Source organism: Vidua chalybeata, chromosome 18 (assembly GCF_026979565.1).
Source record: "Vidua chalybeata isolate OUT-0048 chromosome 18, bVidCha1 merged haplotype, whole genome shotgun sequence".
Taxonomy (NCBI): domain Eukaryota; kingdom Metazoa; phylum Chordata; class Aves; order Passeriformes; family Viduidae; genus Vidua; species Vidua chalybeata.
The window spans coordinates 4,731,956-4,872,100 of record NC_071547.1 but is presented as its reverse complement, the minus strand read 5'-3'; the positions used below and the strand labels follow the sequence as shown (position 1 = coordinate 4,872,100).

The 140,145-nt window shown below is 51.7% G+C and overlaps 2 protein-coding genes across 3 annotated transcripts; both read right to left on the bottom strand.

Annotated features, from left to right (window-relative positions):
* Positions 1–19,399: 19,399 nt before the first annotated feature.
* Positions 19,400–73,850, bottom strand: MYO18B (myosin XVIIIB). The gene is made up of 43 exons (XM_053959761.1): positions 73,814–73,850; positions 73,033–73,190; positions 71,816–72,940; positions 71,513–71,579; positions 71,248–71,360; positions 70,910–71,086; positions 69,884–70,082; positions 69,061–69,203; positions 68,032–68,132; positions 67,533–67,596; positions 66,123–66,267; positions 62,166–62,330; positions 60,644–60,734; positions 60,213–60,405; positions 59,516–59,596; positions 59,016–59,163; positions 58,723–58,882; positions 57,865–58,048; positions 56,585–56,777; positions 55,917–56,026; positions 54,204–54,269; positions 52,819–52,947; positions 52,434–52,577; positions 51,228–51,317; positions 49,906–50,025; positions 49,685–49,793; positions 49,103–49,227; positions 47,684–47,838; positions 47,249–47,372; positions 46,476–46,670; positions 46,261–46,371; positions 45,515–45,619; positions 43,285–43,431; positions 39,986–40,099; positions 39,478–39,594; positions 38,730–38,813; positions 37,731–37,868; positions 37,318–37,503; positions 29,343–29,473; positions 28,331–28,372; positions 27,384–27,545; positions 20,925–22,198; positions 19,400–20,153 (listed from the first exon to the last, which is right to left on the bottom strand). The coding sequence occupies exons 1-42, from the start codon at positions 73,848–73,850 to the stop codon at positions 20,926–20,928; spliced, it is 7,521 nt and encodes a 2,506-aa protein (XP_053815736.1). The 3' UTR covers positions 19,400–20,153; position 20,925.
* A 2,251-nt stretch (positions 73,851–76,101) lies between these two features.
* GRK3 (G protein-coupled receptor kinase 3) lies at positions 76,102–136,604 on the bottom strand. 2 transcript variants are annotated; one of them, XM_053959781.1, is made up of 22 exons: positions 136,206–136,604; positions 122,485–122,561; positions 108,485–108,558; positions 105,921–106,022; positions 105,037–105,111; positions 104,035–104,096; positions 102,968–103,019; positions 102,256–102,347; positions 99,540–99,639; positions 94,067–94,145; positions 93,503–93,633; positions 92,656–92,750; positions 91,717–91,824; positions 89,668–89,734; positions 89,390–89,490; positions 87,474–87,540; positions 86,930–87,025; positions 84,604–84,766; positions 83,727–83,863; positions 83,441–83,476; positions 82,707–82,820; positions 76,102–82,225 (listed from the first exon to the last, which is right to left on the bottom strand). In XM_053959781.1, the coding sequence occupies exons 1-22, from the start codon at positions 136,316–136,318 to the stop codon at positions 82,064–82,066; spliced, it is 2,103 nt and encodes a 700-aa protein (XP_053815756.1). In that variant the 5' UTR covers positions 136,319–136,604; the 3' UTR covers positions 76,102–82,063. The 2 variants fall into 2 exon arrangements, with proteins under 2 accessions (XP_053815756.1, XP_053815757.1); XM_053959782.1 differs by lacking the exon at positions 83,441–83,476.
* Positions 136,605–140,145: the final 3,541 nt, after the last annotated feature.

Genomic DNA, 140,145 nt, shown 5'->3' with positions numbered 1-140,145 from the left:
TGGCATTGCTCAGGTCCCAGAAACCCCCTGCAGCTGGAGCAGGGAGCAGTGCTTTGCTCCCCCACAGCTCTGCAGAGGCAGTGGCAGCCCCACAAAGCCCCTCCTGATGGTGGCTGTGGCCTGGCCAGCAAAGCCTTGGGCCACCAGGGCCACACCTGCACCTCCCCTGCTTTGGGCACCACCCAGGGACCAGAATTCGTGAACTGGGTGGCACAAAGAGAAGGACAGTGGCACTAACTGTGTCTGTGCCTCACAGGGGAGGTGACAGCCCCCTCCCAGCCCACCCCTGTGTCCCCCCTGGTGCCCCAGGCTTGGCTTTCTCTGCAGAGGCTGCTTGCACTCTTTGTGGGGGGGAAAAGGGATTTGTACTAAAGCTCTTTGCATGAAAAAATAAAATCCATACTGTGCTGCTTTGCTCTGCCCCGGCTCCCAAGCTGTGATGTTTCATTGATTAGCTTGTAAGAGCTTGGAGCAGAGCCCGTGCTTTGCTGGGAGCATTTCCGCAGCTCCCGCAGGTGGAAAGCCATTAGCCGCCTCCAGCCTCGTCCCTCCGCCTCCCGGGAGACTTTGGGTGGAGGCTCTGGGGTTGTTTAAAGAGGAAAAGCCCTAAAACACAGTCCCCACACCGTGGCTGGTGTCCTCACTCTGTACCTTGGGCTGGGGAACTGGAGGGGGGGTCCCCACGCACAGTGTCACCCCCCGGGGCAGAGCCAGTGCCCATCCTGCAGCTCTGTGAGCTCACGCGGCCTTCAGGGATAATAACTCGCAGAGATCCTAACAAAAGAACAGCATTTCACTTGTGCAGAGCTGTTATGGAGCTCGCTGGAACTTCCTGCGTTTGTCAGCGCGATGAGAGGCCGGCAATAAAGCCCCGGCACCCCCTGAGCGCTGCTGGATAAACTCCTCCTCTGGAGCAGCCGTGCCTCGGCTCCCAGCACCCGCTCAGGGATTTGTGGCCATGGGAGGGCTAACGTGGCTCCTGATGCTCCAGACAGCCGGGATTTCCTGCAGGGGCTCATCCCTGGATGTCCCCTGAGCTCCGGGACGTGGGTTGCTCTGAGTATTTTGGAAGGGTGGGCAGAGAGCCCGGCACGGTGCCACAGCAGCCAGCAGCCCCAAGGGATCCGCAGGGAGCCGGGCAGGACTCGGAGAGGCGGGAGGCAGGCTGGGGAGGAGGAGGAGGAGGAGGAGGAGGAGGAGGAGGAAGAGGAGGAGGAGCAGCAAGCAACATGTGTGGGGCACTGGCAGAGCTGCAGCGTGGCAGCGGCGCGGTGGGAAACGCAGCACAAGCTGCCATGGGATTTAGGGAATGCGCCCCAAACACGAGCCAGCCGCCAGGGAACACCGACCTCGCTGCCCAGGGCTGTGGCTGCTGCTGCCCGTCCCCCTGCAGGGGTTTTGGTGAGTGTGCAGCACTCCTTTGGTGGCAGAACCCACGGATTCCTGCAGCTGCAGCACGCTGGGAGCAGTGCCTGTGCCCCCCGGGAAGCTCCTGCCCCTCCATGGCACGGAGCTGCCACTCATCCTCTGCCCACTTGTCCCACCTGGCACGGACTGAGGCACCACCCCAGGATGGTTCTGAGCACGGGTCCCATCCCATCCCATCCCATCCCATCCCATCCCATCCCATCCCATCCCATCCCATCCCATCCCACCCCAATTCCAGCCCTGTGGGAGACATTTCCAGTTGCAGATAATGAGTGTGTGAGGCACCGAGTTACTGTGTGTGTCAGCTGAGTGACACGGGCATGTCCCACGGCTGCTCAGCTCTCTGTGAGCCCCGGGGAGATGCCCCTGTGCCCATCCTCTCACCCGGAGGTGGCACCAGAGCTCAGAGCTGCTCAGGCTGTGGCTCAGGCGGGGCTGGGAGAGTGGGAAGGAGGCTGCAGGTTAAAGGAGGTCACTTTATTGCAGTCAGCACTGCCGAGATCCCTGAGCAGCCACGGGGTTAATGGAATAAACCAGGGAAATTTGTAAATCTCTCCCCAGCACCCAGGAGATCAGCTTTTGCTTTGTGTTTGGCAATGGAAGCAAATCCTGCTCCACTCTCCCTGAGCTGGCCACTGGGATGACAGAGTGAGGACTGGTTTTGATTCCCAGGAGGGTTTCGTGCACCTGGGAAAAGCTCCTTGGGAAATGTGCTGCACCCAGACTCTTGGTGGCCCCGAGGGCTGAGGTGCTGGGGCTGGAGGGACATGGGACACACAGCCCAGCTGAGTGCAGGGAGGACACAACATCGTGGGTGATTTAATAGGGAAGAAGCCTCCTGACAGCCCACATGTAGGTCTAATAATTTACTACAACTGCTTTTATGGTAGAGCGTAAAAATCTAAAATAAGGCTGGGAATTGTCAGAGAATCCCACACGCAGCTGAATTTTTGTGTAATCAGAAATTCTGGAGCCACAGTTTTTAGGTTCCAGTGCCTTCCCCTGGAAACTGAGGTGTTCACCAGGCTCCCACAGTCCTGGTGATGGGTGATCTTCTCTGATGAAATCTCCAGTGGTCCTGTCCAACCTCAGTGATTTTGGGAGCCAGAGATCCCTTCCCTGCTGTGACTCTGGAGAGCAGCCCCCAACCCTGCACCTTCCTGGCCACCCTCGCGCTGTCCCAGCCCCTCTGCAGGGCCCAGCATCCCAGGGAATGCACAGAGGGGTTTTGTTTCCCAGGCCCAAGCTCTCCGGTCCCCTCCACGTGGCACGGGGAGGACAGGTCTGTCCCTGGAGGGTGACGTTAAGCACCGAGGTAATTCTGCCTCGGAGTGCTAACCCTGAGCCGTTATCACAATTACTCCCAGGGCCACTGGATGATACTTGGTAATTACATGGCTCTTTCATCTGGGATCTCAGAGCACTCACTGATCAATTAATTACACTTTCAGCAGGCTTTGGCCCCGGTGCCAGATGCAGATCAATAATCCCTCTCCCGAGATGAGGCTGGCTCTGAATGGCACGGCCCTGCCAGCACAGGGCTCACCCAGCAGGATGGTGTCCGGGCTCTGGGGTGCCCAGGCTGCCCAGGGAAGGTGGAGGATGAGGGCATGGGAAGCTCATGGGTGAGAATCACAGAATTCTGGTTGGATAAAACCTCTAAGATCTTTGAGTCCAAGCCTTAACCAAGCTCAGGAGGGTCCTGAGCACTGCCAGCTCTTCCCCACCCTCCACAGGCTTCGTTCCCCTGCTGTTGGAGACAGATGGGAGAAGGGAAGTGCCAAGCAGCTCCTCCTGATCCTCACAGCCCCGGGACAAGCTGTTGACTTGTTGGACACAACACCACTGGGAGGAGTCCTGGCAGGAGCCACATGAGCACAGGTTATAAACCTCCTCCCAGAGGGGAGCCTGGCTACACCCAAGTCTGGATTATGAGCATAAATAAGATGGAAAGCAGGAATTCCCCTCAGGGCATGCAGAGGTGGAAAATACACGGTCTCCTGCTGAACACTCTTCAGGTTTTTCACTCGTTACTGGAGGAGGAGAAAACTCACAGGGCTGGGCAGGTGCTGGAGGCTTTGGTGGGAGACTGGGAGGGCAGAAAGCTGCCAAAAGCTGTGGGTCCATGGCAGCCCCATCCCTCCTGGCGGCAGGGGAAGGATGGGGTCAGGTGAGGACGGTGGCAGCGTCCAGGATTAAGCCCAGCTGGATCTGAGGGTTTCTGGGGTGTCAGAGCCAGCCTAGCACCAGCCATGCTGACAGCCCACGGAGCTTCTCACCTCTCATTACAACGACCTTTTCCTCACATGCTTGTCCTGTGTTGATCTAAATGACACAAACTGGGGAGAGCTATTGCTCTTATAAAATATTTTCCATTGCATTTCCCCACTATCGACTCTTCAGAGACGCAAGAGTGGAAATCAAGGCTGTGGGGGCTGTTCCTGGGCAGGTTGTCAGAGCCACCTCACAGCTTGGAGCAAAACTGCAGCGTTTGCAGCCCGTCCCTGCCAGAGAGCCGCAGGCTGCACCCTCCCTGTGCCAGCTCAGGGCTGAAAATCGCCAGTCGCAGGCGGAGACGCTCTTCCCCTCCTCCCCCGGAGCCCCAGGGCTCAGCCGAGCTGCTCTCAGTCCTCTCCTGCATCACTGCAGCCTGACATGCCCTCCCTCCTTTCCTGGCTGCCCTCCCCGTGTCACCCGGCTGGCACAACCGGGGCTCCCAGTCCCTCTTCCCGACCCTGGTGGGGGCAGTGGCACATGGGAATGGGGGCTGGGCGGGAAGCAAGAGCAGGTTTTGTCACCCTGGGGCGGTGGTCTGCACTCTTGGCTGTCCTTCCTTCCTTCCAGGCAACCTTTCAGCCCAGATGGAGAGCGCCATACGGAGTTTTGTTTCCTTCCCAAAACACACGGCACATTCCCTGCCTGTCTAACAAGGTGCCCGTGCCAGGCTGTGTGACACGGTGACAGGCACAACCAGGGATCATCCACGTCCCTGAGCAGGGAGGGAGGGGGACACAGGGGAGCTCTGTCCCCTCCACGCCCCACATCCACCACTGGGCCACCCAGTCCTTGTCACAGGGCAGCGCGGAGGAGGTTTGGGAGCTGAGGGCAGCTGTGGGACACAGCCAGGGTGGAGATTCTTGCTTCCACCTGGGGCTTGTTACTGAGAGCTGCTAAAAAAGCAGCGTTTACCCCTTCCAGAGCTGCTGCTGCTGTGCAGGAGGCTGAGGGTGGGGAGGGCTTTTACAAGGGTGTGAAGTGCTGGGCTAAGTGAGAATGCCTTTTAGCTGAAGGAGGGTATGTTTAGATTAAATATTAGGAAGAAATTATTATTTGTGACTGCTCTAAAAGCTGTGGGTGAGGGGGTGGCTGCAGGGATGTCCGGACATTGAGATGAAGCGGTGCCAGCAGAGGGATAGAGGGATGAGCCATCAGCTGGGATTTCTCCAGCACTTAAAAGCCTCCTTCACATTCTGTGCCATGAAACACAGCCGTGATTTTTGCTTTACAAGTGTGATTGCTTATAACAGCATGAAATTACAGCCAGAGCTGGTCAGCCTGGCAGCAGATAAGCGGGGCTGGGAGTGTGGCACTGTGCTGGTACTTGGGGAGGGAGGGTGGGTGGCAGTACCTGGTGAGCCACATCTCTGGGCTATCCCAATGGGGAGCCCAGAGGAGATGGATGGGCAGAAAGGATGAGCCAAGGGGCTCAGATTGGGAAAAAACCCTGTCCAGGGTGCCCTCAGCCTCTCATTTGGGGACTCTAGTTCTGAGCTCATTTGGGGATTCTAGTTCTGGGTGCTGCTTCAACACTGCTCTGTGCCACACCTCCCTAAATCCCTGTCATTCCTGGCATTTTCCTCACTTTCATAAGCTTTTTTGCCACTCTGAGGAAAAAGGTCTCCATTTACTCATGACTGCTCTAATTCCATTTGCGAGCTGTGGGTGTCAGCCAGAGGTGGGCCAGCGAGACCTGGGAAGGATTCCTGGCAGAACGAGCCTGTGTGTGCTGGGTGGGATTGATTTCACGGTGCAGAAGCCACTCAGCAGCAGCCCCTGCCTGCCCTCCTGCCATGCACAGCGCTGTGGAAAATGCACTTATTAGCGTATTAGACCGATTCTCTGAAGTTCAAGCCTTCCAGGTATTTCTGGTCCCTCCCAGTCTTGCCATCTGCTTTCATCCCCTTTCATCCCACTGCCCCTGCGCCTCCCTGGTTCTGCTCTGCTTCCCGTGTTTGTCAGAGGGCAAATAAATCAGCTGAGGGCTGGGGGCTGGGAGCCTTTTCCTGGTGACTGCGCTCTGCCAGCCTGACCTTTCCAGGGAGCAGCCCAGGACTGCTGCACATGGCATTCCCTGTGCCACAGCAGCAGCACGGCCAGGAAAGGAGCCCTTCCCAGTGTCTGGATCAGTGCTCTGTGCCCAGAAAGCCTCGAGCATCGTGGCATGGCAGCAGAGGCCTTTGTGGGATCGGCAGGGCTGCTGGTGGGACAGGGATCAGGGCAGTGCTGCTCTGGGAAGCACCGGGTGCCTCTGCCTCTTCCTCAGACCCTGATGGATCCCTGTGACTGATGGCTGAGTCTTCCACCCTGAACCAGGCTGACAGCTTCCAAAAATCCTGTTGATGGATGATCTCATTAACCAGGGGTGCACTGCAAGGGAGGGAGGGGAGCAAATGACTTATGCTTCCACTGGGGGCTTTGCTGGCAGTCTGAGGACCGTTCATTCCTGTCACCCTGTTCTTTTGAGAGCTTTTTTAAAAGTTCTTATGTCTTCTAGTATTTACATATTTCAACTGAGTTTTCTCATGCATGTTCATGTAAATAATGATTGTTTTGCATTCTTCTTTGTGAGTAGAGGGAATTGATGAACTGTCACTTTGACCAGTGTAGTTGGAGAGGTGACAATTTCACCCTCCAATCCACTGTCATTTTTGCTATTGTATATATAGTAGAGTCAAAATACAAAGTTTGCTTTTTTAGGTTCTTTTTCTTTCCTTTTACATCTAACCTGCTTCTGTGAGTTATTTCGTGTCACAGTGTGACACATTACCTCTTCCCCAAAGCCAGGGAAGCAGCGGGTGTGTTCATCACTGCAACGTGGCCTGGCAGGTCCCTGCGGCACTGGGAGCCAGACAGAGGTTGGGGTGCTCCTTGCTGGTCCCTATCCAGCTGCAGCCCAGAGCAATGATCCATTTCCAGCTCTCAGAAGGAGCCACTGAGATGACCCAAAGCAGCCAAGGAAGTCACAGGGCTAGAAATGTGCCTGCAGCCAGGGAAAGACACCTCAGTGTGCTGGAGAGCCATTTCCATGCTCACCACTCATGGTTAGCTCATCCCTGTGTGCTCACAGCGTGGATATCCAACAGGGGGGTGATCCAGAACAGGAGTGGGAGGGATTGTGATTTTTCTTTCAGGGATCATGTTTATTTTCTTGACATGCTTCAAGGAGTTCTGTGCAGCAGTGCAGAGGAGGAGCAGGCTCTCCCCAGGGGTGCCTGGGTGCAGTTTTGGCAGGGGATCAGGGATGCAGGGACTGAGTGGAGCTGGACGCTGCCCTTCAGCACTGCTGAAGATGCTGAGATGCTCTGGGGCTCATGGCCCAGGGGGACACAATTTGGTTTACCCCAGCTTGTCTGCTCTTGAAGTGAAGAGTTAAAGGGAAAATGAGAGTTGGAGCAGGGGAAGGTTCCTGGCTGTATTAGAGGGAAGGTTTGCAGTGCTGGCTGTGGGATCAAGGGCTGCATTAGCATTGACCTCAGCTGTGGTGAGATTTCCTAAATCAGCACAAGGTTGTGCTGGTCTCTAAACCTCACAGAGCACTGGGCAGAGATAGCCCTTGCCTTGCAGGAGTGTTTGGGGTCTTGATTCATCAGTGTCTCCTCAACACCTCCATTCTCAGAGGGGAAGGATGCCCTGGCAGTGCAACGCACAGTCCTGGCTGCTGGCTGTGCATCAGGCATCATTGTGGCACCTGAAACCAAACCTTGTGCTGAGCAGGAGCCCAGCTCCAGTCTCAGGGAGGGAGGGAGATGATTGAGGAAGGCTGGGGGAATAAAGCTCCCCTCTCCCCTCATCCTGCTGCTGCAGCTCTGCCCTGGCACAGTGGAAAGGCCTCATGCTGGGCTTCAAGCAGAAAGAGCAGGTGATGGTTGTAATGTCTGGTGTTGCTTGCAGGAATGAGTTATCCCAGGAAAAATTCAGGTTTTCTGCCCCTGCGAGCTCCTGAAGCTTTGATATGCTCCTTCTGCAAGCGAGAGAGCCAAAGTGAACATGGAATCAGCACCATCTTCCCCCTGGAGTTCTTCTTCAGGCTTCACTTGGTGTCATAATGATCCAATCAATCCCAGGAGGCTCCAAATAATTATTAATTAAGGCAATGATTGGGTGATTTGGCCGTCATTGCAGCTGTCTTTCACAGGGAGAGAGAAAAGCCTGTTCCTTTCTTATTTTCCCCTAAAGCCTGACTCTGATGGCACGCGGCTGCTCTGCAGAACACAATGTAATAGCAGGGTGAGTCACAGCCAAGGATTTGTATTCAATATCGGTTCGGATTACATTAGCTTTGCCTAATGCCTGAGCAATAAAGTGCCTCTTCATTGTATAGCTGCAATTTATTTCGGCTCCTGGGCTGGTACAGAGCAAACATCCATCATGCAGCAACACGTGTGCCCTGCAACGGGAGCAGGCTGGGGGATGCCGGCTCTGCCCCTCCTCCTGCTCCCACCAGGAGCTCCTGTTCTCATGGAATCCCGGAATGGTTTGGGTCGGACGGGACTTCAACGCCCATCTTGTCCCACTCCCTGCTGTGAACAGGGGCACTCTCCACTAGAGCACGTTGCTCCAAGGCCTGTCCAGCCTGGGATGGTGGAATCACCCATTTGTTCAGCCATAAAACCTGCCCGGGTGTCCCTCCAGAGCCCAGCTGGACACAGTGGCCTGTTCCCCCAGCAGGGTGTTGTCCTGAGTGCTCCACCCCAGGAGCAGATCCCTGAATCCCTGTAACAATCCACAGGTCCTGGAGCAGCATCCCAGCTCCCTGCAAGGTGCAGGCTGCTGCTGCTGCCTCTCAGCGCTGAGCAAGGGCTCTGGCCGGGACATGGATCCCCCCGAGCCTCTGTGGACCCGGCAGGGGCCGAGCTGGTGGCGTTCTGGTCCCATCCCCGTCTCACACGCTGCTCTCCCCTCTCTGCCAGCCTCTCCTCGCTGCCTTTCCCACTCGTGCCATTCCGCTGTGTGCGGATGCTTTGGCAGAGGAGGAGAGATGCAGAAAAGCAGCGAAGGCTGCGAGAGCACAGCCCGGGCTCTGCTCTGCTGCAGCTGCTTGGCAAAGGCTCCCAGTGCCGGGCTCTGGCAGCTCAGCGCCGCCGGCACAGCCCAGAGCAAGGGCGAGGGGACAGCCAGCATTGCTTTTTTTAGTTTGCAGAGGTCTGGGAAAACGGAGCGTTTTCCATGGCTGCCCTAACGGGCCCCAGCGATGATTCACGTGGGCAGCGGTGAGTAAGAGTCTTATCTTTATTTACTCGGTGGTTTCGTGCCGGCGCTGTGGAAGACCTCGGAGGAGGAGGGGCAGGTCCACAAGGAGCCTCCGTGAGCGCTTCCAGCGTGGTGCTGGTGAGAGGAGAGCTGAGCAAGTGACTGATGATTTATGAACTCTCCCGTGCAGGGCAGAGGTCCCTTCTTGCCTGGCACAGAGGCACTGGGCTTGTGGAAGGAGGGAACCGGCCCCAGCTTCGCTCGGAGAAGCTGCCAGAGATTTTTATTGCCGAGGAAACGCCCCCGCATCTCCTCCTGCCGTGGGTGTCGCGTGGTCCCTTCCTGTTTGTCACCCGGCCAGGAAGGAGCGGGGCCGCAAGGAGGAATCCATGAGCGTTCCCAGGGAGCTCTCTGCAGTGTCCCCAGCGGGGTGGACAGACCAAAAAGCCGCCACCAAACGGGGACCCGGCGCTGCGCCGCTCGCCAGGTGGTGACACAAAGTCCTGCGAAATGTGGGAATGAAGGAAGTGCCCCCAGGGCTGTGCTGGGAGAGAGGAATGCCCCTGGGATGGGGTCCTTAGGCGTGAGTGAGGCCATCACCATTAATTAGCTCGACTGCAGCGCTCGCGGTGTCCTCGGAGCCCGGACACTGCCGGTGCCACCGCCCGGGGACAGTGAGAGCTGTCCTGCGGAGCTGCCACGCTGCTGCTGCCGGCTGGGGACATGGTTAGAGGTGACATCTGATTGCTGAGAACATCTCAGCCCGTGACTGCCAGCAGGGCTGGGCCAGTGCCAGCTCTGGGCTCCACAGCCACCGTGGGTGTGTGCCCGGCCCGGGATGGGGCTGCTCCGGTGCCCGTGCTGGGACATGCACCTGCAGGGCACCACCAGCACCCTCTGCTTCCCCATCTGCATTTCCCAGGAGCCAAGAGCTCTCCCGGGGCCTCTCTGGGAGCGTTTGCTGCTGGATCACCCAGGAGCAGCACCGCGTGGTGCAGCACCACCTCGCCTGTGGTCTCGCTAAGCCAGAGCCCTGCAGGGTGCATTGTCACCCTCTTGTCCCTCAGAGGGTGGCTTGGCCACCCCTCACATGGCAGGATGTGCCGGTGGCATGGCTATGGCAGCAGCAGTGGGAGAGCCACAAGGACTGAGCAGGGCAAGGAATTCCCTCAGTGCTTCCCATGGGAATCCCTGAGCCCTGATCTTCCCACAAAGCCAGCACTGCTCCCACTGAGGAGCTTAATCCGTGGGGCTGATGCTAAACCTGTTAGTGCTGGCAGCAGCGCCCAGGAGCCGATGGCTCCATGCCCAGGGTGCTTCTCTGGGATTAAGAAACAGCTCCCATCCCATAAAGTTGGGGTAAAAAATCCCTGTTTTCGGGTCTGCTGGTGAGACGGTGTCCCACGGGAGTGCGGGAATCTGGATTCCTTGGTAAATCTGCTGCCATCCAAGAAAAAACACTTTTTAATCAAATCCAAGGCAACGCTGTGATCTAGACACAGGAAATATAGGCCATGCTCACAAACTGGGAGGTTGTGTCCCAGAAAAGATCAAATGTGAAAATAATTTAGAGGCTGGAGGAGCAAAAGCAGCTCCACAAGCATTCTTAGAGCTCTGAAACCCTCCAAGGCTGGAGCCAGTGGCCCCAGCACAGCCCTGGTGAGGTTTAGGGGGTTGCTGTGGTCCTGGCACGGTCCTGGTGCACCTGTGGGACCAAGGGGAAAATTCCATGCAGCGCTGGGAAATGTGGCTCATTAAAGAGGGGTTTGGCAAACAGGAGAGGGCGAACAAAAGAGGGAGGAAAATTCTTTGAGGATTGAAAAAACACCACTGAAAGGCAAGGAGGCAGTGAGGTCCCTGGGGTACAGCCAAAGGAGGATCCAGAGGTGCCTTGAATCCGCTCTGCAAAAATGTTCCTGGGATACAGCGAGCTCTGAAAGGGCCTTTTAATCCAGCAGGGAAAGCACAAGAGAGCCAACAACTGGAAGCTGGAGCCAGACACATTTAAATTAGAACAAAAGACACATTTCTAATAGTGAGGTAATTAACAACTGGAACGAATTATCAAGGGGAAGTGCTGCTTTCTGAGTCTCTTGAAGTTTCCAAATTAAGTCAGGATGTTTTTTTTTTTTTTCTGAGGAAAAGCTTCACTTGAGCAAAAAAACAACTGGAGGAATTTACGGTCTGTGCTCAAATGTCAGTCCAGACCCTGCAGAACACTCTGGCCTCAAAATCAGCTTTTTTGATAAAACTGGTGGAATTTTTAAGGCAAACCCAGATTCAAGTAATTGCCATGGAATGGGAAGAAGAGACATTTCCCAGCATATTCCTATTCCCAGTGAAGCTGGTCCTGCCACAATTCCTTTGCCCTCTTATAAATGGTGTCAGTACAAAATTTGGAATTTGGAGAAAGGTCTGGATGCATCCCCAGGGACCTGCTCTGGGTCATGGGGCTACAGCTCCCTGATGCAAAACCACCCTGGAAGCAGAGCCCTGTCTGAGCTGGGGCTCTCCTTGCAGGACACTATAAATGTATGCACACATACATATATATATATATATATATATATATATATATATATATATATATTTATATTTGTCTATTTACATTTCTGTGGCACATTGAGCAGCAGCACCATTGCAGTGGCCATGCCTGGGGTGAGGTGGTCCCTCTGTGTTTGGTGTCAGACAGTTTGGCTCTTCCTGTGAGCTGGGGCTGAGCTGGGAAGTCAATCACAGCTGCTCCATAGAGCTCTGGTCCTGTAATTACTCCATGATTAAATAAAAACGTAATTCCTTCAACACCTCCGCACTCCTGCTTTATTGCAGGAGAGCCCACACAAGGAATTAATGTTTAAATAATGGCTTTCCTCCCCAGGAGCAGGCTCTGAGATAGGCAGGAATATATTAATGCTCTGTCCCACGGATGGAAGGAGCAGCACCTTGCTGGGGGCCACAGAGGCGACAGTGCAGCATCCACTGGGATTTTCCCAGTGATCTCTGTCCCCACATCTTCTGGGCACAGCCCAGGGCTCCCTTGGGCAGAGTGCAGAGTCCCTTTGGGGGGTGCAGCACCCCAAATCCCCACCCCAGCTGGCACGAGCAGCCTTCCTTGGCAGGGCTTGGAGATTTCCTGGTAATTCCTGCAGGTGGGATGGAAGTTTGGTGCCTGGAGGAGTGCAGAGAATTCCAGCTGCTGGCTGCACTGGTTTCTGAGCTGTCCATCTCTCCCTATTGTCAGATGCCAGCTGGGACGTCAGTGCCTGGTGAAGAATTGTCTCTCCCTGCAAAGGGCGACGCAGTTTCAACCTCTTTATTAAACCAAGCACAATCCTGTGCGCCAGCAGAGATGAAGAAAAGCTCCTGATAAGTGGGACTGGCCATTCCCCGAGTTTCCAGTCTCCTTGGTTACAGTACACCACACAAATGCTTTTCTCGGAGAGCAGGCTGTGAGCAGAGTTGTAATCCCAGATTGGAGGGGTTCTCCATCTCCCTGCCTCGTACCTGGAGCTGCTGAGAGGATGCTCAGCGCAGGAGGGGGTGGGGAAGGGGCCCCTGCTGGTTCTGCAGAGGTGTCTGAGTGATGCAGTCAGAGCAGATCCAATGGGCTCTGTGCAATCCCAAACCCTGAAGCCCAGACAAGCTCCCAGCCGTTAACAAGACTGAATGGAGGATGTGCTGCCTGTTGTAACTGGTGTGAGGATATGGGGACCAGTGTGGGGCTCAGAGAGCCTCAGCCCTCAGCCAGCACCTCCAAGGAAGCCCAGGAAGGTGCTGGTCCCATATTTAATGCACAGGAAGGCGCTGGTCCCATATCAAGTGACAGGAAGGTGCTGTCTCATATTTAATGCACAGGAGGGTGCTGTCCCATATTTAATGCACAGGAAGGTGCTGGTCCCATATCCAGTGACAGGAAGGTGCTGTCTCATATTTAATGCACAGGAAGGTGCTGGTCCCATATCCAGTGACAGCGGGGTGCTGGCCCCAGCTCTAGAGCACAGGCAGGAGTGGCTTCAACACAGGTTTGCCACGCTGACCCCACACCCGTGCTGTGCCCGCGGTGCCACGTGCTGCAATGCCACCTCTGCGGTGTCACCCAGGGCACGGCAGTCCCAAGGGATCGCTCTCACCACAGCCAGCCTGTGACAGCCATTAGTAACGTGATCCCCTGGCTGGTCAGAGCCTCCTGTAGCTATGGTAATGGACTACCATCATTCACAATTATAATGTCAGATTTAAACCCAGGGCTTGTGCAAAGGGATAAAAATATCTCTTTGCTCGTGGGATCTCAGTATTATTTGCTTTGCTATATTGGAAGCTAAATGCTCTCATGAACATCAAGTGATTGTGCCGAGATTAAACACTTTTCTTCTGTTTATGCACATTTCACCCTTTTATAGTTTTATTAAAATGCTGGCTGCACTCTCAATTAAGTGAAATCCTTCTGCAGTTGTAAGCACATTTCACAGGAATAAATAATTTAATCTGGAGGGTGTTTTGGGCTCAAAACCACAATGCTAAGATACTGAGGGGTGCAGAGCTGGGGCAGGGGAGCAGGCACTGCCATCTCGCTCTGCTCCAGAAGGGATCAGGGACCTGAGCACGGAGCCTTCCAGGTGTGCCCCCCTCACACACCTGGTTTGCACCTCCAGCCCATCCCATAACCCACAGGGGCAAATGGGGCTCATGGCAGAGCCTATGCTCCCCTTCCTGCGCCCCATCCCTCCTGCCTTGTCCTTGGCCACCCATCACAGCAATGCCACTGACACCTTTCACCCGAGGAGCCCAAAGCCCCCTGTATATATTATAAATACTAATGAATTAATCACCCAGACTGCACAGCTTGGGCTCCGCCAAACTCGCAGTCGGCGTTTCTCCGAATTTCGCATGGAAAAATCTGTCTGTTTTCTGCCATTTCTTAACCTCCAAATGTTGCTTTCTTGGCACTTTCCAGAAAGCACATGTTCAGTTTCCAGCACAGAGTCCTGTTTCCCTGGATCCCTGCCCACGCTCCCCGTGCTCGGCTCAGCTTCCACGTCCTGGTGCTGGTCCCGGTGCCTGCCCGGGGCACCCCGGCACCAAACCCTGCTTCCCATCCCTGGCACCTCTCCTGGCTGTGTTTGTACAGCACCAGGCAGACCAAATCCCTGTGAAATCCCACCCACTACTGCTGGGAAACTCTGGCAAAGCAGGATGGCTTTATCCTTCAGGATGGCAGCTGACAAAGGCTGTGCTGTTGGAGAGTAATTAAAATGGACAGGTACCAAACCTTTGTCTGAAAGCCCCCGAGACCTTGAGCTATTTCTGACACATCAGCAGAAAGTGGCAGCAGCGTGACAAGCTCAGGGGCACGGCTGGCTCTGAGGGACCCTTCTCCCAAGGCACAGCCATGGTGCCCTGGCTGCTCCAGCCAGCAGAGGAGAACATGAATATTCCTTAGGAAAAGCATTTTCAGCGGCACCAGTTTGCCCCAGTTTTGGATTTTTGCTGTGGGTGATGCCTGGGTGGGTTGGAGTCAGTGCCAGCCCAGAGCTCTGCAGTTGGAATGCAAATGAGCCTCAGATCTGGGATTTGCTTCTGCTGGGTGGGTTTTATTCCCTTTAAAACCCTCCCTCTGCTCCAGGTACCCCAGTGCCAGCACCAGGCTCTGGGAGGGCTCCTGCTGCAGGAGCTCTCTCCCCAGCTGCTTTGCAACGTGCCACACGAGCACAAAGACCTTGCACTGTAATTAAGCTCTCACTGTTCTTTCAGGACTTCGATTCAGAGAAATTCATCACTCAGAAAGAGCAGCTTGGCTGGGAGTTGAGGGAAAAACAGCACTTTTCCCCCAGAGCCATGGCCAATGTGTGGAGGTTTATGCCCAGCAGTGGAGTTGCTCCCTCTTCATCACCCAGGTGAGCAAATGAGGACCCATCTCCTGCCCTCAGTCCTCTTATAAATTATTTAGCTCAATCCAAATTACTGTGAATGTTCACTGGCTGTCCAGCTAAATCTAATTTGTATTAAGTTCATTTGGCAGCAATTTTCCTTAATGGCCAGAGTGGCCTTCTGTGGGTGTGTGGTAAGAGTGATCTCTTGGATATAGGTAGGAAAGGCCTGCGTGGGCCTGCACTCCAAAATAACAACCAAAAATTAATTATAGCCATTATAACAGCTCAAAAGTACATTTAGTGAAAGTGGAAAATAGAATGAGGATAATTATAGTGGTTTTTCCCTACTGTATCAATCATTTGATGACATAGCAAGCTCCTCTATAAATATAGAATGCATCAATAAAATACATCACACAGAACACAGAATATATAATATATAATATATAATATATAATATATAATATATAATATATAATGTATTATATAATATACAATGTAATTATAAGATGCATCAATGTATAATATGTATCAACCATATATTTATATCTAATAGTTTCTTTATAATATATATGCAAAATGAGACATATGATAAATAATATATTTAATCTATTTATAATGCATATACTGCATTATATGCATTATGAATGCATTATACTCTGCATTATATGCATTATAAATTCTCCATTATTTTGAATTGAGAGAGACCAGGAGCCACCCAGGAACATGCAGAGGTCCAGAGCAGGGATCTGCCCTGATCCCCTGGGCAGATCCCAGCCTGGGGAGGTCACTGGCCAGCCCCACACATCCCCCTTTGCCATGTGGATCTCAGCTTTTCCAGGCCCCAGGAGCAGCAGGATCAGTGTCAGCCTAAACCGAGCCCAGCAGAGCCTCAGCCCAGAGCTCCCAGCTCCTTCCTCTGACTCCTTGTCCTGACTTCAAGGGTTTTTTCCCCCTCGGAGAGTGGGAGGTGCTGGCAGGTGGGTGTGGGGTGGTTGAGGTTCCCCAGATGATCCGGGGTGCTCCGGGCTCTGCCGGGATTGCCGGGAGCCCGGCTGGAGCGCAGCACGCTCCTGTCACTGCCTCGGCAGGAGGGTGTGGGCTGGCTGGCACTGAGGCAGGAATCCCAGCGGGACTTCAATAAGGATAAAGCTCAGCCTGATAAAAACGAGCCCCAGCCTGACAGGTGGCCCTGAGCAAGGGGGAAAGGCCGGAGCTGGGCAGGGAGCGCATCCTGCCTTCCTCCTGACAGGCCCCACGCTGGCATGGGCGGTGGGCGGTGGGGGGACAACCTGGGCAGGGGTAAGATCCTGATTTTGATGGGGACAGGGGATTTAGGGTCACCCTCAGTGGCCCTGCACAGCACAGGGACACAATTCCTGCTCTCCATCCGCAGAGGGATGAGGAGGGTGGCTAAGGCAGCACTGCTTTGGCAGATCCAGTCCATTTTCATTTTCCACCCATCCCTGCAGTGCCACGCCATGCCAAAGACTTGGCTCATCTCTTCACAGACCCATTTCCCCATTCCAAACCCATTTGGAAGTCCCAGTGCTGGGGGTGGACTTGGCCACTGCTGGAGCACGAGCCCAGCCACAGCAGCAAACAGTGGGCAGGGCAGGGGGAGGCTGCCACGCCTGCTGAGCCACCCCAAGGAAGAATAATTTCAATTCTATCTCCCTTTTGGAAGGGACACATTTAATGGCAAAGAGGCTCCGTGCATGGCAGCAATCGGGAATTAACTCACTGCATCCAAGTGCCGTGAAATTGAATCCTGTCAGCGCGGGCAGGAGCTGAACACGGTGCAGGAGAGGTGGGGGTGACACGTCCCCATCCTTCTGCCGGAGCCACCAACCCATCGGGACAACCCTGGCTGCTCTAGCAGGTGAGGATGTGCAGCTCTGGGTGCTTCCCATCCCCCTGAGCAGAGTTAGGAGTCAAAGCCAAGCATTCACAGATACAGGTGCTGGGACAAACAGCTTATTTGTTGGCAAGGAGGCTCACAGACCCAGCTAATCGTTTGGAAGTGCAGTAAATGGAGTCCCCTGATTGCTCTGAGAGCTTTGGAGGAGGCCACAGAGCACTTCAGGCATGTGGTGGGATTCTCGGGGTGGTCTGGTGCAGGACCAGGAGTTGGATCCATGATCCCTGTGGGTCCCTTCCAACTCAGGAATTCTATGATCTCCTTGATGCTCAGCTCCTGCGAAGTGCTATGGTTCAGGGGGACAATGGGGAGACCAGGAACACCTCCAGCCCTGGTACCCGCCTCAGCAGGGACTGGGAATTGCAGCTGAGCCTGCCCAGCTCACCTGCACTGCCGCCGGATTCTCCATGAGGGACAGATGTGATGAGCCAAAGGAAGCTCTGCCAGCAGGAAAGCTCCAGGAGTGCTGCAGGATGGCTCTGCTCACTCAGTCCTGAGTGATGGGCATCATGCAAAGAGGGAGCTCTCACAGAGATCACTCCTCTGAGGAAGGCTTTCCACAGGCACAGCCAGTGGGAGAAAAGAGCACGCTTTAATTATGCTAATTAGAGCCTTGGCAGTCTCGTTGCTTGATGCTTTTGCATTTGATGTGGAGACATTTCCCTTCGCCAGGGTCTGCCCCTCCTGGAGAGGGAGGGATGTGGCTACAGGGGTGATGGGCTCCAGGGGTGTTACCCTCCCATTCCTGCTGACCCCAGCTCTGAGCTGCACTCGGGTGAAGGATCCCAGCTGACTGGCAGCCCTCTCCCTTCTCCAGGGCTGGCATGGAGCCTCCACACTTCCCTCCCCACGGCCTCCATCCCTGCCAGCAGCACAGGGCAAAGCTGTGCTGGAAGCAGGTGAATGTGCTAAAACACAGGGGCAATGGGAATAACTCCCATCCTCCCACTCCAGGCTATAAATGGCCGTGGTCCTGCTCCTGGCTGGCTCAGCCATCAGTTTTGTGTCTCCTGAGCATCCCGGGGGGAGCAGGAACCAGAGCTTTCCCTCCTGTGCTGTGCACACGCCGTATTTTCCACCGGCCAGAGCTGATGGATGGCTCGGTCTCACCATCCATGAGCTTTGCTCTCTGGCTGCTCCAAGGGCAAACAATTCTCTGGACTCAGCCTGAAACGCTCCGGGCCAAGCATCGTTTTGTCCTGGTTTGTCATTAAAGGATGTGCACAGCCATTCCAAGTGACAGAGCAATTTCCTTTGTGTCCTGCAAAGCAAAAGGAAAAGAAAGAAGTCAGCGTATTACACACAAATCTGCTTTTCTCCCGCAAGTTGAAATAGGAACAGCTTAATTTCCAGCCAACCCAACACTGTAGTAATTCCAAATCAAAGGCTTTGTGTCAAAAGAATAATTTTGCTACAGCCACAAATAATGAGCAACTTATGTCACGTTTGGAGATGAGATTAAAAACGAGCTGCAAAGCGACACCTCGGCCGGTGGTGGCTGTAGGTCAGACTTCAGAAGCCAAAGGCGAGGCAGCACTGAATTCCTGCTCCTCAGTGTCCTTTCTTCAGGTGCCACTGGTGTCCCTCCCCTCAGATGCCACCAGCTGGCTTGGGGCAGACCAGGGTCCTGAGGGCTGGAGCCCCTCTGCCAAGGAGCCAGGCTGGGGGAGCCGGGGATGCTCACCTGGAGAAGAGAAGGCTCCAGGGAGAGCTCAGAGCCCCTTCCAGTGCCTAAAGGGGCTCCAGGAGAGCTGGAGAGGGACTGGGGACAAGGCACGGAGTGACAGGACACAGGGAATGGCTTCCCTCTGTCAGAGAGCAGGGATGGATGGGATACTGGGAAGGAAATCCTTCACTGGGAGGGTGGTGGTGCCCTGGCTCAGGTTGCCCAGAGAAGCTGTGGCTGCCCCTGGATCCCTGGAAGTGTCCAAGGCCCGGCTGGACAGGGCTTGGAGCAACCTGGGATAGTGGAGGCTGTCCCTGCCCATGGCAGGGGGAGGAACTGGATGATATTTTAAGGTCCCTTCCCACCCAAACCCTTCTGTGATTCCCTGCTTCTGTGAAATCCCTCTGGGGAGCAATACTCACTGCAAAGAGAAAAGCACTTGCTTTTTTTCTCCCAGAAATAGCAGAATCATTAAAAAAGACCAATTTAAAACTAATTAGAGGCAATTTCTTCATCTGCTGCCTTCTTGCATGAGGCACTCGTCCTGAAAGGGACACGTGGGAGCAGAGGGAATGTCACCCTGAGCAGAGCTGCCTCCTGCCCTGCGGAGCTGCCGGGAATCGCCGGGAATTGCTGACAGGCGGCCGAGCAAAGCGCTGATGTGAGCCCTCATCCCCAGGCTCCCCATCCATCGCTGACAAGGAAAAAGCTGCTTGCTGCAAGGCTTTGCTTTAAATGAGAAGTGAAGGTGAAGAATACAACAGGCAAAACAAAATGCTGAACAGTGCCCAATTGGCCTTTCAAGCTGCCATTGCCCCGTGGCTGTCCCAGGGGGTCCCGGGAGAATGTGCAAATTGGTGGAAATTTCGTAGCCAAGGAAATGACTTGGAAATCCCTGACGGAGAGGAGAGATTTGTGCATGGACCTGTATCCTTTTGCCCGAAATCTCTGATCAAGGAATAAGTTTGGATCTCTTCTAGGAAAGAAGGGTGAGGCTGAGAAAAGAGGTTTTTGTGGAAGGAGGTGCTCAGCTCTGCACTGCACAACTTCCACAGACCTGCTCCCACCGTGGGGAAAGGAATAACAAGAAGGGACCTGTGTGTCAAAGAAGCAAATATTTTATTGTGTAAAAACCAAGCAGACATTAAATAGACCCCTCCATTGCCCATGTGCCTTGCAAGCCACTGGGATGTGCCCAGGTGTCCCCCACAGGCTGGAGCCATGGAAGCACAGATGGATCCATCAAATACCTGTGGAATTATAAAAGCTTCAGAGCTCTGCTGTTGCTGGGTGTCACACTGAGACCCAAGAGCATCCTGGAAGATCAGCTGAATTTTGAGCAGTGCAACGTGGGATGAGACACCTGGGCTGCAGCTCTGGGTTACAAAGGAGGGGTTTGGTGTCCCTCCAGCTCCTCTCAGAGTGGCTTTCCCAGTCCATGGCACATCCTCAGCATCTGTGGCAGCCGCTGGGTTTTAATTTAAGCACCAACTCCCAAGTCAAACAACTGCAGGAGAACAGGAAAGTCCTTGTCCCCGCGGCTGGCCCTGAGCAAAGCTGCGGCGCTGGGAAACGGGGCAGGAGCATGAGGAAACCAAGACCAAAAAAAGTTTGTAGAACCATCCCATGAGTTTTGCGGAGCCATTTGCAGTCTCTGCTCACGTGAGGTGGTTCTGCCAGGAGCAGGGAAGCTGTGTGCCCAACGTGGCTCCTCGTCACTGCGGGTCGGGGCAAGTGCTGTGCTCGATGGAAACGAATCCTGCAGAAAGTGGGACGTTGCATTATGCAAATTTGCTTCCTGGAAAGAAATGTTTTATTAACACGCACTCCCTTCGTGTGTTGGCTTAGTCAATTTGGTCACAGCTTGACATCCAATAAGTTACTCTAAAGGCAATGGTTTTACAAAATGTTTTTCTAATCTATTTTAAACGCTTAATTACAGTTGCGACGCATTCATTAGGGACTCCGCTTTCAAACCTGGATTGCAGCAATAAATCCTAATTTTCCAAGTGTCAGTTGCAATCCAGACATGGCATGCAAGTGGGTGTCAGAGGCTGTTGAGGACTGGGGGAAGGATGTCTGGGCAAGGTGGGAGCCCCATCCTCCAGAGAGGGAACATCCAGCATTGAGCCTCAGCTGATTTCTAATCACCACAAGAAACTTGGGCCCCTGAGGAGGGAGCACTTGGGGAGATGAGTCTGCCGGGTGCTGGGGTGGGAGCTGAGGGATGGAGCTCAGCTCCCATCCCAGCATGGTTTTGGGAAACCCCAGTGAATTCCGAGCTGGTGCTGTGGAGGGCTCTGGGGCTGTCCCTGGCACCAGCAGTGTCCCCATTGTAGCTCTGAAAGTACAAAGGCAAGGAGGAACCAGTGCCACACACCCCGAGGGACACCCTGGCATCCCTGGGATGCTCTGACACGCCAGGAGGAGCATGGGGACTCCTGCTCTCCTGAGATATCCTCTCCCCACACACTCCCCGGCATCAGCACAGGCACCAAGGCTCAGTGCCAGCACCCCAAACGTGCCCCCACAGCTCTGAGCCCGTGCCATCGGTGGCTAGCACAGTTACCTTAGTCTTTGCCCAGGTACTTCTTCATGATGCTGCTGACATCGTCCTCCTTCCCCTCGGCCTCGGCTCGGCGGCTCATCCCGCTGCCCTGGCTGCCGGCTCTGCCGCTGGAGCCCTCCCCGGCCGCTCTCGGGGGCTGCGGCCGGCGCTTGATGCTGTCGGCGCTCCGGGAGGACCGCTGGGAGCCACAGGATGAGGAGGAGTCAGAGAGGTCCCCGGGCTCTTCCCGGCTGCACTTGGCCGTGCTCTTGGTCTCAGAGGACTCCAGACTGCCCGCGATGGCCTCGTCCTCGAAGCGCACAGTGAGGGGCCGCTGGCCGTCCCTCCTGTCCCTGCGGGGTCTGGCCAGGCTGCTGGTGGAGCGGGACTTGCGGATGGCCGGCAGGAAATCATCGAAGTCAACCTTGGTTCTCCTCTCGTAGTTGAGGGTGGGTATTCGCCAGCTGAAGGGGTCGCTCCCCTTCCCCTCACCCAGCCCATCGCCGGACAGGGAGCTCAGCAATCCCTCCGGCTCCTTGCCCAGCTCCACATCCTCCAGCGACGGCTCCAGGCAGCTCCTCCAGGAGCTCAGCCGCGGCACCTCCATCCCGGCAGCCGGGGAGCTCGGCCGGCGGCCGGAGCCGTCGAGGGCCGGCAGGAGGGAGTCGTAGGAGCCGAATTTCGATGCCTTTTTCAGCGCTGGGGAACGCGGGGGCTCGGCCGGCTCCGAGGCCATGCTCCGCAGGCTGGAGGAGCGGGTGAGGCTGGCACCTGCTCCCTCCCCTTCCCCTGCCTGATCCCCGTCCAGCCTGCCCGGGGGCTCCTCGGCCGCTGGGACAGCCCTGGAGCGCCGCAGGGCCGCGGAGCCGGTGGTGCGGTAAATGGGCAGGGGAGAGGTGTCCCCCAGCGCCGGCAGCCCCGGCTCCCGCTCCGCTCCCCGCTGCCGCCGCAGCTCCTCCACGTACTCGGAGAGGGCGGCAGAGCTGGGCACCGGCCCCGAGGCCACCGAGACCGGCCCCGATGCCACCGAGAGCCTCCTCCTGCTGGGCACCGGCGGGGACACCGCGCTAGGGAACCTCCCGTCCGCAGCCGGGGAGCCGCCCCGCCGCAGCACCGATGGGGATGTCTCTCCTATCCTATCCACGGGCTTCTTTGGGCTCTCCACCTCCTCTTCTTCTGCCTGAGGTTTTCCATATTCCCGTCTTCTGGCTCCCAGCAGGGGACTCGCTGTCCTCCCCGGATCCGCAGCGCTCCGGGAGGAGAGAGGCTGGCTCACCTTGGTGTCTCTGCTCACCCTGAACAACAGAAACCGGTGTTAGTTCAGACTCTGGGATTCCCAGTGACCGGGATGTCGTCCAGCAAGGACAAGGCTGAGCAGTGAAAAGCTGGCATTGCCATGGGAGTCTCGGGATAAATTCACTGCTACATCCAGCAGTTGGGCAATGCCCAAGGATTTTATCTTAAATAAGCCCAGGTCAGCCAGCCCGGATAATTCCTGGTGTAGAGAGTGTGGTGTGACCAGCTTCAGCTCTGCCAAGCCAGCACTTACCTCCAAATATCCTTTTTTCTTGACAGATTACAGCAATATGTAGGATTTATTTTATTTCTGTCAAAGCCAAAGATTATTCACTAAAATTTTATGAAACCAGCTCGCAGCGCACTCCCGACACATCTCAATGTTATTGCTGGGCATGTCTCACCCAGGCTGCTGCTCAAACAGGAGCCCTGCAACACCTGAATCTGGTGTTCCTGCACAGCGAGGGGGGATGGCCAGACAGGACCACGTCCCAAACAAGGGCTGGTGCAGGAACCACGTGGGATCCACCTCTGCTCAGCCTGGGGATCCACACCAGTAACCCCAGCCAGGCCATCCCTGTCACAGAGATGGGGGACTGCAGTCACCAGCGGGCTTGGGGTCACTGGTGTCACTAAGCCCCTGATGGGACACTTTATGACCCCCTCCAAGCACCTGCATTTGCTTGCTGGCAGTGTCCCCACTCCCAGGTACCCCATCACTGCTCAGCCAAGGGAACCGAGATCTGGCCTTACTGGGATGTGAATCTGGGAAAGAAAGGAGGAGGGGAAAAGAGGGAACAGGGCAGAGCAAAGCAGCAGGACCCAAACAACAAACGCATCTCTGCGAGGGAGCGGCGCTCGAGTTGTTCGTGGCCGTAATGAAGCTTCCTGCCCTGGGAATGCCGCTGTTGCCATGGGAATGGGGTGGGAGTGGATAATCCTGGGATGCTCGGACCAGGCTCTGCTGACCCGTGAAATCATTTACATGCCGAGATGGGCTGAAGACAAACTCCAGAGCTGGGAAATGCGTGATTGCAGAAGGGAAGGGGCAATGGAGCAGCCCCAGCTTCCTGGCGCCCGCTGGCACAGCCCAGGGCACAGAGGTGCCACCCTGAACTGGTACCCGCCACCTTTCCCTGCTCGTTTAACCAGCCGAAATCATTTGATTATTCAAGACAAAAGGAATTAACCAGAGATTTCATCTCCCCTGAATCACTGCACCCTTCAGGGCCGTCCCGTGCTGACGCTGCCGAAGCACCGCAGCTGATTAATAGTTTGAGACATTTCAATAGTGCTGGGTTTTAGGATCCTAAATTGCATCTTACTTAAATGGCTGGTGTAATCCTTTGGTGAGGTTTTGTACAGAAATTGCTCCATTCATTCTGCACGTTTCCAAATAATATTGTAACCTGTGTGCTGCATGAATGGCTTTCATAAATTAAACACCAACATCAGGGTTTTTATTTGGGTTTTAAGGCCGAGATAAAAGTGAGTGGAGATGTGAGAACCACTAATGGGCTGTGAACAAGGACTGAACACGCTGTTTTTATTGTCCTGTTCAACATGACGGACAGGTACTGCTTTTCTGAAAATCTTCAGAGTCTGAAATGGAGTGAAAGTAGCAAGGGTGGGATTGTTCCAGCTTGCAAGGCTGGCAAGGGCCACACAGCCCCAGAGTCCAAGCAGGAACCTCACACTCTCCATGCCCTGGTTTCCAGCCAAAGGCCAAGACTGCCCCATCCATCCTCATCGCTCCCAACAATTCCTATTTTCTGCACCCATTAAACTGTCAGAGGCAGGGTTGGATGGGATATTGGGAAGAAATTCTTCCCTGGGAAGGTGGTGAGGCCCTGGCACAGGCTGCCCAGAGGAGCTGTGGCTGCCCCACCCCTGGAATTGTCCAAGACCAGGTTGGACAGAGCTCAGAGCAACCTGGGATAGTGGAAGGGGTCCCTGCCCATGGCAGGGGTGGGACTGGATGATTTTGAAGGCTCCTTCCCATTCCAACCGTTCCATGATTTGTTTCTTTAACTGTTCCCTTATGCCTACCAAAATCCCCTCCAAAACCATGGCTCATCATCCTCATCTTCCTCACAAGGCAGGACACAAGAGCGAGACGGTCACGCCCCATCCTGCGGCATCCTCTGCCCACCCATAAATCCCTGGCTAATTCCCAGGGCTCAAAATGAGCCCAGGAAGTCACAGGCAGCCCCAAAGGAAGGTGATGCCACAGGAGGCAGGACCATAAGCCCCTCCAGCCCTGAGCAGAGCCCTGCTCCTGCATCATCCTCAGGGAAGATGATTTTCCCAGCAAAAGATGCCCGGGAGGCACCTGGAAGCCAACAGAGCTCTGCAATCTGCCATTCACACCAAATCAAATGACATACAACAATAATTAGTGAAGATTACATAGCAATTAGCATGATTACAATTATACCAGTTGAAATCATTTATACAATAAAATCCACACATGCTTTGCAACACATGACCAGGGCCTAAAAGTGTGGCTGGGATGCTTTTCCTGGGAGCTCATAAACAAAGCCAAGACAGCTCCATTGCAGGGAGGGAAGAGAAATTTGCCTCATTTCTGTCAGAAGAGGATTTTCTTGTCACACCAGCATCTACACAAGAGCTCCCAATTTCCCACGTAATGATTTGCTTCTGACACAACCGTGGTTAAAAATAAACGTGTCGGATCCCCAGCAGCCTCGGGACCAGGGCTCTTGGTTTTGTGAACCAAGGGGGGAGGGGAATTGCTGTCAGGGTGATCCTGGGGTGATGCCAGGGCTGTGGATGCCCCAGTCCTGCGGGATGCAGGATGGAGAGGCAGATCCTGTGCTGTGGATCCGCTCCCTGGCTGCACCTCTGGATAACCTCCCATCACAGCATAACCCTGACCTCCCTGGAAAGGGGCACAGTAAATACATAAACTTTCAAATTGGCTTCTCCTTAAAAAATAAAAACATATTTATTCCAACCCTGCGCTGTGTCATATTTATGGAGGCTTAGCTCTGCTGGCCAGCGTATTGTACAGGCATTTAAATAGCAGAGAATTAAAGGAAACATTAATCAAAGCTCTCCCTCCTGTAAGCACAGGGGTGATAAGAGCTCCTCGCTCTCCTCTGGCTCTTGGCAGCTGTTTGCTCAGCAAACACCCCAGATGTGGTGCTGAGCAGCCAACACGAGCAGGACTCGTTTTTCATTACTGGGAGCTTGTGTAAAACAAAGGAATCTTAATAAGGAAGAGCTCGTTTCCCTGATCTCATTTTTATTACCTCCAGTCTCGTCTCCTGTTTGTTTGCATTTCATCCCCTCCTCGCTCTATTTCCATCTTAGATGAGCTGCAGCCAAACACAGCTCCCACACCAGCACTTGCAATTTGCCCCTTCCCAAGCCCCAGGACAGAGGGTGGTGGTCACACAGTGGCCAGGGCTCAGGACAATTCGTTTTTCACAAGGGCCACAGGCAGCCCAGCAAACCCCAAAATTCCAGAATCACTGAGGTTGGAAAGGAATCCAGGACCACTGAGTCCAACCTGTGACCAATCCCCACCTTGTCACCCAGCCCAGAGCACCGAGTGCCACCTTCCTTAGGGATGGGCATTCCAAACCTCCCTGGGCAGCCCCTTCCAAGGCCTGACCACCCTTTCCATGAGGAAATTCCTCCCAATGTCGAATCTAAAAACCTGCTTATCTTCTACTATAAACCCAAGCTGTTTCAGCTCAGAAATAAGATATTAGCCACAATGCCTGTTTTTCTGTCATTCAATAATTATCACAGTTGGGTCATTTGGACCAAAGTCTCCTCAACAGCACTTAGGAAGGGCCTTATTTATTGTGCAGGGTCCCAGTGAGCTCAGCCCACCGCTCTCAGGGCTCCCACTCACCTCTGGTCCATGGCAGGGAGTTGGAATGAGATGATTTTTAAGGTCCCTTCTAACCCAAACCATTCCAGGATTCTGTGATCTCCCCACAGGTCTCTGCCCTGCCTGACTGCTCTTAAACTCTGCCTTGTACCTCCCCAAAGTGCTCCAGCTCAGCCAGGGTGTTTCCTGCAGGGGAACTGCTCTTCAGAACATCAGTTCTGACAACAGTGATTCTCCTGTACAAGGCAGGTGGGGGCCGTGGGGACGGAGCTCTCCAGAATCAGAGCAGGGAGATTAATACTAATGTCTGCAGTGAAACTGTGCTCCACAGCCCTGACAAATCCTGTCACCTTGGAGCATCTACCTACACACCTGCAGGGAGCAGGAGGGAGCCGCAGTGAGCTGTGCCCAGCCTCAGCCTGGCACCCGCCCTGGTTATGGGGAGAAAAACTCTAAAAGTAGTGATGCATGTCCTGAGACACCACCCCTGGGGAAGCAGCGGGGTGGGGAGGCCCCAGATCACAGGGACTGCAAGCAGGGGCACTGCCAGCCCTGCCCACCCTGAGTTTGGATGGTTGGCACCTTTTCCACCTTCCCTACAGGGGGAGGATGCTCTCTGGAGCCCACTCTGCTCCCTGCCCCAGGACTCCATCCCTGCTCCATCTCTGCCCTCACAAACCTCCAAGGGGATCTGACACCCTCCTCCATCCTCACCACCTCCCTCCACAATGCAGCCCCAGACCCTGATTTGCAGAGCTTTTCCAAACTCAAGCCATGCGATTGTTTCACACATGAAACACAAATTTCTCTGTGATGCAGAAATGGGGTTTTTCTCTGGACTGGGTGGTCCCTCTGATGGGCATTAATTCAGGACGGGCACCTGGGCACCCACAGAGCAAAGCAGGGACATTTGGGCTGTGCAGGTGCTTGGACCCCTCTCCAACTTTCGCCCATCCCGTCAGCATCACCATCAAAAATTAACATATTTGATATTAGAATAGCAAAAACGCATTCCTCTCCCTCAGCAGCGAGCACATGGCATACAAATCCTCAAATAGGCTGCATTGCCTCTTTAAATTATCTCCAGAGAATACATCAAGGGATATTTTCCTGCTTGAAGCATGTTTTTGATGTAGTGACTTTCATCTGGTGTTTCACTGATCCTGGCGTGGCAGTGACTGCCTCCCTTGATTTGATGCTTTGACCTTAAACACCACAGGTCCCTCTGAGCTCCGTTCTGCACGTCCCAAGAGAGCCCAGAGGAAGCCCCCACATCTCAGCACCCCCCAGCACACCCAGGATGGGTTGGGGTCCCTTACCTGAGGCTCTGGGTGCTGCGGCCGCCGATGGACGGTGCTGAAACGCTCCCGGCCACGCTGGCACCCGCCAGGGACGTCCAGCCTGAGGAGGAGCTCGGCCAGGACTTGACGCTCTCCGCGGGCTCCAGGCTGAGCACGGAGCCAACAGTGGAGCAGGCATCCCTGAGGGGACAGGAGAGACCTGTCAGCTCTGCAGGTGCAGGCAGGAGGGGTTGTGGCTCACTCTGGGCACAGCGTGGGCGGTCTTCACACCTCCACCACAGCAGCTCCAGCTGGTGGGCTCTGCTCGGGCTGGTTTGTGGCACCAGCACAGGGAAAAGAAACCTTTCCAGGCAGCCTGGTCCTTGTACCATTGTTGCTGCCAGTCATTATTTCCTCAAGCTTTTGCAAGTGCCCTGTAGACCTTGGGCAGGAAAACCCTGCACTGCCTGGGGCTGGAGCTGCAGTGACAGAGCCAGTGTGAGCCCAGGCACCCCACAGAGCCCTACACACCCCGGGACTTCCCCAGGGCTGGAACTGCAGTGACAGAGCTGCTGCCACCCTGGGTACCCCACTGGGCCCTGTGCCCCCCTGGGCTCCCCTAGAGCCGGAGCTACCCCAGCCCACCCACCAGGAGCCCCCAGACCAGGTGTAGTGGATGAAATCCTTTAGGATCCCAGTTTTCCTTCAAAGACACAGATCATCTTCATCTTTCAAAGAACAGCCCAGAGGAGTGGAAGCATCCCTTGGGATAAGAGCCAGACCTCCCAGGGAACGGGAGTGGGTCGATGGGCACGGGGCACACAACACCAGCACATCTGGATGCGGGGGTGAGCCCTGCCCGTGCAGCTGCAGCAGACACTGCAGGGTTCATAACCCCTCAGTGCAGCAGCTGGTGCCCCATGAGCTGTGGCAGAAGCAGGCACAGGCTCTGTCCTTTGGCAGCATCACCTCCTGGCATCACTCACGTGTCTCTCCTGGAGCACAGCGACTCCCGCGCCGTCCGCACGCTGCAAGGACCACGGGAGAGGGTCAGCGATGGCTCCTGGGAACCCCAAACCCACCACGAGGTGCAAAACTTCCCAGCCCAACCGCAGCAGAGCCGGTGTGGCCAGTGTGGCTGGGGCAGGGGCTGGGCTGAGCCAGGAACATTCCCAAAACAGCCACAGGGAGTGGGGCTGGAGACTCCTCCCTGCTCCCCGCACGGGTCAGGCCGGGCTGCAAACAGGAGCCCGGGGCAAAAGGAGGGAGCAGAGCGGGGAGCGATGCTCGGGGCTGCTCCTGCCGGCAGCAGCTGCCGTTCTTGCCGGGAAGCACTTCTCACCTCCACTGATGCATCGGCTGCATTGGAAATCACTCTCTTTTTTTTTGGAAGCAGTGTCTAAGCTCACGGTTTCTATCTCACCCTTCCCTGGTTTAATCAGCACACAGAGCAAGAGCAAGTGGTGACAAGCACACCTCAGCTTTTTCTTTTTTTTTTTTTTTTCCCTTTTAAACTCATTTCTCTGTTTTGTCTCCATTTGTCATGGAGCCCCTTTAGCTGTGTGGCAGAGGGGAAAATTGGAGGGCTTTAGAAATAACACCTGAAAAATGCACTGGAATTCTTTCCTCATTTTTTTCCTACTAAAACCCTCTACCCAATCACCCAGCTGCACTGGCTCCTCCAGCTCCTGGGGATGATCAAAGCAGGATTTTCACTCAATGAACCCAGCACTGGGGCAACAACAAACTGCTGCCAGGGACCTGCTGTACAAATGGGGCTGTTCCCACCCTTTTTGCTCACTTTAAGCTGGGCCACCCAGCATGATTTCATGGGTGACACTTTCCATGAAACCTTCCATTAACACAAAGTTTGTTGCTCATCCGCGCAGCGCGAACACGTGAGGATGAGGACATGAAAGGACCCTGGCATTGCCCAGCGCTGCCCCTTCCCCAGCACAGAGAGCTGAGCCCCCCAGCTCCCCCCAGCCTGTTCCTCACCTGTCATCGCTGTCGTCGCTGTCACGCAGCCCCTCCAGGGCCACCTGCAGGTCTGCGATGCGGCGGATGGAGGTGCCCAGGTCAGCCTGCAGCACCTGCCTCACCTCCGCCAGCTCTGCCAGCTGCTGCTCCTGCACAGGGGACACCAGGTGAGGGTCTGCGCCTGAGCTGCGAGTGGGGTGACTGCGAAACCATCCCACCCCCACCCCAGCGCTCCCAGTGCCTGTCGGGGCTGGTTAGCTGCACCGTGCCCTGTGGGGCCTGTGAACATAAACTGCATCTTCCAGCACCTTCCAGTCCTTAAAGAGGCTCCAAGAGAGCTGGAGAGGAATTTTGGATAAGGGCATGGAGTGACAGGACACGGGGAATGACTGCCCACTGCCAGAGGACAGGGATAGGTGGGATATTGGGAAGAAATCCTTCCCTGTGGGGGTGGTGAGGCCCTGGCACAGGGTGCCCAGAGAAACTGGGGCTGCTCCATCCCTGGAAGTGTCCCAGACCAGGCTGGATGGAGCTTGGAGCAACCTGGGATAGTGGAAGGTGTCCCTACTCGTGGCAGGGGTGGGACAGGATGAGTTTTGAGGTCCCTGCAACCCAAATCATTCCAGGATTCAGAATCTGACACGACCCACACGGCTCCATGGACCAACATCGCCCACCTCGCACACCAAGGCACCAGCCTGGCCCTGCACCCCTGCTCATCACATTCCAAGTCCTTCCAGCTGGGAAGGAACCCTTCCTGCTGCTCCTAACCATCACAGGGCACAGAGGAGGGAGCAGCAGACCCACAGTGATTGAAGCTGCCAGCTGTGAAATCGCCACGGCAGCGGTGACAAGGTGAGGGATGCCTTGTGACAGGCCACGGCACCGGAGCTGGCACACTGTCACAGTAAATAATGGAAGGCCTGGAATCACCAGGCACACGGGCCCCGGGGGAAGAGCATCTCAGTCCATCAAAACATGAAAAGAAACAGCCCCGTTTGGGTCACAGCGGCTCCCGGGAACTCACTGGCATTGGGGAAAACCGCCATGCTGGGGAGAAGTTTTCTGACACTTGGTGTTTCCAAGCCCTCCACTTCCCTCCTGGCTCGGGCAGAAGGTGGGAAGGAGCTGTTTCATCAAGGGAAGTGTTTCATCGAGGACCTCAGAGGCTCACAACAGGCAACACGGTGAAACACTAACCCTGAGAGGAGAAAAGAGTCCCAAGCTCCAGGTGCCCAGTGCCTGAGTTCAGTATTTGGGACTGCAGGAGCAGGGAGTGGAACTGCTGCCTGATAAAGAGCTGAGCCCTTCCATAGGCTGATAAGAGCCTCTATTGACCCAGCTCCTCCTCTGCAGGCTATGGCACAAATTAAATATAGTTCAGTGGCTGCATTTAATCCCACTCCTCTGTTCTGCCCTTGTTAACAGGGATGGGCAGGGAGGCACGGAACAGTATCCCCCTACCAGCACCCCAAACCCACTTCCTCTGGCCATGGACAGAGAAATCCCCTGGGATGGCTGTGGAAGCAGCAAACAGAATGTCCTGGGGGCTGGAGGGGTCCCCCTGGCTGGTGGGGTTCCCCCTGACCTCGCTACCTTCTGCACAACCCTGGCAATGTTGAGAGGAAAGGGACCACCCCAGGTGCTGCTGCTGAGCTGGGGCTCCACCCGCCACCCCCAGGACATCCCTGGCACCCACATTTTGTGGCACCCATGCTGGTGGCCCCGGGAGGGGGACCTGCAGGGCACTGGGGTGACACTGGGGACTGTGGGTGACCCTCAGGTCACCCGAGGGATGATTTGAATGTGAGCCAGAAAATAGAGCTGACACTGCTCAACCCCACGTCCCAGCTGTCCCAGATCTCATCCACGGAGACACCTCATGTTTTTCTCCATACCCTACAATTGTCTCAAGGAAAGGAATAATTTTGCCAAAATGATTCCATTTCAGAGGGAAAAATACTGTCTGCATAACACAAACTGACAAGGCCCATCCCAGCACCAGGCCCCTGGCACCCCGGGAGATGCTGGACACCTTTGACACACATTGTTTCTATCTAAATGTAAATCCAAGAACTTTTCTCTTTTCACACAGTTCCTGGGCTGAGAACTGACACCCTCACACTGGGCGGAGCTGGCTTTTTGTTTCCTCTGAGCAGAAAAAGGGGAGAAATAAAGGGGAAACTCATATTATTGGGCAATCTGCACCATGGACCTAAGGGGCTAAAAGGAGCATCCTCTGCTCTTAAACCCCTTTTGGCACCAGCATCTCTGGCTGCTTCCACCAAACCAGTCAGACATGCACAGCAGGACCAGCCTGACCAGCTCAGAGCCCCTGGCTTATGTATATTTTATCACCAATAAATAAAATATACTTTCTGCCCGGTTCTGAATACATTTCCAAACCAGATTCTCCCATTCACACTGGGGGAGATATTGCCCCAGAGCAAAGGACTGGCTCTGCTGGTGGATCAGAAACCATGATTTTAGAAGGCTGAGGTTGATTCCTGCTGACAGGGAGCCTGGATTAAAGGTTTCCCCAAGACAAGGGGACAGGAGCTCACTCAGTGATGCCTGGCACTCGTCAAACCCACAGGGAGCTGCTCTCAGCTGGACTCCTGAAAAGACTCTGCACATCCCTCATGGAAGGGGATTTCTAAACCGTCTTTTCCTTTAGAGGCTTTTTTTTCCCCAACTAATTTTGCCTCAGAATTATTTGAAGGGAAGTTAAAAGGAGATAAACAAAATGAGCCGTGGGACTCCAAAGGATTCCCAGGCCAGCACCACGTCCTTGTCACCACCTCGTATTTTTGTTTGTGGTTCTGCTGTGACAACACCACCTTTGCTCACTCCCATCCACCTCAAGTCAAGTGTAATCTAATTAGTCCAACTTGGATCGCTTTTCTTCTAATAACTTAGCGTGCACCTGCGGAATTCATCCATCATTATTATTTTTAATTAAGCCGTTAACTCGCGGGGTTCTTGGAAAGTTTGAAGTGACAAAATTTGCGCAGTTGAAGGCTGGAGTGAGATGGGGTGAGCCCCGTGTAATTGGTGTTTGAGCAGCTGATGGATTCCTGAGGAATTTACTCTTTTAATGGCAAAGCAGAATCACAGCAGCCTTAATTAGCGCATTCGCAGCCGAGCTTTCACTCCTGGCTCCTCCATCACCCGCCCTCACCTCTAAGGATCTGCTGCCTTTGATGATAATTGTCCTTACACTTCCTCAAAGACATTCGCTCTCCAAGGGAAGAGCGGCTGGAAAGACCCGGGAGCAGGCGGGGATGGGGACAAGAGCTGCGGAGACATCAGAGGGTTTGCTGGGACCCTGCTGGGAGCGGAGCGTTTGCCTGGGTGGGAGCGTGGCATCCCCGGCTGAAGGCAGGAACAGCTCCCACTTCGCTTCTCAAGTTCACTGGAAGCGTCAAAAAAAAAAAAAAAACAACCAAAAAAAACAAAAACAAAAAAAAAAAAAAAAAAAAAAAAAAAAAAAAAAACAAACAAAAAAAAACCAAACAAAAAACAAAAAAAAAAAACACAAAAAAACCAAACAAAAAAAAAAACCACAAAAAAAAAAACAATAAAGCCCAAAAAACCCCATAAAAATCCCAAAAAAAACCAAAAAATCCCCAAAAACCACACCAAAAAAAAAAAAAAAAAAAAAAAAAACAAAAAAAAAAAAAAAACCAAAAAAACCCCCACACACAAAAAAAACCAACCAAAAAAAAAAAAACCACAGCAAAATAAAAAACCCTTTAAAGTCTGCAAACAAGCAAAAACCCCTAATCCTGGAGTTCCAGCTCTGTTGTGTTACACAACGAGGCCATAGTTGGGCCAGCTCGCAAAGATCCGCCAGCAAAAGAACCAGAAAAATAAAAGGTTATTTACACTATTTACACTGAGGCTTTCACAAAAATAAAAATGAAAAAAAAAAAAAAACCAACTTGTGAAAAGTATCTTCACACCTGTACTTCAGTTTTCTGTAAAATCAGTTAATTATTGTGCTGATGAGTTTCACAGCTTCGTTAAAGAAAGCTGATTTTAGGATAGCACCCACCAGCCCCCCTGGTGTGCTCAGTGCGGGGGTCAGTGGAGCTGTGCTGGGTACAGAGGGGCAGGAGGAGACCCAGAAAGTCCCTGGATTGTGCCTCGACCAGCCAGGTGAGACAGAGTGAAAATTTAACAGGGTAGAAATCCATTTGGATTTAGGAAAGATGTGCCACTTTGAGCTTGCTAGCGTTAAGTAAAATATGCTGGTAAGTCTGGTAACTGCAGCACTAGCAAAACTGCCCCAGCTGAGGAGAAATAATGCAAATTTCCAAGCTGAAGAGATAAGAGATAAGAAAGACTCCTCGAACCTTGAAACAGACAGGGCAGGGTAACCCAGGAGTTCTCTCTGTACTTCCTGACAAAAAACTGGCTACAAGTGTAACTAGCTGTAAGTGTAACGCAAAATCAGCAGAATGAATATGCATGAACCTATTGTGAAATTCTATGCATATGTAAATTAGTAAGGGGTAATAAAACAGGATCAGGAGTCCTCAGGGGTGCCCATGTCCTCTGAAGGGGAATGATCCCCACATGCGCCCAGCGCTGTAATAAACATACCGTCCCTTCAAATCTTTATTGGAATTGTGGGGTTTTGATTTCTCATCCGCGTTCCACAGGGCTTCATCCCAACTGGGTCGGCCTCTGTTTTTCCCCAGGCATTGCATCAAGAAGGCACCTGGCTCTCCAGGAGAAGAGACTCCCATGGCTGGAGACCATTCCGAGCTTTCATCCCAGGGCCCTCACCCAGATGCTTGAATTCTGCCACGAAATCCAAGCTGTGCAGTCAGCAGCAGCACAGCCAGCACCATCCTTCCCTAAGAGCAGCCTCAGCAGGGAAATCCCAGACTCTGCCTTGTCCCAGACAGCCACTCGTTGTCCCACATCCCTGCTCCACACCTGTGGATATTCTCAGTTCAGTCAGAGAGAAAAAGAGAAAGATTTCTGCCAGGCTAAGCCTGGGAAAACGTCTGGGAGAAATGTAAACAATCTATTATCTTGCTTTCCGTTCATATTGTTTATAGATATGTTCTACCACACTGACCTAAGTCCAGTGTACCAATCAGGTAAAATGTTTTTACTTTAAGACCAATGGAATTAATGTTCACAAGGTTCTCTATAAAAGAGAGAAGTGTTTTTAAACAAACACTCATTTTGCCTTCTGAAATTGTGCAAGTCATTTTGCCTGTCCCTGGCTCAACAGCATTAAACACCTGCCCCCAGCCCTTCTCCACCCTTCCCAGGCCCTTCTCCACCCTTGCCAGCCCCTGTTCCCTCCTTCCCTGCACTGCAGCCTCACCAGGGGACACATGCAGGGGACAAGCACGAGTGTTTGTGTACACACGATGAACACAGAGAGCCGGGCTTGGGTTTAAGCTCCCCAAGCTGGAAATCCATCCCTCCCTCCTCACCATGACTCTGCTACGGTCTGAGGACACCAGGGGGCTGGGGCTGGCCTGTCAAGCTCTGGGTGTCAACACAGCAGGTGAGAAACGAGGAGCTGCTGCAGGCTGGGATCCAGATTTTATTGGAAGAGGAGCTCCAGCTCCAGGGAGGAAACCCAGGATGTGCAGCCAGAGCAAAGAGTCCAGCAGGGCCAAGTCCTACCCCCATCATTACCAAACATGCTTGGAAAGTGTTCAAAACCCATCCTTCTTACAAAATTCATAAGGCAGAGCCGTCTGCCTGGCAGCCAGCTCTCATCCCTGCTCCTCACTGGATGTTCCCTGCTGAATGGCACCAGGCTGCCTCCCAACTGGGTGGGAAAAGAAGGAAGGATGGAATAGATGCCCTAAGCCTGGCTGGGGATGGTGGCACGGATAAATACGAGGTGTGAGAACAAAATACCTTCTATTTTGTATATTGTATATATATGCAATCTATCTATCTATCTATATATATATATATATATATACAGGCAGGCAGCTCTAAAACAAGACAGGATTTTTAACCCAGTCTCTGCCAGAAATTTGTCCCTTCAACACCCCCCTTTAGACCTCGACCATGTGTGGTAAGTCCACAACCTCCCCACCGTGTATTTAAATAAGTTTTTTAAAAAATTGTTAGGAGCAGAGCATGACTTAAGTAATGTCAAGTGAATAATTCAGGCTGGATTTATAATTGATGGGGGATTTAGCAGGAGCAGAGCCATAAGTGGCTTTCTATTAACTATTGATGCTCCCCACCAGGCTCCCGACAAGCTGGGCTGGGCTCCTCGATCACAGCTCTGCCCCATGTTTAATTCAAGTGCTCTTAAGAGGACACACAGTCTGGGGGATGCCTCTGCTCCCAGGAATGTCACAGCAGTCCCTGGAGCCAGTTCCCATGGAGCAATCACCATGGGAAAGCTGGGATGGGGAGGTGTGTCTGGGGGAGCCCACCTGCTCCTTTCTCCTGCAGATGCCAGATGACCCCAAATATCTGAGTGCCTGGATAAACCCAGAGCCCTCAGTCTTGCTTTACAAGCTCCACTGTTTACAGGGGTCTTATTTGAGGGAGGTGCCTCAAAAATCCCTTCCAGACCTCTTTGCACGCTTTATCTGGGAGAACACAAGAGCGCAAAGAGGTTCCTGTACCTTCCTTCACCCATCGCTCACATCCCCATACGAAACATTCAGAAAGGTTCTAAAAATACAGGCACAACCCCAAAAATACAGCAAAAAGAACCCACCCCTATCCCAACAGCATCCACGTTCCAAACACTGCCCTTCCAGCAGAGCTGCAACAAACACCCAATGTCACAGCACACACAGCCTCAGTTCCCCAGTCCCACAGGGATCAGGGAGCCCAGAATGCCCATGGCACCTCGGCAGAGCCTCTCACTCCACCTCTCATGGCTCTGCAGAGCATCTGAGAGATTCCATGCCCAGCGGAGGCTGCTCTGGCAGCCAGAGCAGGCAGGGCTCAGCCTGGCCGAGCAAGGGCAAAGCCTGACCCTGCTGCAGGCAGAGGATTGGGAATCATTCTCACCATTCCCCTCGGGAAGGCTGGCAGCCTCGGGGCAGAATAAATCTTGAGATCTCCTTGATTGCTAACTAAAAGATTATTGATAAAATAACTGCTCCTAATTCAGCCCTGCTGCCAGCAGAAGTGCAATGTCTTTCAATTACCACCCGGGAGCGAGGCTTTCCCTTGGATTACTGGAAGAAACATGAAAAGAGACTCTGGGAAAGGGCTGGAAAGTGAAGGTGAATCTATTTTTGCTGCTCTCCAAAGCCAGCTGGGGCTCTGCTCGCTCAGAGTGGGTTTAGCTGCTGGTTGGCACTGGAGCTGCAGCCATGGGGGTGGTTTGGCAAAGCCAGGAGCTCCAGGAGGATCTGGTGCTTGGGCTGAGCCTGGCACACCCAGCCTGTGGCCAGCACTCAGCACTCAGGGGCTGCTGCAGGGCCAGGGCATTTCCCACCCACCGTGGTTCTGCCTGGCATGAGGAGAACCAGCATGAGGAGCTGCAGGAATGACCTAACCTGGAATCACAGATTCATCTAGGATGGAAATACCTCCAAGATCATCCAGTCCAACTGTTACCCCAGCACTGCCAAGTCCAGCACTAAACCATGTCCCCAAGTGCCACATCCACACGTGAACTGCATTGCTATGAGCAGGGCAGGCAAAGCCACCTCCTTCCCACAAAAAAAAAACAGGGAGCAGAGTGACTGTCCAGGCTCCCAGGCCAGCCATGGGGAAAGGGAACATGAGGGTCCCCAAGGACAGCTTTGGTTCAATGGTTTGGGGCTGCAGAGAGATGCAAAGCAATTCCCTGCCCCTCCCAGAGGAGCAGCCCAGGACCCAAAGCACACAAAAATTACTTTTGACACAAAAGGACCACACAAAAATGACTTTTCTGGGGCCCTCAGACCAGCCCAGGGGTTATGAGGGGTCACCTCCAGCTGCAGCAAACCCCTGTGGCCATGGGACCACCCAAACCCCGGAAGAAGCACCCCCTCACCAGCTCCATGCGCCGGCGGCTGGACTCCAGCTCCCTCTGCACCAGCTCGTCCATGTCAGCCTTCATCTCCTCCATCCTCCTCTGGTAGTACTTGGTGTTCTCCCTCTCCCGTGCCTCCGACTCGGCCGCCTTCTCCAGCTCCTCTCCCATCTGGATGATGCTGTCCCGCAGGCGCAGCACCAGCACCTGGGGTGTGAGGGGAAGGTGAGGTGTTGGGAAGCTCCCTGTGAGCACCAAGCCTCTGCTGGCTGCCAGAAACCCCCACACAGAGAGAACAGCAGTGCCACGAGCCACCTGGGCTGCCCCAGCCCCCACCTGTCCCTCCCAGCCCTTCCCAGGTGCTCCTGTCCCCACAGGTGAGGCGGTGGCACTGCCAGGCCTGCCTGGCACCAGCACAGGTGAGGAGGGGGTACCTCGAAGCGCTTCATCTGCACGGCCTGGAAGTCCAGCTGGCTCTCCAGGTCCCGGATCCGAGCTTCCTGCCGGCTGACGATGGAGCGCTCGGCCGGGCACTGCTCCAGCTGTGCCACCCTGGCCTGAGCTGCCTGCAGCTGGGAGAGCAGGGGCTGGGTCAGCATCCCCCAGCCCTTCTGCTGGACCCCTCTGCTGACCCCCTCTGCTGGACCCCTCTGCTGGACCCCTCCTGGTGACCCCCTCTGCTGATCCCCTCCCCAGCCCCTCACATGCACCAGGGGTCTCTCCTGGCCCCTGAGGTGATGAGGCCAAGCGTTGCCCTCCCTTGCCAAAGAATTCCCTGCTGTTAAAGGCACTCAGAACATGTGTGGCTTTGAATGGAGAACCTGCTGGCCAGGGACACGTGTCTGGGGCTCCTTTGCTTTTCTCTTCTCACAGACTCTTTCAGGACAGCAGGCGTAAAAATTCACAGTCTTTGTGGAAAGCTGCCTGGACCAAGCTGTTTCCTCAGCTCTTACACTGAGATCTCCAAAGGAAACTGCCCTTTTAGTGATCCCGGTACAGCTTGGGTTCAGATTTTGAATTTGACCTAAAACTGTGGGAATTTGTCTCCTTTTATCCAGCCTATCTCCAAAGCACCACCCGCTCCGCCTCGGAGGGAGCGAGTCCTGCTTCTGATTCCTGGGCAGCTTAGCCACGCTCCAGTAAAGCACTTAACTTAATGGGATTACTCATGTGTTTAAAATTAAATCCCTCACTCCAGGAGGGTTGGCACAGCCACAGAGGCGAGGGGGTGCAGCCCCTGCTGGTGCCCACCCCAGGGCAGCCCCGGGGTCAGCCCATGCCAGCCAGGGCCGTTCAGCAGGGGAGGAGAGAGAAGCCAGGCTGTGAATCCCAAGAACTCTGCCAGGAAAAGATTTCTCCTGCCTAAAGAGGTCCCACTCCTCAGCAGGGATGCCACAGGCTGGGCAGGAATTACCTTCTCCTGCAGGAATTACCTTCTCCTGCAGGCTCTGCTTTTCTTTCTTCACATCCTCCACCTGCGTCTGCAGCTCCCGGATCTGAGCGATGTCTGTGGCCGACTGCAGAAAGAGAAAATTTGGAGTGGGAGCAGCAGGGATCAAAGCAGAGGGCTGGTTCCTGCCTGAACCTCCTGCCACTGGGACAGTGAGCTGCTCCTGGAGTGCCCTGATGGAGCTTCATTCTCCCAACTCACTGCAGCTTCCCTAATTTTGAAACAAGTATTTGTGGATTGAGACAGAAACCAGGTTGTCCTGGTTCCAGACACCTGGATCCCTATCACCTCTGCAAGGGGCACCACACTGTGAATTGTCAGCCTGGCCAGCCTGCCCCTCTCCCATGGGAGTTTTGGGGTCTCTCAGCTCCCAGGACAATCCTTTGGGAGAGCCTGACATAGTTTGGATATGGCTCTGAAAGCCCCAGGGCTGTCTGGCAGCACTTTTTAACCTCTGCAGGAGAAAATGGTAAAAGAATAAAAGCAATGCAGAGGGACAGCTGTAGGATTCCCCAGTTGTTGAAACTAAAGGCAAAACACCTATTGAAAAGAAGATAAAAATTGCAGGTGAGAGGAGCTGGTGCTGTGAGCCTTCCCTTCCTCCTCGCAGCATCTCTGTCCTGGGGTCCTCACCCCTCTGTGCACCCCCAGGGGCCACCACCTGCTCTGTGCCAGCCTGCAGGGCTTTCTGAGAGCCCTCGCAGGGCTGGAGACGCTGCCCCAGCTCCTACCTGGGCGATCAGAGCCTTGTGCTTTTCCATGAGCTCGTTCAGGTCTTCCTGGTCCTCATCGACGCGTTTCAGCAGGTCGGCTCTCTCGTGCTGCAGCTGGAACAGCTGCTCGTCCACCTGCAGGAGGATCCACAGCACCACAGGTTCATGGACCCCACCAAATCCCCTCTGGGATGTGCTGCCAGCAGCCTCCAGCCCATCAGAGAGGCAGAGCAGGACCATGGGATGCTGCTCCCTTGCAGGGATTTTGTCCACCCATTAAACCACCCGGCGGCTGTTGTTTCCAAACAGTCCCGGTGATTTAGTGAGGAATATCCTTGGAGACTTAGTAAATACGCTGGGACATTTTGTAAATATCCTCCACGGAGTAATTAACACTGCGAGGTGATTTATTAAACACTCTGGAAGTGGCTGATTTATCAGAGCCGCTGCTGATTGCTGCCAACCCCCCCGAGGTGGGACTGTGCCCTCCCACCTGCCCTGCCCTGGAACAGCTCCAGGAACGCACCAGGGTCTTGCTTCTGCTGAGGGTCTCCAGCTCCGTGTGCAGGTTCTCCAGCTCCAGGGCTGCTGTCTGCTGGCATCTCTGGGCCTCTGCACACTTGGCTTCGCTCTCTTCCAACTGGGAAAAGTTGCACAGGATCATCATTAAAGGAGCAGAAACCACATGCTGGTGGTGCTTGTCCCCGTGCCACACAGCCACGTTTATTTCCACTTCCACGGAGCGTTTTTCCCTGCTGAAGCACACAGAATCTCCACCTTTTAAACCCGTGCTGCTCCTCACTTGTCTGGTCCTGGTTTACAGGGCAAGCAAAGCTTCCTTGGCACCTCCCAGGACAGATCCCAACACCACTGAGTGTCCTGGTGAGTCCAGCAGCCAGCGCCTCGATGGCACATCCTCCCTCTTCCTCGGCGGGGTGGAGCTGGGATCATTAATTTGCAAAATTATGTGAATTGCATGTAATTCCTGATTAGAGCAATTCATGATTCGGGGGTTTGCAAATGGGCTTTTCACGTGGCGTAAATTGCATTTGCAAATACACGTGGAAGATCCCATTTATAAACGCTAATTTGCTCTCGGGTTTTACAGCTCAGCCATTAAGATCACAACGATCTTCAATGGGCTGCAAACATCTGGAAGCTGCAGCGTCATCCCGAAAACTCCCCCCTTGCCTGGGCGGAGGAGCTGTCGTAGGCTGTACCTGAACATCCAGTTCCTTCCCCTGCTCGTTGGGGTTTCTTTCTTTTCTCTACGAATAAGAAAAATAAACCCCTCTGCTCACTGCTCATTTCCTGTGCCTGCTCCTGGTTTCCCTGTGGAATTCCAGGGAGCAACGGGAAAAGCTGCACTCCATGGCGAGAGTTTGAGAATTTTTTTTTTTTTTACTTTCTTTTTTATCTCTCTCCCTCAAAAAAAAAAAAAAAAAAAAAAAAAAAAAAAAAAAAAAAGGTGGGGGGAATAATGGAATACTATAACTGGAGCAATCCTCAGCTCACTTCCTTCCACTGTCTGGGGAGATTGAGACCTCTCATTAGAGAAGGAAGAACTTTCTTCCATCAGCTGTAAAAATGTCTCTGTGCTTTGCTGGGATGAGTTGAAGATGCCACTCAGATCAGCTCCTGGTTTTATGGCCTTTCCCACTTGTCCAGCTGCTCCAGGAACAGCTGCATCCACAATCATGGACTGGCCTCTTCCCTGCCACAATTCCCACCAAACCCCTGACAGTTCCATCAGACAGAAAAGCATCTCCAGGACCCCTCATTAAACATCAGCTTCCAATTCACTTCGTGTAATGGAATTTTCCCACTTGGGAAGAATAAATTGAAATTCCCCCCAAAAATGCATAATGTATGAAGTGTGGAACAACATTAGTTTGCTGTGAACACCATCTGTTAAATACCTGCATAAAATGGATGCCTCAGCCTTATTAAGAAACAATGCTGCACTTCCAGCCATATGGATTTTGATTAACGGAAATGTAGCATTTTAGCAAAGTTTTTCTTCTCGTGCAGGTCCGTGGGCTGGTGGTAGGATGCATTGGCTTTTGAGAAAGTCGTCATGAATGCCATTAGAAATTGTTTCAGTTTAAAGGGCAGAATAATCATGTGGCATTTTAAACACACGCAGAGTCTCAGTGTTGGTGGCACAGCAAAAATTCCACATTCCCAAAATCCAGGCTGTTTGCTTTTCTTCAAACACAAGGGAGGCGAGCACAGGCCATGGAGTGAGGGAGCCAGGGATGGACTGAATGGAACCACAGGGACAGAGAGCGACCTCCTGCCTTGCTGTGAGGACTGCGGTGTGCAGGGAGCAAGAATCCCAGAATCCCAGAGCCATAAAGGTTGGGAAAGACTTCCAAGGTCATCACATCCAGCCTGTGCCTGATCCCCACCTTGTCACCAGCCCAGAGCACTGAGTGCCACGTCCAGGAATTCCTTGGACACCTCCAGGGATGGGGAATCCAAACCTCCCTGGGCAGCCCCTTCCAGTCCCTGACCATCCTTTCCATGAGGAAATTCCTCTTGATTTCCAACCTGACCCTCCCCTGGCACACTTTGATGCAGTTTCCTCTCCTCCTGTCCCTGTTCCCTGGTAGCAGAGCCCGACCCTCCAGGCTGTCCCCTCCTGTCAGGGATTTGTACAGAGCCACAAGGTCCCCCCTGAGCCTCCTTTTCTCCAGGCTGAGCCCCCCCAGATCCCTCAGCTGCTCTCTCCATGATTTTACTCTCTGGAGTAAAGATTTACTTCCCCAGCTCTGTTCCCCAAGTGAACTGGGCATTATTCCCCAGAAATGGGGCTGGGCATGAAGGGATGGGCACGGGATGGGCAGAGGAAGCATCTCAGCATCGATGTAGGTCCCTCAGATCAACACATGGAAGGGACCTGAGGGCAGGGCCCTGCCACATTTCCCCTCCCACCAGGGACTGGGAAAAAAACAGGGGCAGTGCAACCTCTCCAGCCCCAAAGTGGGATTTGGGAAACATTGAGGGATTAATGAAGCGCAGCACTACAGCACTGGGTTAATAATATTGAACAACACAGGAGTGCAAAAAATGGCCATTCCCACTGTGGCCTGTCCCAGCCATGGCCATCTCCTGCCCTGGACATCCTGGTAAGGGCACGGACACACCTCTAGCTCCATCAGGCCCAGCTCACCTTCCCCTTCTCCCTCAGCACAGGTGGGAGCAGCTGCTGCTCACAGCTGTTATTTATGCACAACGACCCTCCCAATTATATCTGGATGTTGCTGGAATTGCTCGCGCCTCCAGATTCGTTCGTTTCCAGGGGAAATGTGCAGAACAGATCCATTCCTGAGTGGTTTCAGAGGGCCAGCAGCTTTAGCTGACCCCCTGCTTGGCACTTGGCAATACACGGCCCACAAGGGGATGGACAGCCCCGTGATGCCCCTGTCCCACGGCAGGGCATCCCACAGGACTAGGAGCTCACCCTTGGGGTCGGGGCTGTCCCGAGTGTGGTGGCACAGAGCTGGCACAGAGCTGGAGCCGCTGCCCAGGTCACTCAACACCGCTGAGCGCAAACCACGGCAAATCCCCCCCACCCCTCTCCCGCTTCCAGCATCCCTATGGCAACGCCGCCCCAGCCCGGCCGTAGGAGACGCACAGAAACGCGCCAAACAGAAGGTAATTAACAGGGAAAAAAGGGAAAAACACTTCACCAGCGTTGGCTTAATTACAGGGAAGCGCTCCTTTTCCAAGGAGACTCTCGCGGCGCGTCAGCGCTCAGTCAAACCGGGGGAGCTGGGCACGTTCCCCGCAGCTCCCCCGCTCCCCGCAGTCCCTCCCTACCTGTTTGCGCAGCTGCTCCAGCTCCTGGGCGCTGCCTCCGGGCTCTGCTGGGGCCGCCAGCAGCAGCTGAACATCGGCCAGGAGGGCGCGGGTCCTCCGCAGGTCCCGCCGCAGCCGCTTCTCCACGTCGAAGTCGCGGTGGCCGATCTGGGGAGGGGACAGGCGGTGTTTGAGCCCTGCTGCCCCCCGGAACCTCCATCAGGCTTTTCTGCCCCACCCCAAGGCGTTCCCCACTCAGTTTAGGGATATTTTGGTCAACTACACCAAAGCACTGAGTGCCACGGTGTTCCTCGAACACCTCCAGGGTGTTCCGTATTTTTCCCCACCAAAGAGCTGTTCCTCTGAAAACATTTGCCCACTCCTGGTGTCCACGAGTCACATCCTCCCCAGTGGCCACCTCCTGTGGCCAGAGGGACAGCCTGGCCACACAGCCACAAGGAGCACCTTAAAAAACCCACCCTCTGTGTTCCCCCCACAGAGAGAGGGAGAGAGCAACCATGGTTACAGGGATAAAGGAATTAGAAAGCCACCAAATAAACAGGGACATGGTTTCAGTGCTTGATTTCAGCATAACTGAGGTGTAAGAACATTTTCCATTTAGGTTGTTTTCCACGGCTCTCGTTTCAAACCCATTCCTTCTCCTATTTTCCGTTCACTGGCTGAAATCAACTGTGTGGATTTGACCTTGTAGCCTGGTTTAGAGCTGGCTGGAATTTGCTGGAACAAGAAATCATTGGCATCTCCATTTCCTTAATTAGTTTCCTGGGTTGGCTGTTTTCTTCCCATTTTTTAATGAACTGTCCTCTGCAAGCCAGAGGGTGTTTGCAGCACCACCGCTGCTGTTCCCCTGCCATCCCTCCAGCTGGATCCTGGACACTGCTCCCATCATTTTCCTGTTGCTCAGGCTCTGGCCACCACCACAGGGGATAAATTTGGTGCCATGGCTGGAGCCAGCTGCCCCCTCCCACCACCGCAGGCCAGGATTTTTAAGTGACAAAGCCAGGATTTGATTTAATAGCTGCTGCCAAGCTGTGGTTGTGTCTCACAGCAATCCCAGCTGCATGGCCCCATCTCCCCTTCCCTTACAGCAGGACTGCCCTTGTGGGGCTGGGGGCTGCCAGGACAACACCTGGGGACTGTCCTGGAGGGAGAAGGGGCCTTTCCTCCTGAGCCCCCCCAGCTCCTGCTGCCTCCTCACCCATCTCAGCTCCCCTTCACCAAACAAGCAGGACATGTTGGACTGTTGTGATAATCCCCTGCTTTGATACAGCATTATTTATTGTGACAGTTCCCCAAACATTTTCTAAGCCAGGAGCAGGAGGGCTGTGTTGGATAAGCCTCATCAGACCATTTTGTGTCTGCTTGAAATATTCCCCCCTTTCCGGTGCTGCAAAGATCCCAGATTCATCCCGTTTGATGAACTCACAGCACTGCCAGGGCTGGTGAAACGGTGAAATCCAGTTTGTGCCAACAGCCAGAGGACACAGGGCTTGGTTTCTGTGCCAGGGTGAGTGGCACTGGGACAAGGCAGCGTGAGGGTGGGCAGGAGGCAGGGGGACATGTGACAGATCCTCCGGGCTGAGCTCTGGGGAGTCCTGGGGTGCAGCACCACCGAGACGGTGACACTGAGCCGGTGCCATCCTCAGCCCCGGGCAAAGGGCCAGGAGGGACCTCTCTCAGTCACCAGAGCTCTGGGATGGCCTCCAGGTGACGCCAAGGGATGCCCAAGGAGGCTGAGTCCAGCCTCTCACCTGCTGACTGAACGGGAGCAGAACTCGGTGTGCTTTTTTTCAGTTGCTGCCACAGACTCATCAGAGAGGGAAAAAGGATTTGTTCACCAAATGTGCTCAGGATATAATTCCTCTGCAACGAGCAGGATTGGATAAACTGCTTTTCGAGGCAGTTGGATGCACTCCAGTGCTAGTTTGAATCTCATGAAACACCAGGGGAAAGCAGACACCTTCCCCTGCTTGGATTAATTCTCCCGTACAAAAGGGAACAATTCCCCTCTGCGGGTCCTTAGTGGGACCATGCAGCTCCTGTGTGGATCCCTGCAGTCCCAACACCTCCAGATCCCAGTGCCTGCTGTGGCTGGGTGGCATCTGGGAGAGAGGAGGGACAGAGCACCGCGTGCACCAGCTGCTCTGGCTGCTCTTGTTTATCCCCACTCCTGTTTTTAGGGCAGGGCACGGCCCACGAAGCAGCCCCTGGGAGGGCACTGCCCCCTTACCTGCTCACACAAGGTGCCAATGAGCCCTTCCAGGTCCTGCTTCTCGTGCAGCACCATCTGCTTCTGCTCGTGCTCCTGCTCCAGCTGCATCTCCAGCTGCCGGAGCTGTGTGGGAGAAACCCCGCCACGCTCAGTGCCCGGCCACCCCGCAAGGTGCCAGCAGGGCAGAGCCACTGCCACGGTGGGGATTTGGCAATCCCCAGGAGAGGGAGTGCACCAAGGTCTCTGCAGCCAGCACGGGGGACCAGGAATGGGCCATGTCCCCTGGAGCACCTCCTACCCCGGCAGTGCCAATGCAGAAGAGAGGAAGCACTCCAGGGACTTGCAGGACACTGGGGACAGGATGGGCTGTCTGAAGCACACCCAGACACGCCCCTGCAGCTCTGGAATTCGTGTTTGCACCCACTGACCTCATGGCCTTGAGGAAAGGCTATTTTCTGCAAATCATCCCCAAACATGAAAGCCTAGGGTTGAGTCTGGTGCTACTGGGAGCAGCGGGTCCATGTGCTGCATCACGTGTGGCTCTCACACACTGTCCCCAACAGCCCCTGCAGCGTGGCAGGGGCTCACCCCTGACCCACAGCCTGATCTGCACCCCCAGGCTGTGACTGGGGCTCATGCCAGGGTGATGGTGGGAAAGCAGCACCCCGGCATTTCCCTGAGAACGTGGACCCCTGGAAAGGCTCCTGGGGACATGGGGAGCTTTGGGGAGCACCCAGCACCAAACCCACCCAGTGAGGACCTACCCTCTTCTGGCAGGACTTCTGCATGTCCTCCAGCTCCTCGTCCTTGTCCTCCAGCTCCTTCTGGTGGATCTGCTTCATCCTCTCGATCTCCAGCTCCAGCCTCTCGTGGACCTGAAACACCCGGAGATGATGCACAGCCCCGAGGGGACGAGGATGGTGCTGGCCTCGATGTGCCAGAGGGGACAGACCCCGGCCCCCCCCCAGCCTCACTTTACCTGCTCCAGGTGATCCACGGCGGCTGTTTGACGCTCCAGCTCCTTCTTCTGCCCAGCAGCGCTGCCCTCCAGGTCCCAGAGCTTCTTCTTGAGCGCGGGCACCGTGTCCGTGGCCCCGGGGGTGCTGAGCTCCTGCACTCGGCCGGCCAGCACGGCCACCTGCTGCTCCAGCCTGGCCACCTCGGCCTCCTTGTGCTGGGCAGAGCAGGGGTCAGAGCCCAGACGCTCACACCACACTCTCAGAGCCCACAGCATTGCCAAAAGCATAATCCCAACCCCCTGGAGCAGCAGCAGGGGTTGGGCAGCCCCATCCCCACCTTTCCCTCTTGATCCTGACCTCACCTTCCCACTCCCCTGGGTGTCCCCCGTGGGCTCCCTGCAGCCCCAGCTGCCTGGGGGTGCTGGCAGCAGCCCTGGGGGTTCCCCCCACCCCAACAGCCGTGCCCCTGCCACCACGGTGGCATTTGGTGCAGCACCATCCCACGGGGCACAGACCAGCACCTTCCCCAAGGTGGGACTGGGGGTAGGCATGTGAGGAAGAGCACAAGTGACCCCAGTGAAAATGGGGGTGGCCCTGATTAGCTGAATCATGGGATGGGGATCACTTATACGTAGCAACACCCCTTCTGGAAGGGGACAGTTATTTAAACCCACTGAACTGTGCTAAGAGAAATTGGGATCAAGTTTCCTGATTGCCTCTGCTCTAATTGCAAAGGTAATGAGTGCTGCTCCCAAAACTGGGTCCAACACAGCAAAGTGGGGTCTCCTCTTACCTCCAGGCTCTGCTGCAGTTTGCCCATCTCCCAGCGGATGCTGGTGTTCTCCTGGGACAGCTTTTCACGGAGGCTCTTCTCGAAGGCAGATTGCCCCAGGGCCTGGGCTAACTGCAGGTCAAACCTGGAGGGGAGCACAGCAAGGTCAGGCTGGACGGGGCTCAGGGCAATCTGGGCTGGTGGAAGGAGGATATTCCCCCTCCGTGGCAAGGGATGGAACTGGATGAGCTTTAAGGCCCCTTCCAACCCAAACCAGTCTGGGATCAGACCACGTGCCAGTCACACAGCGATGGGATGGAAAAATAACTCCCAGCAGCTGAAACAGACGAAAACAGCTCCACCCTTGCAGCGGCTCCTCACCCACCCCAATCCTCCCCTTTCCCTGGCTCCTGCTCCAGCACCCCCAGCCCTCCCCATGCTCCACGCCAGCCTTACTTCTTCTGCCTCTTCTCCAGCTCGTGGCTGCGGCTCTGCTGGTTCTCAGCCAGCACCCGGGCGTCCTCCAGCTCGCAGGCCAGGCGCTGGCACCGCCGCCGCAGCCGCTGCGCCCCGTCCCGCGCCGCCTGGCACGCGGCCCGCGCCTCGCCCAGCTGCGGAGGGGGCACAGAGCCTGTGGCACCCAGGGAGGGACACACGGAGCCCAGGGACCCCGCAGAAGATGGGCACGCGCACCACAGGCACTCGGCAGCGCGCGCGCCCCACGGAGGAGGGATCTCACAGACCCCACAGACCCCACGGCACAGGCGCCCCACACCCCATAGGCTCCACGGGACACTCAATTCACACAGGAGGGACCCCCACAGCACACACAGCCCGCAGAGGAAGGATCCTTGGATCCCACACACCCCACAGAGGAGGGACACGTGGACCCCACACAGGAGGGAACCCATAGGCTCCATGGCACGCTCAATTCAGAGGAAGGAGCCTTGGACCCCACACACCCCACAGAGGAGGGACCCCACTGACCCCACAGCACGCACCCCCTGGATAAGATCCCCACCAGGACTCAGCCTCACTTCATTCCCCAGGTTCACCCAGAGGTTTTTCACTAAACAAGGACAACCTGTGGCCCCTCCAGCTCCAGGCACCCTCCGAGTGCCTGCAGCATCCCAGCCCCTCCTGCTGAGTCAGCAGAGCTGCCCCGGGGGCGATGCCTGATCCCATTTCTCTGCAAAAAGCAGCGTCTGGACTGGAATCCCCAAGGATTCCCGTGGTGTTTGGGACAGACACGCAGAGCTCTCCCACGCCAGGGAAGGGAGTCATTAAGGAATGACTTTAAATAAGCAAAATCTTGCATTAATGAAGCCTGTAATTCCAAACTAACTGAGAGCAAATGGGCTGCTTTACTTTACCCAAGCTCCTAAGACTCAGCTTCTTTCTTATTGCTATTTAATGTACCATGAGAAATCTTTATTTCTTTGTTTTATCCTTATGGGAAGTGACCTGGCTCCCAGGCACTGCTCAGGGAAGCACAATGGCTTTTTCCCTCCTCAGGGCAGAGCTCGGGAGCTGCCAGCTCTTTGTGTGACAGATGGGGAGAACACAGCCCTGCACAGCTCCTAGAGCCAGAACAGCACCTAGACCCAGCACTGAAAACCCCCTGCCCACAGCTCCTCACCCTCTGCCTACGCTCACACTTGACCAAGGTGGAATTTTGCTATGCAAAAGCGATTTCTGAGGCTCAAACCAGTAGAAAATATCCGGTTTTCCCTGGTCAGTGGGAGCAGCAACAAGAAGCAGATGCAATGCTGAGCCTCAGCCCTGCAAAGTTCCTGGGAGCAGGTGGAGGAAGAGCCCTAGAACAGCCCTGCTGCCTTGGGTGTCCCTGTCCCCTGCTGGGCTGGCAGCACTTGCCTTTTGCTCGAGCCCTGTCCTGGTGCCCAGCTCTGCCTCCAGCCGCTCCTCCAGCTGTGCCAGCCGCTTCCGCAGGAAAACGATCTCGGTCTGGGCACAGTCAAACCTCACCTGCCACTCGTCCTCTGCCAACGAGAGACACCCGGGGGTGCAGGGTGGGTGCTGGGGCCTGACCAGCCCCCGTGGCCCTGCGGGGGGCAGGGGAGGGGATGCACAAGGCACCGACACCAGCACAGAGCTTATGGGGCACGGCTCTGCTTTGCGTGCCCAGGGCTGCCCCACTGGCACAGAACATGTGCCCTGCCTCGGGCACAGCATCTGTGCCCATCCCATCCCAGCAGTGCCAGCAGCGCCCTGGGCCACAGCACCACCAGCCCCATGCCAGAGCCAGAGCTGTGTGACCGAGCTGTCACTGCCAGCTCCCGCTGGATGAGCAATGCAGGGTGACAGAACGCTCTGGAGTGGCCAGGGGCTGGAGAGTGCCACTGACTGGGGGGGACAAACCTCTGCCCTCTTCTCTGTGGCCCCACAGGTCAGGCTGGATGCCCAGAGCAGGCACTGCCTCTGGAGAGACATCCCTACCTCCTCCAGAGCCGCTGATCTTCATCTCACGCAGCTGCACCAGCTGCTGGGCCTCTTCCAGCTGCTTCTCCACCGACTCCAGTTTCTTCTGCACTTGGTCGTGTTTGCTCTGGGGAAGGGAGGAAGGGAGCAGCTCTACCCGGCTCTGGGGCACTCAGGAGGGCTGTGTCAGGGGGATGGCACGGCCACTGTCACCGCACAGGGGCTCAGGGCTCTGGTACCTGCAGCTCCTGCAGCTCGCGGGTGCCCCGCAGCCGCTCCGCCCGCTCCCCATCCAGGGCCTGGCAGGTGACATCGCCCTTGTAGCGCTCATCCGACAGCTCCGTGGTCAGGTCGATGATCTGGGGGAACAGGGGGTCAGTCTGGGCATGGCTGGGGGTGGTTCTGCCATGCCACAGCCATCCAGAGTCCTGACAGCTCTGCCTGGTCTCAGGAGTGCACACCAGCACTGACCAGTGTCACCAGTGGGAGCCCAGGCTCCTGCCTGTGCCACGCTGCCTGCACTGCAGGGCTCATCACAGCTCCCCATTGTCCTACTTTATTGCATTAAATTTCCTTTGAAACCAGGAGCAGAAGGGGAGAATTATTAATCCAGAAAATCAATTCCGTTTTCCGCAGAGCAGACGGGCACATGGTCCTTCCTGCTCAGCCAGTGCAGCGAGGGGCTGCAGAGCCACAGGAAAACACAGCATTCCAACACTCCTTTCCCGTGTCTGACAGCATTTTAAGGCACCTCACATTGTGCAGGCACCAGCTCCTTAGGGAGTCCCACAAGCTTAACCCAGCAAGCAAATCCCACAGGATTTCTCTCCCTGGTGTTTTCCTAGGTCTGCCCTGAGGCAGTTGCCTTGCTCAGCATTCCCAAAGGGCTTAAACTAAACCATCTTTACCCCCTTCCCAGTGAGGAGGAGGGTCCTGGCCTTGGGGGCTGTTGGCTGCATTAGGCAGAGCTGCAGCCTGGACCCAGCTCAGCCCTGCTGCAGCCAAGGGAGCTGGGAAAACCCAGGGTATTTATAGAAACCTTGGGAGCTCCTTCTCCTCATGATGCTTGGCAAAATCCCAGGCACAAGCACAAGGAGCTGCGCATCCGAGAGCAGAATCCACAGAGGACCAGCAGCCAGCTGGGAACGTGGAATCCCAGAATGGTTTGGCTTGGAAAGGACCTTAAAGCTCATCCAGTTCCACCCCATGAGCAGGGACACTTTCCACTAGCCCAGGTTGCTCCCAGCCCCATCCAACCTGGCCTTGGATACTTTCAAGGATGGGGCAGCCACAGCTTCTTTGGGCAGCCTGGAGTGATGCCAGCCTGGAATTCTGCAGCTGGACACTGCAGCCTGTCCAGAATCCTGTCCAGGGGACTGCCCCTGGCAGCTGCCCCTGCCCATGGCTCCTCCTGCTCTGCTGGAACTGCTGCTCGTGTTCATCCCCATCAGCTCCTTTCCCAACCTTCCCAAACAGGGCTGTGGCAGAGGTTTTGGGGTTTGTATCAGATGTTTTGGGGTCTGTACCAGAGGTTCTCTGGTAGCCAGCACGGGGGATGTACCTTGCTCTCCAGACTTTCTGTAGTCTGTCTGAGCTCGCTGCATGCCTGCTCGGATTTTTCCAGCTTCCTTCTCAGCGCCGCCAGCTCCTCCTAGGGAAGATTGGAAAAAAATACACACAGAGTTCCAGCATCCTCGATTTATTTATGAAAACCTTGTTTTCTGTTCAAAATAAGTGGAAGAGACATAGCTGCCTTATTAATAAAATTTACCAGGCAACTTTGAAGGCTGCTCACTGCAAATTGCCAGGACTACAGCTCCTGACATGAATTCCATCGGAGGGAATGTCAGCTTTGGTGTGTGTAGAGCATGTTTTATGAGAGAGCAGCAAACCTCAAAAGCCTGGGATTAACAGCCAGGGGCCTGGATCATGCCCAGGGAGTGTCCCAGGGCCCTGGCAGGTATCAGAGCATGGTGCAAAGGCACGGTGTTGGCTGTGATTCCTTCCCAGGCAGGAGAAAAAGCTCCATGCAGCCTTGTCCTGCTTTGATGTCCAACACTGAGCAGGAGCAGAACGTGCAGAGCCGTGATAAAAACAGAGGTTAACAGATGATGGGGCCTGATGGATCCCAGGTGGGTTTGGAGACAAAAACAGAGGCTTGGGCAGCTGTTATTTCATCTGAGCCAGCCTGAAAACATCTTGTTAAAACCTCACTAAGGCAAGAGGAGGAGCGGGACTCCAGGGAAGACAGGAATTTAGCACAGGTCTCACAGGGTGCAGAGGGGTGAAAGGAACCTTTCAAAATGTCCATTAACCTTTCAAAAGGGCAACACAGGTGGATGCCAGCACAGCACTGGGGACAGTGCAGAGGGGAGTCCCCTCTGTCACAGGGGTGTTTGAATGCTCATCTCTCAGCACCCCACAGGCTGAGGAGCCCATCCCCAGGGGTTTGGCTCAGGGGACACAGCCCCTGGAGCTTGCAGAAGGCACGAGGAGGGCAGTGGGGGAACCCTGGGGTGGGGTTTGACTGCGGGGACATGGTGTGTTTGCTACTGTCCCTCTAAGCACAAGTCACTTCTCCCTCCACAGCTGTGCAGAACGTGTGACCCTGGGCTAAGAACTGATGGCAACTTCTGGATGGTAGGAAAAACATCTTTGCCTGGGCAGAAGAGACTTCCAACTTGACCAATCCACCAGGCAGAGCCCCTAAAGCAGCCTGTCCTGTCCTGTCCTGTCCCACCCATCCCACCCAGCCCCTGGCACTCACTTCCTTAGCTCGGAGCTGCTCCTCGGCGAGGTTAACGCTGAGCAGGGGCCGCACGTGGCTCAGCAGCCGCCACCAGGGCCAGTGCCTGATGGCCTGGAACACCAGCAGGTTCTTCTGGATGCAGCGGATGGCCAGGCGCTGGATCTGTGGGGACACAGCAGCGATGACCCTCACCCAGCCAGGACTGCCAGGAAGGACCAGGCTGGGACACCAGGCTGGAGAGGGAAAGGCGGCAGAGGAGCTCAGGGATGGCAGCACAGCATCTCATGGCTGCAGGGAAAAGCTTCAAAGGAGCTCAAAGAGCCGTTGTTTGGGTGCTGTGGGCCATATCCCAGCAGCAGTGACCTGGGTGGGCTCAGGTGTCCCCAAGCCACAGGATGGGTACCTTCAATCTCTTGAACTTTTGGCGGCTGAGGAAGCCCTTGCAGGCAGCCTGGAGCAGAGTCATCTTCTGGGCTATCAGCTTGTCCCGCTGCTTCTCCAGCCTGGAGATGACCCCCGGCTTCAGGAACACCTGGCAGCAAGGAACAGGTTACACACCCCAGGTCAGGGCTGAAACCTCTCCCTCCTCCCTGACAGAGGTATCGGCCGTCACAAGGTGCAATTCCTCAAAACATTTCCTGTGGGGATGGATGGATGGATGGATGGATGGATGGATGGATGGATGGATGGATGGATGGATGGACGGACGGATGGATACCTCCACTGACAGTGGATTCTGACCAGTGACACACAGATGCACACAGGTAACAGCAGTGATGTGTTACAATAGCAAAACCAAAATAAACCAATGGTTTTCTTTCTCTGAACTGGTCAGAAACGCCTCAGAAATGCCTCAGATTTGCTGATGCCACCAGACCCAGGCCGGTATCGATCTCTGAGTGTCTGAAGTGTCTCTGGGTCACTGCTGGGGGAAGCTCTTGGAATCCAGGATCAGGAGCTCCCAACCATTTGCATGGCCCAGCTTTAATAACCCCTGAGTGGCACGGGCGAGGCCGGGGCTGTGCTGAGAGCGCTGCATTTTAACCACACCAAATTGAATCAAAGCACAGTCCCAAGGAAAGTGGCTCTCCCAAGCTGATACCATGATTGCTCCACCACCCGTTCAATTGCCTCATTAATGTCTGAATTAACTCCCCAACCTGGAAAGTTTCACAGCTGGTACAAAATCAATGCTCAAAGCGACGGCAAAGCGAACTCGTCCCTAACGAAATGTGACCGGGGCTGCCACCGTGCTATTGATTAAGAACGAGGGTTCCAGAGGGGAGATAATTACAAACTGCACAGTGCAGGATAAAAGAAAGTCATTTTGCTCCACAGAACTGTTCCATGAATTCTTTCTTCACAAACTCCAGAGCTGAAGGCAAGCACGCATGTGAAATTAATTTTTCTCTCAGACCATCACATTGAAGTTCAAATGTGGTTGCTGTGACAGTTCCTGCTCTGCAGCAAACCCACGAGCTGCCCAAGCCCCCTTCACTCCCAGGAAACATCACAATGGTAATTAGGAACTTAAATACCACCAGGGCTGGCAGGATTTTGGTAATTAGGTACAGGATTTACCCTGGGTACTGCTTTCAGATGAGAATTAGGAGGCTTTTGGTCTGATATTTAGCGAGTCTCAGTTTCCCAGCCCACCTGGTGCCACATGCAGCAGTGGAGAAGAGCCTTTGTCCCCGGTTTGGGGAACTTTGGGCTGCTGGGGAGCCTGGCACGGGGCTGTGCCCACACACACCAGAGCAACGGGGAAGCAGGGCACAGTCATGGTACCTGGGTGCGTCCTATGGCAACGCTCTTCTTCTCCAGATCCAGCGCCTGGAACAGCTCCTCGATAGCCTGCAGAGAAGGGGCACATCATGGGACTGCTCAGGAAACACCCACATCCTGCTGTGAGCTGCTGAAATGGGGTGCAGGAACCCCCAGTCCCCATGGGCACCCAGTGAGGGTTCAGCCAGCTCTGCCCTCCTCTCCTCCTCCCCTTGCCAAAGCCCAGTCCCAAGTCCCAGTGCAAGGACTTTCCTCCCTTGAGGTTTTCAGCAGGATGGGGAGTAGAGATCTGCAGCTGCAGGCAAGATTTGTCCCCTTTTGCTGCCATCCCTGGTCTGGCAGAGCCTTGGTGCACGGCAGGAGGTGACACAGGGGACAGTGCCTGTCCCAGCACCATCCAACTGCACTCGGCGCTCCCCTCCTGCCCACCTCTCCAGCAGCTCATCCCATGGAGCCAAAAATGGGAGAAAGGGCTGAGTTCTCCCCTGAGCCCACGGCACAGCACAGAACTGGAGGATTCGAGCGGGAGATTATCCCAAGGAGAAGCCTGAACTCAATTACTCCAAGCTTTGGACCAGAACATGAACACAACAGCAGCAACACCAGCCATTCCCCTGGGGCAGCCACGCTCTCTGGACGGATGGGTGGTTTGAAAGCCCCAGGGCTACAGAAATTGTAACAAAAATCCTCTGCTAATACCTCTCTCCACACAACACCATCTCATCTCCTCCCCAAAGGACAAACCCACAGAAGGAATATTCCACCATGGACCCAGGAGCAGCAGGATTGCACCCCTGGCCTCCCCACTGGCCGTGCAAGGAGGGGATGGAGCACACCAGGGAATGAAGATAATGGATCACAGAGCCTGAAACACCCTGCCAGGGTGAGGAAGCACCAGTGCTGTGGCTGTGCCTGTTCTGGTGGCACTGCTGGGACTGGGACTGGTGTAAGGCTGTGCAGGACAGTCCCATCCCAGCACAAGCACAGGGCCAGCTCTCACTGCCCCGTTCCCTCACAGCTGACGAGGCTCTCTCCTGCTCCAGCAGCCAGGTTAATGCCATGTCCCAAGAAGCATTTCCCAGCTGACAAACCCTCGTGGCAGCGAGCTCTGGGCAGGATGGGATTTTCCAAATCCCCTGCTTACACGCTGCTGACAAGGCACCCTCTGCCTCTGACAGCGTTTCACAGCAATATTGACCTTTCCCAATTGTCAGACTTGTCTCATTAAATCCCGAGGTCTTAACTGCCTTTGCACATGCTGGCTGCAGTTTGCACAACACAGCACGTGCCCAGCTTTAATTCAGCTCCTCTCAGCTCTTTGTGGCTCATCCATAGCCTTATTCCAGGCATGGCTTTGCTCTGGTTTTGCTACAAATTTACTCGGAAACAAATAAAACTGGCACACGTCCAGATTCCTTCCTGAGCTCTTTTGGCTTTCAGCATCACGGGGTGAGGTGAGGTGAGGTGAGGAGTCACCCCTGGCTGCAGGTGATGCCCAGTGCCCAGAAGATTCCACAGTCCCTGCTCTCTTGGGTGCCTGGGAATGTTGCCTGGCTTGTCCTCAGTCCCAGGTTTTTTGGGGAGCCAGGGAGAGGGACTGGGCCACAGCAGTGCCCACATCCTGCCCTCAGGTTGTGCCCTGTCCTGCTGGAACAGCTCTGGCATCATCACAGCCCCACTGGGGGGTCTCAGCTATGCCCCCAGCCCAGCACACACCTTGCTCTCATCTGGCACCTCGTAGGCAGAGTTGTGCTTCTTCATCACCTCCGGAGCCAGCACCTGGAAGCGCCTGCGGAACTGGGTGAGGAGCAGCCGATCCGAATACCCTGGGGGCACACAGGGCTGTTGGGGGCTGCCAGGCCCAGGGCACTGCCACTGGCACTGGCACGCTGGGGAGGGACCTGCTGGGACACCCTGTGCACAGCAAAGGGCAGCGGGGCTGGAGGGGACACGGGGAGCTGCCGTGAGAGAGAAACCCCTGCAGCGAGGGCAGGGAGAGGGCACCAAGATGAGCTTGAGGTGGCCAGATGCCACCTCAGCCCCTCGTGTCACCCAGGACATGCCCCTGGACCTCCTGCACAGCTCCCTCTCCCCATGGCATGGGCCGTGCTTGTGGTCAGTGCAGGTCCAGCCTGATGCATGGATGCTCCAAGGGGAGCTCCACTGGAGCTGCAGCCACAAAGCTCAGGCATGAGAGGGGCTCAGAACCCCTGCAAAGAGCAGGAATAAAAACAGAGGAGAATTTCTGAATGGGCAATTTCTGAAGGAAGGGAATTCCTTGCCTGCTGGTGAGAAGCAGGTGATGAGCAAAGGCTGGAAGGGCTGAGCCAGGGGCAGGGAGCAGCAGCTGGGACGGGCACGGGCCAGGCAAGGTCTGGACATACCCACACGGTGCAGGCGCAGGGCATCCAGGAGCTGGGTCCCCTCCAGCTGTGTCCTCAGGGCCACCACATCCAGCTGTGGGGCTGCGTCCGGCGGCGCCGGGGGCCGAGGGACCGGCCCTTCCCGGCCCATCCCTGCGAGGAGGCAGTGGACAAAGTGCAGCTGGGACCGTCGGAGAAGGTTGGTGAGGGCATCCTGGAGGGCAGCAGAGGTCAGTGGGGATGGAGGGGACAAAGGGTCAGCGCGTGCTGGCGGTGGGGAAGTGCTCCCTGTGCACCTGCAGGGTGTCTGGGCAGGTGGAGGAGTCAGCTCCAGCGTCAGTCAGAGGGTGAACACGAGTGGTGAGCAGCACCCTTCCTCCTGATGTCCCACGTGTTCAGGTGATGGCCAGAAAATTTACCAGCATTTGTAGAATCATGGAATGGTTTGGATTGGAACATTAAAGGTCATGGTGGTTGAGGGATGCTGGGGAGGGAGTTTGCCAGGGACAGGCAAGACCCCAAAACGGGCTGGTCAGGGAATCAGCAGAGCCTGAGCTTCATCTCCTGAGAGGGTTTGGACACTTAATTAGGTGTGAGAGCAGCAGGAGCCTGGCACGTGTCCAGCGCCGAGGGCTGGTCACTGTCTGAGCACTTAAGAGGATTAAAGCAGCGAAATGTAATCTGTGTGTAAACTGTGTGTGATCTGTGTGAGATCTGTGTGTAAATTGTGTGAGATCTGTGTGAGATCTGTGTGAGATCTGTGTGAGATCTGTGTGAGATCTGTGTGAGATCTGTGTGTGATCTGTGTGAGATCTGTGTGAGATCTGTGTGAGATCTCTGTGTGATGTGTGTAAACTGTGTGTGATTGTGTGTGATCTGTGCCTGATCTGTGTGAGATCTGTGTGAGATCTCTGTGTGAGATCTGTGTGAGATCTGTGTGAGATCTGAGATCTCTGTGTGATCTGTGTGTGATGTGTGTGTAAACTGTGTGTGATGTGTGTGATCTGTGTGTGATCTGAGATCTGTGTGTGATTGTGTGAGATCTGTGTGAGATCTCTGCAGACCTGTGCCTGATCTCTTTGCCTGGGGGGGCTCTCCCTGAGCGACAGCAGCGCTGGACGGGCCAGCGCAGCACCCGCGGTGGCCACAGCCACAATGGGGACGGGCAGGAGCTCCCTGACGGGGGTGTGGGCTCCCCGGTAAGGAACCGTGTCCAAGGCAAGGTCCCCCAGTGGGGTCACCATGCTCTGTGCCACAACCCCCGCGACCCGCAGCCGCAGCGTCCCGGCGCTGGCACTCACCGCCTGCAGCTTGATCTGGGCGCACACCGACCTCTTCCTGACGGCGGCGAAGCTGCTGGCGAAGGTTTTCCTCAGGCAGGCGTTGCGGTGCAGGGCGGCCTGGGAGCGCCCCTCCAGCCCCGCCAGGGCGCGGCAGCAGAGCGGAGCGCTCGCCCGCGGCTGCACCAGCTCCCGGACCGCGGCCCTGCCGGGACACACACGGCCCGCTCGGCATCCCAGCTCCTTCCGCGGGGATGCAGCACCCACGGCCCCAAATTCCAAATCGGTGCTGCTCTGAGGAGCGGACCAGGGTGCTGGAACACCCCTACCCACTCCATCCTCCCTGATCCGAGCATGGAGCTGTTCAGTGCTGTTAAAGCTTCCCTGGGTTGAAGCCCAAACCAGCTGAGCCAGGAGTATGCAAGCAGAAGGTTAAAATCCCCCTGTGTGCACAGACACCTGCAGCACTTCAGTTCCCTTTCAATTCCAATTTCGTTTGCAAGGCTGCTCAAAGCAGAGGGAAAACCTGGTGAAGCCTCACAGCTCTGACTGGTGCTGGACCCCCACAGGCAGGGACAGCTTCCACTAGCCCAGGTTGCTCCAAGCCCTGTCCAACCTGGCTTCAGACACTTCCAGAGGTGGTTCAGCCACAGATTCTCTGTGCCAGGGCTTTACCACCCTCACAGCCGGGAAATTCTCCCCATATCCCACCTAACACTGCCCTCTGCAGTGGGAAACCGTTCACCCCCGTTCACACAAGGGATGCCCCACACCACCCTCTGTCTCCAGAGCTGGGGCAGGTTTGCAGCTCAGGGCTGGGGCATCCCCAACTCCCTCCCACAGGCACAGGGTTCCACTGTGGCACCTCCTGGCACTTACACCGTGGAATTCTGCAGCACCTGGATGGCATTCTGGGCCGAGAGGTTGAACTTGGCCTTGCTGACCCAGCCCGTGAGGTCGTAGCGCACGGGGGCCGTGCCCAGCTGGTGGCAGATCTCGAAGTGCAGTGTCTGCTCACACCTGCGCAGGTGCCCCTCACCTGTGGCAGTGACAGCACCCCAGGACCAGCCCAGAGGAAAACGCAGTGAGGGGTTTAATGGTCCGCATCTCCCAAAATCCCAAAGCCAAATGGCGATGCCAGAGGCTGCGCAGCCAAGCCCAGCCCAACTCACCGTCCTGGTCGGGTGCCCTGGTGGCGAAGTAGGAGCAGAGGCGCTCGAAGGCAGTGCCATCCCCGGAGCCTGGGGTCAGCACCTCCTCGTCCAGGATCCACAGCAGCCCCCGAGGAGCGGCCCCGGGGCTGCCCGGGAGCACCTGCGGCTGCCGAGGGACACGAGGGCTCTGGGCTCCAGCCTCAGCCTGCTCTGCTCCCTCCTGCCTGCTCCCACTGCCCAGCTGTGTCCCCCAGCCCAGAGCAGACCCTCCCGACCTGGTGCAGCTCTGGACATCGCCCTCAGCAGTGACAGTGTCCCCCAGGCTGGAAGGGCTGATGGAGAGCAGAGCTTGCTCAGGGAGGGTGCTTATAGTTTAAAAAAGCCAAAAAGGCCCTGGTGGACGCTGTGCCCCCTCTCCCTGCAACACCTCAGGTTGCTTTGGGATGCTCCACAGGGTCCCACTCTGCCTCTGGAGCCCTCACTGCTTGGAGCAGCAGGGTGCAGAGGGGACAGGGTACCTGGGAGCAGCTCAGGTCGATGATGGACAGCGTGGCCAGTGGAGAGCACTCTGGAAGATCAAAAGACACCTCAACATTTTCCTGGAAAACATCATTTAAAAGCTTGTTTCAGTCGTGGGACGGCATCTGGAAGTCTTCACCACTAGGGAAGGGCACAGCTATCCTTACTCAATGATGTGTGTGTTAAACCATAGGAATTCAGCTATTTTCCCAGGGCTAGTGGCATTATGGTAACTCCTTCAAGCCTATAATAAGTTCATCTCTGCCTGTAGGTTTCTCAGCAGCTTATTTCTGCAATAATTTATCATTTTCCTTTCTATTCTCTATTATTCATCATCTGAGGAAAAAGTCAGCTGTGCCAAGAGAAGGCACAAAGTCTCCCGAGCTGGAGTAAGTATATAATAGAATTCCAAAATGGTTTGGGTTGGGAAAAATCATCTCATTACAACCCCTCTTCCACAAACATGCCAAGAGAGCATCTCTGGCACATCAGAAATAGCCAAGAGGATTCAGAACTGAGGCAGGGGGTGGAGAGAGAGGCTTCTGCTCCATGCAGAACTCCCCCAGTTCTGCTGCAGCCCTCCCAGTAAAGCCCCTGAGTTGTTCACTCACACGGCAGCGGGACACGGGGACCTCTGGGCACAAAGGCAGCCCCACTCCCAAGTGCTGGGAGCCGCTCCCAAGCCCTGCTCCTCACCTCTCTGTACCTCTCCATCTCCCACAGGAAGGTTTTCTCGTAGAAGAGCCCCTGCAGCCTCTCCTGGACGTAGTTGTGGCACAGCTCCTCGAAGGTGGCCGCTCGCTCGCTGCGCTGCTGCCGCGGGCTCTGGAAGCCAGGGGTGTCCACCACGGCGATGGAGGCCATGGAGAGGTGCTGGGAGGAGAAGGACCTGGGAAGAGCCACACACACCACCAGGATTTACCCACAGTGGTGCCAGCCAGGCCCCCCCACCCCACCCCCCCCCCACCACAGGAGCACAGGACACAGCAGTCCCGAGAGCCAGCGCCACTCTCACACAAGGATTTTCACACAGCTGCCTGCTTTCCCAGCAGGAATCAGCCACCTGCTCCTGCCCCTGGAGAAGGGGCTGCCACCCCCAGCCCCAGTGCCCAGCAGCTCTTTGGTACCTGTTGATGAGTGAAACCACGGCGGCAAAGAGCTCCTCGTAGAGCCCCGAGGCCATTCCCTCCACACACTCCACTCCCGTCATCTTCGGCTCTGGCACAGCGAAGGGAAGAGCAGACAATTTATGTATTTCCAGCCACGTTCAGAGCTGAGGTGGGAGCTGGGATTCCCTGGATTGTGGTGCAGGAGAACCCACACAGCTCCACAGCCCATCCCCTGGCCTGCCTTCAGCTCCTCTCCTGCCTCACGTGGATTTAAGGAATACTATTGCCATGTCAAAGGCCTCTTCCTCAGGTTCTTGCTTTTATCAGGATATCTTGCAAGGTCCAGCTGGAATTCTGCTGCTATCATGGAATCATCAAGGTTGGAAAAGACCTCTAAGATCATCAAGTCCAACCTTTAAGGAGTGTGGGAAGGCTGACCTGAAATCCAGGCAATATCTCACCCTCCCACCTCACACATGCTGGATCTGCCTCCATGAATTAGAGCCATACAACAATTTAAGGTTTCTGGTGGCTCCGCAGCACAATCCCTGATCCAGATCTCCTTGCAGGACACAGTTGCTTGGAGCACAACACCAGCTAATCTGTGGAGTTTGGGGATTTCCCCCATTTTTCTAGGCAGAGCTCTCGCTACATTTAAGCCACATCACTTATCTGAACTCACCTGATTTCACCTGTCCCCAAGGAGGGTCAGGCAGGGGCAGCTGGAGAGCTGAGGGCAGCGATGTGACACAGCACAGTTAATGATTTTATTAATTTTAAGACCTACCTGGGCCTCTCAGCCTGAGAAGAACAGGACAATTTGCCTCACCATTCCCTCTCCCCCAGAAATAAAGGGAAAAGGTGATATGGGAAACATCTATGTACATGAAAATTCAGAATTTTGCAAGCATATAATGTGCTTAGGTGGGTGGAGGAAAACAGAAATATATATATCTATTATATATAGAGAGAGAGAAAGAAATATATAATAATATATAGCTTATTTAACAAATTTGCAAAATTACAGAACACAGTTTGTAACAGGAGTGTAACTTGCTGGGTAGAGACAACTTGTAGCAGAACACATAAGAATTTAGTTGCTAGGTAAAGGCCATAAAGATAACTCAGTAAAGCAAGACTCAGGTACTGTTGAAACCCATAAAGCAGAACCTTTCGCTTAAGGAGCCAGCAAGAACCAGGCTCCTGGTTTTGGCCAGGACAAACTGCCCTGAGAGAAAGCCAAACCTGCTCCTGCCTAGAGGAAAGGGTCGAGCAGCGAACATCGAGGGAGGTGATGTTACTTCATCAAAGACGCCCACCCAGGACCACCAGGAGGTGTGGCACCACCAATGGGCGGGCAGGGAGGCGTGGGCTCGGGGGCTCAGTGTGTGTTTAAACCTGGAATCTGTCTCACCAGGCACGCATGTCTTAGGTGGAAATATCCCCCGTGCGTCCCAGCTGGAATAAAACATACCCGCTTGACAATTTTTAATTGCAAAGTCCTTATTCCGCAAATCCAGGGGATGGGGCATCCCGGTACCTGGCGGGCTCTCCTCTGCTTGGGGCCGGCCCCGCGCTGTCACCTGCGCCAGGATGTGCCTCAGGTGGTGCTTGAAGACGGCGGTGCCGAGCTCCTCCACGTCGCAGCCCAGCACCTCGGCGGCGCGGCTGGCGCTCTCGAACCTCAGGAATTGCTTCCTGCCAACTGGGGAGGGGGCACGGGGGGCTCAGCCAGGGCCAGCTCCGCCCCAGCATCACCAAAACGCTCCCACGCCCTCCCTGGTGCGCCCCCAAAATCAAAATGGTCCAAAGGCAAGTCGGGGACCAGGCGGACCAGATGATACGAGTGTTTCAAGAGTTTCAGCCGAGCAAAGCAGCAGATGTGCTGGTGGGAGCTGATGGGATTAGGAACCAATCCCTCGAAATCCGGGATCACCTTTCAGGGTCCCAGCAGTGTTTGCTGTCCCTACAGCCGGGAGCAGCATTTCCTCCCCTCGAGCAGACATCGCTCACAGCCGGTGATAACGATTCCAGCTTAGTGATTAAAATCAATAGGGAAGTAATCTGCAGGATTAATCCTTTTACAAATCCAGAGCAGAAAGGTGCAGTGGAGGAAGCTGGGCAGCACAGCTCAGAAACACTGGGGGATGAGCAAAAATGGGAGCAGCCAAAGTCACCCAGAGACCTCGGGGTGGCACTTTTGGGTGCTGGATGAGGAGCTCGGAGGGCTCGCAGCTAAAATGGGCCCTTAAAACACAGCTGGTGGCTGGTGGCAGGAGAGAGGGTGTGGGATAGACAGCGAGAGGTGGCCACATCCTGGGAAGCTCCATGGGGGAGCCACTCCTGGCTGAGGAGATGCACAAAGCAGGGCTCGAGGGCTGGGGGTGCTTCACAGCACGCCCATGAGTCAACCCCCTTCTCCCTTCCCCTTTGATCCTTTCCCAGTATTTCTGTGCTGACTGAAGGACTCCAACATCAAGGGCTGTGCTGGAGCAGGCAGGGGAATTGCCTCAACACTCCAGGCTTTGATTTATTCTGTTTTCACTTGTTCTTGTCTGAGCTGGCTGGACAGACGCTGATTCCTGTCAGACACAAAAGCTCTGCCTGCCGGGGAGTTGGAGGGGCTTGGGGGGCCAGGGCTGCACAGACCTGGCTGCCATCCCACATTGCCCCAGCATCCCACAGTGCCACTCCAGCAACACCCCTGCCCATTCCAGCACCCCACACTGCCCCAGCATCCCACACTGCCCACTCCAGCACCCCACACTGCCCATTCCAGCACCCCACACTGCCCCAGCATCCCACACTGCCCACTCCAGCACCCCACAGCGCCCATTCCAGCACCCCACACTGCTCCAGCACCCCACACTGCCATTCCAGCACCCCACACTGCCGTTCCAGCACCCCACACTGCCCACTCCAGCATCCCAGGGACAAACAAGAGGGTCTGCTCAGCCCTGGCATCCCCAGGCACCGTTTTAGCCTCCATGAACTATAACCAGCAGCTCCTCATGGCTCTCCTGAGTGTGATGTGACCATGGAAAACTCGCTGACTTTAACACCTGAAGGGAATTACTTCGGCCCAGGTAATATTTAAGAGAAGCAGGAGGAAAACAGAGGGTCAGCATTCATGGGGACAGCTCAGCCCCTCTTGCTACAGCCCCAGCCCATTTCCAAACTGCTCAAAGCCCAATTTCCTGGGTTCCCAAGGCATGATGCCACAGGGGTGGGTCTGTGCAGGACCCCCTGCGCCACAGCAGCTCAAGCACTCACCCGGGGCTATTGCTGGTGGTTTCACTGGCCCTAAAATTCCCCCCTGGCTGTCTGGGTGCTCCTGTCCCTCCTGCTGCCCTGGTGCCCCTGACCTCTGCAGGGTTTGGGGCAGCTCAGTGTCCCCCACCTGAGCAGCAGGTTCCAGCCCTCCTTCCCTGTGGTTTTCCTCCCTCCAAAGGAGCTCTGGAGGCTGGATTTGCAGCAGCCTCGCTGTGCCAGGGGGTTTGGAGTGACTCCTGGCAGCACCAGGAGGGCTGGAATGGCAGCCACCTCCATTACAGGTGCGTGCTGGGAGGCCCACAACAGGGAGCTGGGAGCCACAAAGCTTTATTCTGATATTCTGATAGCAGGCAGCAAAAGGACAGCGTGAGAGCGAGCTGAACGCCGCCCCCGCTGCGCCCCAAACCTCCCTTCTGCTTACAGGGACAGCAAACAAATTAAACCAGGGGATTTTCTGCAGCCCACAAAGGGACTGGAGCACTCAGGTGAATGGTGCCCGGGGTGCCCTGCTGGCCTCCAGCTGCCAGGCTGCTTTCCTCATAAAAGAGCTGCTCTAATATGTTTCAAAGGCAGCGGGAAGGGCTGGCGCTGGGATAGAGCAGAAGGAGCTTTTGAAATTCAACCTTTTCTTCTCCTCAGCGTTTTTATAGCTGCAAATGCATTTTCCACCCCCAGCCAGGGAGAGGTGGTGCTGTTCCCTCCTGGTTTATTCCTGCACAGACTGAACGGGTGAGGAGAGAAGGGAAAAAGGTGCCTTTAGCCCACACTGGGGCTCGTTTAACACGTGCTGGGGCCGTGGCTGTGGATGGGGATGGAGGAGGTGCCTGGCTGAGCTCCTGAAAGCCCTGGAAAAGCAGTGCCGAGGCTCCCTTCGGCGAGATTTCAAGGAGAGGATTTGGAATACACAACATCAAAGGGCATGAAAGGGGAAGGGAAGAGATGGCTATCGGGAGACAGGTTTAACCACATTAAAAGAGTCGTCGCCCCCTCTGAGACTTTTGCTCCACCCGGCTTTGATCCATTTTTTATCCATATTTCCTTTCATTTCTCCCCTTTTGTTGACACACGGCGGGGAATCGATACCAGAGTGAGCGACACTGAGACATGATCTGCTTGTTAATCCCACACCAGAGTGTGCTCAGAGCTACAGCCCTGCCTGGATCCACTACTCCCATCCCTGTTCCTGCTCAAAGGACGGAGAGGGATTTGTTGGGTACAGCTTTCCATTCCCTCCCAGACTGATTTACAGAGGGCTGAGGACAGAATGTACAGGAAGCCTTGGCAAAGCAAAGCTCCCTGTGACCACCCCTTCACCTGCCATTGAGTTGGGCACTCCCAAAATGAGACTCGTCTCCAAAATCTGCTCTCCTGAAAACTCACAGGGCTGAAAGACTTTCAAATTTTTTGGCCAAGAGCCTTCTGACACTCATCAGCCTGAGAGCACAGGGTCATCTATAAAAGCTGGAAGGGCATTAAAGTAGACGGAGATGAGGAAAGAGAACACCAGAAAGAAGGAGAAAAGAGGACTCACTGTAAGTCATGACAGCATCTATCCTTTTAAAATAATTAATAAATGATTAATGGCATAAATTACCATAAGATGTGTTATGACATGTTGCAGAGACATTTATAAATGTCTGTGCCTTAGTTTATGGCAGCCTTTATGCAGCCCTCATAAATTGAAGTGTGTAAATCAATGTGTCTGCCTCTAAAATGGGTTAGGGCACGTCCAGAAATAATTTGTAAGGGATAAGGCAATTTCTGCTCGTCCGTATTAACAAAGTCTCTATAAATACAATCTCAATCCAGACTCGGCCTATTATAATTCAGTTACTGTGATAGACACTCAAGAGATGATGAAATTAGTGCTATCTGAAGCTGGCCCTTCATGGTGTCATTGGGGACAACGTGCCAACAAAGGAGTCACCCACCCCAGCCCTTCCTAAGGAGCTGGCATGAGGTGACACCCAGCAGCCCCTGCCCTTTCCACATGTGGCAAGGACAGACCTGCTCCAGAAGCGCCCACGGGGCAGGACACCAGCATCCCACCTCCCACCATGGAGGAAGAGCAAGGAAGAACTTGGAGCCACCAGAAACGGAGCAGCCTTGGGATGAGCATCATCCCTGCACACCCCCGAGCGCTGATCCCTGCCAGGACACGCTCCCTCCCCGCTCCAAGCACGCACACAAGGCGTGAGGGAAGCAGAGGCAGGATTGCCCTCACCTTTGCAGGCTCCAGCAGCTCCCAGGTGGTAGATTCCAGCCAGGATGCGCCACACGGCCGCCTGCTCCTCCGCCGTGATGCCCAACGTGCCCATGGCAGCCCGGAGCTGGGAGAAGGCCACCGAGGCTCTCTGCTTGTCCTCGGGCTGCAGGGGGACAGAGCCAGGGGATGTCACTGCCTCTGCTGGGCACCGTGCCTCACAGCAGGGAGAGTGAAACCATCAGGACAGCAAGGAAACACAGCAAGGGACCCTCAGGGGATTTGGAGCAAGTGGAGAAGCCACCAGCAGGTTCCTCGGGTGCCTGGTGTTAGGAGCAAGGTGGGTATGTCACCTTGTCATACAAGGACATGAAATTCCCACTTTGTCAGTGTCTACAGAGCAGCAGCTGGAGGTGGATGTGATATCATGGATATTATTTGATATCATGGAATCTTCATGTGGTTTGGGTTGAAAGGGACCTTAAAGCTCACCTCCTCCCAAGCTATGGCAGGGACACCTTCCAGAGCCCAGGCTGCCCACCCAGCCCTGTCTCCTCACTCCTCACCAAACACACCTGCCCAGAGCTGAGCAGCTCCTGGCCACCAGCAGGACCTCACCTGTCACCTCCCACCACGGACACCCCTCCTGCAGTCCCTGAGCTGGGGCTGCTCTGTGGGGCCAGGAGCCACTGGCTCCAGTGGGCAGCATCCCACCTTGGCAGGGAGCAGGGCAAACTCTCCATGCTGGGATGGCAAATCCCAGAAATCAGAGCTGTGAAAGGAGGGTAAAACCCCATCTCTGAACCCAAGTCTGCTGCATCAGCAGGGTGAGGACCTTGCTGTGCCCTCCCCGGAGCTGCTGCTCCAGCAGCCGGTTCCTTTGGCTGCCGAAGTGGAGCAGGAGCTCCCTAATGAAGATGGAATATTGGATTCATCAGTAGATGATGTAACTGCAAATTGCTGTGATTCATCCCGGCCCTTTGGCTCGTGGACAATCTGCTGGGGCTCTGCAGACAGCTCAGACTAATGAGGGGCTGGAGGTGGGAGTCAGCTGTGGAGCTTTAACCCCTAAAATTCACATTCTGGGCTGCCCAAAGGATGTTCCTGCTCCTGGGAGTTGCTGCCGCTGGGGAACATCAGGGGTAGGTGACCCTGGAGCAGCAGGACCTGGTTCCAGGGTGGCTGTGGCATCCCAAGCAGACATCCCAGGGAGGGCAGCCCCAGGCCAGCAGAGGGGTGCTGGGGGGGGCTGTTTGGGCAGACCCTTCCTCACATCCCAACATCCCCTCCCTGCCCTCCAGGCTCCTAGTACAGTGGCATCATCACGAGTCAGCCAGGGACTCCAAGTCATCCTCTGGTGGTGACAAAGGGGGTGCCCTGCACCATCCCACCTCAGGTGGGCACAGGACTCCTGCATTTCCCTCTCCCTACCTTTGTGAGCGGTTTGATCCCAAAGGAATTGCTCTCAGCCACCTGGTGCAGGTGCAGCATCGTCCTGGGAGTAGTCACAAAAAAAATGAGAGTCAAGCTCCCTCCTTGCCTGCCCTCAGCACCCCCAGCCACCTTCACAGCACCATCTGAGGGACCTGGATGGGACAGGCCACCACAGCACTGCCCCACACAGGGACATCAGCTGGTGCACCAGGAGCCTTCTCCTGGGGACACAGCCCGGGTGGAACCAGAAGTGAGAGGGAAAGGGGTCTCTGTATCATTTATCACCCCAATTTCAGCTTTAGTGGAGGGGCAAAAAAGCCCCAGGAAATGCCCTCATTTCATAGAAAATCTCTCTACATGCAGAAAGATCCCATTAATGCAATTGCTCTCACAATCTCTTATCAGGGGCTCTCAAAACCCCATTGGTGGAGGGAATTTGGGCATACAGGATGGGGAATCCCTGGACAGCCCGGGGCTGTTGGAGCCTCACACCCACCTCTCTGCCACATCCAGCCCTGCCAGCAGCAGTGGGAAGATGTTGAAGTTGCTCTCTCCTTCGGGCTGCCGGGCAACGCGGGCCCTCTCCAGCAGCAAGGTCTGGGGAGGGAAAAGGGGACAGGGAGATGGGGAGATGCTCCTGGCAGCTGCCAAGGGGGGGCTGGATTTCTCCTTGCAGGGACTCAGCTGGGTTTGGGGGCTGCTCCTCCCACCCAGGGCTGTGCAAGCAAGAGTTGAATCATGATGCAGGTATCAAGGAGCAACTTCAGTGCATGAAAGCAACACACACGGTCCCTCTGAGCTTCCCGAGGTCTGGGCAGTGCCGTGGCCCCAGCAAAGATGCTGCAGGATTGGGATAAGTCATTCCCTGGGCTCCAGACAAGCCCAGCTCAGCTCCAGCCTTGCCAAAGGTGTTCAGTGCAGCAGAGCTGGGGGTCCCCAGCCCAGACTGTCCCACCGACAGGCCAGGGTGGTTCTGGTGGTACTAATGGGGACATTCCTGCACAAGGACAGCTCCACCGGGCCACCAGCTCCCCGTGGGTGCCCAGGGCAGAGCAGGGCCAGCAGTGGGAAGTCCTGGTGCTCCCCAGGAGCAGACAAGGCTCCAGCCCTCTCCTCCCTCAGACAAGGCCCAGGGGCACAGGCACTCTGATTAAAGAGCCTTTGATAAGAGCCCTGATGGTGATAAAAGCCCTCTGAGGCTCAGCTCCAGGCGGCCGTGAGGTGCTGCTAATGAAACACTGAATTATACATTTCCTCATCAACATTTCATCCCAGCACTGCTCCGAGCTCCCTGCCAGGGACAGGGACAGGCTGGGGGGACTCTGCCACGCTGTTGACAAAGAGCTTCTTCTCAAGGGTTATTTGGGCACCTCTGGTTTAGGAGGAGCAGGGAGCAGAGCAGGGAGCAGAGCATCGCTCCTCATGCCCAGCCTGGCTGGGAAGTGCAGCACAGGGGTGGCTCATCCCCACCCCAAGGACCCCCATTTTCAGGCACAGCCCTCCCGTCTCAGCAGGTGACAGGTACCTGGAGGTGAGCAGCAGTGACCTGGCCAGTGGCACTGAAATCCAGCGACAGGACCATGGAGAAGCGCGTGGAGCTGCTGCTGTGGCTGGTGGTCACTGACCCAAAGGCTCCCAGGACTGTGAACATTGCCTGGATCTTCTCCACTGCAAAACCACCAGCAGAGCCCCCTGAGCCGCCCTGCAGCTCTGCAGGAGATGTCTCCTCCTGCCTCACCTCTGCCTGCTCCTCCCGGGGTCTGTCCCAGCCCTGGGGAACCGCCCGGCCATGGGGTCAGCATCCCCCACCGGGCGTACACTGACAGGAAGGGGACGTGCCAGCCTGTCCAGCCTGCCCAGCCTGTTCCAGGCTATCCCTCAGCCCTTTGCAAGAGCACCGTGTACCCGAGAGAGCTCCGAAATCCAACCCTGCCCTCTGAAGCCACTGCCTGCCGAGCAGCGTCACCAGTAACCCGAGCAGGTGGGAAAGCGCTGCCGCAAGCACCGGAGTCATTCGAGTAATTCCCTCTCGCTGCTCACGCTGGTGTTGATCAAAAGCAGCGAATCCGTCGAGTCTGGGACGGGGACAGTGGCACTCGCGGCCACACCGGCTGCTTAGGAGGCACCCCAGGCGGCACAGATCGGGTCAGGATTTGTGTGGCTGTGTGCCCCCAGCTTGTGCACGCTCTGTGTGCTGCCTCTGCCCAGCACGGAGCACCCAGTGCCATCCCTGCCCGTCCCTGAGACCCTGCCCGTCCCTGAGACCCTGCCCGTACCTGAGACCCTGCCCGTCCCTGAGACCCTGCCCGTACCTGAGACCCTGCCCGTACCTGAGACCCTGCCCGTACCTGAGACCCTGCCGTCCAGGCTGCCCGCCGTGCCCACCAGGTACTCCAGGGCGCTCTGGCAGCACCGGGTCCTGCCGGCCCCGCTGTGCCCCAGGGGCACGATGGCCTGGTCCTGCCGCTGCATCAGCAGGTTCCTGTAGGCTCTGTGTGCCAGCGAGCAGATGTGCGGGGGAAGGTTGTCCCGCCTCCCCCTGGGAGCCTGCGGGCAGGGAGAGGGTGACAGAGCACATCCCAAACAGGCTTCTCATGGAGAAAATCCTGAAGGTGTTCACACTCAGGGTGATGATTTCTCCAGCGTGCAGAACCTGCCGAGTCTGAGTCCTCAGAGCAGCCCCAGCCCCAAGAACATTCCTGGCCATCCGTATCTTCAGTATCATCCCCCTCCCAAAACATCCCCGGTCCCGAGTGTTCCCAGAGCATCCCAAGTCCCAAATGTCCCCAGAGTATTCCCAGTCCCGAATTTCCCCAGAGCAACCTTCGTCTGGAATGTCCCCAGAGCAACCATAATCCTGAATGTCCCCAGAGCAACCCCTGTCCCAAACGTCCCGAGAGCATCCCCGGTCCCAAATGTCCCCAGAGCATCCCCGGTCCCGACTGTCCCCAGAGCATCCCTGGTCCCAAATGTCCCCAGAGCATCCCCGGTCCCAAATGTCCTCAGAGCATCCCCGGTCCCGACTGTCCCCAGAGCATCCCCGGTCCCGACTGTCCCCAGAGCATCCCTGGTCCCAAATGTCCTCAGAGCATCCCCAGTCCCGACTGTCCCCAGAGCATCCCCGGTCCCAAATGTCCCCAGAGCATCCCCGGTCCCAAATGTCCCCAGAGCATCCCCGGTCCCGACTGTCCCCAGAGCATCCCTGGTCCCAAATGTCCTCAGAGCATCCCCAGTCCCGACTGTCCCCGCACTGTGACGGTCCCACGGTGCCACCTGCCGGCCCCGCCGCGCCCGGCGCCCTCCGCCACTGCCCCCAGGAGGGTTGGTGGCCGCTTCCCACGGCGGACCCCGCTGCCCCAGGTCCCTTCTCTCACCTTCCCGGCGCCGTCGGCGGGCGCGGGGCCGGTGGCGATGGCCACCAGGCTGGGCCCCGCGTAGGTGCAGGGCAGGCGGGCACGGAAGCGCTGCCGCAGCGTGTTCATGACGCTGCACTCGTTGAGGCTGATGAGGGCGGCCAGATCCTCGGCCTGGTCCAGGCTGGGGGGGTTGGTCTGCGGGAAGAGAGCCAGACACCCCTCGAGCTCTGCTGTCATGGCAGGGCTGTGCCAGACCCGCTGGCACCCCGACACCTTGGGCACAGCCAGCCCGGGGCGATGGCTGGAGATGCCATCATTGTGCCCGGGCACTGTCCCAGCCCGGGGAAGGGGCTCACCCTCTGCACGCTGTCCTCGTCCACCTCAGTGACGGTGCCATCCTCGTCCCGGCGCACCCTCACCCTCCCCGCGGGCAGCTCCGGTGTCCCCACGTCTGGCTTCAGCTGTGTGGCTGAAGGAGAGGCTGGTGAGTGTCCCTGGCGTGGGGCAGCCCGGGGCAGAGCCGGCTGTGTTGTGTGCCAGGGGGCCAAGCCCAGCCCCGGCCCCAGCGGGGCCCGCCCTGCTCCCGACACGTCTCAGCCAGGGCAGAGCAGGGAGAGTTACCCAGCGTGAACCCGTCCTGCTGGATCAGCCAGACCTTCTCTGCTTCGTACCAAACGTCCCTCGGAGCCTGGGGGGAGGAGAGAGGGGAATTGGCCAGGGGCAGGAGGAAAACTGAGCTGAACAAACTGCCTTTGCCCCACAGACAGGGACATTTCCACACCCCTGCCCCTCTGCTGCCTGCTCATCCAGGCCTGGGGTCGCCTTCCCACCAGCCCCAGCCCAGCCCATGGGAACGGGAGGAGCTGCATGAAACCACAAAACTGCACCAGTGCCCCAAAACCCGGATAACACCCGACACATTACCTGGTCCTTGTCCGTGCTCTCGCCCAATGCCTCTTTATCCTGGTCCTTTTCCATGCTCTTGCTCATCTCTTTGCTCCTTCCCGACGTTTCTTTAGCCTGGTCCTTGTCTGTGCTCTTGCCAATCCCTTTGCTCTCTTTCAGCATCTCTTTACCCTTTCCCAGGTCTTCCTTCACCTTCCCCACCTCTTTTCCCACATCTGTGGACTTCTCTTGGGTTCCTCCCGGCTCTGCCTTGAGACCCTCTGACTTGTTTGTGGTTTTTTCAGGCTTTTTGATCTCCCTTGGCTCCTTCTTGCCACCTCCAACATCTTTCTTCATCTTCTCTGGCTCTTTCCTGGCTGACAGCAGCTCCCTCTGGGCTTTCACCTTGGCTGGGGGCTCCTCGTGCCTCGGGGGTGTCACCTTCTCCTTCTCAGTCCTCTCAAGGACTGTCCCCTTCTCCTTGGTGCTCTCAGGGACTGTCCCCTTCTCCTTCTCGGTCCTCTCAAGGACCGTCCCCTTCTTCTTGGTGCTCTCAGGGACTGTCCCCTTGGCCGTGTCCCCTTCCTTCCCTGGGACTTTGCTGCCCCGCTGGGGGCCCTGGCTGGGTGCAGGAGCTGGAGCTGCGGGGCTGCCAGCCAGGAAGGAATCCTTGGGGCTCTTCCTGGGCCACAATGGCTTTCCCACCTTGGGAGCCCCTGGGTGAGGGGTCTCTGCTGGTTTGGGGGTGGTCTCTGCTGGTTTGGGGGTGGTCTCTGCTGGTTTGGAAGAAGCCTCTGCTGTTTTGGGGGATGTTTCTGCTGTTTTTGAGGATGTCTCTGCTGGTTTGCGGGGGATCTCTGCTCTTTTCAGGGGTGTCTCCGCCGGTTTGGGGGCAGGTGCTGCTGTTTTGGGGGATGTTTCTGCTTTTTTGAGGGGTGTCTCTGCTGCTTTGGGGGCAGGTGCTGCTGGGCCAGGTGCAGGGGCCGGGGTTTTGCTGGGGACGGTCCCCAGCACAGGGGGCAGCTCCTTTTGCGGGGTGGCTGTGACCCCCTTGCCCCCCTGCCCCTCTGCCTTCAGCCCGTTCCTCAGTGGCCCCTCGCTGGCCCCCCCTCCTCGGGCAGCGGGGCCGTCCCCGGCTTGGGCCTCGCCGTCCTTCCCCGCGGGCTGCCAAGCAAAGAGAGGAGCCTGCTGTGACACCTGGGGACACGTGGGGACACCCAGCTCCCCGGGGCCGTGTGAGGTCCCTCAGTGCTCACCTCCTCCTTGGTGCCCACCCTGCTCTCCTTCCTCCGCCGCGCCGCCTTGGCCTCCTGCTCGGTCTCCCGCACCAGCTGCTTGATGAACCCCCCGGGGATGACCGACAGGAGCAGGGGGGGTGCAGACGGCGGTGGCCCCCGGTCCTCGTCACGAATCTGGGGTTGGGAGCAGAGGTGGGTCACAGGGCAGGCACAGGGACAGGAGCCAGCACAGCCTGTTAGTGGCAGCAGGGCACCCTGCTCAGGCTGAGGCACTGCCCAGGCTCCTGCTGGGCACCAGGCTGGGTCAGGGATGCTGCGGGAGCAGAAGCACCGAGAAGAAAAGCCCAGAGAGAAGCGCCCAGGCTGGTGCAGCCCCCGAGGGCTGGCGCAGCAGGAGCCCGCGTGCGCTGCCAGCTCTGCTCTGTGCCAGCAGCCCTGGCGTGGCCACAGGAGGAGCCGTCCTGGCTGCAACCAGGCAAGAAGCAGCTCCAGCATCACCGCAGCCACATGCAGCCCTGCAGGTTCCAGGGCAAAACCAGCCCCGCTTCCCACAGCTTTTCCAGCAGCAGCACCAGCATCAAACTCTGCCTGCCAGGCTCACGCAGGCAGGCGAAAGTCACTCAAACCAGAACACTCGGGCTGTGACAGAGCCCAGAGCCAGGGGGCCGGACACAGCACAAGGAAGTGCAAAGGGAGCCGTGGGGATGCTGCAGTGACACCCCCCAGCACTGAGCTCCCCGGCAGGAAGAGCACCCAGCCCAAAAACACCACCAGTGCCAGCCGGGACCGAGACTTTCCTTCTGCTCCCAGAGCGCGAGGCGCGAGGAGATGGCCATGGTGGCGGCGAGGCAGGACGGTGCTGTGCAGAGACACGTGGGGACACGCCGGGCAGAGAGAGAGGAGAGAGTTAGCCAGGGGCTGCTGCCGGCCCCAGAGCTGTGCCAGGCCGGGAGCGCCCTGACCTTGCCAGGCATTGCCCACCTGAGCTCGCAGCACCAACTGGAGCGCGGCAGGGAACGGGTGGCCACCAGCAGCGACCAGGGCAGCGTGGGGAGGTGTGGCACAGAGGGTTGGTGGCACGGGGGTGATGGTGCGACCCCACGGCCCCAGGCTGGGTGGCCGCAGGAGCCCATCCGTGCCCCACTTGGGGCTGACCGCGGCTTCACCTGTCGGGATCATTCATGCACCGAGCGCGTCGGGGCTCGTCCGGCCCTGCTGTGCCTCCCCGGCAGCCGCATCTCCTTGTACAGTAAAGGGCAGGAGCGGCCAGGAGCGGGCTGGGAATGTCACTTGCCTTCCCGGGCGGCTGCCCCGAGCGCCACGTGCCTCAGGGACCGGCCGGCTGTCCCCCGAGCCGGGCTCTGCGGTCCCGGGAGAACTGGCCCCGATGGCACCGCAAAGCCCGGAGCGGGCGAGCGACAGGGCATTGTCACCCCCGGCCGGAGAGGGACCGTCCTCGGGGAAACCGAGGCGCGGAGAGGACGTGCCTTGACCAAACACCCAGGGTGGCACCAGCGGGACCCGGGACCAGCACCACCAGCACCGCGCTCCCCCCGCTCAGGACGCAGCCCCAGGTGGACCGAGGGTCTTGGATCTGTCCTTTACTTCGGACCCTCTCCTGCTGCCACCCTGGTGCGTGCCACGAGCCCAGGCCATCGAGGGGTCCCCAGCCACCACCCTGCACAGGGCAGGGAGCAGCGTCCCCGTCCCCACGCCCGCTCCCATCGCTGCCCTGTCCTGTTCCTTTCCCCGGCACAGCTCCGCGCCTGGAAGCCGCCCCCGGAGCCGGGGCTGCCGCTATCGCCATCCATTCCCAACTAAAAATAGCCCTCCCGGCCGCGGGGCCCCCGGCCCGGAGCACCCACAGACCCCGATCCCCACCCCGCGGCTCCCCAAGCGCCGGTACCTGGCGGGGGCGGTGGGTGCTGATGTCCCACACCAGCACCGGGATCCCGGCGAGCCGAGAGCGGCGGCGGCAGCGCGGGGAGCGCCGAGAGGGTCAGCACCCGCCTCCCCCCGCCCCCGCCGCGGTGGCAGCTGAGGTGACACATGTCACTGCTAAAAATACCCGCGGCGGTGGCACCGGGGCCTCGGCTGGGGAGAGGCGGTGGCACCGCGGGGCCCTCCTGTTCCTTGGCTTCTACACCGGCTGGCACACGTGTGTCACCCGTGCCCTCCTTGGTGCTCACCTCTTGAACCCCAAGGAAATGGAGGAACTGCTCTGGTCGGGTGTGAGCCCCCCCAGTGCACTCTGGCGGTGCCCGAGGGGGACAGCCCAGCACGGGGCTCCCCAGAGCACCCCAGTTCCCCCCAGCAGCCCCAGCCCTGAGATGGGGCTGAGCTGGAGGAGGACCTGGGAGCAGAGCTCAAAATAGCCCCTGGCACCAACAGCAGCATGGTCAGCACCCGGCCAGGGCAGGTGGGAGGGGAGCAGCGCAGTGGACACGTGGTGACCACATGGGGACAAGGGTGACCCCCCGGGGCCCAGCAGGACCTGTGTCCCACATGCCCCCGCACCCAACAGCCAGGCAGCGTGCATGTCACCTGCTCAGGACAAGTCCAGCTGCACAGGGGCAATGTCCCCCCCTCGGCCACTCCGCATCTGACCCAAAAGCTCCACGGACACACCCAAGGCTCTGGCAGTAAGAAAGGAAACAGGATTGTCAGTCTGGAGTCCCCTGGCAGGAGACCAAGCGTTGGCTGAGCATCTCACCAACCCCAATCCCACCTGGGAACAGCACCTGGACACGAGGTTTCCATCATCCTTCCCAGGTGGCACTGCAGCCGCGGGGGAGCCTGGCCACTGCTGGTGGAAAGCCACCCCTGGTCACCTATCGCACACCTCCCAGTCCCTCCTGGCACAGCCAGCACGTCTCACCTGCAGGACACAGCTGGCGTGTCCCTCAGAAAAACCACGACAAACACCATGCACAGGTGTTTGCACAGCCCATGCACAGGGCTGGGGGGAGGGATGGGACTTACCTGAGCATGGGGCAGTGGGGTCCATCCAGTGCATCCCAGTACAGCCCAGTACAGCCTCACGGTCAGGGCAGGGACAGGTGACACGGAAAGAACGAGACACCGGCACACACGCAAAGGACGGTTTTTATTGGGGTCTGGTCGTAGGAGAGCAGTTGTACTGACCAACACACAGAAGCAGCTTAGCTGTGCCAAAATAATCCGTTAAAAAAATACTGGCGGCAAGAACCGAGTGTGGCACACCCGCCACGACGGGGCTGTAAACTCCGGGACAGTCCGTGAGGAGCGAGGCCACAGCTCACAGGCACCGGGACCCTCCTCCCCACAATAAATATGGAAAGAGCCAAGTACATAAAACAAGGAATGATCTCATCGATACAATATCTAAAGTTATTTACAGATCCTGGCTTTGCTTACCATTAATTACACATTTTGGACAGGTTCTCTTTTGATTGTTTCCTTCATCGCGAGTAGCTGTTCGTGTGAATCTGCTCCTTTTTGTTTTAAAGGACCTAGTGAGGCACTAGAAGCGCTCACAAATCCCCTCTCTGGGGATGCTCCTGCTTTATTCTGTTTTTCATGCACATTTTTTTGTGCCATCTCACCCACTGTCTGCTCTCTCCCTTTCCCTGAGGAGAAGATGCCTGCTACCACCAGGAAAGCCTCTTCCCAGCCCATACCTCAGCCCATCTCCTTTTCCAGCCTGGAAACACAGCGTGTCACACAAACCCAGACCAACCTGGCCCTGGACAAAGCCACCTTCCTGCAGCTGTCCCCAGGTTCTCTGCCAAATCCCTGCCTGGACACCCCAGGCCAGCTGCACTGGTCTCAGCACTGTCCCCACCACGGCACCTTTGCAGGGGTGACACTAAAGAGTCACAATGCCACCAGCACAGTGTCACCCACTGCCAGCTGCCCCCTCCCTCCAGGCACAGCTTGGGCTACAGCTCACCCCAAAATCCAGTGGGATCAGAGAGGGAAAGGGGAAAGAAGGCAGAGATTACTCCAGGGAGCACAGCAGCGATCCCTCCCTGCCCCAGGCAGCTCCTCAGCAAGGAGAGAACTTCAGCAGCAGTGTGGCAATGGAAAATGCCACATTTCACCCACAAGTGCCACGGGGATCAGCCCTGACCAGCACAGACCTCCAGCCCCAGCACCGTGGAAACTGAGAGCACACAATCTTACACCTGGAGTATTCCTCAAACTGCACAGGCCATGCTCACAACTGGAATTATTTTTAGGAACTGAGTGACCTGATAAATGTAGGGCTATTTCTGCACCTCACTGGGGACAGAGGTGCTGGGGTTGGCTCTGCAGATGTGCCCAGATGTGCCCAGCAGAGGCAGCTCCTGGAGCGATGGCACCACAGGCGGCCCTGCCTGGGTGTCACCCTCCCCACACCCCGAGGGACAGTCCCTGCAGGGTCCCTGGTGGCCACTCCTCCCCCGAGATGTGACACCAAGCAGGGTCCTGCCCTGGCTCTAGGACAGGCACTGCTCCTGCCTCAGGATCCTGATTTTAAGGATCCCCCTGAAACACCAAACCCATCTCCAGTGAGGACATTTTGGGTCCTGCAGCCCAGCCCCGTGTCCAGGCTCTCCCTCCACTCACTCCTTCCCCTGGGAATGACAGAGCTCTGCAATTCCCTGATGGCTGAGCTGGATCAAACCCCACGCTGACTCCTTGCCCCAGTTTAGGTCATTCATTCTCTTTAACTCAGCACAGACTCCTGTGAAGAAACACTTGCTCTGGGAATTCTGATAAAGGAGAAATTTGTAAATATCCCATCGAGGGGTTGGTTTGCAGGAGTTTTCCAGGTGTTTCTGCATTCAGGAGCCACCTGAGATGGTCCTGACAGAGCCTGGAGACCCTGTGCAGGGAGAGAAGGGCTGCACAGGCTCAGGGAATCTATCCCTACTTTGTCATGAAAAACAGAATAAAGCTGGCTGATCCTGCTTGAAAGGAGCTGCCACTTCCATACATATACGGAGCAGAAATTCTGTGGAATGTCAGAAGTTGGAGAAACATGTATTTAATAAATAATATAAAATGCTTTTTCTGTTAAAATAGAATTCTCGGGTTTATACCTACAGAGCATAGCAACCTTTACATAAACAAAATAAAGCTGAGTCTGTGATGATTAGTTTAACACAAAATAAAAATACAATTTAACAATAGTATTAAAACAGCCGATGTTCCATCCACACAATATGTACACCATGGAATAGAAACCAACAGAAAACAAAAGTAGATTATCTTGAAACTCCTCAGACATTTGGATATACATATTTTCTCTGTATATTTTAGATATTTTCCTTTTTTTTTTTTTTACAATATTAAAATTAATACTATGCTTTGTCAAAATACGCTTTTCAGATTTTCATTTTCTTTAATTTGTAGAACTGACTCATTCCTTATATTAATCAACACAACTAGAATTATTTATTGTCTACTGTACACTTCAAACAGTCCTTCCTCTGGGGATATTTCGGGTGCAAACACCTCCGAGGCAGAGGAGCTGCATCAGTGCCACGTGCCAAGGGCCGCGGGACACGGATATGGACACGGGATCAAGGAACCTGCTCCTAAAGCTGACCAGCTGCCAGGGAAAGAGCAGCTCAGAGCTCCAGGGATTTCACTCCCCATGAGCTGATTCCCTGCAGACCCGAGGAATGACGATGGTCCTGCTCAGGGAACATCAACACCCAGAGCTCCTCCGGGCACCAGCAGCAGCCACTTTGGGCAGGATCACAACCAAAACAAGCCTTTTTTTAAACACAAACCAGTGTTTCCACCACCTCCACACTGGGCTGCAAGCACCTGATTTATCTCAAAGCCAAACCCAACCTCACAATTTAATTTTTGGGTTTTGCCCTCCTTGAGAGAAGTGGGAGAGGAAAATCTTCCACTGGGTTTCTAAAGGGGAGGTGCTGAATCACAGAATCATGGAATATCCTGAGCTGGAAGGGACCCAAAAGGATCATCAGAGTCCCACTCCTGTCTCTGCTCAGGGCAGCCCCAAGAAATTGAGGAAAACTCAAATGTGACTAAGCCAAGGTCTATCCCTGAAGCTGCTCTCTCCTACCTGCCAGGCTTCCCTTCCAGACACACTTCCAGCTATTATTAGCCTGCTCCAAGATTTTTTGAAGCCTGCTGGGGGGTGGGGGAACATTCCAGGAATGTCAATCCCAGCTGGATGCACTCCAGCATTACTCCAGCTTCTCTCACAGCAGCACTTTGGGAAGAACCCCTGAGCCCGCAGCCGAGGCTCTGCTGGACCAGGGACAGGAACACAAAAAGCTCAAACACAACGAAGAGGAAGAAGATTTACACTTGGAGAAGTGGATGGCCAACACTTGGATGAAGGATTGGAAAAAAAAAAAAAACACAAAAAACACCCCACAGTAAATGCTCCTTTAACGGTTTCATGAGTTTGCAAAATAATTAGCAAATAAACAAGGGATCCTAAACACACAGCCAAAAACCCTCCTGCAAATTAACACTACCAGGAATCTTTGTCCAAAACAAAAGCTTCAGAGACTCTGGTTCCTACTCCAGGAAGGAGCAGACTGGGGCAGTATCCAGGACTTTTTGGTTTGGAGGGTGCAATTCCAGCTCTCCCTCCACACATCCAGTCACTTCCACACAGAGCCCCATTTCTTACTGGGATCCCACCTTCATTCAGGAGTTTGTCACTGTGATAACCTCTCCTCTCCTAGCTGCACAGTTAGACACAAGTCACAAAAATAAAGCTATTTTCAACTGTCAATAAATCACAGCTGGCTGAAGAAATCCAAATCTTTTCCTGCCCCTCCCACTGGAGGTTGGATGGGACACGATAATGAGGATATTCCAGGGCCACCCCAACTCCATCACATTTCAAAATAAATTTATTTCCCTAAGACAATATACAGCCTTCATTTCATATAAAATCTCTGGGTTTGAGGCACAATTTCCCAGCTGATGACCTGTTCCTCCCTCACTGACATCAGCACCGCATTCTGCTGACAGGGAGTGAGAGCGAAATCCAGCCATGGAAAATAACTGAAGGAAAAGAATGGCACTGAGCAGGGACTAAGAAAGTAAAAACAAGTTACACAAGAACTGTGAGAAGGTTTTAACACAATCTGAGGGCTTTTTTCTAAATCAAGGAGAAAAATACGAGCATTGCATGGTATTGTAGGGAAAGCTGAACCACCGCCAGCGGGATGAAATATTTTTTATCCCAAACACTTTTAAAATACCACACAAAGAATCATGGAATTATTTTTGGTCAGGAAAGACCTCCAAGATCATCAAGTCCAACCTCTGACACTGGTCCTTACAGAGGAGCTGAGATGCTCAGTGGGAATGACAAGAGAGGCTGGTGCTGTTTGCACAGAATAATTTGGAAAATAAATAGGGGGCGGGGGGAAATCATTTAAAGAAACCACTTTCTCAGGGGGGATTTTCCAGAATGCATTTTCCCTTTGGTGCAGCCCCAGGTGGTCAGCCAGGGTTTGCACAAGCTGTGCAGCAAACCCAGCTCCCATGCAGAAGCAAACAGAGCCACTTTTACTACTTTTCTTCCAAGGAACTCTGTGGTGATCTGACAGCCACACACGCTCGACAAACCACGCACAACTTCTACTCCCACTTACACAGGCACAGCTCCACTGTCTTCAGGGACTCTGAGAGTTGTACCTCTGTAGCTGGGAAGAAAAATCTTCTCTAAGCTGTTCACTGAATTGGAAAAAACAGCTGAAGTTCAGCCCTGACCTCTCTCTTACAAACCACCACAACACCCAGGACAAGGCCCAGCTTGAAGCTGTGGGACAGCTCAGGATGAGATCTTTCCTTCAGCAAGGCTTTCCACCCAGCACACTTGATGCCTCAGGTAGAATTAGCATAAACCTGGCCCTTGCTCAGCTCGTTCTGTCAGCTCCACGCTCAGTTTTCTCACACTGCTTTCACTGTGGGCAGTTTGAACTCTTCAGAACAGAAAATGAGAGATCCTCTCCCAAGCCAAGCTGTGATATGTGCACGAACCTCCCGGGCCGGGCTCCAGGGGGAACTGGGGATTTCTGGGGATTTCTATGCTATGGGAACACACCTGTGTACAGCAGAGGAGGATCCCGAGTCCCAGGACTGAGGAGTGATCTGGGATACGTACCGAGGTACCCACACACACCAGAACCCAGCACATGCTCTACAATGCACTGGATTTGAATAATTTCTTTTTAGTTTTTTAAAAAGTGCAGTTGACCTGAAATGGAAAAGAACTGTCTTTTATGTTCACTGTAAACTTGTCAAAAGGAATCTGCTCTTTAAAAACTGTGCTAAAATAGTCAATTTATACAACAGAGCACTAGATGAAGCTACCATAAATTCCTCTTCACCAATTATTACTCTATTGTGTCAGTTATAGTACTGCATATACGTAGAAGAAGCAAAACGGTGGTAGCTACTATTAGTGAGTACAACAAACCCAGGGAATAATTCGAGTTCAACGCTCCCATGAAGTAGCAATAACACTTAAACCACAGGACAGTTAGAATTCAGTACTTTGAAGTGCATCAGAGTCACACTGTTGATCATCAGCAGTATGGAGCAAGGTTATCAGAGAGTCAGCAGTAATGGTCGGGAAGGACACGGCAACACGACAGAGCGAGGGGCACCCACCACGGCCAGGCGGCAGCTCCGGCTCCGTCGGTGTCACCGCGGGAGCGTCACCCAGCCAGCAGCACCCGCGCCACCCCCGGCCCGGCGCACGGCAGGGACAAAGCCTCTTCCTTCCATCAGTAGTTCCAGAGGGACGGAGCTCAGCCGGGCCCCGCCGGGGGTGGGGACGCGTGGGAGCAAGGAGCAGCCTCTCCGCTTGGTGACTTCCAGCGCTGCCGGGGCGGGGTCGTCCCCCCCCCGCCTCCGGAGACAGAGTCCTGACGCGATCCCACGCTGTAAACATCGAATTCCTCCTCTTCCGAGCGCGTCCCGCCTCCAGGACTGCACAAAGTCATTCGTTCACAAGGGTTCTGGGACACTCTGCAGGTTCACCAAGCAGCTCTCCCTGTGGGAACGTGGTCGGTGTCTCCTACAGCCCGTTGCTGTTCCTGTGGCTGAGCGGGGGCTTCGAGAGCTCTACGACTGTGGAGCGGGATTTATTGAGGAACTTTGGAGCCCGGCGCAGCAACCTCTGCGCCTCGGTGAAAGCCTCTGTCAGCTCTTTTTTCCACTGAACAAACTCGGGGTCGCTCTGCAAGAGACACAGAAGCAGTTTGGCACTTCATCCTACGTGGCCCACAGCGTCTTCTCTCTCAGACAGCACTTTAGGGAAGCTATTTTAATTTTCTGAAGGAATCAGCAACTTTGGCTATTGCCCATGTGCAGCCCTTAGCTTCTCCATCATCCCAACAGAAGCTGGTACAAGGTTTTGAGCACTTCCCCCTTCCACACACGAGCTCCAACAGCTCCCCACAGTGAGATATGAGCCAACAAGGCCCTTGGAGCTTGACAAGTTTGGGAGTTTTTAGCTATTTAATAAACCCAACCCATTTTGTCCCAAATATCACTGAAATCCATAACAGTCCCTGCTTTCAAAACTCGAGTGTGATAAACACTTCAGCTCTGCTTCACCAAGTGCCTTAGTTAACATGCAACAGGATGAGCAGAAAAACGTGGCAATTGCTTATCATATGCAAAACAATCTGATCAAGTTATCAAAAATCAAGTCTTACCTCACACTGTAGGACAAATTGTTTTCCTCCTTTAATTCTCAGTAAGATGCATTTCTTATCTTTAATTTGTGTTTCTTCAACAGATACTATTTGTTCCATTGTCAGCAGGTTTTGCTGCAGCATTTGCAAAAGAGCAGAGAATTAATTGAAAAGAATGTTGTTGCCCATCAAATAAAGCCACTATCTCATCTTCCTGGACTATCCACATGAATTAAGTGATGAATATTAAGAGTCATCACACAAACATTTATTTCTGAAGGCTGGGTCATGAACTAAAGATAGACAGTAAGGTAAGAGAGAGATTTACAAGGGGCATGGTTGCTTCAATAGTGACAACAAAATATCAGCTCTAAAAGCCAGTAATGACAGCATGAAATAAGAATCTACAAATAGGTGTGTCTGCAAACAGAATATTCACTATTTTCCCTCAAGAGTTGCATATAATTTGATACATTTTTCAAGCATTACTGTTATTACAAAAAAAAGGCAATTTCACTACTTCAAAGAGCTGAAAGGGAATATTTCAGCACTCAATACTTACAAAGAGAACATACACAGCAGTGTGCAGGAAAACTCTCCCTATGGACTGCAGAGTACACAGTGTCTTAAATTCCAAACGCTTCCTTAACGTAAATATACAAATTATCTGCCCTGCACGTGAGCACAGCTGGGCTACACTACAGCCACTATAGCATTTTCTTGGAAATAAAATGCTATAGCATTTGTCACCTTACCAGTTTGTGTTTTTTTGTATAAATAGTCCAGAGGTCCTAAATGAAAAACAACACCATCAACTACCAAAATCCTTTAAAAACACAACAAAACAAACAGGTTTCTCAAGTCAACTTTATGTCTCCTCTGTGCAGTGTAAGCTATGCATTAACTACAGCGAGACAGGAGAGAAGATACTCAAATGGGCTTTTACTCAGAGAAAACTCCTTCCCCAGGAGAACTCCTGGGCACTCCAGGTGTGTCCCACCTCCACCTGCCTTCCAGCACAGCTCAGGGCCCCTCACTCACCCGGGACTCTCCTTCTCCTCGCCACTCCAGCCGGTTGGGGAAGAGGTAAAAGTAACGCCGCTGCCACTGAGTCAGGAAGGGGTTCCCCAGCTTGAGCATGTAGCCATGCATGATACAGTCCTTCCCCAGGGCATAATCTAAACCAAGAGGAGATGTTAGCAAGGAGCCAGGAGGTGCAGCTGAAAGCATTCTGAGCCAGCTCCGTGCCCAGGGGACGGAGCCCTGGACCTGCCGTGCCCTCAGCAGGTTCAGATCTCACACACACAGCCCCAGCTCTGCCCTCACTACACAGCTGCTGTGGCTGCAGAGCAGGGAACAAGGACAGCACTGGGCTCTTAAAGAAGTATCTCACTGCAGGAAGTTTTAAAAGCACTGAATGCTGCTCTCCGAAGTTTGGGGGTTTGATGCAACACCCCCGTGCAAGCTGCAGTTTGCTGTGCAAAACCTCCTGGGGCTCTTCCCAGCTCCTGGGCAGAAATCAAACCCCACAGACTGGGGAGGTGGGGAGGCCCTGCCACAGGGTGCCCAGAGAAGCTGGGGCTGCCCCATCCCTGGAAGTGTCCAAGGCCAGGCTGGATGAGATTTGGAGCAACCTGGGATAGTAGAAGGTGTCCCTTCCCATGGCAGTGAGGTGGAACTGGATGGGCTTTAAGATCCTTTCCAACCAAACCATTCCAGGACTCTATGATTCCATGCATCTCTTTCCAAAGCCTGATGTCATCATTCAGCATTTCAAAACATTTAGAAACATCTTAAGCAACACGACAGCGATTAAACAAATCCTAATGATTCCTGGGAACGACAGCAATGGGAGAACTCCAAACCCAGGAATTACTACCTAGCAGCAAAAGATGAGAGAAGTGTAAGGACAGATTACCTTCCTCGTGGCCAAGCTGCTTATTTTTAGCCCTTTTTCTGGCCTCAATTTTATCTGTGTCTGCATTTACTGCATCATAAACAGTTTCTGCTACTTCTTGCTGCCAACGCTCCGATATTACCAGAGGGAAGTTCTTATATAACTCCTGGTCACTATCAAGCAACTTGCAAGAGAAAAACAACAAAAAACCCAACATTTTAATAACTTTCACTACTCTTAACCCCAACAGTTAATAGTTACCCATGCAACAGTATTATTTTACACGATGGATTGAACTCAAACCTTCACAAAACAAACAGATGCAAGCAAGAGAAGCACAGACACTAATTTAAGCAAAGATATTAATTTATGTGCAGAGAACAGGCCACCTGCTCAAAACTTGTTTTGGTTTGATAGCTCCAAAATCCTCACTCAACACTACCCCATAATGCTCTCTAGACATTTAAATAACTACTCCAATGTAAGCAGCAGTATTCTCACCTTTGTTGCACAAAAACTTCTGAGCCCAAGAACTCCATTAATAAGTGAAAAGATACCTTTTCCACAGTAATGCCTTCCATGCTTCCACAGCTTGGCTATATAGTCTTAATAATGAACCCTCAGAATTCATCAGCATGCGCTGCAGGTCTCAATTTTACTGGCACAAGGATCCTTTTCTCCACTAATCCTTTGAGTACTTAAATTGAATTGCACTGAAGAAAATTAGGAAAAAATTCCTTCACCAAAAGGGTTTTCCAGCACTGAGCAGGGCAGGGGTGGAGTGCCCATCCCTGGAGGAGTTTAAAGCTGTGTGGATGCAGCACCAACAGCTGCAGGAGCAGCTTAATTCTCCTACTGCAGTCAGGCCAGACACTCCTGGAATATTCTCCTTCTTTTCAGAGATCCATGCTATATCCCAGCAGGAAAATACACACCCAGAAAATCTCTCTGCGATTGCAGGAACTCCCTGAGGCACCTGAAGAAGGGGGAACAGCCACAGGCATCCCCTGAGGGCTCCCCACACATAACCCCAAAGCTCTTCTGGGGGCAACAGGACTCTCTGCAGGATAAATACAACCCCAGGGAGCAGGGGGGAGAGCAAGGGGTTCAAACTGTGTGGCCAGGGCAGAGAGGGCTCCTGGCACCTCGCTGGCAGCTGATTCAGGCAGGAATCCTCCTGTCCCCTCTGGAAGCCTGTGGCACCCAGGGGGGCTGTGCTATCCCTCCCTGACTCACCCCCAAGGGTAAATTTATCCCATGGGCAGCCTGAGCTATGAGATTCTGAGATCAAACTGGAGATGACACAGCACTGACCTGCTGCTGATTCACATTCCGTGACAGGAATCATGTTATTGAGGATCTCTGAGCCCCTCAAGCAATAAAAAACCACCTGGTTCTTCCTTGCAAAATGTTCCTCTGAATCCTGGCATTGCAGAATTACAGGAGACTGGAATCCTGCCAGGCTAACATTGATGCTGAAGATGTGGAATTTTCTGGGATAAAGAACATCCTGGGCGCTCTGCACTTTTCTGTGCCAACTTCTGTCACCACAGCAGGTGACACTGACAGATGAGCTCCCTTTTAGGCTCAGTGAGTACTTAATGGGGCTTTTTCCTTATAAAGTTTAGAACAATTAGTTTCCCTCCTGACTCACTTCTGTAAGAACAAGAACAAGGTCTGTTCTCCTGCAGAAGTGGGTGATGAAAACATTGAAGGGCACTGACCCAAGCCCTGCTGCCCCAAAGTCCCAGGGAAATTTCAGAGAGAGGAGGAATTCACAGGGGGGTCACCCTCTTCATGTGAGTCCCAAAGGGGCCAGCAGCTCTAACTTCTCTCCTTTTTTATATAGTTTATATTATTTTCATTACATTTTGGATAATATCAGAACCTGAAATTTTCTTTTACCACTTTTCTAACTTATGACATTGCTACTATTAACACAGTTTGTCATTTTTAAGAGTTTTCCCTGGCACTCTCTGACCACTCAACTATTGAAACAAGGTTTAGCTCCATTTCTCCAAGCTACCAGAAATAAATCCCAACGTTTAAACACACAAACCATAAGGTATTCTTGAAAATCTGAGACTTTCCCAATTCTTTCCTGACCATTTGAAACAATTCCTTTATTTTTGGTAAGAAAGTAGATTCCAGTCAATTTAAAAACTTAAGCACTTGGCAAGCAACAACAAGCAGGGGAACCAGCCCAAGGCAACAGCATGGAATGATTTTCCCAGCCTGAAGGAATTCCTTGCACATCCAGAGCCTTGAAGCAAAGAAATGCCACACACACAAGGAAAGCCAAGCACAGCAGTCCCAGTGCCACCCTCCACCACTGAGAGTTGGGTACCTTAATGCCTTTAGTGTCCTCTTCATCAAACGAGCCAATATCAAAAGCATCTGCTGCATTGACTTCTCCCCGGGGAGGAATCAGGGGGGGAGTGTACTAGAAATTGAAATCAGCATCATTAAAGACAATTTAATGGGCATTATTTAACTCCATTCTGTAGTCATGCACAACCTTTGTATTTTTTGCACAGATTACACCTGACTGTGCCAGAGCCTCCCCCTTGGAATTAAACTTCAGTGCAAAATTATTGGCACTTCTTTTAATTAGAGCTCCTTCAAAAACCTGGGGATAAAACTCCCAAGTTTAGAGACAGCAAAGGAAAGGAAACATGCAGTCATTTGAGCCTGGAAATTTAATTATTTACTCATAACAATCAGGAAGATCTGCAGTAATGAATATTCATCAACAACCCTCCCTGTATTTGTGTGAGTGAGCACTTGTGCTGGGCACTGTGACCCTCACGTTTTCTGTTCAGTACCTGTTTGGGTTTATTTTCCTTTGACTGCTTTACCAAGTCAGTTAAATTACTGTCTTTATCCTTTACCTTCTGTAAATAGACTTGCTGCCAATCAATGCCTTTGAAGAAAGGATGTTCCTTTACTTCTTGTGCGCTGCAAAACAGAAGTGACTGAAGTCAACAAATGAAAGAGCTTTTCAAGTGTATTCAAGGAATACAAAGCCCTCAAAGGTCACATTTCTATCACTTGAGAACATCAGGGGAAATGCTCTTTTTTTGCAAAATAAAATATAAGAATTCCTCAGTAAACAACAGGAGAGAAGATTTTCATGTGGAAACATTTGGAACAGTGCTCTAGGGCTGGCAGCCAAGAACTCCTGATGGCACTCCACCATTTCCAACAGGAGACCACGTTCCTCTGTTGTCAGATCCCAAACACTGCTCTGGGTCACATCCCAGCACTGCTCTGGGTCAGATCCCAAACACAGATCCAGGTCAGATCCCAAACACTGCTCTGGGTCACATCCCAGCACTGCTCTGGGTCAGATCCCAAACACAGATCCAGGTCAGATCCCAAACATTGCTCTGGGTCAGATCCCAGCACTGCTCTGGGTCAGATCCCAAACACAGATCCAGGTCAGATCCCAAACACAGATCTGGGTCAGATCCCAAACATGGATCTGGGGCAGATCCCAAACATGGATCTGGGGCAGATCCCAAACACTGCTCTGGGTCAGATCCCAAACACAGATCCGGGTCAGATCCCAAACACGGATCCAGGTCAGATCCCAAACACGGATCCGGGTCAGATCCCAAACACGGATCCAGGTCAGATCCCAAACACGGATCCAGGTCAGATCCCAAACACGGATCTGGGGCAGATCCCAAACATGGATCTGGGGCAGATCCCAAACACTGCTCTGGGTCAGATCCCAAACACAGATCCAGGTCAGATCCCAAACATGGATCTGGGGCAGATCCCAAACATGGATCTGGGGCAGATCCCAAACACTGCTCTGGGTCAGATCCCAAACACAGATCCAGGTCAGATCCCAAACACGGATCCAGGTCAGATCCCAAACACAGATCCAGATCAGATCCCAAACATGGATCTGGGTCAGATCCCCATCACTGCTTGTAAATAACCAGATTGCTCCACACCATTTCACATTATACAAATTCTATGGGGAAATAATCAACTGTTCTTGTTATCTCCCAGGAAAAAGCAATCTCAGGTCATTATCAAAGAGGGCTCCAAGAAAAAACCCCTTTGAATCTCCCACTGGAACTGGAGCCAGCCCGAGGCTCAGGTGTGACCATCTACCTGTTATCACACATCCCAGTGATTTCTCAACTGTTGTTTACTCCTCTCCTTTTCTCCCTCAGTCTCACCCTGGCTTTTTAAGCAGGAGATAACATTTTCATGAACAGCTACAAGTACGGTGAACCTGGCAGGAGCAAGGACTGTTTTGTGGTCAAGAAACAGAACAAAAGCTCTTTTCCTCAGAATAATCAAGTGACACCAGCAATACTCGCAGCTTTTGCTTGGTGCTTTTGGGATCATTTTTTGGTTTTGGTTGTGGGTTTGTGTTTTTTTGGTTTTTTTTTTTTTTTTTTGTAATATGCTCCTATCATTACAGATACAATATAAACAATAAATTTTCCCTATCAGTATGTCTGAGTCAAGTCATATGATTTCATGCCAAAACAGATCAAGCAAAACCAGAAAAACAACCAAGGGATGAGAAGTAGGAACACCACCCAATGCAAGCATGACTGCAGGGAACTCAGGGAAAGGCTTCAAGGACAGAAATTGTCCAAAAAACATATCCAAAATGAAGGAATCTGAAATGTAATTCCATGCAGCAGCACTTTGTCATGTTCTCTTTCCAAAATTAAAATCCTCACAACAGGAAGCAGATTTTTACTTGAAATGAATTCACTCATTGACAGAGAAGTGGAAATTTTTCAAGGCAGAGGTCCAAGGAGAAGACAACACCTACCTTCTTCCTTGGCATCCAAGCCTCTTGCTCACATCCCGCTGCAGGAGCCCTTCCAGAAGGGACTTCAGCTCGGGAGAAAAGGAATCCGGGAGCTCCACGTTCTGTGGAGAAAGGAAAGAGATATTCCATGATGGAAGTGGCGTGTTCTGCTTTCTTGCCTCTGATGGAGCTCTGCCACGTGCAGATAGAGCTGTCTGGGAGAGCAGGGGGTGCAGTTCCAGTTTTAGGGGAAATGGGAGCTCAGGGAACATGGGGATGTCACTGAGGCCAGGCCTTACCACGGTGAGCGTCATCCGGTCGATCTCGTGCTTATCTTTGGTTTTGTGCTGCCTGAAAGGGCTGTGCCTGTGCAAAGAAGAAAAAGAATGCTAATAAAGAAATGTAAAGCCTCAGCATATCAGGGTATTCCAGCTGTGGCAATGCCAGAAAAGAGTGGAGCATCCTGTCAGTCCCATCCTTCCTCCTCCTCACTCCTGTCCTGCAGAGCAATCTGATCCACAGGAAGGTGAGTAGAAACTTGGGTAATTCTTAAACAGTGATCTGGACTTAAAGATGTGCTTCAAATGCCTCAGCAATTACATCTATCTCCCAAAAACCTGAACAGTTTTCAGCTAACAAGGAAACCCCCAAGCAGCCATCACCCACAGGGATTTAAATCCAAGGATTTCTATAGGGAAGGTGAGCATGACCCACTGAACTCACCATTCCCCATCATGGAGAGTAAGGAGATAAGAGATCACAGATCCCACAGCATCAGCCACTGGGAAGAGATTTGATGGTATCTTATAAATGATCAGCTTCATCCCTTTCCTGCTTTATAATTCTGGCTTGAATTTGAATTTTCCTCTGAGCTATGGAAGACTGTGACCCATTAGAGATTTATCACACAGTCCTTTGTGAAAGAAAGAAGCAGTATTGTAGTAAGAGATATTTTGATTAGATTTAGGATATATTCCCAGCTTCTTTTCTTTAAAACCTTGAGGGGATTATGTTTTTCATAATCAAAATGTTACTCACTTATCAATTCCATTAATTAGCTATTCTAAAGCACTCTGGCTTACCACATGGCAGAGTGTACCAGCATGTTTCAACTGGAGACCTGCTACTCCCAAGTTATTTTCCTTTTATTCTCAGAAATGTTCTGATTGATGAATGCAGTGGATGGACCAGGACTTCAATTTTTCTCTTTTTAGCATGACAGGTAAATGGTTCCCACACAGCCTCATGTACTCTGACAAGAAGGCTCTGAGTAGATCAGGGAAGAAAATGATTCACTGGCGACTTATGGGCAGATTCTGTGCCAGACTAAATCTACCAAATACCAAGAAACGGCACCATGTGCCCAGCCCTTGTTTTGGGATGTGTTTGATTGCCTTCACAACAGATGAGGAATGAGAGTTCACCGTGAATAATGCTCTGGCTTCTGGCTGATACCACCCTGAACATCTCTGCCAGGTATAATCACAGCCCAAAGGCTGGCAATTTAAACACCACTTCTTTCTTTATTGGCACCTTTACATAGTCTGCTTTGTGCACAATTAATGTTAAATTGATACAGCTCTAGAGTTCAATTCACAAGTCACACACTGACCTTCCTTTGTACAGTGTCTGCATGGAGATAAAAGATTATAATTAATTATGTGTGAGGGCACAGGATGACCTAATGATCCATCTTTACAGAGAAGCATTGTGGAAAGCCTCAGAGTTCTTCTGGTTTGCCATTAACTGTGAGGATGCCATTTTCAACAAGCACTTGCTCATCAGTGCAAGTACACAGATAAATCCCATGGCATTAATCTATCCCAGACATGTAAGTTCAATGAGGAGATAATTGCTGACAAAGCTGTAATTACTGTGTACCTTTGGACACTGATAAGGTAACAGACCAGATTCAGCAAATGGAAGGATACACACCTTGTACCTGGCCCAAACCCTGCAGGAGGGAAGGCTGAGTAGCAGCCAAAAAGGGACCAGGGCAGCCAAGAGCTCCTTCACAACACCGGGTCTCAACACAAAGGCCACAATTTAACAGCACTCCAAGGAGCAACATCTCAGCATTTAAAACACTGCCAGAGAGGAGTAAACTGCTGTCTGCAGCACTTCCAAGAGCAGACAGAGGATCTGCCTTCCTCATGTCCCACACCTGTAGCTACTACAGCACGCAGGGTTTGGTTTGGTTTGGAAGAAAAAGCCTGGTTTTGTCACACATGGGGACGTGGAACTGAGGGATCACTTCAGAGAATCTGTGACACACAACGTCCTGCTATTCCAAGGGACACCCCCAGAGGCCCCCAAGCTCCCAAAGGCAAGGCAGGAGCCCCACTCACCCCCTCAGCAGCTTGAAGAGCATGCAGCCCAGGGAGAACCAGTCGGCGCTGCTGTCGTAGGCTGTGCCCTTCTGCAGCACCTCGGGGGCCATGTACCCGTGGGTTCCTCTGCAGAGCACAACAGCACAAAACATTCATTACATCCAACATTGGGGGGAAAAAATCATTAAAAACCAGTATTCTCTCAATAAGACAGCCCAGTTTGGACAGAATTCATTTTAACCATTTTATTTTGCTTCCAATGGGTTTTGTGTGTCACCTGTGTGAGCACAGGACACTCTTGAACTCACCCCTGGGCACCACTAGAAGCAGCCACCAAGTATTACTTTTACCCTTGATATACCCAAAACATGTGGACTTTTTTCAAGAAGCTACTGAATTGCAAATCTCTTAAGGTGTGACAGGCTGGAGTTTCACTTTTTGCATAAATTCCGAGACTAAATCAGGGCAATTGAGGACCTAAGAATGAAACGTGACAGGTAAGATGTGAATCCACACCCAACTCCAGGAATTCAGATCCTAGTTAAATCCTGATGGTGAGAGGCAGAAAGGAACATAATTTGCCTCCAGTTCCATGAAGATCCAGAAAGATAAAGACACAATAAATCCAGGATTTTAGTCAGTTTGGGAATATTTAATTACCAGGTTGGGACAATTAAAGCAATCTGGTACTTTAACTCAGTCAGGTTCTTCTCTGAGTAGTGAATCATCCTGAAATAATGTGTCATCTCCCAGCCATGCCTACACATCAGCTGCTACAACTGTGCAGGAAAACAGGGAGAGGAGCCCAAAAAACCTCATTAGAGCCTCCAGCTCAGCGAGCCTGGGCCACACAAGTGTCATTCCTCCCCTTCAGGCAAAGTTAAGTTATAAAGACAAATTTAGGATGGATTTAGCACTACATGTATGTGCAGCAGAGCTCCCAGACATAATACTTACACACTGGCATGTGGCTTCTTTTTGGAAAAGTCACAAGCCAGCCCAAGGTCTGATATCCTCACGTGCCCATGTTCATCCAGCAGGATATTTGCAGGCTGGAAACCAACAGAGGGAGGTGAGTGCTTGGTATTCCCCAGCTGACAACTGCAAACTCTCACAGCACAGCAACTCAAACATCAATACTCCCTGGTAATTGGTAATTGCCTTCTCTTATTTAACATTTAGGTATCAGGCACCTCCTAGATAAAAATCCACGTTCTCACAGAGCACTACCATCAACTCCACAGGTTCTGAAATGCTGAATAACAGAAGGGAATAACCAGGCAAGGTTTGAACACAAAGCAGGTAATAAATGAACAATCCATTCTGGCCTCAAGTTGCTTTTGGTTTCTTCACAGCAGGGACTGTGTGTGGCTCTTACACCTTTTATTCTCAGTCTCTGGGCAGACTTTCATCCCCTTGTGCTGTCACTTGGTCCAGGGACTCTTCTCTGGGACCTGTCCTTGATTTCCCAAGTGCCAGTGAAACCCCCCAGCACCTCTCCTGCTGTTGTCCCCCATCACACACACACAGAGGCCTCTTTCAGGGCTCCCAGAAATACAGTATATGCTCTAAATTGCTCCCATCAGGGAGATAAGTAACACTTCACAGGATTTACTGTGACCCCCAGCAAGCCTCTCCCAGGCTGGTTAAACTGGATAATGGCACGGATTAGAACGACTTTGAAAACTCATTACAAAAACCAGGCAGATAAAGCAGTAATCCTGCCAAGGAAAGGTTTCAGGAAAGGAAATCCATGGCACTTATCTGAGGGCCTGTGTGGATGCAGGCACCCACCAACCATTACCTTCAGGTCTCTGTACACCACGAAGCGATTGTGCATGTGCTCTAGCCCCAGGATGATTTCAGTAGCATAAAACCTCATCTCTTTTTCAGAAAACACTCCGTGCTGGGAGAGGTGGTAGTGCAAATCTCCTCCTGAAATGAGATTTGATATGTAATAATTAAGTGAACAGTAAAATCTTACCCTGCAGGCAGATGGGGTGACACTGTGGGGGAACAGCACAGCTTTTGTAGGTTCTCATTACCTGAAGAGCACACAGCCCCACCCTCTGCAAATCTGTGTGGTGACAAACTAGCTGAGAAAGTTCATACAGAGATTGGACCAGTCTGAAACTCCATTTTAAAATGCATTTATTTCATAAACATTTGCATTCAGTGACTAATCCAGCAGAGGATTTCCACATAAGCAAAGGCTGTACCACACATTGGCTTGTGGAGAGCAGAATAAATCAGCTCATAGAGCAGCCCAGGCTTGAGGGACCAACCATCTCAGCAATCCTCCTGCCAACATTTCTGTATCATCATCATCATCATCATCATCACCATCATCTGAACAAGCCTTGCTTACCATTCATGAGGTCCAGAATGAAGCAGAGCTTGTCAGGGGTGTGGAAGGCATAGGTCATACAGACTATAAAAGGACAGTCCTGCAAGGGAAGAGAAAAGAGGTTCACCCCAAGCAAAAAGCAAAGTGTGATTTAGGGAAGCTAAAAATACATCTGATATTTTTCCTGTGCTATTTGCCAGTATTCCCAAGTTCTCTCCTCACTCCTGAAATGCAGCTACACTCGGTAACCCTGTGAGGGCCCTGCCCAGGTGACAGTGAAGGTGTTTGGCCCTCCAGCAGCAGTTCCAGCAGAGGATTGAAGGAACGTGAACACACCAGGCAGGAGTTGGGATTCTGGAGGATTACAATGTTCAGGAAGCAGCTACAGCAACATCCAGATCCTGCAAACTCACAACACAAGGGTGGTGGGAGCAGGTTTCGGAGGTCAGAGCAGAGCAGCCAGGGCAGGGATGGGTTTCACCTCACCTCCTGATGCACCTGAACCTCAATTCACCCCATGTTTAAGACAAGCAGCCATAAAAAATTCCATTGGAAAACCACATCTTTGTTCCCAAGGTCTGCTCCTGTGCTGGTACCTCCAGGACACACATTCAAAACCCCATGGCAGCAGCTGGCAGACCTTCCTCTGCACCAGGCCTGTGCAGGATACAAGGACTAATTCATAATTATGGAATTGCTGAGGTTGGAAAACCTCTCTGAGATTGAGGGATTCAGCCAAGGCCACCACTAACCCATGTCCCCAAGTGCCACATCCACACCTCTGTTAAATCCTGGGATGTGACTCCACCACTGCCCTGGGCAGCTGTGCCAGAGCTGGAGAATCCTTTCCATGAAGAATGGACCTGCTTTGGTCCTGCTGGCCACACTATTGCTGACACAAGCCAGGAGGCCCTTGGCTAACGACCAGGGGGTGGCTGTCACCTCATCACCTTCTTCTCCAAAGCCATATGGGATGGAACCATGGAATGCTTTGGGATGGGAGGGACCTTAAAGGTCATCTCATCCCAACCCCCTGCCATGGGCAGGGACACCTCGATGGGAGGCTGTGGAACAAAACCAGGGCTCTCTGGGGGGTCTGCAGTGATCCCTTTGGGAATGGCTGTGCTCCAGGCCACGCCAGGCTGGGCTGCCCCATCCCACACCTGATCCCAAAGGCAGAGGAGCCCAGGACACCCCGCAGGAAGCAGAGCCTCCCGTGACTCCAACAACGAGCCTGGAGCTGCAGGATGGACCAGGGAAAGCTCTGGGAATCTCTGACAGGAACTTGCTCCCTTCCCAATTTAGAAACAGCAAAACACGGTGGCCTTGGGCAGCGCGGGGCCGGCTCCGGAGAGAGGAAAGGGAGGGACAGGGACACTTCAGAGCCCCTTCATCCTTCCACGAGGTTCAAACATAAAGGTTTCTTTATATTTCTAAATCTTTACAAATTTATCAATCTTTATAATTTAAGAAATATCTTTATATATATTTTTTATATGTCTTTATATCTGTAAATTATATTTCAGGGATCCCCACAGTGCATGGGTACATCCTGCCCCTCTCCAACCCAACTGCACTTTATGTTTGGCTCCCCCCAAATGGAAGGGATGGGTGTGAAACACCTGCACAACATCCAGGGAAAAAAACCAAATTCCTAAATGGCCCTAAAAATATGGAGCCTGATGTGGTGTCTAACACAAGATATCACCTCTGGTTATGAACTCTGTGTTGGGGATTATTGTAGCTGCCACTTCACAACTTCTGCAGCTTTAGCAGAATTATTAACTTAATTTCCTGCATCGACTGGATAATTCAGAAGTGTCCCCAAGCAGGGCTCCTAAAATTTCAGAGCAATCTAATTACCCAGAAGGATTTAGTGGTAGAATTTAAACACCACACATGGACAAATAAAAATGTTTTTCTACACCAGAACATAGCTTGCTTATATTTTTATGGATTTTAAAAATAGAAGGTATCTGGAAGTGTAAATGTGATGCATAACTCATTTCTGTGCAAGCATTCCTAATTTCATCACTACCCTCTCCCTGCTTAACAGAGAGAAAAACTGTACTGCAGTATTTTCCTGACACAAAAATCACAGCAAAAGAGTATTCTACAGCATGAAAATAATAAAAAAAAACCACCCTACAGTTATTTTTTAAACAACATGTAAAGCAACAAAACCAATTTCCCAGGAGAGCAATTCTTCATTGCAGTCAACTTTCTGCTCTGATGAAAATAAGCAACATTATGACATTAATGTGTGAATTAAGATCAGTTTGGAAATAGTTCCTTACATCCAAACAATCCTGGACTGAGTCCAAAGAACTGCTGAAGTCAAATTTGTGGCAATAAATCATGTGGAAGGAAAAAAAAATTAGAGCAACCATTTAAAAAAAGTAGAAATGTGATATTTTAAAGACATTAGCACATGAAGAAGTGCTCTAGGAGGAAACCTTTGGTTTTGACTCTTCCCTGAAAGCCAAGCACTTGGCTTTGGGGTACAGAGTGACAGCAAATAGGGGACAAAGGTGTTCAGAGCACACAGCAGCTGTGTCCCAGTTTAGCTGGAGGGCAGCTCTGTCCTGACATGTCACCCAAAGATCTGTCAGTGCTTGAAACACGTGAAAAACAGCCAAGTACCTGTTCTGCTCCAAAAAACCAGATTATTGATCTCCTGGGGTGTCCTGGGCAGGGCCCTCCAACTGAGGATATTCTGGGATTATATTTATCATCCCTTGGAGGAAATCTTGAATCCAGCCATCAGTAAAATCATCTCAAGAAGAACTGGGTAACGCAGCTGAACTGCTGAGTTTTTTTTTAGAAAGAAAAAACTGGGAGCCACAACAGAGAGGAGCCACAGGCCTGCACAGACAGATGGAATGATCCCCTCCTACCCTCAGGAAAAGATTCATGGAATAACCACTTCTTTCCACAAGCACTTTGGGACTGGCTGGTTTCACAGGGTCCATCACTGCCTTGGTGATTTCCATGTTCCAGCTTTTGAACAGAAATGAGGCAAATATTGGCTACTACAGAAATGAAATATATCTTTCTTTTAACAGAAAGTAAAATCTTTTCCCTACTCTGTGACCTTCCAAGGATTTCACAATGTCTTTCCTGACAGAGGCTCTGTGGGAGGGGAAGATGGGGCCTGTGTCTTGCAGAAGAGGAAACCCAAAGCCCAGTGACAGTTTGTCCCTGTTACACCACAGTGACACAGCAAAGACACCAACGGAGACTGAGCCCTGCAGAGCCCAGTTTGGTGCCACCAGGCCCACCCAAGAGGCTCCAGATGCTCTGCAGAGCTGCCTGTTGTACTCCTGAACCCCCTGGAAACGTGGCCATGCAAAGCTGCTCTCACCACGACCGACTCCAGCACAGGAGCTCCCTGCTCCAGGAGTGCTGGGGAATGCCAGAGCTTGAGGTGGATTAACAGAACTGATTAGACAACCAGCTGTGTCATCTGCACAGCTGTTATTATGCATTTTGCAGAGACATCTGGATTCCCAGTTAAATGACTAATTGTACTGTGATGGATTTCCCAGCTCCATTCTGCTCCAGGCAGTGCAGAACTGTCCCTGGGCACACCATGAGCCACTGCAGCCTCCCAGCTTCTGCTCAGGGATTGAAGGAATTCTCTTATTCCACCACCTTCAAACCCATCTCATCCTGCATATTCCAAGTGCTCCAGCCTCTCCTGCCCAGGTGTACCTGACCTGAATGAGCAGCACTTTGTACAAAACCTCTCTTTGAAGTCCTTCAGATTTCTGGGAATCTGAAAGAAATGTTACTCTAATCAGCTGATAATCCTTAACAAAAGAAGCAAAAGGTTCCTCCTGCTGCTGCCCCTGCTTAAAGCCTCACTGTGTGATGGCCTGTGAGAAAACTGCCTCCACCAGCAGCTCCTGAACGATTTTCTCTTGGAATCTCTAGACATGTAAATTCACATTCAGTGCTGGAGCCACAGAATCACAAATTAAAGTTAATGGGATAATTATTACTCATTTGCCTCAGTATCTTGTCTAGTCCCTACTACAGACCTACTCCCCACTGGTTTTCAGGAATCCTGACACACATGGACAAACAACAACTTATCTCTGGTGAAAACAGGTAACTTGATTAAAAAGCCTGAAGGGATAAATCACAGATCCCAGAATGGTTTGGGTTGGAGGGGCCCTTCAAGTTCATCCAGTTGTACCCCTGCAAGGCAGGGACACCTTCCACTGTCCCAGGTGGCTCCAAGCCCTGTCCAACCTGGCCTTGGGCATTTTTTATAGGGATCCAGGAGCAGGTACAGCTGCTCCGGAGCCCCTGTGCCAGGGCACCACCACCCTCACAGGGAATAATTCCTTCCTAAATCCCATCTAACCCTGCCCTCTGGCAGTGGGAAGCCAATCCCCCTTGTCCCAAGCTCCTCTCCAGCTCTCCTGGAGCCCCTTTAGGCACTGGAAGGGGCTCTGAGCTCTCCTTGGCTCAGTGGTGGCCATGGCAGTGAGGGGATAATGCCTGGATTTGAGGATCTTCAAGGTCTGTCCCACAGAGAAGCTCCCCTGATCTCTGGGGACACAGCCCTGGTGTCTCAGAACAAAGGCCACTGTTTGCCATGCAGGGAATCCTGCTCTTTGCACAGCTCTTGTACAAAACCACACACAATTCCTCCTCATCCTCATCCTCATCCCTCCCGTGCCTGCTGGCAACGGGGGCTGTGCTCCCACACTGAGTGGTTAATTCACCACAAGGTGAGGGAAGTGAACCTTCCTGCCAGCATCACCCGTAGCCATGGCAACCAGGGTGTCACTGCAACGAGGGCAGAGCCACCTCCAATCCTGCCTGGAATTTCCCTGAGCCCAACACACCCCAGCCAGCACCCAGTGACCCTCAGGGCTGGGGAGCCAACACCAGGCAGGTGCTGGCTTTTTGCACACAACAGTGATGGTTTCAACTTTAGATCTTAATTAATCGAATTTTAATCCAATTTATAAATAGAACAGATGGCTTGGTACACCTTGACCCCGCTAGAGCACATGGAAAACAAGAAGGGAAAAATTGGATATCAGAGTAACAGGAAAGGGAAGTTTCTGGAGTTTTGTCTGCAGGAGCACTTTAGATCCCACCAAAGTACTATCTAACTATACAAAAAAAAAAAAAAAGAGGAACCTTTTTATAAGACAGAATAATGTTTTGGAAAAGTTTCAAACAGAAATACTTTAAAAAAGGATATTTAAAACGTCAGGAGGGTGGGAGGATGAATTACCTCAGAAATGGGCACCCCCTCAAGCCTCTGCAGCAAAGATGCTCATTCTGTAGGACCCAAACTGATCAAGCAAGTTTGGTTTTCCCTTCTCATTTCAGACACATTGCAAGAATCAGGGGGAGGCTCCAGTGGGGGGTAATTTTTGCATGTCACACAACGGAATTGATGGAATATGCATTATATGTAACAGCTTTTATATTATATGGCAGAAAGAAAGAATAACCTAGTGATACTTACTCCTGTACTGACAAGAGACAGCATAATTCTTTCATTTAAGGCTAATGTTTCTCCTTGCTTCATCTTGATTCTCTTCTTATCTAAACATTTCATTGCATACCTGAAAAAAAAAAATAACCATTCAGAAAAAGCATCAAAATTCTCCTCTGTCAGGACTATTCACTGGCAGTCAGGCCATGCACATTTATAGGATCCTGTAAGCAAGCTCCTGAAAGACTTAAACCCAGGATTAAAAACATCATTTCAGGCTAAACACAAAACCTCCAAAATCTCCCAGAATTAACACATTTCCAGCAGAAGCCTCCTGATAGAGAAATGTGCTTTAACAAATAATTCCATGTCCAAACCATCAGAGTGAGATAGGAATTACACAACATATATTCATTTTCTCATACCTACAAGCAAGGATCTGCCTTAGGAATTAAATAACAGAAACTCTGTTATGGTACCATTTAATTCCAACAGTTTCAACTCTACCAGGAAAGCAATATCTTGAACACACGCTGAGTTTTATATATATATATTTTTCCCTAATTTTCTTTCTACTCAGAAAAAGTCAGATACACACAAGAAAGCTTTTTTAGTCTTCTACCATCTGTGCTACACAAATTAATAAAATTTTGCTCACAAAGGATGTTACCCTAACAACCACCAACCACAGGAGGATATGATCCAGGCTGGGTATTTTTCCAAGATGTTGGGTGAGTTCATTAATAGACATCAGTGAGAAGGACACGTGTGTTCCTCCACAGAAGACCCCTAGACATGGGCACTTCTGGATTTTTAAGAACTCCCCAAATTACAGCAGAGCTTCAATGCCCACAGCTTCACCTTGGCTCCAGCTCCCAAAAACAGCCACGTCATTCCTGACATCAGTGTGTTGGGAGCGGGGGAGTGAGGGTGAATTTTAAGTTTCCAGACTGGGAATATATTCATGTGTTCCTGCTGAGGAGTCTGTGAAGGGTGAGTAAAAATAACCCCTGACCCTGCCCTGATCAGAGAGAGGCACTGGGGATGTTCAAGGCTGATGGAAATCACAGAATGGTTTGGGTGGGAAGAGACCTTAAATTCATGGGCAGGGACACTTCCACTATGCCAGGCTGCTCCAAGCCCCATCCAAGCTGGCCTTGGACACTTCCAGGGATGGGACAGCTGCTCTGGGAAGCTGTCCCAAATCAGGCCTGTCACTGTCCTGCTGTCCCTCTCCCTGGAGTGCTGCATCCTGGTTGTGGCCCCTCTCTAGAGCTCCGTGCAGAAGCCTCAGGGGTGGGGGTGCCCAGTGGTCACTGCTGGTGCTCCCTGGGAGGGAGGGGAGCCTTCCCAAGCTCCCTGCAGGCTCTGAGTGCAGCATCTAGAGGGTTAGAGCTGGGATAGGGATGGGCACACAGGTTTGGATCAAGAAAGAACTAAACCAAACCTCTACCCAGAAGCTGAACCTCATCTTAAGTTTTGCTTCAAATTTGAAAAAGAAGGTTGGTTTTCCCACATTTCACTTCCCTATTTATATCTAATAAAACCTGTCCTTTGCTTCAGTTTTCCTGTCCTTCTCACTTCCCAAGGGTTTATCCACCTCCTGCCAGGGCCCTACTCAGACATGGAGATGGCTGGGACTCTGAGAACTGCTTGCTGAGCATGCCTCAAGCTAAATAAAATGTTTATTTTTGTACATGGACAAATGAATGAACTGTACATGGACAGAAAGTACCAAAGCAAGAATAAAGCCAACGTTGTTAGTAAGAGTATTAATATAAATACTTGAAGTCACTGCAGAAATACTGAATATAATAATAGCAACATTAGGATGTCTTCCACTTGTTAAGAGTCAGAAGTTTATTATTATCAAGGATGTCAGGCACATATAAATGCTAGAGGAGCCAGACACAGGGCACTTCACACATGCCCTGCTCACTTGGAAGGGAAATGTTTAAGGATGGGCTGTGGACTAAAATTGTTAGGAGAAAAGCAAGATGAAAGGCTGGGGTGTAAATAAAGAAATGGATTGATATTGAGAACAACTGGTTAAATCCATGCCCAGATGTTCACATCAGAACACAATGGGACAATGATGCCTAGAAATGGAAATCTGAGGATCAGGGGAAGTGTGTGAATGGTAAGATCACAAAAAGAATAACAACCACCCAGGGCTGACCCTGGAGCTCCCACAGAGAGCTCTGGCAAGCACAAGTCCAGCAGTGATGGATATGCCCTTCCAAAAGGCAGCAGGGATCACTGCTTTCACCACACATGGGGCAGGCACTGATGCAACTCCCCAAACTGGGAGCAGCACACTGGGAGTGGGCTCTGGCACAGCCCTGACTGCCCAGATCTGGGAACAGCTTCCTGCAGCTCCACCTGGAGCAGGTGACACCTGAGCAGCCACCATGGGTTCCACAGGAACATCCCTCTGATCCAGGGAACTGTTGGAGCACACACCTGATTTTAACACTTGTGCATTTTCCACTGGTTTTGACAGGACATTTCCATGTGCCCAGGAGCTGTGTGAGACTGAGCCCCTGCACAGCATGGAAGAGGATCCAAGAGCAAACTGAGCCTGCAGTGAGCCAGGAATCAGAATCCTGGGGATAAAACTCCATCACAAAGAACTTTACAGCAATTTGATGCTGCTTTCCAGTGATTTCCTAAGAAATGACTGGAAGGATTTCCTCCCTAGCCCAGAGTTTACAATCACCTCTGCCACAGAGTGTGTGATACTCACATTTTTCCAGTGTCTGCTTTTCTGCAGCCGTAGACTTCACCAAATCCCCCTCTTCCTATTATTCTATGTACACTAAAATCATTCATGGTCAGCTGCAAATGGAAACAGAAACAACAAAACAAAACCCTCATTTTCCCAGCATTAAAAAACTTACTGTGAAAACATCTTAATGATCCATGAATGTGTTGAGATCCTCAGCTGTAATTCAACAGCATTTACTGTGTTGGAAAAGGAGCCCCTTATTGTTGGTATTTCCATGTACTATTTCCAGCACTACAGTGTGAAGTAGCACCAAGGGGAATGAGGCTGTTGTTCCCAAAATCTGCCAGTCTCACTCAGGGCTATTTCTGCAGCCCAAGTTGTCACACAGAAGTGCAGAGGGACAAAAGCTGAGGCCAAAGAAGGGGCTCAGAGGGTGCTGGGATTATGGACTGGAGTGGGAAAGGGAGGTGGACAGGGATTGGGGCTGATAAAGAGCAGCAATTCTGGCACTTCAGCTCTTTCAGCCATTAAAAAAAAAATCAAAATTCTATTAGCTGAGGAAAGCAGAGGGAACGTCCAGACAGGAATCATCAGGGCTGTGCCTAAGAATAGCAGAGCAGTGACATCCACCACCCTCCTTAATGAGGCCTTTGCAGAGCAGGATTCAAAACTGAACATTCTCTTTCCTGTATCAGCCTCTGACAAGATAAATATACTTGTAAGTACTTACATGAATATTTAGCTCTACATTTTTCCATTGACAAAATCTAGTAAACTTGTCACTGCAAAAGAAAAAAAAAAAAAAGTTTAAAAGTTGTCTGAGACTATTGTGTAGAGTATTACAGGAAATGTCAAGACTCTGATATTTAAAATCTAGTCTGAGCTAGGGCGTGGGGTGGTATTTAATAAATGACAGCCTTCCTTTCACCAACTGTAATCTTACCCCCACCAAGAAAAACAATTCCTAGGCAGAGCACACTCCATGTTCTACATCCTTGGGAGAGAAAGAGAGCAGATAACCTTATCCCTGGAAGTGCTCAGTGTGTCCCCACAGCTCTCTTGCATGGTTTTCAATCATTCAAAGATGGTTTTCAATTTTTAAACAACTCTGTTTGGAACTAACAAACATTTAAATTACATCAAGAGAAAGATAATTATAAAAAAACACAGGCAGCTCAATTTATGTTCATGAACCTCTCTATACCCCAAGGAACATTTTAAACTCATTTTATCTTAAAATAGGGAAGGCATCAGCAATACCACATGCTTTGGGGAGAAAAATAATAAAATAGTTGCTTATTCCTACATGAATAATTAAGTATTTATTTTCAAAGTAAGAAATAACAGCTTTACAGAGGCATTTTTATAATTATCACATAATAGCACCAAACCAGTTTAGAAAATGGATTTGGGTGTTGCTGGGTGGCAGTTGAGCTTTGCAGAGCCAGACACAGGAGCAGGAAAGGGCTGCCCTGCTGAGCCAGACTTGGGCCTTCAATTCTTTATTACATCTTTATTATATCTGGAATATCCCCAAAACTGCCTTTTCTCAGCCCAAACTCCAACCTCTCTGTGCCCTGACTGAGAAAGCCCTGAGCTCTCCAGCTGCTCCACTCAGACATCCTGACACTGATCAGAATATCCCACAAAGCTGGCTATTTACAAAGCTTGCTGATAAACCCCACTTGATTAATTGTGCATTAATACACATTTTTAGCCTTATTTACAGCAGTACTGAAAGGACCTGGCTTCCCACTACATTAGGCAGATAATTCAGGTAATATTCCATGTCCATACCTTTCCATAAATTTTTGAAATATTTTTCCTCGGAGGCTATCACAAATTTCTTCTATATATGGCTAAAAAGGGTGAGGAAACACAATTAGTATTTAAGCAGACAATAAATGGCTTTTTTCAATCCCATTCAATCCACAGAACTCTCATTGGCCCCACACAGCTCCTGGATTGTCCTAAAGAAGCCTCAACGAAGCATTTCAGCTTTATTTGGCTTTTGGAATCTGAGCAGGTGCCCTGAAGTCAAACACAAAATATTTTCACGAGCTAGAAAACCTTAAGGGGTGTGGGGGCAAAAAGTTCTTCTTTCAAATGTATTTAACCAATAAATTGTCACCCCTGTGGAATCCAAACTTCCCAGAGCTGCTCCCTCATCTCTGTGGTGCTTCTCTCCTCTCTGTCCTTGCTGAGAGATCAGCACCTTGAAATCACAGGTGACTTTTTCCAGGGAAATCCCTCCCCTGGGTGTGTCATGGCCCAACCTCCCCCCAGTCAGTGCTGAGACATCCCCCAGCACTGCAATCACCAATTTCCAGCTCATGGCAACAGCCAGAACAGCTCAGGAGCACAACAGACATCAGGCAAGGGCAACCTCCACATTTTTTCAGCATATAAAAATACATCAGATTTAGCTAAAAGACACTTAAGCTTACAAACACCCCCGTGATAGATAAGACTATTTCTCCACTGCTGCAGCTCAGTTCATCCTGACAGGATGAGCATCTTCTTGATGGAAAGTGATTTACTCTAAGTCATTTAATGGCTTAAAATTACACAACCATAAAAACTCTTCTGTTCACACACCAAGGTATAGTTTGCTTTTCTAAATGTGCTTCAAAATATTACAGATAAGAAGAATAAATTGTAATTTTGACTTGGAAAAGCATTTCAATCCCACTTACAGCACAGAAAATGTACCAGTCCCATTTATTCTGTCTCTTTAAACAGTATCTAAAAAGTCACTTTCTGTCAGAGAAGCTGAATGTTCAGACTGTGAAAGCTCACCTGGAAAAGGCTGGCTGGCACTTGTTTCTTGGCTAAATGTGTTTGTACATGATCTACAGCTTGTTTTGAGAAAGGCTTTTGGAAGAGAAAAAGGAAGATTTCAAACAGTTGGAACTGTCAGGAGTTTCATTTCAGGTCAGAGCACTGCTGTTCTTTTCCCCACACGGAAACCCCGACCCCAAGGGGAATCAATAGGGCCTCCCACAGGTATATTACAGTGAATATTGTGTGAAACGTGCAGAATGATCCAGTAACAGGATTATTCTGAAGCAAAAAGGCAGGAGAGGGGAAGATGAGGAGGAGGAAGGTAAAAATCAAAGGGGGTGATGATCCTCCTTTAACAAATCCATGAAAAATCCCATTTACAGGCACAGCTCCAGAGCCAGAAGCAGACACGAACTTTTTACTAATAAAATAATGCATTTTGGGGGAAGAAAGAAAAAAAGAAAAGCTTAAACCCTCCACCCAAAGCAGGATATAACACCCTGCAAATCCTTCTTTCAGGTGAGAGCACATGAAACTGTTAAGAACAGATCAATGGGCCCAAACTTCAGCTAGAGGAAATGTGTCTTTTCAGTGACTTTAGCCACATCTCTATACACAAACCCTGCATTTATTCCATCCTTTTGGAAACAGATATTTAGTCTAAAGAAACATAAACCAGAAAAATCTCCTGATATTTCTTTAGTGTGCCACTAAGTTTAATGAAAATTGCAGCACGCCACCAACATTTTACACCTCAAAAAAAAAAAAAAAAAAAAAAGCAACATTCTGAATTTGGCCAAACCCTGATCCTGGATTTCAAAGGGAAATCTAGAGCATCCTGGGGATGGAACAGCAGATGTTCCTGCTGCCAGGGAGGGGGAAAAGGGCAGGATACCCACGTGGGAACAGGAGAGCAGCTCCTTCATGATGTAGGTGTCGTAGATCTGCCGGCTCCGCGACAGCCGCTCCTCCTCCGAGTCCAGCTTCTCGTACTCCTTGATCTGCAGCACAAGCACACACCACACATTTCCGAGTGATTTCACACTCATTGGGTCAAAAACGGGATTTTGGCTGAAGTTTTATTTTATTGTTTTCTTTATTGATGAAAATTCACCTGCGACAGCACAGTGACAGCTGGGATTTCTCTTTAATATTGGAATTTTTCAGCCCTGGCACAGCTGCCCAGGGCACTGGTGGAGTCTCCATCCCTGCAGGGATTTAACAGGATGTGGCACTTGGGGACATGCACAGTGGTGGCCTTGGCAGTGCTGAGTGAACAGTGGGAGTCAATGGGCTGAGAGGGCTCTTCCAACCCAAAAATTCCCTGATCACAGCACGTCTGGTACAGATGTCCAAGAAAGCATATAAAGCACATTTCAAAATGTTCACATAGTTCAGCTACACTGTGGATTTGAACCCTAAAGTTGGCTAAAAGACAGTTTTACAAAATACATCAAGTTTCCTCAGGTGTGCTGTAGGAGATCAGTGTGTTCCAGGTGAAACAGCAGCAATCCCAGACAGTTCATTTACAGAACAAAACCTCACAACCAGATCCAGAACAAAAACTTCACTGAGTCCAAGGGTCCTCTGGAGCATATTTAGGGAAAGAGTTCTTTCAAAAGTGACAAAATGTAAAAAAAAAAAAAAAACATGCAAGGGGAAAGACTCAGCTCTGAGTTCCTGGACCCTGCCAGGATCAGCCAGTGAAGCCCTGGGATCCAGATCAGCAGTGAGCTGATCTGCTCTGTGCCACAGAATCCCAGCATTGCTTAGGTTGGGAAAAAACCTCCAAGATCATCAAGTCCAATTATCAAGAGACAAACTGGAACCAGCCTACCTCTGGAGGTGGAACATTAATTAAACTCAGTATCTTTCTAGCTGTACTCCTCTTGTTTGCTGACATGATAAGGCACCAGTCCCACCCCGATTTGCCATCTGTGCTGCTTCCCCCTTGATACCAATTTATAATTAAAATGACTCAAAACGTCTTTGCCCAAGAAACACTTTCAATTAATGCAATGACACAAAATAATTAGCAGTACAGGAGGAAGCCTGATGGATATCTGATTGTCCTATTTGAGCACAACCTCCTATCCCTCAATGTTTGGTTGTTGAAGGACCCAACTCCCCAGACAGAGTTGAGGGGTTTCAACAGAGCCCCCCAGAGATCACAAGGATCTCCTCAAAAACTGGGATCATTTGTTTTCAAGTATTTAGAAGCTCTTTTTTCTTTTTTTTTTTCCCATTTTCCCCCCTTTTTCTTTTTAATTTCTTTTCTTTTCCTTCTGAAACCGATCGGGATGAATCACTCATCCTGTTAAATGCCTGATCGTGACTCCAGCTGCAGTGATATGAAATCCCTGGAGTACAGAGCTCTTCTACATCAAGCAATTTTTAATGTAGCAATGTACTCAGATTATTCTATGTGTAATAAATGCAGCAAGTAAATCAAATATATAAAAAAAAGGAAAAGCTCCTGGATCCGGTATGTCACAGAGGAAAACACAATGAACCTCTCTTTAAATATCTTTAATGGGATTTTTCCAGAAGTACATGACAAAGCACTGAAATTCTTTTGAGGCAACATTTTTCTAATAACCTAAAAATACAATTTTGAATTGTTTCAGAGATAAAGAGGCAGCCAAAAATATCTTGCTAAATAATCTAGTACAACAGGCCTTTTTGGATTACTTGTGACAGTGATACCTGAAGTGTATAAAGAGATGGAAATGATAGAAAAAGATTCTTTATTGACAGCAGGTATCTGATATCTGATCTGAGTGGGGGAATGGAGTCTTGCTGAGGACTGATCTCCAAATTGATATCAGCTGCTCGTGCTGATAGCAAGAAAAAAAAGTTAAATTTTCAGCTCATGAGTGAAGCAGCCGAGGCTGTCCCAGCTCTAATTAATCCTGAGCAGCAGGCATGGGCATGTCTGCCCTGAAATCAGCACCTGGGACAGGATTCACTGGGGGTTTATTCAGTGTCACAAATGTAACAGGGAATGAATGAATGAATGGAGCCATGGAGCTCAGACCCTGCAGCAGCAGAAGCTGGGGAAGGCCAGGGCATTCCTTGGAATTAGTGATCCTTTGGGATGTGCCCTGCACAGTGCCTGCCAGCTCCTTCACTGGGGATCTCCTGACAAGGGACACAACTCATCCATCTGAAGCCACCTCTCGTGTCCCCTCTGCCACTCGGCTCCTGAACCGTCTGAGCAGCTCCCACCCCACATCCCTCCACAATCCCCCACTGTTGCCTTTCCTACAGGTGAACTGCTGGGAAGGACCTGAAGGGTTTCAGTGTCACCCCAACACCAAGTTCCAGATCCTTTTCTACCAGTCCACACTGCTTCACACCTCCCTGTCCTTCCCTCTCAGCATTCCCTGATGGAGCAGGAGCAGGACAGCCTCCCTCAGCCTCACTCCCTGCACAGCCCCAAGCCTCCATCACCAGCACTTACCTCCTCATAGAACTTCAGCTGAGGGACAGCTTCATCGATCTCATTCATGCAATAGTCTTTAAAGAGCAAAAATCCTGGAAAGAAAAACAGAAACATCAGAAAAACTTGTTTCATTACGCTGATGACTTGTAAAAAGGCTCATGAAACCACCCGAGTTCCACCACGAGCTGCATAAACCTGTGTGAGCATCCCCAATTGCCAAGGTTTAGGATTCTGATTCCAGCTCTTCATTACCAGCACAAAAGGATCCCAAGCCTGCCTCACCTCCCACAGGTGTATTAAGCCCATTACTGCTTCCACCTGCTGAGGATTTTATGAGGCATTTCCATAATGCACCAAAATATCCTGTTCCTCTTCGCAGACCACATTTGCTTCTTTTTTTTCCCCACAGTAAAAACTAGACACTATTCACGTTTTGGGTTGGTTTTTTTTTTTGTTTTTTTTTTTTAACAAGAGATTTACCTACATTTCACTGATGAAGCACAACCTCTTCTGCACTGCCATTTCAGAATTACCGGTTCATGTTACCTCTAATGGGTTTTATTGCTCAATAAATTACATCAGGGTCTTTACAGTTCCTTTGCAAGTAATTTAGAGCATGACCCCGGCAGGCTGCAGATGAGAATCTTCCATTAGGAGCATTTTAATGCACTGTCACAAGCCTCATCCCATGGAAGCTCTGTCTTTCCCTGCCTCTGAGCTGGCACCTGCTACCCTGGAATTTCACACAGCAATCTGTGTCACAAATGTCCCCATCAGCTCCAAACTCACCCAAAGTCCCCCATCTCCTCAGCCAGACCGTGCACTTCCACCTCTCCTTGTCAGCCTGGCTTTTTGAGGACAAAAAGTGAAATTTTGGGAGCTGATTCAGACTCCTTATTTCCCACATGACGGAACCAGCAGCAGCACGGAGCAGAAGCCTGCTGAATGGACTGAACTTTTCTAGGACAATGAACCAAAGATTGGGTAATTAAGAGACTGAAGAGTGGCACAAACAGCTCTGAATGCAGTGAAAGAAAAATCCCTGGCCTGGTCCCAGTTCCTGGCTGGTGCCCAAAAAAAACCCACAAACAACAAAAAAACACAACAATAAACCACAAAGACAACTGTGGGAGGAGTGTGAAAATATACCAACACACATTTCCAGCAAGGCCACGCCAAACATTCCAGCCCTGCTTAGTATTTTCCAAACTTTTTAAATTTAATTATGGCAGAGAAAGAAGAGGTTCCCAAGCCCGTGGCACAGGGAACAATCAGAGGCTTATGCAGCCACAGGACACGGGCTGCTCCTCCCCGAGGCCCCTTGGCACTGCACTGCAAAAACCCAGATATACCCAAAATATACAGACTCAGAGCTGAGGCTGCTCAGCCTGGGGAAGAAAAGGTTGGGTAGGGACCTCACAGCACCTTGCAGGATTTGGAGGGGCTACAAGGAAGCTGAAGAGGGATTTTTCATCAGAAACTGGAGTGAAAGGACAAGGGGGAATGGCTTCAGACTGAAAGGGAAATTTAGGTGAGATACATGGAAGAAATCATTCCCTGTGAGGGTCCTGAGGCCCTGGCACAGGTTGCCCAGAGAAGCTGTGGTTGTCCCATCCCTGGATGTGTCCAAGGCCAGGTTGGAGCAACCTGGGACATTAGAAAGTGCTCCTGCCCATGGGACTGGATGATCTTTAAGGTCCCCTCCAACCCAAATCACTCTGTGATTCTACGATTCAGACAAATCCAATTAAAGCCTAACGTTCCCCAGACTGGAATTGTTTCTGTTTCGACCTCCCATTCTATCAAGAGACCCTGCACTTCCCCTGCAGCACAAAGGAAATCTCCTCCTTTACTGCTGCTCTTGGATTGAGTGAAAAATGATCAGCCAGAAACTGCAGCTCTCACATAATGGCACAACGAAGTGACAGATGCAGCACTGAGTAAGTGACAGGAGTTTTAAGAAGTTCAGGGGGAGCTGACGAGGAGCACAATAAGCACAGTTAACAGCACACAGAAAAATAAGCCCAGGAACAGAAAGCAGGAATTAATAAAATGATAGCGTTAAGTAACAGCTAAAAAGAACCAGCAATTATTTATGAAATAAAGATGCTGACAGCTTTGGCTTTAAAGATTCCTTCTGCTATAACTATATAATTTCTGCAACAACCAGATCACTGGTTGTTAAGGGAAAGGAAAAATATTTTTTAAGAGCTTCTTCTGGCAACACCAAAGTGATGGATGATATCAATAATACACACACAGAGTGTGAGGCAGCACCCAGCTCCTCTGGGCTCCCAACCATTTTCCCCTTTAGCTTTGTATGGCCAACCCCAAGACAAATTTGCCAAGTGCCATGATTGCACTGACTCTAATTATCAAGGTAAAATGTCTTTCAAGGAGGGATGAAGGCCACCTTTGAGCTTTGCAGTGTTCAGCAGAGGCTCGTGAGCAGGAAGGGATGGGCTGGTGGGGAGAGCAGATTCAGGTCAGGCAGCTCCCCCATAACCAGGGACCCACAGAGCTCATCCCCAGCTGGACAAAGTCCCTGTCACAAGCTTGGAGGGTACAAAGAGAGGAACTAAGTTAACCCATCTCTTGAAAACAGAACATGAATGTTTACTTCAGTATTTATTTCAAATAATTATGTTTTTCCAGCATGAGCACAGGAATTTTGCGTGAAATCCTGACTCTAATCAATGGCATCCCTCCACCCCTGGTTTTTGTCTCCAGAATTCAGCCCTTCCCACAGTCAGAGAACACAAATGCTGCTGGTGACCAGCCACACACTGCAAACCCCTCACCATGTTTGTGGCTTCCACTGGACCCTCTCCAGGGGCTCCTTGTCTTTCTTGAACAGTGGAGACCAGAACAGAACACCAGAGCCCAGATGTGGCCTCACTAGGGCCACTCAGCAGGATTAAAGCCACCTTCTCATTTTCCACTTCCGTGGCATTTTCCTGCCTGTGGCAGCAGCCACAGGGGCCAGCACTGGCCTCTGCCTCCTCCAGCAGTCTAAAGGTCACCTGCAGCCACAACACCACCTCTTCATCCCTGTCAATTAGCTGAGAGCACGGAATAATAAATAAAATAAAACAGAACAACGAGGAACTCCATCATAAAATACTTGGAGAAAATGACTTATCTGATTCCTAACTGGAATTTTATGAGCAACTGACTCAAACAACCTTTTAACAGGAGTAAATAAAAAATCTTACTAAAGCAAACAGGAGTGACTAGGTGAGAGAGCAGAGCTAAAAATAGCCGTGTTTAGCCCCGATACAAGCGTTCACAATGTCACTGATTGAAAGGAAGCTGCATCTATTTACAGCAGGCCTGAACGTGGTCCAAAACGCTGATGTAGCCTCTTTCTAGTAGGCAAAATAGCAAATTAGAGAACAAAAATATCAAGCTGTTTCCAAATCCTCCCGAAACGTGCTGTGTATAAATACAGAATCCTGACAAACAAAGCAGCAGTGACATCTGCACCAGACACGGGCTCCTTTCCCGGCGCTCCGGCCAGCAGCTCCCGGGCAGGAAAAGCTTTGGGAATGTGGCATGGTGCTCAAGTCTGCAGCACAGGCTCTGTCCCTGTTCAGGGCACTTAAAGATCTCCAATCTCAGTCACTCCAAGATGTCCCTCATGATCTTTCTTGCTTGGTGAACTTGGGTAACAGCAAGAAGCCGTGGCCGGGGGGACAGCTCACATCCTGCTCTCTGCACCTCCCTGGCAGGACACTGTACCAAGGTGGGCCAAAGGAGGGTCAGGCTGGACATCAGGAGGAATTTCTTCCCAGAAAGGGTGGTCAGGCATTGGAAGGAGCTGCCCAGGGGGGTTTGGAGGTGTCCAAGGAAGGCCTGGATGTGGCACTCTGGGCTGGTGACACGGTGGCGATTGGGCACAGGTTGGACTCGACGGTTCTGGGAGGAATTTCCTGACCCAAATGATTTTGGGATTCTGGGGCATCTCCTCCCCAGAAATGTCTCTTATGTAGAAATGCCACAGGACAGCAAAGCTCAGCCAGCACACCACAGTGACATTACAGCACAGCTGTGTTTAAATCCAGCTGTGGGTGTGTTCAACCTCCTGAAACAGCCCTCAGTGACCTTCAGATCCAGCAGTACCAGGAACAGATCTGGGTCGTAGACACAAACACTGGGACAAAGTCTCAAAAAACCACATAAAAACTGTGATTCCCACCAGCCTGCAATTGTCACAGAACACCAGGCCAGGCTCAGACTCCTGTTCTGTGCAGTGCCCACACAGAGCTGCCACAGCACAGAGTAATTCAGGCCACCTAAGAGCTCCAGAACTGAGAGAACCACCAATTTCCCTCTCCAAGAACAAAGATCACCAGGGAAAACTGTGTAGGAATTGTGCTCTGGCAAGGTCCAAAGCCACAAAAATCCTTCCAGCCCAGAAAGCATCACACTACTTTTCTTTCCCTAATCTATTCTTTCCTAATTGAGCCTAATGTTCATTCCCTTTGCATTAAAAATAATACATTATAACAGACTGAAACATTCCTGCATAGAAAGCAGGGGAAAAGAACAAACTGTATTTCATGAGGACGTGCATCCAATGGCGAGGAGCACAGAACAATTTCCCTAGAACAGAACCAAACTGAGCTCAAAATTAGGCTGCAAGTTGCCAGGTAGCTTGTTTAATGACGTCTAGAAATCATTATATGAAAATAAGCTTTGGCTAAAAGGTTTTAAGTGTTGTCAAAGAAAAACTTTTTATTTCCAGGCATATTTTCCAATAGCTTTTCACCCAGGAAAATCATTGTTCGAGCTTGGTCAGCCCTCTTTCTAAACACCAGACTTGTGCATGCCTGGAATTCCTGCAGGGAGAGGAGCAGGAGAGCTGAGCTGCTCCTCCAGCACTGACACTGGGGACATAATGGAGGAGTATTCACAAATTCTGTGTCAAACCTCCAAAGCTTGAGCCTGACACAGGTAGAGCATCTCAAGCAGTTAAAATACAGACTCACTGAAAGCACTCACTTATCCTTACTTAGGTTGCCCAGAGAGCTGTGGCTGCCCCATCCCTGGAATTGTCCAAGGCCAGGGTGGATGAAGCTCTGAGCAACCTGGGATAGTGGAAGGTAGAACTGGATGAGCTTTAACGTCCTTTCCAACCCAAAGCACTCAGGGATTCTCCAAATATCCTCATGAAATAGTAGCTCTGAATACTGAATATGTGAAAAAATCATTTTTAAAGACATGTAGAGAAAATAATGGGGAAAACTTAGCTCTGAACCATATCTACTACCTATCTTTCATATCATCCCTTAACATGCAGATTCCAGCTGACTGAAGTCGAGAATCAAAGGCATTCAACTTATCAAAGGTGAAAGAAAAAAGTAGGTTTTATACAAGAAAAAGCTCCTCTGTAAGATGGAGAAGTAAAAACACTAAACAGAAATACACAAAAATATTCTGATTTTAAAAGGATCACTAAACACAGAATAGAAGCATTTCATTTCAATCAGTTATTACAAAGAATGTGATTAAATTCCTTCACTAAATCCCATCAAGGAATACACAGCACTTGAGGTTTTCTTTTTTCTTCACTTGTAAACAGAAGAAACTCACAGCCCTTTGCAACTGGCCATAGAAGGTACCAGCAAGCTAACAACCAGGAGCAGCTTAACCTCATGGTGGTGGATTGGGTTTTGTTGTCTCTTTTCTTTCCCCACATCACAATTCAGACCCTACCAAGGATGTGAAAGTTGTTATTTTCCTGACCAGTATTTTTCCGTTATAAACATTTTTAAATTAATTACATAATACAAGCCCATATCCCTTTATTATTGAGAAACACACTTTTCCTTCTGCCCTGCTCCAAGCTAGGAACTTCACTGTGCCCAATTACTGAACACACAAACTCCACTGGGAGCTGCAGCTCTGCTCCTCAGGTAGGGCCTACATCCAGGTGTGGTTTTTAGTGGCAGCAAGGTGAAAGGATCATTTGATGAAGACATGGAGTAACTCCACAACAGGAGGGTGTTCTCAAGCCCCTGGTGCCAGTATTTGCCTCAGCAGCTCTGCTCAATATCTGAACCACTGTGAAGAGCCAAATTGTTCAGCCAGAGCACCGAGGAACTGTTGTGCTGTGGTCAAAATCAAAACAAAAAGCCAGCAGTATTCAGTTAGTAAATACACAGAGCACTTAGATAAAGAGCAGCAAAACCACTAAAATAACAGTGACAGAGCCCAGCTGATTCTCCTACAGGAATTTCTGAGTCTTCCTCTGGTTCATTCTGGCACTCTGAGAAAGCTGCTGTGAGCTGGAGGCTCAGATACAGATGGTTCTGCTGTTCTTCCTCTTTTAATCACAGAAATCACGGGCAGAAGTATCTAGAAACATTAAGAAACTGGTTTGCATGTTTTTGACCCCACCTATCCAACCTCCATGGACACAGGTGACAGCAGGATGTCACAGAGGCCCTGGCTGGACAGGGCACTGTCAGGGAAGGGGTTTGTCAGGTGTATTGCCCACGTTCTTTTGTAGAAGAAATGCTGTATGGAGCAGTAAAAGCATCTGGAAATGGGGTAATTGATAGCCAGAGCTCTCCAGCTCCTCTGCTCTGCACCTCTGACCTCTCTATCCCTTTAAATGCACTGCTGAAAGTGAGAACACTTGATAGCTCCAGTAATTTAGATTTTACTGACTGGTGCTGGTTCTGAGCTGTTACTGCTGAATGATCTCACGGATGGGAATGAGCAGCACTGGCAGGCCCAGAGAATCTGCTTTATTAACAACATTAATAATGGTTTTACAGCTATGCAGGCAAAGTTCATTAAAGCTGTTCCTATGCCACCTTACAGACACGGCAAACTAACACTGTCCTACTTCACAGTGGCGTTCAGAGGCTTAACTGTTTCAAGACACATTGATAAAAACTCCACGGGAGTGCAACAGTTTCAGACTGCCTGAGGAATTGCTGGGTGGGAAGAAGAAATCAGGACCTTGTGTGAACAGTGGTGGAGCACAAGGAGAAGATTCCACCAGGAACAGGCGAAGAAAGCTCAAGAGAGGCCAAGCAGAGAGGAAACACCACCTTTGGGATAGAAGCCACTTTGCACAGTGTTAATCAGAGAATATCCAGAACTGGCAGGCACCCAGAGGATCACCATCCACTCCTGGCCCTGCACAGACACCCCAACAATCCCAGGCTGTCCCTGAGAGCATTGTCCAACTGCTCCCACAGCTCTGGCAGCCTCAGGGCTGTGCCCAATCCCTGGGGAACCTGCTCAGCACCCAGCACCCTCTGGGGGAAGAACCTTTTCCCAAAATCCAGCCTAAACCTCCCACACATAGTTTAAGCTACAGCAAAGAGAGCTCAAGAAGAAGCTGGAGAGGGCTGAACCAACCACCCAGGGCCCCTCTGATCCAAAAGTAATGAATTTTCCTCCAGGCTTCCAGGGCAAACCAAACACACCTCTGGTAGCAGGGCAGGTGCTTGTGTTTGTGTGTGTTCTCTGGAAGCTTCCCTGGAAACATCCAAGGGAAATGTCATGCAAATAATTTCTAATTTGTTCTCTCTATTATAGAGCGATATTCCTTAACACTCTCTTCTTCTCTCCTTTGATACTACTTCAGTTCAAAATTGCCACTTTGCCTGGAATTCTTGATAATTTAACCCAAAAACCGTATAATTGCAGTGCTCTGCTGAGATAAAGACTTTCTCCCCAAGCCTTACATCTTCCAACAACTGCACTGCACATAAATGCTAATCTACCAGGATGTACATTATCCATCATGGGACGTTCCAGATGATAGGGTATATATTTTTCCTATTTTAAAGCTTTGATTTAATCTGCAGCTCCCCTGGGAAATCACACAACTCAGCATCTTCAACCCCCCACAAAGGCAGGCAGAGGGATCAGCCTGCAGCCCAACAAAGAAATGCTCAATTATTTATCATCAAAAGAAAATCCAAAATGAATACATGCATTTTGATAGTGCCTTTGGATACTCTTTATCCCTGACACCAAGACAGACAACTCCAATGCACATAAAATCTACAGCAGGGGCTTCAGCAACACAGCAACACCCCTCGAAACGATCTTCGATGTAATTCTGCCAACTATCACTTCATTTCACCACAAAAATAAGAGGGTGTTGAAAGAAATGTAGCTTCCAGTAACACTGAAATTACAACATAATAAAGAGATCTTAAATCTAACACTCATTTGGTGAAAAGCACTGCAAACAGAAAACCAGACCAACTTCTAGAAGGCTCAGAGCACGGATTTTTTCTTTCAGTGTCCCACCCACCCCCACCTTGTTTGGTACAAGCAGAGAATGGTGTGAGGAGCAGATCCCCTGTGAAATATCTCACATCAACGGTTTCTGTTTCAGTTTACAGCCACACAGTTTCCGATGTCTCCTTGTGGTTTTGGTTCTGTGTTGTTTTTATCTGATCACAGAACTGTGCAAGGACAGAAGGGCTTCCACAGCCTCTGAGAACCTCCTGCAGCCTGTCCACAACCCCTCGTCCCAGGCTGATCTTGTACTGAAAATTAGAAACACCATGAGAAAGAAGAAGATCAGTCTTCGAACAGCATCTTAAATATCATTTTTGTTCGGAAGGCAACTTCCTGATTTTGGTGGGGACTACTTCTGTGTGGTGGCTGCCAGGTCAGAACCAGAACCTCAGAATAAAACCACTTTGCAGAAACGACCTGCTTTTACAGAAAACCCACCAAGTAACGATGTCCCCGCTACTTGGCTGCACATTATTTAACATCAAGGTACCAGAACAGAGCAAATTTATCACAGTGCTCATGAAAAGTCATCCTGTTCACTTCACAGCCAAAAACTCAGGTGCTTTTCTTCACTCCCGACCAAGTTTTATAGCCTTCGTTGTTATTTCCTCAGAGGACTATTTAATTAGTCCAGAATGCCAACAGCACATAGATCTTCTGCTTAAATTAAACAATAGCTTAAATAATGCTCTAGGGAGTCACTTTTCCCAGCCTGTTATTTTTAGGCAGTTCAGGGAGCACGGTGCCAGCAGAAAGAGGAAGAGCAAGAATGTTTTTCTCAACAGATTCTAACTCCTATCTAATGATTAGCACCAAAGCCCTGAAATAATGAAATATGAGTCCATAACTAGAGAAAGAAGCAACAGAAAGCATAATTCACTGCCCCCCAAAAAAACCCACTGTAGCTGTTCTCACCCCAGCTTTGGTTGGGGTTTTTTTTTTAACAGAAAATTGTCCCTGACCAAGCTGGAGGAAACAGCAGCCAGCAGGGTCAGTTTGAGCACATTTCCCTCGAACTGAGGAGGGCAGGCACAAAAGTCCCTGTGCAGAAGGAGCTACAAAACAGACCAAATGCTCTGGAAGCTCAGCTGAGGAGCTACAGAACAAACATGATCCATGCTGAGCTGGATCAGGACAAGGGGAGCAGGGAAGGGGCTGACAGCCCCCACAAGCCCCCGTGGGTTGGAACCAGCCCTGATGCAGATGGTAAAATGCTTCCCTCCTGCTGGGAAAACCTCCAGCTTGGAGCTGGTTGAGGAGGATATGGAAGACAGTGGAATGAATCACCTCAGAAAGATCATCCCTCACTTTGCAAAAGTGGATGGTAAATAAGGAAAAAAAAAAAAAAAAAAGAGGTTTGTAACTTCTTACGTCAACTACAAGTTGTTTTAATTAGCTCTATTTCAAAAAAAAAAAAAAATCTGAGCCACCTTTGGGGGAAAAAAAAGCAAGTTACTTCCTAGGAAAGGTGAAAAACTTACACTGCAGCGAGACCAGCTGCTGAAACAGCTAAAACACGTCCTGTTCTCATCCTTCCCCCAGCCCCAGACCCAACAGCTCTGCAAGAGATGAGAAACTGAGGAGGGTGTGAAGGAACTGCCACATCCCCCCAGCTTCAGAGATGAGAGCAGCCTGTCTGCCTTCACGAGGGTCTCAAGCAGTCACCAGAGAACCCAAGGCTGAGCCAAGCCAGGCATGGAGCTGTAGGATGCTTTAAGATCACATCCCAGGATTTCTAACCCAGCTCCGTTCCCTGCCTCGCAGCGCCGTTTGTCTGAAAGCCCAGGGTCAGACACGAGAGTCACTGAATTGTAACTGGCAGCAGGTTTGCTCCAAAGCATTTAATAACCAGGATAATCCTGTTCTAAAGCAATATTATGATCTCACAGATTCCCTTGAAGGTCTTGGCTGCAGCAGCCCCTGATCTGCTCATTTCTCACCTGCCCTCTGAGGGCAGGGTCTCTCCAAGAGTCCCCACCCCACAGGGCAGGGGAACATGACAAGGACTCCACGTGCAATTTTAACACAGCTGTGAAGCAGAGTGGATTCCACACACAAATTATGGATCTTGGGATACCAGAGTCATAGAATGGTTTGGTTTGACCTTACAGACCATCTCATTCCACCCCCTGCCATGGGCAGGGACACCTTCCACTAGCCCAGGCTGCTCCTAGCCCTGCCCAACCTGGCCCTGAACACTTCCAAAACCTCTCAAAACGTCTCTTTTTCTAAAGAAACTCCTAATCTGATGTTGTAGCAAACAGGATGTGGTAAAAGAAAACCAGCTAAGGTGGTTACGCACTCGGCTTCGAGACAGGCTGTACTTCCCCAAGAGGCTTCTGCTGTGGAGGAAGCAGCTTCTGAAGGAACAGCCGGCTGGGCTGGGCTGCCAGAGCACTCTTCTGGGTGCTTCTGTGAGCTCCATGTCCTCTGACTCACCAGGACATTCTTAGAGAGCTCCAGATCGTTCTGGAGCATCACTCAGGGGGCAAACAGCAGTGCCAGCACCAAGGGATGAGAGCAGCCTGTTTGCCTTCCTGAGGGAAGAGATGCAAATAGGGGACAGACGTGTTTATGCAAATCTGATGGAGCCTCCGGGCCATTTTCATCCCTGATGAGCTTCCTGCTCTTCTCCTGATCCTAAAGGTTTTGGTTTCCAAGCCAGAGCGCTGTCCCTGTGACTCCCTGCAGTTGCACACCTGGCAGGAAGGGAATTTGGGCCAACCTTTGGCAGTGGGACCAGGAAAGCACTGACCCTAAAATGATTTTAGGGCTCACTAAGAATAAACACTTGCAGGTGATGAGACCAGCACCATAATTAGACATATTCACAGGGAAACATCCACAGGAACAACGCCACACTGACATCAGAGCCTTGTATCAGACAGCTGATCAAAGCCTGGGTTTACATTTGAAAGGATTCTGAAAAATAGGAAAAAAAAGAATAAAAAAAAAAAAAAAGAACAGTGACCTGGAGCTGAGAGGAAAAATCTAGGTCTGGGAAAAAAAAAAAAAAAAAAAAAAAGAAAGAAAAAAAAAAGAAAGAAACAAAACAGTTTGCTAAGGAAAGACTGGGGAGCTCGGTGCAGTTTTATAGTCAGTGTGTAAGGATAAAGCAGGGAGTGCAGGATGGCTCCTCAGCAAAACTATCACAGGAAAAACCAGGGATGATCCAGCAGAATTACTGGAGATCCAGGCTGATGGAGACTCCCCCCACTCTGGCACAGCCAGGACCTGCCCTACCTGTGGTCTCACCACATCCCCCCAGCCAAAGAGACAAGGAGGAGAACAAAAAGGTGATTAGAGTTTTAATTACCTCCCCACACTTCTCACAGCCCTTTGCATAACGCTTGCCTAAAACTGCAGGTACTTTACCACAAGCAATTATGCTAATGTCTGGAAACAGAGCTAATTGAGTGGCAAAGAACACGCTAGAAAATGCAATCAAATTTAAATGAACAACCACAGTAAAGGAAATACTGTATTTTCCAGCGTGATGCAAAGTCTGCTGTTAAAAACAGTTGTGTTTAGCTTTAATATTTTTTAATTGCATTCTAAATCCTATTTTAGCTTCAGAATTAACTGAAACTCCTGCACAGCATTCACAGAACTGCTCCTCATTTCCAGGTAATCCAGGGCAAGTCCTGCTCTGACTGTACCCAGAGAGAGGAGGAGGAAACCTCTCCTCTGTGCACAGAAACTAAAATGTTAATGAAACTGGGCTCTAAAATTCCAGGTTTAATGGCTACTACCAACATGGGGAAAAAAAGAGAAAGATCTAATCCTTCCAAGGTTCCAGTTACCTAACTGTAATTGCTGTAACTAATCAAAATAACTGCAACAGTCCTCACTGTAACAGGTAATGAAAAGTATTCAATTACATAAATAGAAATATCCATTACATAGAAGATGGTCTGTCTGACTTCTCTTTTTATAGAGGAAAAAAAAATAAAAAAAGGACTTCTTCATTTCACTGCCCCCAAAGAGACTCAGTTGAAGTCAGGCTGTGTTTGGTTGCTTAAAATTCTGCTTATTTTGCAACTGCCAGGCTACAGCAAGATATTAATGATTCAGCACAGGCACTGGAGCTGAAGCACACACTGAGGTGTCAGTACAAGCAAACAAGGTATCTGTGCATTTACATGGCAAAAGTTCTGGCCACAATAAAAAGTCATAGTTCTAAGCACAAGTACAGACCACACTCCAATTGCTGAAACACAGTGAAAGGTTCCCCAAGACTTCCAATGGCTCTGAGACTCATTAATGACACTCTGAGACTCAGGAACACCAATTATTTTAATCTGGCAATACCTAAAACACCCACTCGAGTGAGCTCCACACTGCCAGGCAAGCAGGAAGGTTTTGGGGTATTTCTGCTCCAGCCAGAAGGGAGGCCAGCGAAAACTCAACCAGCCCAAAGATGCCCCCATTGCACCACTTTTCCTGGGAAAACAGGTACTTTGTTCTCTACAGCCTCATTTCAGACAGGAATAAAACCACTGACCTCCTCAAGACTTCCCAGCCCATTCCCCATTTCCAAGACAGGAGCAGCTGTGCTATCCCAGCCAACTCACTCCTCAAATCTGCCAGACAAAGATCCCAAGAGCCCCTCACAAAATCCACTCCCTGCTTTATTACCCACACTACCACGAACATTTTATTCATATCCAATTTTTTTTTTTTCATTGAAACATTAAAGCTCTAGAAAATGGACTAACCTCATCATTTCTGCAACAGCTTTTCTGGTTTTGAATCATGTTCAACCTCACTTCTCCCTTCCACTGCCCACATCACACCCTATTTCAATACTTCCCTGTAGGTCAGATTTAACAGACTGCTCATTCCCACTGCTCTTTCCTGGACTTTTCCCAGCAGGTCCATGTATATTTTTTTAATCCACTGCCAGGATGGACACAGCATTCTGCCAGAAGAGGATTATTTCACATGCCTCACTGGCTACAACACTGATTTTATATTTAGTCGTGTGATCCAGCTGAGCCAACACAGCTCAGGGCTGGCTGTCACAGCCAAGTCCCTGCCCCAGGGTCCCCAGGCTGTGCCTGTGATTGCTGTGGCACAGGTGGAGAGGAAGGACACTGCTGGATTTCCCTGCATTCCCCCCATCCCCTCCTTTATGGAGTTTTTGTCCTTGTCACAGCAGAACACAGAGGCTCTTCACTGCACCATTCAGTTAACTGAAAACTGATCTCTGATGTTCCCATTCCCCAGATCCACCTTTCCATGGAATACTGATTAACTGCTCCATTTTCCCAGCACTTTCACCCCTTGCACACAGCACTTTCACCCAGGCTATGTCCCCCCGTGCTGTGAGCAAGAGCACCATGTCAGAGGGTCAAGACAACACATGTGGGATCTTTTCTCCTGCTCCCTTATCAACAGGCTCATTACCTCTGCAAAGAAAAAAAAAGTTTAACTGATGTGACACATTACATTGTTGACAAGCCCATACCAAGTAATATCATTTTCTCCTCGATGTTTCCAAATAATTTAATTATTTTCCCTGTAGTTTTCCAGAACCTGAAGTTGAGAGATTGCCTTGCTTCGTCTTCCTCCCTTCCACAACATTTTATCTTCTTGAAGACCTTTGTTTCACTAAGTCCTGTCCAGTGTTCTTCAGACAATCTACAGCACTGACATCTCAGCAGGCACCACAGAGAAACGTAAAAACCAAACAGATCTTGAAAATATCTACACAAATAACATTTTATTGAGACATGACTTACCAATTTTCTGATGAAAGATCTTGTCGAAGGTTAATTCACCCCTTTCCTCGAGGTATTTCTGCATAACACTGCGGATACTGAAAGAAAAAAAGGGGGGGAAAATAAAGAGGGGTTACTTTAAATTGCTTTTTTTAAACCTTTGAAGAAAAGTCAGGTGGAGCCCTGCCTGGCCTTGGGTGAGCTGATCCCTGGAAGTTCCCAGGGGACACCTTGGTCACCACTTTATTCCTGTCTCAGGTTTAGCTTGCACAGTAAAATCACTGCACAAATCACCCCGAGCTAGCCACACAAGGAGCCAACAGCAGCTCCATTAGGCCTTGCTTGGCTGCAATGCACTTAACATCTACTTTGCCTAATTTATAATGTCACAATCACTCACTTAAACCACATTAACAAAGATTTCCTTTATTTGTCAAGTAACCTCAATATTCATTGTAATATAATGACCATAAAAATTTCATATGGGCAACAATACAAGAACATAAATCTTAAAATTAATGCAGGCCAGCAGTGCTGGGCCTTGGTAAAGCAACTCTATTGTCACAGTATCGAGCCAAAATTCCACCAGACTTTCTCTGTTTCCGATTTTAAAATCAATAATTTCCATACATGCTATTTATTACTATAATTACACTACTTATTATTTTAATTATACTATCTATTATTATAAAAATAACCTTGAACAAAGCACTCATGCTCTAAAACAAGGCCATTAAATATCACTAATATTTCTGCAGCAGCAAGACTGAGCAGCTAAGCCTTGCTGACCTCAGGGACGTCGCCTCTCGTGTGCTCACAGGGACCCCATGATTAAAATTCTGAGAAGCCTCCCAAATACTGACAAACATCTCCCCCACAGAGGCAGGAAAGTATCCACACTCCTCTTCAGAGGAGCTGAAGCACGAAGCCTGAATGACTTGACCAGAAAAAAATCTATAATAAAGACAAGGACTTTGCTGGAAGGCCCTAAACTCCCATGTAGGAAAATATCCTATTAATAGTTTTCTGTGTATCTCCAAGTCCCACATGGAACACGGATCTCTGAACAGTGTGATCCAAAGCAAGAGCTCTGGAGGCCAACCACCACATCAAGTCAGACAAGAACTGGGAGGGCTGAACACTGTTAATCAGGTTTGAGATGATACATTATTCAGTGACGAACTTGCTGTTTATTTGTTCGTTAAGAACTGGGTCTGCCCTCTGTGTATTTTAACAATCTAAACAAAATGCTGATTTTAAATGAAGAGAGAGCAGTAAATAAGAGATCGTGGAATCACAGAATGGTTTGGATTGGAAGGGATCTTAAAGAATATCTTGTTCCACCCCCTGCCATGGGCAGGGACACCTTCCACCATCCCAGGTTGCTCCAAACCCCATCCAACCTGGTCTTGGACACTTCCAGGGATGGGACAGCCACAGCTGCTCTGTGCCAGGGCCTCGCCACCCTCTCAATTTCTTCCTAAAACCCAAGTCTTTTGCCAACCAGACCTTCCTCTCTTCCCTCTGTGCTTACAGAGGAGCCACTGGAGATGAACAAGCCTGGCAGGAGTTCCCAGGGCCCACAGCTCCCCCTCCTCCCCAGGCCCCTCGGCACCGTCCTGTTCCCACTGACCACCAGACCAGCAGTAACAGAATAAGCCTTTTTCATAATAATGCCATCAAGAAAGCTTTCCTCTGCTCCAACGAGCGCACTGCAAGAAATTACATCAACAGATCTTCAGTCTAGACAATGGGAGAAGATAATGAAAATTTAACGTGTGACTGAGGCGCCCAGGAAAACAGTGATTGTGTAAGGAGCAAACCTCTCCAGCGCCTCCTCCTCTGCTGACATCCCGTACTTCTGGTCTGATGGATAACGTCAAAGGAACAAAATGTCTTTTGCAGCCACAGAAACTGAACAAATCTGTAAAATGATCGCAGGCTACAGGAGTCCGCGCTACATTCCAGCTCCTCAACACTCGCACTCCTTTAAAATCATTGCTACTTATCCATACAAATAAATAGGAATAAATGACATGGAGTGAATTATGACTATCCAGAATAATCACCTCCTAATTCTCACATGGAAGTTCCAGGTAGAAATCCTCTGGAGTTCAATGAATTGAGGCAGAGTCCATGTATCCTTCAGAAGGATGGAAAATTTTAAAATGGAGCTTAGCACATTCCACTAACAGGAAGAAAGGTTCCCTCTCTGCTTTAGTCTATTGACTCATTAGTTGCCCTACACGTAAACAATCTGGGATTAAAAGCTGCATTTCACAGAAACACAGCCATTTCTGAAAAGCTTTCCCTGGCCAGAGATGCCATCAGCACAAACCACGCGCTAATGCAAGAAGTGGCCGTTTCTGCACGAGTTCATCTCAGTTCACAGCATGATCCACCTTAATAGCAGCACTCACAAGGAGCAGAAACAAAAGTTGGCTAAAAACAAAATCCAGGAAGACTTCAGAAACAAAAGCACATCCAACTGGACTGCAGCAAAACCTTTTGTTCATGTATTCTTTTAATTTCAAAGAGGAAGAAAACAGCAAAAAACAAAAAATTCAGGAACAATCCATTTACTATCCACATATCACAAGTCAACTGAAGTACATTTAGGGGAAGTCAAAGTCAGGCCTAAAATGTGGTGAGAAATGCAGCTTGGATGCTGGGTACCTCTTTCTGGACATCTTTATCTTCACTGAAAGGGTGGTCAAGCACTGGAAGGGACTGCTCAGATGGAGTCTGCATCCCTGGAAGTGTCCAAGGAACATCTGGACGTGGCACTCAGTGCTCTGGGCTGGGTGACAAGGTGGGGACCAGGCACTGGTTGGACTCGATGGTCCTGGGGGACTTTTCCAGCCTCAGTGAATGTGGGATTCTGTAACTGCTGGTTTAACTGGGGGCACAGGGAAGCCCTTTGCCACTGGCCCCAGGGAGATGCCCAGCAGTGCCTGGGCATGGGCAGCTGGGTGCTCTTGCACTTTTGAGAGCCCCTGGGTGAAGCTGTCCCCAAAAAAGGACCTGAACAAACACCCCAGGCCTGCAGAGCAGGTTGGAGCACACTGCCAGCCCCAAGCAGGCGGAAGATGACTTATCTGCATCCTTATCAAACCATAAACTCTGTGAGCAGCACAGGTCGCTCTAACCTGGTCAGCTCCTCCACCTGCCCAGACAAGGGATTTATTTCAAGCACGAGCTGAACAGTCTGTTGAAAGGAGCTTCAAGCTGCATCTTGGAGCTCTAGTTACTCCAGCCTTGATCAAAGAAACCTGCTGAAAAGCAGCCTTCAAGGTTAAACTCCATTCTGGAATTAAACAGCTCTCCCTGTCTATGAGCAGCCTGGCACAGACAGCAGCAGCCGCAGTGCCAAGGTCGGCACAGGCGGAAAACGTCTACTTGAAAACGTGTCTGAAAAGCTCCGAAGAAAACACATTATGTCCTTTCTAACACAGAAAAGGCCACGTAAGGCAAGAGCATCTACGATCCTCCCTCTCAGACGAGTTCCAGCAGGAGCAGCAAAGCAGAAGGAGCCTTGGAGAGGAGCTCAGCCAAAGCCAGGACTTGTCCTTGGCTGCAGCGCTGGACAACAACAGCCACTCCTGCTGTTCCCCCGGAACAGAGCAGTGACAGCCTGGGACTCCAAGGAGAAGCATGCCAAGCAGGAGAAATCAAACTTCTGCTGGTGTCTGAGTGTGTGTGTGCCCAAGGATGGCCACTGGAACTGAGGAACTGACCACAGAGCAGCCAGAGCACAACCCCAATGGATGTGGGAATATGCCCAAACCAGGATTTACAGAGGAGAGGAAAACAATCAGCACTCGTTCTGATACTTCTGAGAAAGATGGAGAAGGACTTTTTCCAAGAGCATGTAGCAACAGGACAAGGGGGAATGATTTCAAACTGGCAATGAGGAGGTTTAAATTAGATATTAGGAAATATTTCTTCTCTGTAAGAGTGCTGAGGCCCTGGCAGAGGGCTGGGGCTGCCCCATCCCTGGAAGTGCCCAAGGCCAGGCTGGACGGGGTTTGGAGCAACCTGGGATAGTGGAAGGTGTCCCTGCCCATGGCAAGGGGTGGAACTGGATGGGCTTTAAAGTCCTTTCCACCCAAACTATTCCATGTTTCTATAAAAGTTCTGCTATTCATTTCACAGAGATTTTGTCCCTGAAGTTCTTCTGAAAGTAACTCACACCTCAGAAAGGGAAAGGGCACAGAATGAGGCAATGGGGTGCATCCATATGTACAATACTCCTACTACTGGAACTAGGTCAAGAAGCTCCTTACTACTGGCCTTCCTACCACTGGATCTTAAAGGAGCTTTCAATTATTTATCACCAAAGCAGATGATTTTTTCTTGTAAATCAGTAAGAGTTCGGATTTGTGGGATGTTATCTGGTGTACTGGTGCACACATGCACACCACAGCTTGGAAAAACAACGGCCAGCATTGAAGAACCACACCTGCATTAAAAATGAGCCGTTCCAGTCATTAATATATTCTCCAATAGGCTGTAGCAGAAACGGAAGAACAGAAAATCAAAATAAGAATGAAACAGCAGCTTCACAGACACTGAGAAGAGCTTACTTCAGGATTTAACTCTACCAACATTTCCTGTATTGTCAAGAGCAGGTCACAAACTTTATCTGCTCAGATCTCCAGTCTGTAAAATAAAGCTGGATTTATTTTTCCCTCCTCTTTGTCATTAGAACAGGTACCATCCCTCTGCCACATGTGGTTCCTGTATCCAACAGCACATCATGTCCTGTTGTCTCCTGGCATGTCCAAATTAATAATTATTTCAAGAAAATGCCAGATATTCATCAACTCCATGGCCTGTGCTTTGTCTGCCAAGGTTTAGCAGTGCCTATCCACTCTCTGCACTCCCAACATTCCATCTCCACATCACAGCCACCTTCATTTATTCCTGTGGCAGGGGTAATAAACACTGCACACTCACAAACCACCGAACCCATTTCATTCTGCTTCCTCTCAGACTGCACTCAGCTCAAAGTTCAGCAGAAGTCAATACTTCTCCAAATGACTGGGCTCTCAATGCTGTAAAAGCTGCCACACACGTGGTCACTGTGGTTCCAGCAGTTCGTGGGGCAAATTCCCAGCAGAGAAAGACAGAAAAGATCATTACACCATCTAAACTGATATATTTATGTATTACTTGTAAACTCACAGAATCACACTCAGTCTTGAAGGTCTTTCCCAAGGCAAATCCTTCTGTGAGTCAGTTATTAATTAGTGCACATGCTTGGACTCATCACCTGACAAAGCAATGAGTGACCCCAAACTTTGATTTCTCTCCATAACCACATCACACCACACGCACACCCCACCTCCACGGGACTCTGCCATTTTCTGGCCCAACTTCACCCACTTCTGCCCCATTTTGTGCCCTCACACCCAGCCACTGCCAAGTCATTTCACTGCAGCAAACTAATGCTCTTAGAGCTGTCGTGGGTGATTAGCAACATATTTCACCCCAGAGCCCTGTGGGATGGAAGGGATTAGAGCTCAGCAACACCTGCCCACACCCCCTCCCATCCCTGCATCAGCAGCTTCACTTATGCAAATTATTTTAATGAAGAAAGTTTACGAGGAGGGAGCCAGAAGCAGGAGTTTTGTAGCTCCAACTTCACAAAACACCAGCCCCAAGATCCTTGAGGCATTATCAGCGCTGAAATCTGAAACTAATATAAAAGCTTCTAAGTACATGAATTTTGCAGGAATAATTACACCAAATTGCAGTGTCAAGGACTTGCCCTTCCACCAGATTGCTGCTGCTGAGAAATTACAAGAAAGGGAAATCAGAGCAAAATCACATCTCCTCGCTCTGACTGCAATTAAGGCATTCGCCAATCATAAATTACTTTTTTTTTTAAACAAACACAAAATTACTGAAGACGTGCCAGTTTTTTCTAATCTTTCTCAATCTCAAATGTTTAGAACTTTCTTTGCAAGTAGCAAGTATAAACCTTGACTGAGAGACCAAGAACTACGGCCAACACTGACAGACGCCTCTGATTTATTTATTCATTTATAGGCTCAGGATGCAATTTTACAGAGATTTTAAATGTTTACTTCCACTATCCAAATCCATCATAAAGTTGCTAAAATTGGACCAAAGATCCTGCCCCAAAGGCCTCTGAACTGAAAGCATGACAGGGTCAACAAGTGCAATTCAAAGCACTGACAGAATGGCTCAGAGCCACCACAGCCTAAAGTGGGTTGTTTCTTTCTCTTTGTACAAGTGCATTTAAAAGGTTTAGCAATGCAAGATTGATCAAAAGTGAAAACTGGGATGAAATATTTGGCCTAAGAATCAAATCTTTCAAAGCTCTTTTAAACAACAAGTTAAAACTACAGGGATGTTCCTGTATTTTTGAACAATTAGGAAAATCTCGGGTAAAAATAAGCAAGCATCAAAACCTTAATAAAAAAAAAAAAAACAGAGGACTGATGCACAACACAGAATTGCTTCAAACATGAAAAGAACAGAAGAGGATAAAGAAATGGGGAAGCCAGACTGAAGACTGGAAAAAAACCAGCAAATGATGAGAAGGTTCAAGAAAGAATGTCACTCTCAAAGCTGTGTCCCACTCCCATGGCTGTCCCAGCCATCCCTACTTGAGACATCAGGACTAAAACACCCACACACGATTTGTCTTCTTTTAGTGGAGTTATAGGATTTTTTTAGGTTGGAAAAGCCTTCAGAGACCATCAAGACCAACTCTTCCCGCAGCAATGCCAAGGCCACCACTGACCCATGTCCCCAAGTGTCACATCCACATGGTTTTTAAATCCCTGCAGGGATGGAGACTCCACCAAATTTTAGGATCCTGAAACTCCAGGAATTTTGTTCCCTATTCCCAAATTTTGTGGTCCCAGGGTGGACTTTTGGGTGAATTCAGGTTTTTTTTTCCATTTAACTTTCACCATTCTCCTGCCATTTTTCCTCCGATTTTCGCCGTTTTTCCACCTTTTTCCCCAGAATTTTTTTGGGGAATTTTTGGGATCCTGAAATTCCAGGAATTTTGGGTCCCTTTTCCCAAATTTCATGATCCCAAGGTGGATTTTTGGGTGGATTTTGGTTCCTTTTCCCTCCAAACTTCACCATTTTTGGGCCCAACATCCACCTAAACCTCCCTTGATGCAACTTGAGGCCGTTTCCTCTGGGTGTCAACCGGATCCAGCTCCATTCACCACCACCCTCTGCACCCATCTCCCCCCTTCTCCACCGAAAGCTCAGTCTCACAGAGCATTTTCCCTGCTGAAACTGAGGCAGAAACACAACAAACAGCAGCCAAGAGCTGTCACACGGAGGGCCCCTTGGGACAGGGGTGTCTTTCTCCAAGGTCTGAAGCACTGAGTGTTTCAATGGCTTCCCTGGAGCTTTTTAATTTCCCGGGAGGAGGCAGAAGCTGCCGGGAGCTCTTTGCTCATGTGCACCTTGAGCAGAGGTAGAACTCCCCCGAGCGCCCAGCAATTCCCAGCTGCCATGCCGAGATCCCAGCGAGGCTGCAGGAGCTGGGGGTGCAGCTGGTGCCTGTCTGCTGTCACACATCCCAGACTCGATCCCTAATGATGGCTTTGATCTGCACAGCTCCACCAGATCCCGAAAAATCCGCCCTTTCCGCGGCTCCCTCCTCAGCAGGACACCACACATGCTGACAGGACAAATTCCTGGCATGCTGGAAGGGGGCTGAGGGGCTCTATGGTCCTTCAAATGCTTTCAAAAATCATTTTTTATTTCTGCAAGGCTGATTTATATAGGTGTTTAGTCAGTATTGGAATGATCTTTTTGGATAAGTATAGGGTGAAGTTCCCATGGAAAACAGCTGTATTTTCTAAGCTAGAAACTGCTGCTTTTGCACCAATTTAGTTCAATTAAATTCTGTTATTTGGTTTATGCACCTGGACCTGATGGCTCCTGATAGGCTTTCTACTAATTTTATTAATTACCAACAAAATAAAGCTATTATTGATAAGAAGATTAAACCAGGCCATTCCACATGATTTCACCAGAACAGAAACCAAAGGCTGCACACGCTGGTGTCCTGATGTTATAGTTCCAGTGTTGGTTGAAACCATTTAACACAGGAAGGTCTGGGCACTGAAAAGCCATCAGCTATAAAAGGATTAAGAGCTATAAAGTTCATTCATTTTACTGAAAAAAACATCTGGCAGGTCCACAGCCCCTGCACCAGATCCAACGAGTCCTTCACACCTGTAACACAACATCACATTACAGAAGCTTTCCCCAAAAACACATCAAGAATCATCCCTCTGTTTTTAGCACAGGAACAGAAGGCTGCACACTGATCTCCGCCAGTTCACTGTTGATTTACCTTTTTTCTTACTTAAGGTAATGACACCCGAGGGAAGGTCTGTGCTGCAAAACATACGCTGCAATCCTACAGCATCCCCGGGGAGGAGTAATTGGAGCATCTCTCTGAAGGCCAGATCTCTCCTTCCTGTGCCCAGAGATGCTCCAAGCACCGATGCTCAGCAGCTGAGACAGTCGAGGACCTCCACTGAGGCTCAGAAAATTCAGCTTCAACTCCTGCACCTGCCCCAGGTGCTACATGTGAACCAAGCTACATCAGGTGTTTCCTAACTGGCTCCTGATCTGTGCAATACAGATAATAACAAGCTGTCCTTCATCCAGACTCACATTCCTTATCTCTTAAAGCTCTGCAAAGGACTTTCATCCTCCTGTGCTTTCCTGTAGAGACCTGTCTGTTATCAGGGTATGGGACACTGCAGGTACAGTAAAAACTGAACTCCCAATAGGGAGAGTGAGCACCCAAACAGAGCCAAGAGCAGCACCCACAGCAAGCAGGAGCCCTCCCATACAGCCTCCTACACTGACAGGCCATAATCCACCCCAGGCATGCATTTTTCCCAAGAAAGTGCTGTAGTACAAAGCTGACTTGAGATAAAAAGCAAGTACACATCGTCAGCAGCCCCAGCATTCTGTATGCACACCCAATTATTTTGAGAGAGCCATTTCTTACTGCCTTCACAACCACACACTTCTGCTGATGGCAAAGCAGGGAGGCAGAATTTCCAATCAAAATTTCACTACTCTGTCTCACCCTGAGCTAATCCACCAAAAATCACAAGTGTTCTGTCTTTCATGTACTGTTTGTTCAGAAAAAAGCAAGGTTTTCCCTTTCCTCAAGCGGCTCCCAATGAACCCTCACATGTGCCTTTTCACACTAGCAGTGCTAGATAGCAAGATAAACTTCAGTTTACTGATTTAAGCTTTGGATTTTGGATATCAGGAAGAATTTCTTCATGGAAAGGGTTGTCAGGCATTGACTGGAAGGGACTGCCCAGGAAGGTGCCCAAAACTGAACAGTTTTCTTGCAGCAACAAAGAAGCACCTAGAGAGACACAGAGGGCTGACACGGGCGGAACAGCAACAAAAATGAAAATTACACAAGCAATTGTCAGGAAAATGTTCCCAGAGACAGCAGGGTAAATGAATAAACACAACACAGAGGCGTTAAACAATGCCAGGGAAAACACCACCAAAGTCACCCAGACTGACAGCACAGACAGGGGAATGTGAGCCTGCCACTTGGAAATTCGCAGAAGTTTCACAAGGTGCAAGAACTACCTGAAGGCCACCTCAAAGAATGAAGTGAAATCCACAGAAAGAGCAAAGTAAGGCCAAGAGCACAGAAATACAAAATCAGAAGCCAAGAGGGAACAGAGCAATGATGCTTAACCCTGAGCAGGAGATGTCGCTTGGATTTCAACAATATTCAGCACCAAAAGAAATCACAAACAGCTCAGGATAGGATTGGGAAGGCAAATTAACCTCTGGTTTTCAACAAGCCTCCATCAGTGTTTTAACAATCCAGTTTGAATACTGGGTGAGAAAGCAAAGGGCACATCAACCACCCTACAAGAAGCAGCTGGGTACCAGGGGCCAGAATTCATCCCTACAAGTGAAGTGAAGATGGGATGATAACTGAGAGAAAATGTCATGTTAAAAGCATGATTTTTAAGAAAAAAAAGTGACTACAACATACTCCATTTTCCCCCAGCAGAACAAGATTCAGATGAACACAGAAGACCAAAGAAAAAGATTGGGAGAAAAATCAGAATTAACTCGAAACAGAGGTAATTAGTGAAAGCAGGTTAGAAAAGGAGAGATGGGATGAGGAATATCTACAGCCTCAGGGAGAGAAGCCTGCACAGATGGATGCTGTGTTTTGTTACTATGCCCATGGTATTTGTATACCAAAAGCACCCAAAGCTTACGTGATGTTTATAGCAAGAAAGGTTTAATGTCAACTTTCCAGAGGCGCACACAAGAGGCTTCTGCAAACCCTGAGCCCTCTCCCACTTGTTACCTGATTTCTTGGACCATTTTTCTCAGCTTCACGTTACGCAAATCCTTTACTCAAACCAGAACAAGCTGCTGGCAAATAAAAACAGCTGTTCTATAGTGCTCTTCCACTCCCTCTGACCAAAATAAGGGAAATGTAAAATCTACATGGAAAAGTAAAAACCCTCAGCAGCCTGCTGAATAGCCAAAAAAAAAATTCAGAGTGCAGTCATTTTACTCCTTTCCCACCAAAACTTAAGATATTTAGGAGCAATGCTGCAGAATAAGATTTAGGTTTCATATTTGTTCATATTTCCACAGAGCTGACTTCCTTCCCATTCCAGGCCTGATTTCAGCAGGATATTCTGCCTCTGACAGCCTTTCTGCCCACCCATGCGAATCTCCCTGAAAAACAGGCTTTTAGGAAACAATGTACAACAGAAAGATACCACAGCTCTTGGCAAGGCTCTTAGGAACGAAAGGAGGAAATGCAGAAGGGAAGGAAAAGCAGATGACAGAGGATGGAAGAAGGGTTGTTTTGTTTTGGTGCTTAAAAAAAAAAAAAAAAAACAAAAACACACTAATCCTCTTCCTTAGGCACTCCCGGCTCATTAGTGTTTTCTGTGCTTCCTCCCCGAACTGTGATATTTAACGATTTCAGGACAAAAGCAGTCTGAGGATAATTCAGGAAAACTCAGCAATAATCAGCCCTACGGCCAATAAACTCTTCACCCTCATAGTTTATTTGCTGCTAAGCCTTGGCCTGCAGCCTTGGAATTCATTCTGCCAGCACTACAGCTATTTCCTTGTAAACAGGAAGCCCCCTCAAATTTGCATTACAGTAAACTCATTTGCTTCATTTAGCCTCAGCCTTATCTGGGAAAGATAAAAGGGTGCCGACAGGTGTACTGGGCTTCAGCAAGGAGACAAGGGGTAAAACCTTTGTAATATTTCAAGAGGAAATAACGCCAGCGCACAGGACCCGTCCCTGGGCTGTGGTTGCCCACCAGAGATAAACCAACACTTTCCTGTGAGCAGAGCACTGCAATAATGCAGGGACATTTATTCTCAAGCGTGGCTGTGATATTCCAGTGGCCTTCCTGCTCTCTGTCCCAGTGACAGCCAGGACTGACGGCGGGGATGGCTGCACACCCAACATTACAGAGCCAGGCTTGTGCTCCTCCAAGGAGCTGCTCACACACACAGAAATAACGAATATCTGCAAAAATTGTTTGATTTCAAACAAGAGAGGACTCTGTGTGTTGTATTTTTTTACTGTTACTATATCAACCTGCCTTTAACCAGCCGATTTATGTCATTTTAAATGAATCACTTTGCCAGCGATACAGAATTTTTCAGTATACCCAGCACACCATGTCTGCTCTAATGAGAGGGATCAAAAAAAACCAGCCAGAAGCCAGCACAAAGATATCTGACACCAGAATAACGGTCACAATTTCCTACTGTATGAGGAAATCCCTGGTTTCAGTTAGAAGCTGAGAGGTTCAGTCATTTCGGGCACCCTAGAGCCGTTTGTGGTCCCGGGCTGAGGTAAGTCCCTGTTCTTGGCTATGTCCGTGTTTCCTTCCGCTCCTGTGCCGAGGGCCTGGCGTGTCCCTGTCCCACAGCACCACGTACAGCCCCAAACCTCTCCTCACTGAAGGTTTCTCACCTCCTGCAGAGCATCACACACCAGGGAGGGTGGCAAGCCACGCTTCTCCTTTAATATCTCACGCCAACAGGTTCTTCCACAGGCAGCCCGAGGAGCGAGGCGCTTTGGCCACCGATCCTTTCACCTCCCCTGCAAAACTTCCTCTGGCACCCGGCTGCCTTTCCCACCTTGTGGAGCCAAACACAGGTGAACCATCTCTCCCAGCTCAGGGAAACCACCAAACACGTAAATCCTGGAGCAGGAGAGCAAAGCACAGCAGGTTCCTCAGGCCTCGTGCTGTGCTTGCTACGAGGCTTCCGCCGCGCCGGGCACGAGGGACGTCGGCGCAGGCAGCAGCTTCCAGCCTCTCCACAGGCACCAACCGTGCTGATATTTCTCATGGCATTGGGAGGGCTCCTCCTGCCCTGCAACCCTCCACGTCCCACCTTTCACCTGCCCACGAGGGTCACGTCCCTGCTGGGAACGGGGAGCAGCACCGCTGCACATCACCGAGGACAGCACTGACATCACCAGAGCACCGAGACACGTGAAGCCACCAGCACCCCCAGCAAAGCTGCACCTCGGGCTAACAGGGCACATGAAATGTCTCGGATATTGTACGGCTTTTAAAGTGTAAACATGTACCACGAGAAAAGCAGGCACCTTTGTCTGTCCAGTGGTGTTGTCTGTCCAGCAACACCATCCTCAACCAGACCTTCAACACAACAGCCAAACTTCATCACCTGAGGTCTCACTGCCCCTGCAAGGGGGATAAACATGGGCTGGGCATCCTTCACCTTCCCCTGCTCTGCAGCCTTCCAGCATTCCAGCAGAAAGGCAGGAAAACGAGTGAAGAAGTGGGAAGAGGGCTCCAGCGATCCCTGGCTCACAGCAGACAGCTAGGCTAGGCCACCAGCAGGCTTCCAAACTGCCTACACATTCTGCAGTAAAATTTGGTTTAGATTTTTCCTGTTGCAGTATTCTGTTTCCTGCCTGAATCTTCATTTAATATATATATATATATATATATACATACACACACAGAGACCCATGAAAAAAAAAGGAAAAGCTTCGTTTTAATTTCAGCAATAAATAAGCGATGCTCAGGTGATTTTATAACAAACACATAACCACGGGGAAAGGCTGTTTTTGCAGAAGAAAAGCTGCTTTTAGCACCAAGCCCCAAGCAAGCAACCTGGGCAGTGCCAGGGCACCCGTCTGCTCCCGCGGTGGGACCGGGGAAGGTCGGGGCGACGGAGCCCAGACCTGCACCGGCACCTCTGCCCCGTGAGCTGCCTGCTAAGGGCGACCTCCGGCCCCGTCCTCCTCCCGCATCCCCTGTCAAAACCCCACGAAGCATCACCAAAAAATCGCTCTGCAGAGCAGCACGGCCAGAGCGGCTCGGTTCGGTGCTACCGACTGCTTTGGACGGAATTCCTCACCCGCCGGACGGAGCACCGGGCTGCGGATCCACAAACCCCCGAGCTGCGGGGGTTCGTCCCTGCAGGGACCGGCGTCCCCCCTTCACCCGCCGAGGGACCCCGCACAAGTTGTGGCAAATAAACACAAGCATTCAACACATCCAGCACCTCCAGCACAGCCAGCCCGGCCCCGCGCTCGCCAAGGCCGGCCCCGGTGCCGGCGGAGGCCGCGGGGGCACGGCCGGACCGTTATGTCCGGCGCGGGGAGGGCGGCGGGGGCCGGGCCGGGGCCGGGGCCGCGGCGGGGCGGGCGGTACCTGGGCTCGGGCAGGGTGATCTTCTTGCTGGCCCTGGCCGCCGGGGTGCTCTTGCTCTTCTCCATCGCCATCAGGTAGCTGACATCGGCCAGCACCGCCTCCAGGTCCGCCATGTTCCCGCTCCGCCGCCGGGCTGCAGATGGAGGCTCCGCCGGGGCAGCCGCCCCCGGGGCGGGGGTTGGCGGCGGGCGGCGGCGGCTCCGCCGGTACGGCCGAGCGGCTCCCGGTGCGCGTGTGCGGAGCGCGGTGGGGGACGGGGGGGGGGGGGGGGGGGGGCCGCTCCCGCCTCCCGCCCTGCGCCCCGAGCGGGCGGGCGGGCGGCAGGAGGGACGGACGGACGGACGGACGGCAGAGGGAGGGAGGAAAGGAGGCAGGGAAGGAAGGAGGGAGCCCCCGCCGCGCCCCCCCTCAGCGCCCGCCCGCCCCCGCCGGGCCCATGGCGGCGGCCGGTCCGCCCCCGCCGCTCGCAGCCTGCGCGGCCCCCGCGGCCCCGGGCCCGCCGCCGGCAGCGCGCGCGGCCATGGGCGGGCGGACCGGGCTGCCCCGCGGCGCCGCCGAAAATCCGGACATGGATCGGCGGCGGCCGGAGCGGGGACGGCACCCGCGGGGTCCGCCAGCACGGACAGGGCCGGGGGCGGGGGGGGGCCGCTCTGGCACAGAAGCCGCGGCTGCCCCTGGATCCCTGTAAGCGCCAGGTTGGATGGGGCTTGGAGCAGCCTGGCGTAGTGGAAGGTGTCCCTGCCCGTGGCGGGATGGGAATTTAAGGTTCTTTCGACCCGAACTTCTGTGGGATGCCACGGTTCCACGAAAGGGGAACCGCCAGAGCCAGCTCCAGCCGCGGAGCGCTGAGCTGCCTGCAAGCCTCGGCGCCCAGTTGGCCGCATAAATTCGGAATTAATTTCCTCATAATTTATTAAAACGCGTGCGTAACAAAAACAGGATACAAATAAATGCATCTGGTGTGACACCCCATCGTTGCTCGTTGAACCGCTTGCTGGCAAATAATGATGCAAAACAAGGCACCCAGGTGTCCTCAGGCTCTGAGCAGAGCTCGTGTTCCTCCTTCAAGTAGTAGTAGCTCCACTGCAGCCAAGCAGATATGCAGATTTTAAGTGCTTTCTTTTCTGAATTTCGTCAAATATGTCATAAATAATTGGCTCAATGAAAGGCTAAGTCAATGACAAGTCTGAAGTTTGAAACTCAGCGTGTTTTGAGTTCTTTTCAAGTGCCGCCACTCCTCCTGCCTACATCTTTATGAAAGTTAATGATCTGATTAAAGTGAGGTAGAGCATACAGCTGGGAGGATTTCACCATGTGCCTCATTATGAGCCGTCTGAGAACCTGCTTTTTGTTGAAAATGTTAATTTAAGCCAACACTTTCCACCGGAACAGATCCACTGGGGAAGGTTTCTCCTCCACCAGTGGCCCCACAGCAAAGGCAAGGCTCGGGGTGTGCAAGCAAGTGTGGAAGGGAGCAGAGGAAGACTTAGGGCACGTCCCTCCTGGAAGTTCAGGGTAAAGTCCCCCACCAGCCCTGTTTAAAGGTTTCACTGATCCAAGCTACAACATGCAAAGGGGTGTTTTTATCTCCTGAAAGCCCCTGGGCTGGCAGGGCTGCTGGGGCTGGCTATGGTTCCCGTGGCTCCTGGGGCTCCATCTCCAAAAGTTCTTCCAGAGCCTCCACGTGGGCTCTCCATTTGCAGGGGGGTGATGGGAGGGAAATTCCTCTCACCTCTCACATCCTCAGCCTGGTGATGTGACTGGACACGTGCCTTGTGCTGGCTCTTCCCAGGGGACTCCCCAGTTTTGGCTTCTGCAGCCCCTCTGCCCAAATCCACGGAAAGAGCCGGGTTTCATTTCCCAAAGCAGCAGCAGCAGCAGCAGCAGCACACGGGGAGGATCTCGGCGCTGACCTGAGGGTGTTGCTGAACACCTCAACAAACTGAAACCATCACCCGAGTGAGGAGGGCCCTGTGTTTGCTCAGAGGTTGGGATGGCTTTGCAGCAAACACGGCCACCAGTTTGCCCCTTAGGATTCCTAATGCTCTCCTCTTTACTCCTGCGCCACATTTTCACTGTTATTAGCTGGATATTATTGTTGTGTAGACGTCAAAGACATTCCTGGTGACAGTTTCTAGGAAGTGAGGTCTGTGAGGGCCAAGTTAAGGAACTTGTTCTCTTCTTTCTGCTCTTGGTGCTGGTGTGGCAGCAGCAGCAGCCGCCAGGGTGCTGGTGGGTGATAAGCAAAGGTGTTTTCTGCTCTGCTGATTTCCCAAGTGTGGCTGCAGCGCAGTCAGAGGTGGTGGCATGTCCCCACAGCCACCCCGAGCCCTGGCAGGGGAGGCAGCCCGCATCAGGCTGTTCATGCTCACCTCTAGCAGTGTGTAAAACATGCATTTTTCGGTGTTATATTCAGATATTTTAAAGGTCACTGGGATGGGTATTTTTTTTAATAACAGAGTGGAATCAAACCTGATTTTTTTCCCAAAGCAAGCAGAACAGGCAGTGCCAGCCTCCTCCTTTTCAGGGAAGTTCAATTCCCCAGGTGCAAGCCTGCAGCTTTCCTTAGCCTGTGCTGCATCCCAGCCCGAGTGTTTGTGTTGTTCTTGTGTTGTTTTATGCCTCCAGTGTTGGGTTTGGTGTTCGTGAATGTTTATAAACAGTGCCCTGGGGATTCCCCCAGATAAAGGAAACCCAGAGTCAATCGATGCCAGGGCTAGCAGAGGTCAGAACACGATACACTCTGAATGCATTTAAGTATCTCCTGACATTTCTGTGGATGGTGATGGATACAGCTCAATCAATTTAAGTGTGTCTCGAGGCCTGGCTGGGCTGCAGGCTCTGCATCCACTGCGGAGCCAGGAAGCCAACCTCCCCTCTGCTGCTCCTTCCTTCCGAGGAGCGAGTTCCTCCTACCATCTGTGTGAGATTTAAATGTTTAATTTTGCCCTGCTCTGCTTCACAGCATGACAGATGATATTCCAGAGAGCTACGAGGCTGTTGTAGATTTATTAATGCGTCCCACACTGACACCATCCCATCAAGATAATGCTGCAACACATTACCCAGGACGGAACCACATCCGTCCTGTTGCCCTCCAAGCTGTGCCAAATCCCATATCAAATCAGATCTCTGCTCTATGCTGATGCCAGCAACATCTCTCAAGGGGAATGTTCACATAAAAGATCATTAAATATTATTTTTAATATAATTTTTACTAATATTTCTGATACAGTGCCAGAAATGCACATAGGTGGAGATTTAAGAGCATTAAGGAGTTGTTTAGCTCAGTTCCCTCCATGGGCTGCTGCTCTCTAGAGAGAGGGCAAATTATTTGCTCCTCTTTGGCAGCATTGGTGGAGAATAATTTATTGGTGAGGGATCCCCATGGGAATCTGGCTCTCTGTGGCTTGTTTACAGCAAGGTTCTGTTTTGCTGCAGTTCTGGCTCTACCTTTGGGGTGCCTGACTGAAGGGGAGAGGGCAGAACCCCTTTCCCCACGCTCACCTCAATGTTCCCAAGGAGCTCCCGAGCACAGGGCTACCTGGAGGGGAAGCAACTCCTGCTTAGTGAGGTTGTGTGAGCATTCATCAGGCAGCAGTGCTGCAGTGCCTGGAGGCCAGCAGGACAGGAAGAAATACAAACCATTCCTGGGAAAAGCAGGACGATGCCAGCGCTCCCCATCCCGCAGCCTCAGCGCTCCCGCGGCTCTAGCCCACCATCCCAAAGAAACAGCCTCACTCCATCCCCTCTGCCTGTCAGAATCTGCACTTTGCCAGGCCCTGGGGTGGCTTTGGCCCCTTCTCCCCTGCAGTGGCACATCCATGCCAATCCCACAGGCATTCATTCCTCTGCAGCATCCACACCCAGGCTGGGGTTGCATCCCATCTCCTTAGTGCTGCGCTAATAAGTGGTGAGAGGCAATGTGGAAAACAAATAG

What these genes read in the sequence shown, in the direction of transcription:
- GRK3 (XM_053959781.1), bottom strand. Translation starts at nt 136,318, where the DNA reads ATGGCGGACCTGGAGGCGGTGCTGGCCGATGTCAGCTACCTGATGGCG. An exon ending in CTCTTCAAGCTGCTGAGGGG is followed by an intron (nt 89,735 to 91,716) that starts GTGAGTGGGGCT and finishes TTCTTTGCACAG; the next exon opens with GCACAGCCCTTTCAGGCAGC. An exon ending in AATTTGTCCTACAGTGTGAG is followed by an intron (nt 82,226 to 82,706) that starts GTAAGACTTGAT and finishes TGTCTCTTGCAG; the next exon opens with AGCGACCCCGAGTTTGTTCA.
- MYO18B (XM_053959761.1), bottom strand. Translation starts at nt 73,850, where the DNA reads ATGGCCATCTCCTCGCGCCTCGCGCTCTGGGAGCAGA. An exon ending in GGGCTGGATGTGGCAGAGAG is followed by an intron (nt 67,597 to 68,031) that starts GTGGGTGTGAGG and finishes GACTACTCCCAG; the next exon opens with GACGATGCTGCACCTGCACC. An exon ending in AAAAGTTCAAGAGATTGAAG is followed by an intron (nt 52,578 to 52,818) that starts GTACCCATCCTG and finishes GTGTCCCCACAG; the next exon opens with ATCCAGCGCCTGGCCATCCG.